This window comes from Diadema setosum, chromosome 12 (assembly GCF_964275005.1).
Source record: "Diadema setosum chromosome 12, eeDiaSeto1, whole genome shotgun sequence".
Taxonomy (NCBI): Eukaryota; Metazoa; Echinodermata; class Echinoidea; order Diadematoida; family Diadematidae; genus Diadema; species Diadema setosum.
The window spans coordinates 4,437,625-4,581,803 of NC_092696.1; the positions used below are offsets into that span (position 1 = coordinate 4,437,625).

Consider the following 144,179-nt stretch of genomic DNA (forward strand, 5'->3'; position numbering starts at 1 on the left):
TTTCAGAGAAAATATTAATCATTTGCTTGGTTTTTGGTGAATTGCATGGTCCAAAAACTGCGGACGAACCTCAGTCCGCTTCAAAAATGGCATGCAGCTCCTCGGCTAGAGAGCCAAAGGTAAAATGCACCTTCGCCATCAAAGCAAGATGGTGTCCCACTCGAAAACGTTTTAATCATCACGGACGTTCTTTTTTTCTTGGAGGTTCGTCTAAAAATATAATTTCGGTTCCTATTTGACAAAGGATGGACAGAAACTAAAAACAAACATATTATCGTGTTGCTAGATCTTAGTTGATTACGACTCAGAACAATATCGCCAATAACGTTTCATGGGCTACAATCTTTATCAGAAAATAGCGGAGGCACGTCCGTGACGAAAACTGAGTATAATTTTGCATAAAAGAATATTACGTCCCATGTACAGCCAGCAGACGTACAATTTTTGCAGGATATGTTCATTAGGTGGAACACCAAATTTTCGTATACGTTACAGTTGGGACAACAAAGTAGAATTTGCAGCAGCGATAGAAATAAAAGCATCACGGACGTTCGTCTGTTTAGGACTTTGATATTCTAATTGTTCTCTGTAATTGTATACGTGCTCATAAAGTTCTTATAGTTTTGTGGTACATACCCATGATATGTCAGATCCAGAACATGGTCAGATATTAGATGCCACGTACCATTAAAAATGCACATCATTAGTTTGAAAAACAAAAATTATTGTGAAAATAGCGTTTTTACCGTATTTTTACGCTTTAAGTCCTTGTGAAATGAAAAATATCAGGCAAAAGTCAATCAATCCATATATTTCCTGAAAGGAAATTTACCAATCTTTGAGATGACATGAAAAAATCTGGTTTCTTAGATCATCCTGGCGTGTTCTAAGGGAAAGAATGTCACAAGGTACGAAAATTGGCAATTGTACATCGTTCAAAATTCTCACCCATATATATATGAAATATGAAGGAAGAAGAAGAAAAAGATGAAGAAGGAAACTCGAATACACCATCTGTATTTTCAAACAAGAAGGTTATTATTCACAAAATATTCAACCCGCCTCGAGAATTGTCTTCGTCAGTGTAGAGTACACTAGTCCAATTATAAGTCTTTACAGGACCTTCTTAAAAACATACAAACAAACAAAACGAGCAAAAAGTTAAAAAAAAATATTCACACTTGAAGGTGTGTGACAGAAAAGAGTGTTTTTAGGGTGAAACTGTAGTGACGTTTGATTGAAAGTGTTTATTTTCTCTAATTTGGGACTGACCTTAGGCAAGGATCACTCGAAGATTTTTGTGGTTCTCAGCTGACGATCTTAAAAAAAGAAAAAAGTTATTAGCCCAAACAAGTTTCTCAAATGGAATTTACTTATGAATTGTCATACATCATCGTGAATAAGCACTTCAATAAACGTTGTTAAGCTAGCAGCTGAAAGAAAATCACATGAATATGTGGTCGCGTGCACCATAAAACCAATAAAAACATCGTCAAAGCCCATTAGCTTATGCAGTTGTAATAAAAGTCCTGATTTGGGTTCTGCACGGAAATGCCACAAACGGATAAGATAATTATTGGTCGCTGTTAAAAAATGTTCCTTTCATGAAAAGCAGTAAATCAGAACCTGCAGGTGCTTTGGCTACAATTACCCTTTCATTGCTTTCAATGCATGTTGGTTGTTTTGTTGTTGTTGTTTTTTGTAAACTTACTGTAGTAATGATACAATAAGGAGGGAACTATTTTATTTACTTTATTCTTTGTTTTATCTTCTAAACACACAATGTTGTTATTGTTGATGTTTTTTGTCCAACGTTCTTCAAATTTTGACTAGGCGAGGTTTAATAGAATCATCTTGTATTATCGAGTGATGTTTGCCAGCAGACAGCAAACAGCTGCCGCCTTCAACGACAAGTCAATTTCCAAGCAGATGTATCTGGATGTAACGACGTAGAATCGAGGGACAATCATTACCATCACGAGGGACGTTCTTCGCCTTAACATTCCGGGGCGGATCAAGAAACTTCGTAAGGGGTGGGGAGGGCTTAACAACATTAAAGGGGGCGCGGGGGTACACGCATCGCCCTTCCATTTGGATCTGCCACTAACATTTATGAACTTTCTTTCTCTCTTTCTGTCTGTCTTTCTTTCTTTCTTTCCTTTCCCTTCTGCATTTTCTTCTTGTCGTGTATATGTTTCAAATGCATGGTATGTCTTTCATCAATTAACAGAAAATTTGTGGTTATTTTGTATATTTATTCTTTCTGTTGTCGTTGTTTTTTTTTTTCCTTTAGTGATCGGTTGAAAATAACTGCATTGTTCTCTCTAACACACCCCTTGAGAGGACCTTGCCAGGTATAGCCCCCCCCCCCCCCCCACAGTCAAACGTTACGCATTCGTACAATCTGTTCAGTATAGGTAAATGGCTCACAGCTGGGATCCAATAGTACACCTGTAAGAACATATGTTACTGTCAGCAGCACTACAACAAAACAGATGTACAGAAAGCTATAGATTAAGCCCATATCGTCCCCCGAGAAGACCTCCAGAAATACAAAATTAAAAAGCTACTGAAGAGGACGCCCCTTGTTGTATACTTTCAAATCTGAAAAAAAAAAAGCCATGCATGAACCCTTCTCAATATTACATCGGTTAGAGGACATGAAGCAAATAAACCCCGAGGCTCAAATGACATTCTTTCGATAATGGTTTGTCATGCTCAAATTCTGTATTCCATTTTGTATAAACAGACAATAAATCTGACAAAGACCCGAGGTCGAAAGCTTCTACCAACAGCCGACATCGTGCGACATGTACCGTCTTCTTTGTCTCATATGTGACCCTGCACCACAAAACGAACAAAAAGTCGCCAGACATAGATTTTAGTTAAGGGTAGATTCTGAAAGAGCAGACTCTAAGCTTTAAAATGGTGTATAACTCGATTCACATGGACTCTCCAAATTTACCTAAATACTGGAAAGAAATTACACATTCTGGAAAAGTGTGAACTGAGAAAAGAGGCTCTGAAGTACAGGGTCTATTCAAGCACTTAATCTTTCACCAAGCTGTGCTAGCTGTGCGATGAAAGGGACAAAACACAGGATGTCACACACCGGAGCAACAACAATGAAGGGATTATCAGATTATGACGAAATTAAGCATGTTGTATTAACACATGCTGTCCATGATTAATGCCAACTTTCAGAGCAGTAGCATTATCCATTCAAAAGCTATTAGACTTGAAAGTGAAGAGTGTACAAAGGAATTCAAGAAATTAAAAGTGGCTCCTAATACATACCTGATCATGACTAGGGGTTGCAGAAAAACTGCGGAAAACACAATTTCCCGTTCATGTTATGATACCAAACTTAAACGTAATGTAGAAGAAAGAGAGTCTTTCAGAAAATATGAAAAACTCAAGATTGACCTAGTTGACCCATTTCACCTGTTTTGAGTCCTCACGTAAATTCAAGGGGAGCGACTTTTTGTTTGTTTTGTGATGCATGGTCACATATCATCATTCTTCCCAAGATGACAGATCTGGCGTCCGGTAAAAATATCAGCATCATCCCACTATTATATATGTATATGATCGGGCGTTGCAAAAAAAAAAAAGAAGAAGAAAAAGAAAAACCTAATTAGGCATTCGCAGCCACTGATTTGTGTGAAGACTCAAAATAATTGACATGGATTTACCTCCTCAATCATGTGCTTTTCATATTTTTTTAAGATAAATTATTATTCTTCTACATCATCCTGAGTTTGAGATCATAATTCAAACCAGATTATAATTATAACTATTATATTATAATTGACCAAACTCAATTTCAGCTTAATCCGATCATTTCTTCATTGTTGGATTGTTGGTATTACGGAGTTCAACATTTTTTTTTCTTCCATTTTATTGCACGGCTCGGTATTCAAATCAAGTGTTTGAATAGACCCTACATTTCAAAGCCTTGTTTTGTTTTGTTTTTACTTCTCAGTACACACTTTTCCAGAGTGTGTGCATGCTTTCTTTTCAATATTTAAATAGATTAGTCCATTTAAGTTACATTTTTACACTTTTTTTTTAAGCTGAAAGTCTGCTCTTTCAGAATATGACCTTAGCTAAAAATCCATGTCTGGAGTCTTTTTGTATATTTTGTGATGCGGGGTCGCTATAATTACTTGTATTTATACATACGTTTTTAGATGCATAATGTGTTAAGTTATATATATATATATATATATATATATATATATATATATATATATAAGTAGAGTGTGAACTGCAATATGGCTGACAGTGCTCAACTATATAGGAGCCCATGTAGTACAATATATAGTAGGATGGAAGGCGTTGCTTTATTAGTGACATAGCTGGACAGTCTGTTTCGGCCGAAGCCTCGTCAGCAACTAAATCAGTTTCTTGTTAAAGTACAGTGTAACAGTGTACAGTGTACATTTCAACATGTAAACATAAGAAAAAGTTTTCCTTCGCAGAGCTTGGTTAGCTCCCCCTCCCCCCTCCCCGGCTTCCACATGTAACAATTTAAGCTATGAAAGTGTATTACCCCTGCCTTAAGCCCAGTACCAGTGTCATTATCAACTTTATTGTGCTGTTAAGTAGCCACGTGCATGTACTTTTTGTATCATTTGTATCTTTTGTTTGCTTGCTTGAGTGCACAAGAGCCGTATGTCTTACACTGTACTTTAACAAGAAACTGATTTAGTTGCTGACGAGGCTTCGGCCGAAACAGACTGTCCAGCTAAGTCACTAATAAAGCAACGCCTTCCATCCTACTATATATATATATATATATATATATATATATATATATATATATATATATATATAATATAAAACAAGGCAAAATTTAAAAAGTAGGAAATTCTCCAAATCATTCATCTTACCTGAAAGAATATAACTCAAGCTTTCATATGAACCCAATTATACTAGGATTTTCCCAGAGGAACAAGTTTTTATTCACCGCTGAAGTTTACCATGTCCAGAGCAGCGAACGTCCGTGAGGAATAGTATTGCACATACATTTGAATACCATTTAACATAGTTTCCAAAGATCTGATTCAGTTCAAAATCCTAACGAAATATCTTAAGGGAGATGTGTACGTGATTGCAGAATATTAAGCTTGTACACTTAACCTGTACGTAATGGTAGACAACTGATGATTTAACTAAATTCGTCATTTCTGTGAAAATATTGCTCTTCCGCTAAACACTTTCTCAACTTTACGCGCATTTTACAGAAACTCAATATTTTCACCTCTTATTTCACTATCCTATACTTTAATCCTCATTCCCAAATAATAATATACCTTTTTAAGATGTATCTCATCTGGGCAGTCACTATAACCCAACAAACGTAGCATAGTTTTCATCACGGAGGTTCGCATGTAGCTCACGGACGTTCGGAACAAACAAGATATTGAACAATGCAGCTCTCTTGAGTTGGAAACGCATTCTACTCACAACAAACAGCAATTTCATGTCGAGAACAAACTCCTCTGCAAAATCCTGAATAAATATTACCAATTCTCAATTATACAAGCTTGTTTATCTTCTCATACTGAGGAATCAAAGAAAACAATTTTACCATCTCTCGTAAATGAACGTACAAACGTACGTGTAATCTCAGTGACGTATAGTCCATCCTTGAGAACTAATATATTTATCAAAATTTCGCTATCATGAAGTAAATATTCAGGTCCTAAACTTCAATAAAGTCTACAATGCAATATTTGCTTCTTTATATAACGAACATGGTCACAGCTAAAATTATGACAAAAATCAATATAGAAAAACAACAGAAATGTGCTCCGTTATAGAAATACGAAGTTTAGCTGCTGGGGAGGGCAAACGAATACGTTAGGAAGAAATCCCTCTGAGTTTACTCCTTGTGTTACACACTGTTACCGAGGAGAATTTGTGTTATTATATCAGTCAGAAATGACAATAGGTTCGATACTGCGAAGTTTCGTCATAATAAGACACAATAAGTCCATATATCTTGGATGGATGTTTGTGACTTCGATATTATACAATGGTTTGTTATAACAAACCTTTTGTAGCGCGTCATTTCGGAGGCTCGTTATTCATACAGTTTGTCAATACGAAAATTGATAGAGTTCGTATCATGAAGCTTTTTTATTCGGTAAATGATAGGAATCTCCGAAGGTTATCCGAAAGGCTTATTAATTGGAACATGAAAACTTATGTTCGCTTATCCAAATGTGGAGAAACAAGTTAAGAACTAAAATCCTCCAATTTCAAAACCTCATAATAACCGTTTTCACCTAAACGAATATCAGGCCCATTCCACTTTTAGAAGAACGGACCTAAAATAATGATCCTTAATATCTATTTTTCGAAGAATATTTCTAATAACAAACCTCCTGAATTAACTACAATTTTTTTTTTTGGAATAACAAACCTTTGGACATCGGAGTAACGAATCTTTGGAAGAGCGAACGTATTAAAGTGCAACCTTAAACCTATTCTTAATCATTACTTTTTTAACATGTGTTTTCAAAGTAAGCACAAAAGCACAAACAAACTGACGATCTCTCTGTCTCTTAAATATAAAATGAAAAAAAAAATCTTGGAAAAAATTACAAATGAATATTGCTTTTCATTGATGAGTATAAAACAATACCATGTGATGATAAGCGGAGGATTTGTGTGTTTTCATCAGACAATAATTGTATACTGCATGATTTTTGTTCGCTTGTGACGGCATTTCGATGAATAAAAAACATAAACAAACAAACATAAACTTCTCCAGAGGAATTTGGTATAACGGGAGTGCACTGGCAATTCTTTTCTCTGTGTGTTGGAGCTTGATCCCTTCTCTGTTTCTCAGTCATTTTCATTCAACTGCTTCCACGTCCTTTTGAAACTTTTCCGTTTCTTATTCAACACATGCTCATTACAGACTTCTTCCGTCATTATCCTGAATGTGATTGCGTAGCACTTTTCGGATTTGTTTTGTTTTGTTTTTGTTTTCTGTTTGGTCGCAGCATGTTCAGGCTATTGAGGGAATGAAAGAAAAATCGTCATGAAGAGAAAAATAAGAAGGAATTAAGGCATTTAATATCATGACAATTACAGCGAACGTCCGTTATGGAGACCAAAACTGGATGTGTTCTGTTTGAGACGGCAGCTATCATACTCAAAAGATAAACACTTAGAGCACCTGTCACTAAAAAGTGGCACTGATCCTCTTTTTCCTACTATGTAATCCATTGACTTATTCAACCAACGAACATCCGTGAAAAAAACGTTTTCCGTTTGTTATTACAGGTAAATTGAGTGCTGAACGCTATTCACTTTCGGGTATGAGCGGCTCGGTGATTTGGTAATATTTTCAACTAACTTTAATCTTATGTGCAGTGATATATTTGCAATTGTCAGAAATTTCCTTTCTCGGACAGAACGTCCGTGAGCGAAACTTTCAGAACCCGTAACAGTACAAATTGTCTCCAGAACCTCATTAGAAAGAAATTGAAACGCACAGAAATTACAGATTACGCAAAATTCCATTTCTCCAGAACTTTGTTTTAAGTGTTTAGCTGTTTTTGTATAATTAGAGGGAAAACAAGCGTAAAATTGTGAGTAAATTTTCAATTGTTTGTTCATCATGATCACATAACGCCTTAAAAATACTGAAAGTACTGCTCTAAACTTATTGTTTACTTTGTAAAACTTTATTTGTCGCTATTCGAGCCAAAAGTTTTAAAGAATACAGGACACTTTCGGGACAAGTTATCCCTATCGGAGGGATTGCATACGTCACGGACGTTCTCTGGAATTATCACGGACGTTCGTTCTACTACTAGGGTCATGTTCCAGGACGGATAACTAATCGGCAGGGAGTACCTAGCCTTTCTAACTCTTTCAAAAATTTGAAAAGGTATTGTCAATGCAAATTATAAGAAATTTGACATCCTTACAACATATGTATTGCTCAGAGGGGGATCAGGAGGTGAATTTTCAGAGAAAATATCAATTATTTGCTTGGTTTTTGGTGAATTGCATGGTCCAAAAACTGCGGACGAACCTCAGTCCGCTCTAAAAATGGCATGCAGCTCCTCGGCAAGAGAGCCAAAGGTAAAATGCACCTTCGCCATCAAAGCAAGATGGTGTCCCACTCGAAAACGTTTTAATCATCACGGACGTTCTTTTTTTCTTGGAGGTTCGTCTAAAAATACAATTTCGGTTCCTATTTGACAAAGGATGGACAGAAACTCAAAACAAACATATCATCGTGTTGCTAGATCTTAGTTGAGTACGACTCAGAACAATATCGCCAATAACGTTTCATGGGCTACGATCTTTATTACAAAATAGCGGAAGCACGTCCGTGACGAAAACTGAGTATAATTTTGCATAAAAGAATATTACGTCCCATGTACAGCCAGCAGACGTACAATTTTTGCAGGATATGTTCATTAGGTGGAACACCAAATTTTCGTATTCGTTACAGTTGGGACAACAAAGTAGAATTTGCAGCAGCGATAGAAATAAAAGCATCACGGACGTTCATCTGTTTAGGACTTTGATATTTTAATTGTTCTCTGTAATTTTGTACGTGCTCATAAAGTTCTTATAATTTTGTGGTACATACCCATGATATGTCAGATCCAGAACATGGTCAGATATTAGATGCCACGTACCATTAAAAATGCACATCATTAGTTTTATCACTGATAAAGAAAGTCATTACATATCTATATAACAAATTGCAAAGCCTAAACTTTTAGAGCAAAGCTTGTTTTTTTTTTTCTAAAAGCCCAACCATAGATATAGATGTGAATTAATCATGTTCACGAACTTCTCTGACATTCAATGACTTTCCAGTCTTCTCATAAAATCGGCCATTTGTCCCTTCAATTAAATCACATTCATCTTAAAATTTAATGGTTCAATTGTGATTTTTATACAATTTATTCACACAATATCGAACATAAAGTTACACTGTGTGCATGCCGTCAAACCCCCGTTTGAGACGAGACCCCATTGGCAAACGAAGCTGATGGGGTGCTATTCCCCCCTAACGAGTCCTCGTTTGAGAAGTGGGAGGATATGTATTTGCCCATTGCAAAATACCTTTCTACTCAGGCGTGGCAAACCTGGAGGCCAAGCCAGGGTTTAATGACTACAACAGCTGTAATATTACATAAGAGCATGATAAGGATATCTACCTGTGGCAGACCATTCAAAGTAAACTTAATTTTCTCTATTCTTTCTAAAGTTTTCAATTTTATATTCTATTGAGAAATTCTATGGTCATCCGTTTTAAATTTGGAACGAAAAATTTTGACCCATAAATAACGAAAATACAGGAATAAGAAGGATAGCATTAATACTAAATGTATACACTCACACACACACACACACACACGTACACGCACACGCACCATGGACCTACATAGCCCATGCCAAAACAAGAACAATCTCCTCCTCTCGCGGGTGCCCCCTGTGGCGGTGACTGATGCTTAGATTAGGCCAGGGTCAAGAAACAGGTGTTTTATATCTTTGGTTTTTAGGTCCTTGATTGCCAAGATATACACTGGCATTGTCTACAGGGGTGTAGCTTCTTTAAACGAGAGATTTGCCTCATGTCAATGTTGTTTTGATAATTCAATTGATTGTTAACACACTGTGTGTATAGTAATATACTTTTTTTGTAGAATAAAAGGGAATCGTAATAATACAGTTGCATGCCTACATTCCTACATATATATATATATATATATATATATATATATATATATATATATATATAAATATATATACATATATATATATATATATATATATATATATATATATATATATATATATCGCTTCATGGTTAATCTCAAGTATAGAGTATAGTCCTATGGAAAGAGGAATAATGGAATGGCGTGCATGCCTGTATCACTCTTACCCACATAGAGGGTACAAACAACAATTAATGCTTCTGCGTTGTTTCTTGTCATTTAAGCTGGACTTGACTGGCACGAAATCTATCTTACTTGTGCTTACTGTGTGCACAGCGCAAGTATACGGAAAGAAAAGAACACAAGAATTTTCCTTGCGATATTGAACAAAACTGTTGTTTTTTTTTTTTCTTTTTTTAGTGTTGTTGATCACTCGTTGTTGTTGTTGTTGTTGTTATTATTATTATTATTCCCTTCGTCATCTTTGTGGTGACTGTCCAAATTTTTGTACGTGACTTGTAATGGTGCTCTGCGTATCAAAACGAGACCAGTCAGTTCTTCAAGCAATTTACATTTACGACAATGATGCCTTTATTCAACTAGATATATTTCCCGCTTATAATGATATCAGAACGGGAAAAAAAAATGTCAGTGTAAAAGTGACTAGCCAATACTCGTGATATTAAGTGTTAAAAATGTCAATTTTAGAACTCAAACTTGAACGTTGGTCCGATTGTCTTACCGACCACTAGGCTACTGAATACCGATACACATGTATTTACAACTCTTTAACTCTTTATGTGCCACGTTCGAACGTCCGACTCAGCGTGCCAACTTCGCATATTCTGCTCAACAAACAAAGCCGCCACGACCGATCGATAAACCGGTAATTACTTCTAATCCCGCGGCACAATAAAAGCGTTTCTCGTGCTTTTGTTCCTCTCATACACGGCTTGAATTTTATGTGGTGATCGACTATCAAGCGATGTTCCCAACTAGATTTGCCCGTACATTCTAAGTTTCTGTCACGGTTTTATGTGCAAAAGTGATGCCTTTACAGTAATGTAGCAACTGGTCATTCAAAGAAAAATTGAAAAATGATTTGTCATACAATTTATATCGAAACAAAGCTTTCAAAGAGTTAAAGTGTGAAGGGTGTGAACAGTTCTTGTCGAGGTGAGGATTTAGCTTTAATCGTTTTGCGAGATACTCAGAACCACTCTATGAGATGTCAAACAACATGCAATTTTAAAGGGTATCAAAGGTTTTTTTGATGAAACTCGGTTTGAAATGGCTGCGATATCCAAAAACAAGGTGAAACAAAGAGATCATAATAAAAGGCTTGTCCTGTCGCCTTTTATTATTATCACTTTTTTGGATATCTCAACTAATTTTTAAAAACTACATGCTGGTTCATATTTCATAAGAGGTTTTTCATTATCTTACTAAGGAATGTTATAAACCTGAATCCCCACCCCAACCAGTACTGTACAGTCCCTTTAATGCTGTGTTTGTGATGGTGCTTCTAAGAGTACGTAACTGAGTGTAAAGTCTCTCGAGTAAGTTTAGGTAAATGAATCAGATGTTGGTTGTCCGGTGTACAGCTGAGTCTGCATGGTATTACGTTATCATGACTTCTGTTGAGACACCTCAAAGGTTCTTCACCGTATCCATGCTATATTATCTTTCCGACGTGCCGTGCAGAGTTTCGTTGTGCAAGAGCGGTGTCTATCAGGTTTCTTCTGTAGTGAGCAAGTCCACACTCGCTCTGTTAAATCCAATCTTCACCAACTTTTGAGAAGCAGTCCTACATGGCTTCCATTCACATTCTACATCACACGTTTATTCGAAACGACCGAGAAATCAACGGTGCAAAGCGCGACGGATTTATAGTTTCATTTGATGACGCCATTGGATTTCGCCCTCACTGTATTCCACCGTGACAAACTACTGCATAGTCTCAGATAATTGAGAGGTGAGGAATTCTTAACTATGTCGTCAGGTCTGAAAAGGGCTGAATCTTCACGTACCGCCGCCTGGCTGGGAAAAAGCAGAGAAAGAGAAAATTGATAAGGAAAACAATGTGAAGTTAACGTGCTACCATCATCATTGGCATATTTGTGTCATTGTAACAAATTAATGGGTGATTAACGTTATACGTCTTCATTAATGTCTTACCTTTCATTATGCAGGCTAATAATCTTCGATTGATAGCTGTAGATAGAGAGAAAGAGAGAGAGAGAGAGAGAGAGAGAGAGAGAGAAAGAGAGAGAGAAAAAATTAATTGAATTTGTTAACTCTGACTCTGACGTTTTTGATGGATGTATTTCTTGCACATGCATAATGCAATACACAGACATTAAGTTTCGCCGGTCAGGTATGTCAAGTTCAAAAAAGGAGAGGCTAATTTATTCATTTAGGTCAGATGGAATGAAATTATGACAGATTTATCTTAAACATCAGAAATATATTATTCAATGACTCATAGCAAGCAGAGTTTGAATGCCTTCCCAATAGAAATGACTATCACATGCAACGCCAAAATCCATCGACAAACCTATATGCATAATATCTTTACCTCAATGGGAGGGGAAAGTTGTTTTCGCCTGACGACTGCAGCAGCACACACCGCCACTGATAGGACGAATGTGATCGTCAACAACGCTGCAGTGGTGGATTCCTGATGCAAAACTCCCTCTATAGTTTGCATCTCTGGACATGAGTTATCTAATGAGAGACAAAACAGGCTGGTGTTCATTGAATTGCACAGTCAATATTTTCTATAATGATAAGCACAAACTCCCAATATAACTTTATATACAATTTGACTCTCAACATTTCCAAGAGAAGTCTTGAAAAAAATATTTCAGCAATGGCAGTTTGCATTTCACCTGTATGTGGACCCGAAAATGCTCTGTATCAATTGAAAGGCACACATACAGATAACATCGTTGCTTTTCAACTTCCGCTGTGTAGGAGCGACCGTAGTCGGATGTTTGTGCTAACTGAAATTGTGGGACTGGCCAGAAAAGAGACGGAGTGCGGGAAAAAAATAATAAAACGCAACGAAACCAAACCAAACTAAACGAACGAGGGAAATGGAATATTCATCAGAACGGCAAAACGCACCTCTGAAGAACAAACTAGGCAGTTTCAAGATTAAAGATTCAAATTTGGAATATTCATTAGAACGGCAAAACGCACCTCTGAAGAACAAACTAGGCAGTTTCAAGATTAAAGATTCAAATTTGTTTTCACTTCCTTCAAATAAAGAAAGAAATTATATATAATGCATATGTACAGGATATTTGTAATAATTGCAGAATGTGATTAAACAAAGTATATATATATATATATAAATAAGTAGCAGATGAAGAAAAACAAAACACGCAATTATATCTCTGTTAATATAAATACACTTGTACATAAAGCGTATGATACAAGTTTACTAAGGATGGGGATGGAAATGGAGGGTCCCACTATTTAAAAAAAGTAAAGCTTGTACGATATGGGACCCTTAACAGTTACAGGATGACACAAAAGATTTACTCGCCGAAACAAATACAAATTTGTATCATACACAGCAAAGTGAAAACACGTTGACCCTGTGTGGTATCTGGTCTCTTACCTGTAGGACAAAGCGTCTTCGAGGCTGCATTCAAGCCATAGGCATTTATGACCTCACACGTGATAGTGCTGCAGCTATTGAGTAATGGTTTGAAAGTGATCGGTGTGGAGCCATGAGTGGACCACGTGACATTATTCACGGTGATGGCGAATGAGTGGAAGCCTGCCTGTGGTTGGTACTCTCTGGGCACGTGACACGATACTGAGAACATGACCTCATCGCCTCCCAACACCTCGGAGACTTTGATTTCAATTACGCTGTCTGTAATATAAAATCAAGACAATAGAAAATAAAATTTAACTTCAACAACATAAATCTCAGTATAGGGTTCATAGTTCTGATGACTTTGAATAATTCTTCGCATGGCATTTTACGAAAAAGTCACTTCAACTTGGGGAGCATTGGTAGTTGCACACACTTTGGAGATATAAACTTCTATGAGACGTTTTGTCTTCACTCTTCTGACTGACCTCATGACTGGGATAATTCCATGAAGAACAACTATTATGCGCAGATATAGATCTGATGCATGGATGCTGTACAAATGTCTTTATATCTATCATCTTTATAGGCCCTTGTCCCGTTACGCAATCGTACACCTCCTTTCGAATTCTGCTGCTTCTTGTTCCTGTTTTTTATGTATGTGAAGCGAAATTGATCTGTTCAAACCGACAAGATTGGAAAATATTGTAAAGGCAACTTATATTTGCCAAATTTATGGGAAATTTGCAGGTTGCCACCTGCCTTGATCATAGCAAGAAATATGCGACCCTGCGACACAAACCAGCTAATTGTCGTCAGACATGGATTTTTAGCTAAGAGCAGATCCGTGGAGAGCAGCCTTTAATAAGATGATGTTTAACTAAAAAAATAAACTCTCTTATTGAACCTATCCTAATATGGGGGGGGGGAGCACACAAGTGTGAACTCAGAGAAGAGGCGCTGAAGTACAGTGTATATTCAAGGACTAGGTCTTTACAAAAGAAAATAACAGGATGTTTACCACAGGAGCATCAACAATGGAGACATTATCATATTAAGCTGAAATTGAGCATGCTTTGATAACACATTCTGTAAAAGATTAATGTCAACTTTCAAAGCAGTATAATGGCATCATCTTTTCAAAAATTATAGGAATGAAGCGAATGGACAATTTTGTTTTTGTTTTTGTTTTTGTTTTTTTTTGAAAGAAAAGAGGACTCTAGAAACACCCAATCACACTATTCTACAAAAAAAAAGTGTTCTAGAGGAATACTGCTAAAACACCGTGTTTTTAATGACCTAAAACTTTGATAAAATGTAACATAAGACTTGCTCTTTCACAAAAAAAATGAAAAATTACGATAAGCTGGGTTGACTCATTTCACCTAGTTTCCGTCCAAACACAAAAACAGTGCGCGCGACTTTTTTTGTTGGCTTTGTGATGCACGGTCATATCACAGTATACAAGACTAGCTTACATAGATATCACTGACCGCCTCGTACATTTTGCATATCTCACGTTATATAACACTCGCAGTAGTAGACCATGGTGAAGATAGTGTTGTTTACTTTTTACTGCATTTGTTCATGTGTTTAACTTCCCCTTCATATTTGACTCTTACGCTAACAAAATAATACAAGGCTGGTTTATTTCGTACCATCGCCTGTGGGACAGTAGGTCTTTTCAGCAGATGTAGAGCCAACTCCATTTTGACCGAGGCAAGTCACGTGAGTACACTTGTCTGGACGAGGTTCTATGATAAAGGAAGGGACCTCTGACGACGAAACTATCTCCCGGTCTACCTTTATGATGAATGTAGTGATGGGAGGGTAAGGCTGATCACGTGGTTCCACTTGACACGAGACCAAAAGGTTTCCTTCAGGATGGTTGGCGTCCTGTTGTTCCTGGAGTCTGATTGACAGGGCGTCTGATGCCGGTGCATCTGAACATGTTTATAATGAATCATGTAGAGGTTAAGGTAACATAATCTAATCATACTGTTATGGCAAATACCAACTATTAAAAGCGCTCGAGCAATATATCATTGTCAACATTAAATTCCTCGGCATTCCTGACAAAAGTTTTACAAGCAAAGCCAACCTGGGATTCGTATGCCTGAGGGAAGATCCACACTATACACTCGCCAATCTCCGTTTATTGAATGGACGGGGCATGATTCAAAAGGACCCTATACTAGACATGCTAAACACGCTAGCACACACACACGCACACACACACACACACACACACACACACACAAACACACACACAAACAAACACAGACAGAAAAACACACAATCTCATGTGACATGTTTATTCATTTTGAATATAGACAGTAGCTGAAATAGATCAGAATGGTTACGTTTTGGACAATAGATGGACATTGTCGTTGTATTTCCCAATCCGTTGCTTCCTTTACACGACACGTCCACACACCAGCGGGGAAGGGAAGAAAGGCGAGATTGAGGTGAAGATGATCTAGGCAGTTCAACGCCATCAACGGTTATCTCATATACTGTGATGGGTGGATATGGTTGGTCAGAAGGAGTCACGTGACACTCAATGATAACTCCAGGCTCGTCGTCAGGGTCCGATTGATCGTGAACCTTGATCGATATTACATCTGTCTGAGGAAAATCTGTAAATAGAATGGATTTGAAAGATATGTTCGGAAATTTTATATTAGTACAATAGTGAACATCAAGGTTTTGATGATTGCTGAACTGTCATCATGTGACGCTCATTGTTTCCCTGAAAGAATACGGACGTGCAATGCATGTGTTCAAGTTCATATTTACTTTCAAATTCAGTTCGTCTTTCCACAGTAAAATGATATATAAACATAGGTCTCACTTTCGTCGGTGACAGAAATAATGCATGTAAATTTGTACAGCCAGGAGCAAAAATGATTGGAAACTGACAGTGTTATTCTTTGTAAATGTTCTGACATCACTCTATTAATAGGCAATAGGGTCTGCTCAATCCGCCATATACATCATGCTTCCTGAATGGACATAATTATCTATTTGATCCGTCATCATTGTATTCTACTCGACCTTCCAATAATGCAGATTTATTAATTTTTCGTTAATTTCTGATTGTGTTTGTGTTAGTGTTAGTGTTTGCGTGTGTGTTTGTGTGTGTATGTAGTTATTGTTGTTTACTACAAGAAAGGTTATCTGATTAAGTCTTTAAGTCTAATTTCTTACATTTACATGAGATTCAGAGTACCATTAATTTTGATGTAGTCATGACTGCTTTAATATCACGAGGAAGACGGATTAAAATGCCACAAATTTCATCCCTTCTTCAAAATGTAATGATTTGAATTTTGCTGCAAGCCTCAGATTTGTGTAGCCAGGTGTAGAGTTCGGTTTACCAGACGACATCTAATACCGAGTCCAATATCACTTATCAAAAACACATCGAGACTTTGAGGTCAACCTCCCAACACCAACTAGTGATTCACTTCAAAACGTTTACCTCTTGTGTAGTCTTCATTTCATTCTTCTTTTCCCTCTCCCTATCTCGATCATACCATTCCTTCTTTCTCTCTCACCAACATTCTTTCTTTTTTGTTGTTCATTCTTTAAATATGCAAATATGCAACAAATGGCGTATTCTGTAAGTGAGAAATCTTTGGTGTATTTGTCGATCATGTCACATATTTTTCGTTTAATTTCGTAATCACATCATTTCATTTTTTTCGCTAACTGCTCTCTCAACCTCTTGTTTTTTTTTGTTCTCTTTCACTCTTAATTAATTTTTTTTTGATAAGGGTGATTATTTAATACTTGATTTAATCATACCTTTAGAATATTCACTCATTGTAAACTTTTTTAAAATGCTTTCGACTGAAAATAAACGCTTTATTTCCTTGACATGAATATAAAGTCAGTGCATTGCAAGTCAGGGCGTAGCAATCAGGTCAGTGTTCAAGCAGTGTATATACCAAGTAGTATAATCGTTACTTGCTTCAACGTTTGATAATATTCCGATAAACATTATTGACATACAATGTATTCGAGAATAAATAAGATTTTCCATTGAAAGCAAACAATACCTTGAATTCATTCCTAATTGATCAAATTTCATAATATTCTCACTTGTTACAGATGCTATTTTTTTTTTACTACCAGTCCCAACAGGTACAGATAAAAAATAGCATAAGAAGAATACAAAGATTTGTCTATGGAGACCTTCCATTAGAATTACAAATCCCCAAATGTAACATCAATTAAGTTAAGATTTAAACCACATCTCCCCCATTTCACTGCTCACGGTTGGCTAAGCTTATCAGGATTAATCACATTGGTTCTGCGCTTTACAGATAATAACAGCAATGCTGTCATTGTTTCAATATTGTTTCAACATTGTTTCAACATAATAAAATGTGAGTTCAGTTGGATTCGTTCATATTTTGTTCCTATACTGATTGTAACGAAATATATATTGCATATGTACCATAACAGATATACGATTTTTACATTAATATTCTATGAAGATGAACACTTCCCTTTAATTCTAAAACAGTAGAATGGCAAAATGACTCTGAGAAAAGCCGTGAAACAGGGAATATCGCGTTTAAACTTTTAAAGGCAATGACAGTGACCTTTCGCAGTATCCTTTTGTACAATTAAGACTTGCTCATCCAAAAATAGGTCTATAAGTGTAGTACAGCTGACATAAACATACTAGATTACACATCATTAGAAGTACTCAGTGATTTGAAATTTTGATTCCAAATACAGTTCTCTTATTGTCCTGCAACAAGACCAGAGGAGAAAGAAAAAAAAAATAGCAGCGTAAACCCATCATATCATTGCTTTGCATATCTTTTCTGGTATCAAAATAATGACAGACTGTCAGACGCGATCCGCTGAATTAATTTTCTGTGTTACTTCCAGTATATAATACCAGTTAAAATGGGTCAGAACAGTTTTCATCAAAATAGATGTGTGATTCTATAACCCCCTTAATTGCTGAGCATACTAAATGCGATAGCCTTGCTATTATCGTTAATGACTGGACATTCTGAGTACAATGAAAGACTAAACTTGGTTAAATATCAGATATCGTGCAAAGTCCACTCTCGTGGATACTACGTACAGTAAACCTCGCATGAGTCGAAGCTCTCGGGACTGGCAAAAATGCGTCGACTTAAGTGAAATTCGACTCTCGCGAGAGTCGAATTTTTTCCGACTCACAGTTATGTACATGTATTATAGTACATTTGCATGCATGTGTGTGTGTGTGTGTGTTTGTGTGTGCGTGCGTGTGTGCGTATGTGAGTTTGCATTCAAATTTGTCTGTTCTTGAAGATAATGTTCTTATTTTGTTCTAAATTGAACATGGAATTTGTATCAATACTAGTAGTTAAACGTAGTTCTGAGAATGTCTGCGCTAATGTGGCAATGTGCATGTGCTATGTCTATGGTGCAACGTAAGTAGCCATCTCTGTCAACCTACCCTGAGACAAACACTCTCCCAGGCCCATCCCACCTCCACTGAACAAAACTATACAGCCAGCCGGGCACGCACAAACAAGCTCCGCCCACTTGGCCTGTCACTAAAATATTAAAGCAGCGATTGGTTGACCAAGGAGTTCTGGCTTGACATGGATAAAGTATGGATGTGCTGTGTGTATGGATAAAGTATATGGATCGATGTGCTGTGTGTATACATGTATACATGTGTACGTATTCGACATGCGTGCAGAGCGGTACGGTGAGTGTGCATGCTTACCTGCAGCAGGCCAGGGACGGGGTTCTGCGACATGCCGATTTTTTTTGTTCTCCTCTAAACGTAATGAGAATGCCAGACAAATCTTCTTCGGCTCAAGTGATGTAAACTACGTGTATTTTGTACAAAAGGGACTGCATGTTTTACTTCGACACAGCCGAAATTCGACTCTCGTACTTCGGCTTATCCAAATATTTCTTAGAGAAAATACATAGGGAAAAATCGGGACTTTTACTTTGCTTCGAGTTAAGTGATTTTCGACTCACTCGACGTCGACTTATCCGAGGTTTACTGTACTTCCAGCAATAAAAACCTAGAAACTCCATACACTGGAATATCACGAAACTGTAGTTACACACGATTGCCATAGTCTATTTCAACATGATCAAATCTGTCTCTTATTTCTGTCGTCGCATCTGTAGATATGCAAGGTGAAAATCAGACGTCTATTTCGAATGGAAATGGAGATACCATGAAATCCAGAGGAGTTCGTTTATTCGTCGAAACGTTCTACCTGCAGAGAGTGATAAAAAAAATGAATAGGATTAGTGATCAGGATAAATCTCGAATACATGTGCATGACGTGACTGAACCAGTACACAAAGACTAGATCTCCTGTACCTGTGAAATGGCATTTTTTTTTGGACACACTACCAATAGGTAAGGCTTGTTTCAGTTGTAAAAGTGTATGCCCTTGGCTCTTCTTTCTATCACACAATAATTTCTTTCAAGGTCACCCACACTCACTGTAGTTATGCTAACAAACCGATACTCTGAATGAATTAGATACAATGGAAGGTGCTACTTTGTCTTGCAATTGCTATTTTTTTCTGAAAAAAAAAAGAAACAAATACATTCAAATTTGAAAATAGTTTCAAAAACATTGATAGTTTCCTGTCATTTGATTATTTCGAATGAGCACATAGATCACGGTCCTAGACCGCATTTGCCTGTCGGCTAAGATCATGTATTTCATTGGGGTTGACATTATCCAGGAATCATATGATATGAGTGAAATACATAAGGTAAGAAAAGAACCTCAAACAAGGAAAAGGTATAAGCACTTTAATTATATAAATACATATCTAAGGAATTAAGGTTCTCATCCCCTCTTCAGGATGTAAAGCTAATAAAGCCATCATTGTTGCCAAAAAAAAAAAATACACACAAAGGAACGGCTAACAACGGTTTTTTTTTCTTTTTGTTTGTTTTTAATGTGCTTATATTTTCTTCGCATTGTAATCTTATCGCCTTTTAAATACCTCCTCCGTGGGCAGAAATGTCCTTCTTCTGTTGACGAAAGCGACGAAGATGATAACGGAAAGGAGGAACATGACCACCAGGAGAACATACGTTGTCGACAATCGATGAAGAGCTCCTTGATGCTGAAATTCTGCTATTATTTCCGCTGATTTGAGAGTTAACAGAATACGATTAAATAAGATGCTCACGAGGCCACTTAGCATGACCAACCACATGGAAGGTCATATTGCAATGTTTGAGAAGACTTTATGGCTCGAATTCACGAAGGAGGTACAATTGAAACCGTGGTTTAAACTTTGGAAAATTTATATGGAGCGCCAAGTGTTCAATGTCCTATTTCGTTACAAAATCAGTCATTTCATCAACGAAATGATAATTTTGTAACGAAATGACAAAATATTATCGACAAAATGATAATTCTGTTAACGAAGAATCATTTTTTTTTCTTCAACAAAATGCCTGATTTCGTAAAGAAAAAGGCCATGCGACACTTGGCGGTCCACACAAATTGTCGATGGTTTCAACCATGTTTTTTTAATTGTACCACCTACGTAGATCCGGGCCTATGAGTCTTTATGAGACTTTATTAGCTCCCTTTCTGAGTTCCCTTGCGAAGACTTCCAACAGTGTCCGATATTAGCTCCCTTGTGGAGACATCATTCCGGTATATCACATGTTTTTGTTTGATATTTTAAGATTTATTATGTTTATGTCAGTATTGTCGGGGGGGGGGGGGGGTTGTTATTTTATGCGGCCCCATTTTCCCCTCTCTTCTTACTTTAAAACACAACAACAACCATGTTTGACAATGTTAAATGAGCTGACTAGAAGTAACAGACATTGACTGACAATAAGAAACAAAGGACCTCCATTAAATTGATTGATTGTAAAAACACACACATACAGACTGACGATTAGAATAGCCGAACTCTATGAAATTCTTGTTGTTAATTTCTTTCTACTTTAAAAGTCATGAAATATTGAATAAATGTTGTACACAGTGAAACACGACGAAAAAGGACACAACTGGACAGAAAAAAAGGGAGATTTATTAAAAACAAAACACTTTGACATTTTGTTAGTGCTCATTTCGTTCGTCTTTCCAATGTTATTCTTTTTAATTTAATTTGTCACACATTACATGCTTTTCACCTTAATTTTCTTTCTGATGTGTTGCTTCACCAACGGTGAAAATATATAATCATTGATATATTTTTTTAAAGCCTTACTTCATGCCGCGCGCACCCCAAAAGAAAAAAAAGAGCAAAAATTCCGCCACTTCCTTTTTCCATTTAAGTTTTGGAGAGTACGGGTAATGATAATTTAATGTCTCTTCTTGAACTGCATCGTGCCAGTAAAGAAATGTGTGTTTTAGTTTTGTTTTGTTTCGCTTCGTTTCGTTTCGTTCTTGTGGGGAGATAATGGCTTTAGCATAAAAGATGGTAGCAGTTTCACAAAAAAAAATTGTGCAGTTATAAAGTAAAACGTTAACCCCCCCCCCCCCCCCAAAAAAAAAAAGGGGGGAGGGGGAGGGGAGACGCAAACCTGCAGCTCGTGAATCAGAATAGAAAAGATAGCTTTTGATATCTTTCATTTCTTCTTTTAATAGATGTGCCTTCACGGCGTTTGCAAAGCTTACCTGATGGGTGGAAGGTCTTGGTTGCAGTGGTGGAGCTAAAATCGTTCCATCCCGTACAGGAGACTTCGGTGCCCCCGTCGACCCGAGGAGTGAAAGTAGTTGACGGCGAGCGGGAGGATGAGAGAGTGACGTTATCGGCTGTGATGAGGAAGGTATGGATACCTGGTGTCGGCTGGTACTCCTCGTCGATATAACAGACCACTGTGTAGATTTTTCCGTTGTTCTCTCCCACACGCTCGTTGAACTGAACATCGATTATGTCATCTGTAATTCAGTACAGATAAAGGATGAGGAACAACCATGAGGAAGAACAACGTAACAGTTATCAAGCTTTTCTATCGAAGCTTCTGTTAAAACAATAACGAGTGAAAGATACAAGAACGTTTATACATATAAAACGACTTGACCACACAATCAATCACACTTCAAGTCTGTAGAATATCACATAGATATGTTCAGTCCTGAGACAAAAAAAAAAGGTATCACACGTCACACTAAAACTATGCCCCTTTTACCGTGAGAATATGTCCAGTTAACTCTATACTAATAAAACAGGAGACCTACGTAAAACATAATATAGTAGTTATAAGTTAGGCCTTTAGACATGTTAAAGCGGGACACATGTCAGGGTAACCGAAGTACAAATTTGCCTATCGTCGCTGGGGCGACAAGACCTCGATTGTGTCTGAAATTTTGGTGAATATTACCGTTTTGGATTAATGGTCAGATAATCAGTTACGAGATGTCCTAGCCGAAGTCTCAATGTGTCTTATCCCAAACATGAAGCCCCCACGGAATGTCAAAGGAAAGACTCTCCAATTCTTGATAAAGTGCTTTGGCTGCCATTTTTGTTTGTCTTTTTCTGTTCTCCTGAACATTAACATTTTAACGATTTGTAGACACCAGGTGTTGTCGCCCTAGTGACGTTAAGCTGTTTGCAGTTTGTGCAGTATGAATATTACAAGAACCCGAAATAAATACAAACAATCATGCAAATCAAGGGAATGCCAGACATTTAATGAGGTAGTTGAAAGAAGACAGGGATGAAGTTTCAATTTACCTCTGAAACAGTACAGATCCGTTGCGTGTGCCGATCCATACCTGTTCCTTCCTCGGCACTCAATGTTCATACACCTCTTAGGACGAGATTCTACAATGGCAGATTGAACATTCGATGATGAGATCGTCTCACCGTCAACAGAGATCAGATACGAGTCGATTGGAAAAGTTGGTTGGTCATGTGGTTCAATGTGACACGTGATCAACAGATCACGCCCGGCATTCTGCTCTTCAATCTGCAGATCTATGATATTGTCGGCGGGAGGATCTAAATTGAACATCATAAAACAAACACGAAAATAATTGCGTCTTTATTTATAGTCGTTACTTTATTGTGTATTCATAAAATACGAAAACAAGGACAGGAAAGAAGCAGATATACACTATACAAGGACAAAATTATGAATTTGCATTCTCCTTTTATTGTTCTATAAATTGTTTACTCGACTATTCAATACCCACGATCAGACCTGTCATTTCTGAGTGATCTGTTTCTTTACTTAGTTCCATATTACTTTAATTACAAGTGATACATTTACCAGAGACCCCTGAAGTCTCTACAGGTACACAAGTGGCAAGTGAAGTCGGTGAACCCGTACAAACGTTTCGACAGTTAGGTACCTTTCGTTCCCCAAGGTCAACAATAATTCCGACTTTGTTCAAAACATACCGTGAGAACAAAAGACTATTGTCCTGGGCTGTAAACCCAAATGATCCATCGTTATGACATACTCAAAAGGTTATCTCAGGTGTCAAAAGTGAAAAAAAAAAACTGTTGTCACGAAATATAACACACATTGCTGGTAATATTTTGCTGTACATGGATGGTGACGATATTCTTCCGCATATCATATTCATCAATTCTGGTCCATTATATTTCTGTTTTATGTTATTGGTCACAAGTAAGGCGTCCATACTCCAATCGTCCTCCTGCCTTAAGGTGGATGTCTACACAAACAGAACAACAACAAAAAAAAAGACACACACACAAACACACAAACACACATTAAAACGCACTCAAACATGAACAGAACAGAGGGGGCTTATCGATTATAGTTACCTGTAGGACAAAATTCTTGAACAGTGAATGTCGATCCAAGTTCATTTATTCCAGTGCACGTGACGTCAGTACAACTTGGAGGGCGTGGTGATAGTACGAACGATGACGAGCTCGAGTTTGACACTGTCGCTCTTCCGACCTTGATCTCATACCTCTCGAGAACCGGGTAGGGTTGATCAACGTCTTTCACGTGACAAGAAATGGTGACGATACTTCGATCGCTCTCATCCAAACGCTCGTCGAACTCTATGTTAATGATTTGAGCACGTGGTGGATCTGTCAACGAATCATGTAAAGTGTTAGAAATGACTCATGGGAGTCAGCAACTTCAAGGAGAGCGAACAACACATCACAACAAAACAAATAGAATCTTTTAAAAAATCAAGTGAGATCTAAAGATTTAAAGACAATGGAAAATAAAACATTCAATGATCAACACCAAATAAGAAGAGGGAGAGCAAAGTTCTGACAACCAATTTCTGTCATTACGTCTAAGATAAGGGATCAGATTGGTCTTTGTTATCCCTCGTCTTTACTTTTTGATAAATAACTTATTGTCAAACATGTACTTTTATCCACATAAACACATGAAAGCGTAATGGCTACACATGTTCGAAACTAAGCACTAACATCACGTGACACCTACTAAGCCTTAGTCACACAATATGAAACTAGAATACCTGACGGCATCACACGATGATTAGTTATCCATCTACATGTCATTATGAATGTGTACAAAATTAATATCCATATGCACTCTATCCAGCACGAATTCTTTTGAGGTTCTTTAACTTGAGAACATGCCATGCTAATTATACAATACAAATAGAACAATTTTTTGACACACCAATACAATGCAACTGACTGAAATGAACCCAAGATATTTATTTCTAATCTTTTGTCAGGGTAGTCCATTCACCAATAAATGTGACCGTGCTCCTCAAAACGAACATAAAGTCGCACACACTGATTTTGCGTGAGGACTGAAAATAAGTGAAATGGGTCAACCTAGCCGAACTTGACTTTTTCATATTTTCTGAAAGAGCGGGTCTTCTTTTACATTATGCTAAAATTTGAAATCATAAAAGAGGCAGGAAAGTGTTTGTTTTTTAGCAGTCTATCTCGAACATTTTTTGGTAGAATAGTGTGATTAGGTGTGTCTTTAGAATCCCTTTTTCATTTCTGAAAAACCTTGTCCACACTCTTCACTTTCAACTCTAATAACTTTTGAAAGGATAGTGCTACTTCTTTGAAAGTTGGCATTAATTATGGACAGAATGTGTTAATGAGGCATGCTAAATTTCAGTTTAATATAATAATCCCTTCATTGTTGTTACTCTGGTGGTTTACTTCCTGTTTTTTGTCCCATTCATCGCACAGCCAGTGCGGTTTGGTAAAGATTAAGCGCTTGAATAGACACTGTACTTCAGAGCCTCTTTTCTCAGTTCACACTTTTCGTGAGTTTGTGCTTTCTTTCCAGTATTTCGATAGGTTAGGAGAGTCCATTTGATTTGAGTTATACATCATTTTAAAGCTTAAAGTCTGCTCTTTAAGAATATGGTCTTAACTTCAAATTCATGTCTGGCGACTTTTTGTTTGTTTTGAGGTGCAGGGTCACAAATAGTGGTCTTCCATGGAGCCCTGAATATTATTATTGAATATTAGATATTAAGATTTTGATCGCACACGGCTTAACTTTGGATATCTTGAATTAAACCAGAATCAGATAAAGGACGAGTAAACCATTCCATTGACATTCCATTGGCATTACATAAAAAGACATAATATATATTTTTTTAAGTCATGATACTAAATATCTCATATTCTATTCGCTCTGTCTCTGTTAAAAGGTTTAAAGGGGTATTCCACATGATTTTCATACTTTTACACCATAGAATACGTAAATCAACAGCTCCTTGTATACATTTGTGGATTTAATTCTGTGAGAAAAGAAATCAATATTCCAAAAATCTAAATCAATTTACACTAAACAGGGATGATGGCATGGGATTTGCACACATTCGGAAATATAGCGATGTAATGGTAGTACCATTTCAATACCACGAGTTAAAAGTTCACCTGCGTAGAATGTAGGTATGCTTTCTTTTTTTGTTCTGCTTCCTCGAGCTCCTACTCATACATTCTTGTGGTGAGGCTGCCATGTCATCGTCTTTGTTCATTGTGATTTCTTATAAATTTTGACATTTTCATTCCTAATCCCAGTCACTTTAAATTCTGAAACTTGAAACTCAGTCTGTAACCAGTATTAGCAATAGATACGTGTTCATATGTAAAAGTCTGAAAATCATCCAGAGGTCTCCTTTAATCCCAAGCATCTCAATTGACAAGAATGTTGTTAACTCATGTTACGCTAAATCTCGTGTAGGCTTACTTTTGGGACAGTATGTTCTCACAGAGGAACCAGCTCCGTTGACATTTTGGCCAATGCACGTGATATTCGTGCACCTTTCTGGTCGAGGAGATAGGGTGATCGAGTTGGACGTCGACACGGTTTGACGATCTCTCTTGATGATGTAACTGCTGATAGGCGGGAAAGGTTGGCTATGAGACGCTATCGTACAGGATATAGTGAGGTCAACACTACCTCCGACCTCCCTGAGATCACCCGACTCTTCGAACTCAACCTCTAGAGCATCATTCGTTGGAGGCGCTGTGAAGAGAAACAGAGAACACCGGAACATAATGATTTTACAGTCACATTGAGAAGCTTTACTAAACAACACACGTTATTCAGTGCCGATGTGATGGATTTCAAATCTATAGTCTCATCAAGTGAAGCACTTGTTTTCTTCGTCTTCACTTTTTTGTTAATAAAGAAAACATCATTGGAATGCTGTGGAAATTGTTATACCGTACCACAATAACTGTAGTCAAGGTACATAAAAGATTTAAGTGATTGATACGTTTCTTTCAGCTTGTTTGTGTGTCCAGGGAGGTGAGAGGAAAATACCTCGTGGGCAATAGATAGCTACACTAGATGTCATTCCCACGGCGTTCCTTCCTTCACACGACAGTTCGATACACCAACGAGGCCGTGGAGAAAGGCGAGTAGTAGGAGAAGATGACTGGGAGAGTGTGACGCCATCAGCTTTGATGACGTATGAATTGATAGCAGGATGTGGTTGGTCCTGTGGACTCACGTGACATTCAATATCCAAGGAAGATCCCTGATCACGTGTCTTGATCGTTATTACGTCATCTGCAGGGCCATCTGCAAGTAAATGTTCACGTGAAATTTTACAAATGATTACAAATATTCTTTCTTTCAAGAACTCCACTAGTTACCCACTTTGGATGTATAGCCTAAGTAAATTTAATGTGTTTCGTGTACCCGTGCGGTTGAGATGGTGTTGTATAAAAAAAAAGAATACACTGTCCATGATCTGTATTTTAGACAACGCAGGTTATACCCCGCTTGATTAAATCTGTCATTATTTATTAGTCTGGGTTTGTTCGTTGGTGTTGTTTTTTAAGCACACTGATAGTCGTGTTAAAACGGAAAATATTTACTATGATGTCTTATCTCTTCAGTCAGTATAGGATATGAATCATGCGTCAGCGACACCAGAATCATTAAATTCAAACATCCTTATGAAATCGAAAGGTAGAGAAAAAACATTATGACACAGAAGGTATTCACAACTGCAATGTGTATGTGCGATGAAGAATTTTACCTCCTACCCTCTGTTCTCTTGATTTTCGAAAGGTAACGTTTACATTATAACATTCGGTGACTAGGCTGTCTTTCGGTTTCGGAACACTTGTTTGTGACAAAATACCTTATACTATTAAAAACAATTTCAAACGAAAATGACAGACCGAAACGTGCTGGTACACATGAGCCCAACTATCTTTCGAGTTTACCAACATCCAATGCTGTTTCTTTCTTTCTCCATGTTATTTTCCTCGGGACTTTGGTGGCAAAGATTTCAAGTAATTCACAATAAAAGCGCGTTTATACACTCCATCAATGTCCATTGCAAGGAATGAAATGTTAAGTGTGTGCCTTAGGATTAACCAAAGCAAAAATCAAGTCTGTTCAGCATGTCGGCTAGGAATGAGAAGGTTGTTAAGTTGCCTCAAACACTGGTTTTAGAGCCAACTTAACGGCTGTATCAATCTCACACAATTCCTGCAGTTCATGAGTAAAACCATTATGCATATATACATACAGATCTGCCTACGGTAAGAAATATTTTATGCTGATGGTCTTTAAGATTTGTGATACAGCCTGTTCTCGGATAATTAATTTTTTGCATGAGAATGAGATTTCACGTAACGCCAAAAAGAACATACCTGTGCATTTTGAATAATTAATAAAAGGAGACAGGTAAATCATTCAACAGTGGGACAGAAAATGAATCATTAAGATTTAACAAGATTATATAACATTAATATGTTATCAGAAAATCATATCAGATTGCCCACAAAACATTTGTTGTCTTAGAACTTCAACTTTATGTTTGAAAAGATTTTGATATCTCTCTTTCAATGAAAATTGACTTACATGTAAGAATGCTTGAGAGTTTTGCGTAACCTGACAAAAATTGCGCATGCCATGATTATGATAAAAAGGCTACTAATATTCAGTTTATAATTCATGCAAGTGAAAAAAAAAAGATACTTGGAGGAAAAACAACAACATTACATTCATTTACAATTATTGGAAGAACATTTAGAATGAAATGATAAATGAATTTAATTTAATGGAATCAATTGATAAAAATTCAATTCAATTCAATTTAAAATTCATATTTTTGTTTGAACATATCATCCTCTTCAGTCGTAGAATATATTATTTTCATTGGAAAAGAAAAACTGACGATCTGACGATAAACATTTTCACTCAACAAGCGCTTACATAATTCATTTATTTTTCTGTCAACCTTATATTTCTATTCTTTCCTGAGAATGATATTATGTAATAACCAAATTGTGTCTTTCCGTTTTTATTTTCAAGTAATTTACATTCAAAACGTTTATTTGATCGGGGTCGTACATACTAATTGTTTGATTTTTTTTTTTCTTCAAGAGCAGGAGATGTGCATTTGCAGCTTTTTTCTCCACCTGAAGACTCAAAATGCATTGATTGTTCACCCGTCGAGAGCTATCAAAATACGTTTTGGTGGTATACTACTATACATAAAATATTGATTGAATTGTCTTTTCTGTGCCAAAGCTTTATACGTCAAAACAAACATGAAAACACACTCAAACACACTCACACACACACACACACACACATATATATATATATATAGATATATATATATATATGTATATATATATATATAGAGAGAGAGAGAGAGAGAGAGAGAGAGAGCTTGCTTCCAAAAGGGGCTAAATCCGTCATGTTTCAATGGATTTAGCGCTTTTTCGCAGAACTTAGTTCTTCATAATGTATATATGAAGAGTTTGTTTGCAAAAACCGATAAGTCCATATTTGCGAAATGGAGATATTTGCGATTGAAGGTCAAGAGAAATAAAGAGAATAATATGAATTGTTTTGCTTCTTTTCACCATAACTTCAAAAATGTACCTTTATTTGCAGTGACCAATATATCATTAAAAGGTATTATTTTGTACTTTATGACAGAGACCGTACTTCAAAATCTTCAAAAATGAACTTATCGGTTTTTGCAAACAAACTCTTCATATATATATATATATATATATATATATATATATATATATTATATCATAACCTGTCGCAAATTAACTCATGAAACTGTATAATGATATTGGATACATACGTCTTACGTTCAGTATGGCTGATTGTTGAGAACCGGAAATGATGCACTGTAGAGTCTTCCCATGATGAGAGGAGGAAGGGGTGAAGGTCAACACACTTTCGATGTTGTAATACGTCTTGTAGTGATAGCAACGGTCGCTGCAGTATTTGATGTTAGTACGTAGAGAGGCCGATAGACAGTTTGGTATTTGTGCCACAGAAACCAGGTAACTTGTTTGGCGTGCGTGTCTCGGATGTCATGTTGGGTCCCAATCTCTCTTCGCTACTGGTCAAAAACACGTAAACAGGCATACTGCATAAGATAACTCTATCAACTTCAATAGGTCAAGTGGAACAACTGTAATTATTACATTTATCAATTCCTAATTTGTTATACTGATAAAACACCTGGTTAATGCTTAAGATGTATAATTACGTCGGGATCATGTTTGGTTTCTATTTTTAAATGTCACATCTCCCATTTCCCACTAAAATCTTACCCCATCTGTAGACTGCTATTTTTTCATAAGCATTATGCAGCCAGTAGATACGTAGGAATGCTCAAAACGGTGAAAACCACAAAACTTTTCCATTTCTTTTCAGGATTTCAGATGCGAACACGCAAACATGCTGTTATCCTGCAGGGAGATGGGAAGAAACTCCGCAGCTGTAATGACGTTTATATTCATTCGTACGCGCATGATAGTAAATCTAAAACGTAAACCAAATGCATGTGATTTTTTCTGTCTCTTTCTCTATCCCAAATAGCTGGCTGTTTCACCTCATCGGCGAAAATCTGTGATTTCAGAGATCATGTTAGAAAGCCGTAGAGTGGTCGAAGTCCGGTATGCTGTTTGCTTCTTTTTGGTCGACACACATATGTTACTGATTGGGTACAGAATCCTTATTTCTCAGCAATTCCTACGAAAGAGAGAAAAGTGTTTGATATTCTTGAGTTTCTAGAAGTTTTGTTCCTTCTTTGCTTTTACATGACCCATGTAGATGTATTCGAATTTCAAGCAGTTAGAAGGATTTTTGCATTAAGCGCCCTAAATGTTACTTCCGTCGACGTCGGTCAAGAAACTGCATCATTTGTTTAATTACAATGGCAATGCTGAAAAAATGCTATATCTTTTAGACAAGCAAGATATCCCATTATGCATACCAATGAGACGATCACTTATATTACGATTGAGTGTCAATAATTATCATTTCCGTTCAGAGGGACGTGGCAGAAAAAGTTGGTCGAAATGCGATAAATAATAACGTTTGTTCATGTAAATAGTATGTCTACCTCTACTGAATATAGTTAAAACTAATATCTATCTCCTTTTGTCCTTCATGAAGGTACTCACGGTGTGTGAGTATTTCATTTTATGTATATTCCGTCTTTCCTAGAAACATAGAGAAGCCGATTCAATGGCTGTATTTTCTGCCTAACGTATTTCCTAACAATTCATCGAAATGAACAGTGAAAACACATGCTGTACTTTATTCAGCTATTTTTAACAACTTCAAAATCTTATCACTAGTTTCATAAGATTTCAGAGCCTTTGTTCAACAGGGAATGATACAGCTGTCGTCCCCAGGGATGGAAATAAGGAAGATCTTCTATCACAAATGCGTTTCACTGCACAAAGGTTACTTCCGTCTTTGTTGTTTCTCTGCGGAGACCTTGTAAAACGTCTTCACTTACTCTCCTTCATATACTTCATTTGAATAGGTAAACTAGCTTCGCACTAAAGAAAATGTATAGAAGCCAACCATGGACCATTGAATACCATTTTGTATATGAATATGATGCTACTTTTGATTATGAAATGTGATTATGTTATACCAACAGCTGAACAAATTGCACACTATTGAAATGAATAGAGGTTGGGGTTTTGATCTTTGATATCATTATAATTGTAGTTACACATTTATGTTTTTATAATAATACACTCATATAATATGGATGTATGGTATGTTGTCAAGATTCTTATGGGCAATGGTACTTTTAGATTTTAGTGAGAGAATGTTCAGCTTATTGTCAGATCGAATTAAAGTTTAACAATATTAACAAATTAAGCACATCATCCTTGAAAGATGTAGTTGTGAAGGTTCTCACATTTCCTTAATTTTCATTGCCACAGCTTATTTTTCATCATCTCATCATCTTCATTGTGTCCTGGGAAGTCATCTAAACGCACCACACTGCCAAGTGCTAATGGCAGATCTACTAGGCAGAAATCCATCACCGTCTGCGGACATTTCTAAAAAGGTTTACATGGTAACTTATCGCCTGGCACAGACGGAGTACCAGTATACCAAAAGATGAGTATAGTCTTGTCTGAGTTAACACTTCGAAATCACTTTTCATAGCTATCCTGTATTCTTTCCGGTCAGCCTATACGATAGGTTTCTGTAGGTTGGCTTGATCGCGTATTTCCCTGATAACCCCAGCCTTCGTCTTGTCTAGCTTGATTGCTGTTTGTGACCACGCCCCTTGTGATCTGGACGCCGTCCAAGAACCAGCTCGCTGTCTGTGAATCATACACTCCGTTTTCGGTGCATCGCGCAGTGATTCGGCGGTTAGCCGTCAATGTACTTGGAACATTCAAAGATATGGCAACTGCAAATAAAATTCAAATGAAGTGATTAAAAGATTACGAATTAATCGTCATGACTGTGACTGTCTTTTAAAAAAATAGAGCAAGTAAGAAGACTTGCAAGTGATTTAATATGTTAAATGTCAATGCAATTGTGACCATAAAATATTTTGTAAAAAGGAGCCCAAGAAATTATTCAAGTACATCAACATCGAAATTATCGGATGTATTATTGAAAGACGTTACAAGAAATAGAAAAGGCATTGGGTGAGAAAACAAAATAATTCCATGGTCTCACTAGAAATGTGTCTCCTCCTCTGTATGAAAATCTAGCAGATGTGTTAAACACAAACAATCTCAATAAGGGGATATAACTTGGAAAAATTGGATTTGAATATGAATGCTGTTGGGAGAGTTCATATTCACTGTTATGACATACTTAATTACAAACACACACAATGCGATTATACATTTTGAGGAAAGATATCTTACCACAGGAATTCACCAAGAACAACAAGATCCCGCCTGTGACTAGAGGTTGTTGCGCCATGTCGACCATCTAGGTGTCTATGTGTGTCGTCTGCAAGAAAGTTACGGGTGAAAACTGATGAAAATGCACAACCATATATATATATATATATATATATATATATATGACAAATGTTTTCATGCAAACTAAAAAAAAAATACACTTTTATTAATATTACTGCAAACATGAAAAGATGGTCTTCCTGGCAAGGTGGAATACTAGTAACGTCATTACAGTTTGAAGTGTTCTTACCACGAAGCAAAACAGTACTCGGGCAGTCGGTACGGACTTCCTGAACAGGCCGTAAATCTGCGGGTCGTCTATACCTACATTGGTCTCGCGTCTGGACTGTCAGTGGTAGTCTCACGTCTGGAGTGTGGTGGTGCACTGCAGGCAGACGTGGAGGCACACGACGGTGATATGCCACGGACTCAAATATTATTCCGCCTATATAAGACCAACCTCCATGAGTTATGTCATCTTCACAGTATTGAAAAATCAAGCTCTAGGGATGGGTTTATTATGAAACATATCGGTATTCAGGTTCTATGATTCAACCTAATTATGCAGCATTAGCCTACTTCCTAATAGCTAATTGCCGAAAAATCCATGCATTTGACGACTTCAGATAATCAGTCTATCGCAAAAAAAAATCTTATGATCCTGATGTGATTTATTTTTTGGTATTACAAACGTTTGTTTATTTTGTTTACATCATTCCATTGTGAGTTTTATGACATACAGGTTATCACAGAGTTAACATATTATGCAAAATCTATACAGGGCATTGAATCAATGGAGAAAAATGACAGGATTGAATGTTTTAAACAGTGAATCATAACATACAGCTTACGCAGTGCTATTAATCAGGATTACTCGTTTAGCGGATCATTTCGTTGTACAGTTTACCGTGTTTTTTTATTATTCTTAGTAGACAAAATAAGTTTGTGGAATTTTTGTATACAAAATACAAAAGCTGGACTGATGTGTATCCTCCTTCGTGTAATATGTTTATCATTTGTTGCATCAAATTCGTATGTTTACCTCTATTCTGTAGTTTTAGAAAACAAAAACCGATGTATGAAGTTATTATCGAGCGTCCCATACCCTACAAGCTTTGCTTTTTAGTGGGACCCTCCATTTCCATTCTAATCTTTATATCATTTATATGTATATACCTTAGAAAGGAATTTTTGTTGTTACTCGTGACCACATGTACGTTTTCTTTAAAATTGTTACAAATATGTTCTGTGAATGTATTGTATATAATTTTCCCTGTTTATTCAATGGAAATGGAAATAAAGTTGAAAGTTAAAGTTGAAATTATAAAGTGTAGCATTGGGGGTTATGTTAAAACTTATCATGGGAATTTGCGGCTACGCTTTACAATAGGAGAAATCAAATAATGCACTGCCAGTAAATTGATACTGCTGTTGAAAGTAATACGTTAATGATAACAGTCATGGAATAAAAACAATAGGAAGTCACGTGACAGGATGTGAGTCAAGACTTAATACTTTGTAAGAGAGTCCCATAGTATAGCATCGAGACTAAAGCCACCTAGAACTTGTATAAAGCCTGTTAGAACAAAAATCCTTTCTGTAGTGTTCTGCTATTCCATAATCATTTCTGTGAGTCATTTTTTTCTTTTGCTTTTGTTTTTGTTTACTCAACAATTTTGCATTTTCCAAAGGTGTAAACAATGTTATGATTCACGATCAGGATAAGGATCACAATCATTGCTCTTTTTCTGCTGTAAAGCCTTCTTCACTTTGTCGTGCAACATTACGATTGAATTCGTGTTTGCATTTGATATGTTATTTTAACGCGAGGTTTTTCTTTCTTTTTGTAATGATCAAGTGTGGTACGGTGTTGATCCTGCGTCAGGGTCCGATTCTCTGTCCTACGACGTTCCCACGCTCGGAGGATTGAGAATAAAAGAAAAAAAATATAATGCGATCGCTTACAGGCTTAATAGCATTCGCTATAACTCTAGTGTTGTCGTTGTTATTTTTTTTTCGTGTTTTTTCACTGGGAAATAACGGTACCTCCTTTTTAACTTGTGTAAAACCTTGGGTGTACAAACATTTTGCTGCATATTTCGTAACTATACATCTAAATATCATACACTAAAGTCAAACATTGTCCTGTAAACAGACACAGGGTCTCGGTCCATCTTGTAATCTCTGGTCTATTTAGACTTTCCCTAGGAAAATAATTGATAACACAAGCCTCGTTTCCCTTTTCTTCTCCACAATGTGAAACTTCCTTTGAGCAGCTAGATCATCCCTTGTTTAAACCGAGAATCAACATGCGACCACTGTTGTTTTAATATCATGTCTATATATCATTATTTGTACAGAGCACCGAAATAATCTCTCTGTTTTTTTTTTTTATGACTATGGTTGTAAAACATGAGCAATTCAGTCTTTGGCTGCCAGACATGATTTTTAATAAGACCTGTTCAATTTAATTCAATTAAAAAACCGAGAGATGGAAAAAAAAAATGGCATGAAATCATTGATGATTGACGTTTCATATAACTGTGTAAAAAGACCTATGTAGAGGGTATAGACATACAGTTCAGTGGAATCGATGAGAGGAGAGACAGTGGGTTGTATGCATGGACGAAGATTTAATTTCATTAACATTACAGTAGGCGTGTTTTATTCATAATAAAATAATAAAATAAAATAATCTGCCTAATTTGTACGCATTTATATAAATGTTCCATTTGCTCCATTACAGGCCCACGCTGAAACATTGATGCAAGCAGACATCTTAATACTCATATTTCATGCTTCAAAAACAAACTCATAGAGAGTTGAGCGGAGCTACACTTCCTCATAGGTGTTGATGAGGGTGTCTTATATATACACTCTATTTTGTCTGCCTTGCGGCTGTATAGTAGGCAATTAATGTCTGTTACGTTAATGAATGCAAATCTAATTACGGAGATTTTCTTTCCACGAGAGCCTTGGGTTTGTAGACGAGAGCAAGACACAACTGTGAGTTAGGCAAATTAGGGAGTAATGAATGTATCGAGTGTATCGAATCCCTGTAATTGTTGCAATTGCTGAAGTCATATGCATTTTTTCTTGTAATACACTTTACGTTTTGTTTCCTTTGAATTTGTATCAAAAGCAAACATGTGTTATTGGAATTCAAAATTCATTTGAATGGAAATTGAATTGAAATGAGAGATTTAGGTGTCTTCTCCTTTCATACCACCTCCCGGTTATAGATTGAACGTTTTTTTTTTTCCATCATCGCGATTTCGCCAATGATTTACACCTTAGGATACCAAGAGCAAATTTTATCCAAACGGCTAGATTCCAGGTGTCAAGAAAGCTTGTATCCTAAATAGTATGTTGGTTTTACTTGATCGATTGCATGTTGTATGTGAAGAATATACTGTGTTTGTAATAATATCGAATTCATGGATGTTTCTTTTCCCCACAGCCTAATGTAACAAAGCATTTCATTAACTTGTTCCATCCGTTAAGTTCGTAGGTGGTCAGGATATTAACATACATGTAAAAAAAGCCAAAACAAACAAAACGTTTCCCGCTTGTTATCCTTAATAGCTCGGAAACTATTTATCAGGTAACACTAACATTGATATGAGCAATAGCTGAACAGTGTACAATCTTATGGAGGTAATTTAAAAAAATGATATCATCAATCACTTTCGTTGAATTCAAGATTTATATTGAAGTTAGGTTTCAGATTGTGCTCTGTTTTTAACCCTCTGTACAAATGTTTTACTTTGCACAGGGGACAAGTGTGTATGGGAGTGTGTGGTTAACACCCTGACAATGATCCTGAACAATGGCCAAGACTGAAATTCTCTATTACATATTCATGAGAACTTTTACTGCCACAGCAGGTCTTTATTCATCCTGAAATGTAGTGTAGGCAAACACATGAAAACATGTGCTTATGATTTTTCATGTGCATGCTTTTTCACTTTACCATGAATTCAGACTAGCAGTGCTCAGGGCAATCCATCATGAATTTTCAATAAAGTATTCATGTGCCTTGGAGAAAGAGTCCAGAAGCCTAGATAGCAGAGCTCTGAAAAGGTATTGGTGGCATTCATGCCTATTTTTCACGGTCATTGCAGGCACACACTCACATACACATCATTGGTTCTTGTGTAAAGTTCAAATTTGTACAGAGGGATCAAATTTGACTAAAATCTGGAACTTAACTCTAAAATTAATCATGAATTTAACGAAACCGATTCTTGCTCTCATATTCAAACCACCTCCAACTATATTGTACACTATTCAGTTACTACTCATATCAATGACAGCGTTATCTGATGTATAGTTTTTGAACTATTAAGGATCAAAAGTTGGAAATGTTTTTGGTCGCACCTAGTACTTGTTGCAAGGGAGGGCTTACCTCCCCTGCACCAAGGTAAATTTGGAGTTACAGCACAGACCAATATTCCTTACGGTTACACAATACAGAAATAATCAAACAATCACACACTAAACCAGTAATCTTACAGTGGCAAACATGTAGCTGTGTTGCATTTTAATGATAAAGAAAGTCATGACATGTTTGTAAGAATCTGCATTAAAAAAAGCACATGTTTATGAATGCAAATCGAGGATATGTCTCTCTTTCGATGGTTTCGTAGCCTGTCGCCGAAATCTGCCGTTTGTGTAATCAAACACTGTGGAAATAAACAATTTAAGTGGCAAAATGTAAAGTCAGAACTTTCATATTAAGTATTTAGGGGAGAATACGTTACACCTTTGTCTTCAGTGCCTATTGTCATCTCTTATCTAAAAGATAATTAATATATCCTTTTATGAGACAAAGAAAAAAAATGCGAAAACCTTATCAGCTATTATCCTGGAGCTTGCTTGTTTAAGCTTGAAACAAATTTATATGTAAATTAGTATGACTGCACAATATTACTCTTAGTATGCTCTTATAGCATCGACAACACACATGGACATTCTTCACTCGTTAGTTGATTCATGCATCTGTTTCTGTCAAAAGTTTCCATAACATTTTAAACATACTTTCCTGCTTTGTTTTCTTCGTCACCACCAAAAGTCGTGACAGCTATCAGTTTGTACAAAACCAAAATGGTGCTTTGAGAAATACTAAATACTATACATGCACAGAAGATTATAACAATACAGTATTATACTATGATACGTCAGCGATAATAACTCTTAAATGAATGTGCAGTAAGGTAGTGGATTTGGGACAACATTTCTCAAGCAATTTCATCAGCGAAATGCACGTCGGCCCTATTTTACATGAGAAGGCAAATATTTCGATAGGTTGATCGTGTTTTTTATTCTCAGATTTTTTTTCCATTTTTCGCACATTGTTTCAGAGTAAGCACGAGTAGTAACAGTAGACGACATGTATATCTTTCTATTAAGCAACGTAACATTGGTGTGTACATTAACGTCCACTTCAGTAATTTCTAATTATTTTGTGAAACAAATATTGTCATGTTTTGAGGTCTTCTTCTCCTCATTGTTGGTGTTTACTTAGAGGCATCCGAGTCTGAAAAGGTGCCTTAGGTAATTAAGACTGAAATCTGGGAAACGGTTCTTTTGTCAGTGACGATGCACGATTACATAATCGTCACTGTCCACACATCCGAATGTACTCATAAAGATTCACACTACCAGGCGGCGCGGAGACGATTTGGTGAAAGAAAGACCCATTAATATTCCATAATTATGTGAAGTAAGTTCATGATCGTAGTTACTGGTACAGATTGTGAAAGAAAGAAAAACGTGTTTAGCACAGCTGGTAAGAGGGTGAGACTGCCTGTGATGCATTGTATACCTTAACTTAAATTGCCATGGAACTTTCGGAAGAGACAATTATTGTTGCATTTTGCTTCAAAATCACCTAAAATGGTAGAATGCATGAAACAGATCAGAATTGCACAGCTTTAATGTAAATCTCGAGTTAAATGATTGCGAAAACCATTTAAAATCGTTTGCAACGAGTTATACAGTAAGTAAATACTTGAATAGTCCGGACAGATATAACATTAATTCCTTTTAAATTTGTTGTCTTCACTTCAACTTATTGCCTCGTTTTCTATGTCTGTCCAAGTAAGCTGTGTAACTCGTATTTGATGATGTGTGCTAGAGAGAGCATTTATCATGTCAACAGTGCAAGACACAGTACCGATAATATTGAATGCGCATTCCGCTAATTCTGACAATAAACTTGATTAAGGCAGAGAATTCATCCAGTCTGATGATAGCAATGTATATAAACTGTACTCTAAAACTACAAATTTGAAACCGGTTGATGTTGTATTTCTGAATAATATTGAACAACTGGCCGATACGAGCTATATTGTACAGAAGCTCCCTGCCAATATTTGTGACGATGTTTGCTGATGTTATTTGATTGCTATGAAAATCTCTCGATTAGGTTTAATTGGTAGCGGATGGTTCACTGGTATTCACCGACGCCTAGTTTGCACTACGTTATCATGATTGTACACGTTGTGTAGCTCTGGCACTCCCATTTCATTTCAATAACTATTTTTTTTTATTCCAACAATACACTATTATAGACCTATTCGGTTTTAAAACACTTTAATTTATGTCGGTCATATCTGGTTTCTTCCAAAATTAGAAAGGGCGGTTCAATTGATTAGGTGATTGTTCGGGTGCATTGCTATAAAGTACATAAAACAACTATTGTTAGGCACACTAGAGACCCCAGCTATGGCTGAAATACACATTAGCATAAAATACATCACCACAACCGAAAAGGTCTATATTCAATATAAAACCCATAAGGTGAGGGATATCCTTCTGCTTTATCAAGGTCTTCCAGGGTTTGTTGAGCTGGGTATGGGGTCTGTGACTGCAATCGCCGTGTCACATCTTCAGTCACCTGCAACCTTGTTGGGATATAGCACAGAGAGAGAAATTAAGAATAGGCCCTACTTATTAACAAATGCCCATGCATAGACAAAAAAAAAAATAAGCACCAAAGTGATATTCAAATTAAGTTGAATTAATACGCCATACTCGATGCATGTTATAAGGATTAGAACCAGCGCCAGCTGTCGGCCGGAAGCTCGATGGTCTGGTGGACAAGACACCTGTCCGGTGATTAGGAGGTAGTTGGTTCGAATCCAGCCCGATTATGTATGCCCATTATTTGTTTTTGGTTTTTTTTAATCAAAATCGCTACTTCAAAAATATTCATAAATTCTCGTCGATGAACAGGGTAATTTTTCGTTTAGTTGCAATATCAAGAACTAGAGGTAATAATTTCATTGACTTTTTGAATTTATTGAATGCCTGATAAACCGTACCCTTACTAATTACACTTTTTGTCTTTTACAGGAAGCAAGGTTACCAGATTCTATTGCATCTTCATTCACTGCCAGTCGTGCTTACCTTTGATTATGAGGTCGAATCTGTGATTGATAGCTGCAAAGAAAAAGACGAAAAGAAATGTCAATAACGGAGGCGTTCATTTATTGCTCACACTTAGTGAAAAATGAGTCATGACATGACCAGTGTTCTGTAAAACGAAGCAAAGCATGCACATTTAGATTATTTGGCTACGAAAGACAATAGAGTATGTTCACATCAGAGCAGATATCATATCATGGAATAATGACTTACTTTAATCAAGATAAAGTTATAGTTTCCTACGACTGGTAAAAAGGACAAAGGAAATGGAGTGAATATCACAGTATGAACTATTATGTATATACATTGTATGCATATAATCACACATATATATAATATGAATACATGTATATACGTAATATATGTGTGTATATATGTGACCCTGCACCTCAAAACAAACAAAGAGTCGCCAGACATGAATTTCTAGTTAAGACCATATCCTGAAAGAGCAGACTTTAAGCTTTAAAATGATGTATAACTCAAATCAAATGGACTTTCCTAACCTATCTAAATATTGGAAAGAAAGCACAAACTCAGGAATATTGGGAACTGAGAAAAGAGGCTCTGAAGTACAGTGTCTATTCAAGCGCTTAATCTTTTACCAAACCGTGCTGGCTGTGCGATGAGTGGGACAAAAAACAGGATGTAAACCACCAGAGTAACAACAATGAAGGGATTATCAGATTAAACTGAAATTAGGTTGTACCTCATTAACACATTCTGTCCATAATCAACGCCACCTTTCAATGCAATATCACTATCCTTTCAAAAGTTATTAGAGTTGAAAGTGAAGAGTGTGGACAAGCGTTTTCAGAAATGAAAAAGGGATTCTACAGACACACCTAATCACACTATTCTACCAAAAATGTTCAAGATAAACTGCTAAAAATACACACTTTCATGCCCGTTTTATGATACCAAATTTTAGCATAATGTGAAAGACGACCCGCTCTTTTAAAAAATATGAAAAAGTCAAGTTCGGCTAGGTTGACCAATTTCCCTTTTTTTCAGTCCTCACGCAAAATCAGTGTGTGCGACTTTATGTTCGTTTTGAGGTGCAAGGTCACATATATATATATATATATATATATATATATATATATTGAGATATATAAACATGTTAAATTATTCACAATCACCTCGGTGGGAGTAGAGAGTTGTTTTCGCCTGATGACTGCAGCAACACACACCGCCACTGATAAGATGAAGGCGATTGTTAATAATACTGCAGTGGTGGATTCTTGGTGCAAGACTCCTTCTACAGTTTCCATCTCTGGACAAAACTTATCTGTTGGGATATCGCACAGGCTGGTGTTAATTTCAAGTGCAAGGTAGACCCTATTTAAAAATACATGATACGTTTAAAGTACGATCACAAATTAATCATGGTTAAGGTTAGCATTACTAAGAGGAGTCTAAAAATTTTGTTGGATTTGCCACAGCGGTGGAAGGTAGCAAGTCATATGTTCAGTTCTGCCTTATCCACTTCATCTATGTACGTGTGACATAACCACTATATGAGATCTAGCTCTAGCTACATGTACTCACTGATACCGGGATAAAGACGGGTCACAACGATTTATAAAGGTGGAAGGATTCAGGCTTCAAGTAGAAGGGTTTTCAGGTGCTATTTCACTTTACGATTTAATTGTTATCTAAGCTAAACATCAGGGAAAAAAGGGAATGAAACAAGAAAAAAAAAGAAACGATAAACACAATTGGATACTATCTTAAGGCTAAAAGGAAAGCTCTACGGGACAAACGTACGGGGTTACACAGATAATCCAAAACAATTCAACAGTACAAACGAACAAACCAAACAACAGTCACTCGGGTTACAGAAGGTAAGTTGCCGCTGTCCCATATCTCACCTGTAGGACAAAACGTCTTCCATGTCGTAGTCGACCCGTACTCGTTCGCTCCCACACACGTGATAGTGGTGCAGCTATCAGGTGACTGTTTGACAGAGATTGGTGTGGAGCCATGTATGGACCACGTGACATTATTCACTGTGATTGCGAATGAGTGGACGCCTGGATGTGGTTGATACTCTCTAGGCACGTCACATGACACTGCAAACATAACGTCATTTCCATCGCCCCATTGCTCAGCAACTTTAATGTCAATTACATCGTCTGAAATAAAGGCATAACGAAAAAAGGGAAATCAAATAGAATAAAGTCAAACAAAATAATAATAAAATATAATTGGAAAATACAATCACACCAAACAAAGTTACTCAAATGTGATTGGTTCAATTGACTTGAAATGCGTTTCTTGGTCTAAAAAAAAAAGATTTAAAAAAAAAAAAGAAAGATAATTCTGATGCGACGGGGATAGCATCGGTCTTGATATACACCATAAGAAACCTACGGCAAAACTCTTGGAAGTCACTTCATAGCCTGTGAAGCTTCAAAAAAGCTTGAAAGGACTCATCTTTTTTCGTCGCCTCAGTAGCGACTATACTATCAGTCTGACTATAAAAGTTGAATGCATGCTACAATTCTAGGATAAATTTTAGTCATATTGGTGGAGATCGCTATTCCAAACAACACAGAGTTGATCTTGTTAGTAATAGGGCCTACTTCATGGACAAAGGCTACAGCCTCCTTAAGTTTAATCTTTAAACCAAAGTTCATTGTACCTCCTGGACATATCAGATCTAGTGACGTACTCCAGCTGTGTACGTTGCTTCCGTTACACATGACATTTACGCACTTGTGAGGACGAGGAGACAGTACGACGGTAGGATGCCATGACGAAGACAGTACCTCACCGTCGATTACGATTTCGAAAGTGTCGAAAATATCTTCCGGGTCAGTATGACACGTGATCGTCAGTTTGTTTTCACCATCTTGATCTTCCGTCACGACAGAAATGATTTCATGTAGACTTGTCGGAACTGAAGTGGGGGGAGTTTAAGTGACAAAAAAAAAATATATTCCAGTGATGTGTTCGTGCATACACGTGAATTGTAACTATCAAAAGCATCTTCACATTCTCCGTATGTCTCATTTTAAAGTAAGTTTAATGGTGGCATTTTCGGTTGACTAAGAAGATTAAAACCTGACGCTACCTATGCTTATCCTTTTTTTTTTTTGGCATATATTATTTCAAGCTCTCAAGTTCTCATGTACTTTCCACCTTACTGCCTTTAACAACCTGCCTGACTCATTTTTTTTTTAATGGCAAGTAGTTTCGATGCAACTGTCTCCTATGATGATAATACCCAAATGCATTGCCGAAGCCAGTAATTAAAGCAGAATCAGTGGTGATTCAGAAAGATGTTCCATTATTCCATCCCTTCATTTTTACTAAAGTTTTTAATCGTAACAATTATATGCACAGGACACTTTCAGTTCTTACCACCATCCGTGGGGCAGTAGGTCTTTTCAACCGATGTAGAGCCAACGCCATTTTGACCGAGGCAAGTCAAGTGAGCACATCTGTCTGGACTAGGTGCTATGATAAAGTAAGGGACCGCTGACGACGAAACTATCTCCTGGTCTACCTTTATGACGAATGTATGGATAGGAGGGTAAGGCTGATCACGTGGTTTCAGTTGACACGTGACCAAAAGGTTTCCTCCTGGATGGTTGGTGTCCTGTTGTTCCTGAAGTCTCATTGACAGGGCGTGTACTGCAGGTGCATCTATCCAAGTATGGTGATCAGTCAAGTGAAAGTTTTGTAAGATACTTGGATCGTAATATCAAAATACTTTAGCCAACACCCGCACTAAAGTATGAAACACCCACACCATCGTCTCCAGTAATACCAATGGCTTTCCTAGCGAACTCATGCAAGCAGAGAACTTTTCTTAGTTCCTTCAAGCAAAACTTTTAATTTGATCGTGATCCCATGAAATATCTCTGCGTACTCACAAGGATGCCTTACTCGGGTAATTATATTTGTTTGATTGAATTGCTACCATATTTAGCATTGGAACCCGCAGTTTAATTATGAACATTATTTCTGGTCGATTCTTCAAATTCATTACATTTTCGACATGTATTCTCGCATATTTCGTCATTTTCGTCAATGACAAATTGTACTTAGCGTGTATTATCACTACTAAGCCTAAATCCTACAAGCTTTTGCTTTTCAGTAGGTTCGTCATATTTTGTCCGAACACATTTAATTAATTCGGTCTCAAATTGACAGTTGTGTTGTACGAAAATGTGGAATATGGAACAATGAATAAAAAAAGACTAAAAAAAAAAACTTTTCAAATTCAAGACTCATACTGTAGTACATGTACATCATGTAATCACTTCTTTAACATTGTTTTATGGACACAATTCCACCCACCTTTCTACGTAACAACAATAACAACATTGCACAGAACTCTTCATCTGAATTATAGACAGCACTTGAAAGTAGACAAAGAGTACTTACGTTTTGGACAGTAAATAGACGCTGTTGTTGTATTATTGAGTCCGTTGCTTCCTTTACACGACACGTCCACACACCAGCGGGGAGGAGGAGAAAGACGAGTTTGAGGTGAAGGCGATCTTGAGAGTTCGACGCCACCAACGGTTATCTCATACATTGTGATTGGTGGAGATGGTTGGTCGTGAGGAGTCACGTGACACTCAATGATAACACCAGGCTCAACGTCAGGGTCCGATTGATCGTGAAACTTGATGGTTATCACATCTTCTGATGGAAACTCTTAATCAAAACAAAATGAATGTAACAAGAGGTAAACAAATGAGAGTGAATAGTTTGTTCGTAACATATTTTCTACTTTCTTTGTGCTTTTACTGCAATGAACAACAACATTTATATGTCACGTTTTCCTGAGGTAACATACTATTCCTATAGGAATAGTTTGTTACTTCAGGAAAAACGTGACATGTAAAACTCATCATTGATGCATCACCCCGGGGTATCACGTTTTATGGCGCCACGTGTTTGCACTTATATGTGTTACAAAAAAAAAATGCAGAACTAGTCATCAAGGAGATATAGTTTTCTTCTAGTGATGACAGAGTGATATTGACTCATCACAGTCATGTTTGTTATGCATTCAAATGTATTATCTCATGTACCATAATATTATGTGACTTGGCACAACGAGATTCTAAACGTGGCCTAATTGTCAATGTCATTATTTCCCTATTTTCTTGTGTTCAACTAACTGTCTTCTTTACTGAAAATATGTAATATGTTCCACTTCATTGAAAACATTCCAAGAAATAGGAAAGAGAGGGGAACACAAATAAATTGATATGTGGCTACAAGCCCTTGGATATCTCTCTCTCTCCCTCTTCCTTGTTGGTAAATGATACGGATATTAACGTTTATATTTATGAATTTAATCGGAAGACAGACTTAACATGGATACACATGCTTACATAAACACACACACACAGTACACACACACACACACACGTTGATATGATATATGAATAGTTCAGACAGGTGTAACTTAAAACATATACAGTTTGACAGAAACGTGATGCATACTTTGCTAAATCTAATTATCACGGCTTTTTAGTCATACATATTATGTGTTTGTAATATATACTATGATTGCTTCGCAGTTTAAGATGTCAGAAATTTCTTATTAAGGAGAAAATTAGCAATAGGAACCAGACCAAACTCCTTATGTCTCATATCACAATGACTGCATATGTGTAATCTTACACTTCGGAAGGCTGGTTTGGTCTACGTGTACATGATTACCAATTTAACATTTTTAATTGTGCTTCAGCGTTTGAAAATAAAAACCGACTTCGTAATTGCCGAAGTATTTGTTTTACTGTGTTTTTTTTTTCACGTTTGCCGAGTTTTAAGATTTTGTTTTCGTATGACCCAACGATAACATGTAAATGTCACATTATGTCTTACTTTTGCAAGGACAAAAATTGAATTTATAGATAATCGTAAAAGAGCTGTTACCAATCTTCCTCATAAAATTTATATAATTTATGACATAAAGTGTCAGATAAGCGAGGAGTTGAAGTACAGGTTTCCTAACTTTTGGCAAAAAAAAAAGACTTACTGAGAATCAGAGCTTATTGGTTGCAATTGTACGAGATACATATACATTATTCAATATTTCTCCTCAATTCGTGTCAATGTGACGTTCTGTGCCAGGTTAGATTCGTAATGTATGAATGACTATGTGTCATGTATGTAACGTGTTCTGCATTATTTTAATTCGAATTTATCTTTTTTATTACTTCATTGTCCTGAATATTCTTTTCGTCTCATTCTTTTCACTGTCCCTCTCTCTCCTCTCTCTCTCTCTCTCTCTCTCTCTTTCTCTCACTATCTATCTCCTTCTGTCTTGACCTTGATTATACCATCAGCATCCATTCTTTGATTCTTCTTTCTCTTACACTCATTCTCTCTCTATTCATTTTTTTTTAATGGGGATTATGAAGAAGCCTTAAATCTATTATGTCGTCTCTGTGACTGCATTTGTTGATCACCTCGAATTTTCTCGTTTGATAACTTCATAAACCTATTTTTCATCCACACCGGATTACTTTTTTTTCTGGCATAATGCATTCTTTTGTCTCTCTTATTCTTGTATTCTTTCCTTTCAATCACTACCGCATTCATGGACAATGGTGGTTACAATGTCAATGTCACCTCTAATATCCTCATACAATAGACACTTCAAGTCACATGTACTGTTGACGTTTTGAAGTACCAATATACCAGTTTTTATTTTCTCTTGATGATGCATGTCTATGACAACAAAGTCATGACTGAAACTACAATTACCCTGTATTACGTCACTACAAGTGACAGATCTTCTTTAGAACTTAAAAGAAACTAACCGTAAACGGGTAGAAGTGTTCTTAAATCTTGCAATATGTTTTGAGAATTCAATGGTTAAAATGTGACCCTGCACCTCAAAACAAACAAAATGTCGCCAGACATGAATTTTTGTAGTTAAGACCATATTCTGAAAGAACAGACTTCAAGCTTTAAAATGATGTATAACTCAAGTCAAATGGACTCTCCTAACCTATCTAATTATTGGAAAGAAAGCACAAACTCAGCAAAAGTGTGTACTGAGAAAAGAGGCTCTAAAGTACAGTGTCTATTCAAGCGCTTAATCTTTCTAATACCAAACCTTGCTTGCTGTGCGATGAATGGGACAAAAACAGGAAGTAAGCCACCAGAGTGACAACAATGAAGGGATTATTGGATTAAATTGAAATTAAGCATGCCGCATTAACACATTCTGTTCATAATCAATGCCAACTTTCAAAGCAGTAGCCTTATCCTTTCAAAAGTAATTAGAGTTGAAAGTGAAGTGTACAAGGTTTTTCAGAAATTAAAAAGGGACACTAAAAACACACCTAATCACACTATTCTACCAAAAAATGTTCGACATAAACTGCTAAAAAAACACACTTTCCCGCCCGTTTTATGATACCAAATTTTAGCATAATGTTAAGGAAGACCTGCTCTTTCAGAAAATATGAAAAGGTCAAGATCTGCTAGGTTGACCCATTTCACTTATTTTCAGTCCTCACGCAAAATCAATGTGTGCGACTTTATGTTCGTTTTGAGGTGCACGGTCACAAATAATAACTTGTAAGTGATTCATAACTCATGTAGCAAAATAAAAAACCATCAAAGCAAGCAATCGTTTATCTATGCTCGAATATCCAATAATTTCATCATGATTACCACCAAACATAATATTATAACAGTGTATAACGGTAAGAAACAAACAATATCGAGGAAAAAATCTGTTTATTAACATCTCGAGATATAAAAGTCAGATCACGAAGGTAGCGTTTTTCCTTTGAAGGTACTAACTCTGGAATTTTCAAAGTTTTTTTTTTTTTTTTCGGTAGATAATATCCCAGAATAACGTTGAAAATATATTCGATATATCGATGTTATATTACATAACATAATCGAAGAATTATGTAACATAATCGTAGAACATTAGTGAGAATGTAAGCTTTAAAGTTCTAAAAACAAAGTTCAAACAAACCAGGGGTGGTTCATAAAACTGTTCTGAAAGTTCTGAAAGAACAACTGGTGAAAAGTTCTTGTGCTGGATTATTGACATTTTGATAAGCATAGCACATCAAAACGTGTTCGAATCATTCTTAAGTTGTTTGTAGCTTTAAGAACAGATTTATATAACACCCCTCCCCCGAAATCATTACATTTGCAGCCATACTATTTTATCAAGAACTGTTGTGATTTTTGGACATATTGGAATCAATTTAAAGAAAAAAATGCCAAGGATAAGAAATGTTGGTGCGTTCTTTTTTGATTGCCAGCAAACCCGTATGACATGAAAATGACAGATCTGACCAAAAGATTATGTTGCGTCTCCCAACTATGGTTTGATTGTCGTGACTTTCTTTTACTTTTGCACCCTGTAAATAATACCTTCAATAGATGATTGATCATAAATGCGTCAATTTGGGGATTGTTTTTATCTGACAGTTTTGGGTAGAATGAAAAGTATAATACACAGGTTAAACATTTAACATCACATGTTACCGAAATCATGTATCCACTACTGTTGACGGATAATATATCTTGAAAAAAGTAGGGATATCATAATACCCTTGCATGTTATGAATATTTGATAATGTAGGATTGCCATAGTCTATTTTTGTGACATGATTATTATCAAATGCACTTCATCAGTTTCATCAGTTAATCAGGATCAGATTCATGTGTCTCCAAGGCGAAATTGAGCCGTCTTGTCACGAGGAAAAGTCCAAGATGAATCCGTTTACTAGTCGAAACTCTGCACCTGAAAAGAAAGAATTCGATTACCAATGATTTGATTAAAAATCAATTTAATTTATAGTTTGTTAGGTACATTACGCTGCCTGAATCATTGCTAGGATTTAGGTTCAAACTATCTGTGACTTTTCTGTCACTAAATACGAAAGTTAGTTAAAATACTGTCATATAACCGAACAAGAATGCTCAATTCAGGCTTAAGAACCTTGGCTCGTGCATGGTTTTCCGGCCTTGTCCTTACTTTCTATCGGGTCGCATTTACATCAGCTCTTGAAATACGAAATATAACATAATATTATGATAATAAAGAGATGTAAAAGAAAAAAACAGAGATCGTTAATTTACGTTACAATGAAAACACACACACACACACACACACACAAATATCTCACTTACATCAGAGTCTGTACATTACTATTGTTACCATACAAGTCACAACCACTTTTAAACGATTATGTTTCCTTTCATAGCACCTATACTTTGGTACTGTACCTCATTTGCTTGACCGTAAATCGTCGGAAAATAATAATAATAATAATAATAATAATAATAATAATAATAATAATAATAATAATAATAAAACATATCACACACATAGAATTACGTAAGAAATGAAATTCAGGACCCATAAACCAAACTTCTTATATACTTCAAGTTGTGATATGGAGACGCGTATAAATGAAAGGTCCTCAGTACGACTTGAAGAGCAGTTGCTATAAACAATACTTTAACGATTTTTACTTCGGTGAAGTGCAAGTTGAAGGGTGCTTGTGATTTCTTGTTGCAATCTGATCTTCTTTTAAAATACCTCGTCTTCAGGAAAGAATGCTCTTCTTCTGTTGACGTAAGCGACGCAGACGATTACGGAAAGGAAGAACACGACCACAAGAAGAGCGTAAGTTGTCGACGATCGTTGAAGAGCTCCTTGACGCTGAAATTCTGCTATTATTTCCACAGCTTTTACGAGTTTATAAAAGACAATGAGACAAAATGCTCACTAGTCCGATAGACAGCATTAGAGACGACTCATGATATGCTAGTTTGATAAAGACATAAGGCACAATCGCAGGAGATACATAATGTACATGCGGCTGTCATAAACTGGATGAACAGCAACAGAACTAAGAGTAGCCTGTGACGGAGAGGTATAGGTTAAATTCATTCAATGTTTTACTGTTTGATGACAATCTTTATATTTTTAACAACAAAATGGTAAATCTGAATAGAACCTTGGTCAAAACATAGTACATTAATTATCTTTTTAGCGACCATATCCATCGCTTACACTTTCTTAATTCTAACCCCCTCCCCCCCCCACAAAAAATATGAAATTAAATCAGTATGATATTTTATGATTTCCTTTTTTTTTTTCTAGAGACCAAGTGTACATTGGTCAAGAACGCCCTAGAATGGTACATTCGCGCAGAAACAGAAGAAAGTAAAGCGCATTTAAGCCCTTAATGGGTACCTGATTTTTAATATAAATCTCTGTGGGGGTGTAATACATAATCCAATTTCTTTTCATTGAAAATATTTAGGAACACTCAGGTGTGTTATTGTGCATGTGTGTGTGTGTGTGTGTGTGTGTGTGAATGAGTGTGTGAAAGAGTTTGTCGTAACACTTGTTTGTGAATGTCTCAGTTTGAATAGAATACCACAAAAACATAATAGTAGTTCTGGCTAAAGCACAACACTGAAAAATATTCAGTAATTGTAAGGTACTTTTTATAGACTTGTGTTTTTTTTTTTTTTTTTGGGGGGGGGGGGTTGATTACATTCAGTGAACAACTTTCCATATAATTGAAAGCAAAGCAGTTTTAACAGGATATTATTAAACTCGGAATATTCAGACATCATTCAGAAACCTCTTCTTTGATATTGACAGGATGATAACTATTATGTTATGATAGTATAGATTGGTCAATTTCACAGGTTTGATTCAAATTATTCCTTCTTTAGATATGTTTTCAGGGTTATGCTATAGCTTACCTGACGGGCAGAAGGTCTTGGTAGCAGTGGTGGAACCAAAATCATTCCGTCCCGTACAGGATACTTCTGTGCCTCCATCGGCCCGAGGGGTGAAGGCAGTCGACGGCGAGCGGGAGGATGATAGAGTGACGTTATCGGCTGTGATGAGGAAGGTATGGATACCTGGTGTCGGCTGGTACTCCTCGTCGATATGACAGACCACTGTGTAGATTTTTCCGTTGTTCTCTCCCACGCGCTCGTTGAACTGAACATCGATTATGTCATCTATTATTCATTACAGAAAAAGGATTAGGTTTAATACCATCATTTGATTTAACAGAAAATAAAACAACAAACATTCTTTCAGAAATTCTAATTGACAAGACACAGGACACAATACTGTCATTTTCATTCCCATCCTTAATTTACTTGTATCATATGCGTAATTTTATATATTTATATAATAGTTGTTTGTATGATATATATGAAATACATAAACTATTGCGTTTTCTTCATTTGTTACTCATTTTCACATGCGCTTAGTTTAATCACGTGTTTTTTTGATTATGAAAAAAATATCTTCTCCTTATACATTGTATACAATTTCTCTTTTATTTGATGGAAATGAAAATACATTTGAATTTTAATCTTAAACAGGAAAGATGCTAACTAATCGTAACTCAGAAATTTTCATACACTGCACTTCCCATTCCTCCGAATTGGAGCCACATCTTCTTCTGTAACAAATATTAATGCCATTGGCCTCCATTCTTACACTACTAGTCAAAATGAAAATCAATCTCACTTACATCAGAGTCTGTACATTACTATTGTTACCATACAAGTCACAACCACTTTTAAACGATTATGTTTCCGTTCATAGCACCTATACGTTGGTACTGTACCTCATTTGCTTGACCGTGAATCGTCGGAAAATAATAATAATAATAATAATAATAATAATAATAATGATAAAACATATCACACACATAGAATTACAAAAAAAATGAAATTCAGGACCCATAAACCAAACTTCTTATATACTTCAAGTTGTGATATGGAAATACATTTGAATTTTAATCTTAAACAGGAAAGATGCTAACTAATCGTAACTCAGAAATTTTTATACACTGCACTTCCCATTCCTCCGAATTGGAGCCACATCTTCTTCTGTAACAAATACTCTGCATTTATGTATTTTCTTGATTGTTAATTGTTTCCAAAAGGAGGTAAATCCAGCGAAGGACACCAAAAAATTTTAAGTAGAAATTCTAGATTTACCTCTAAAACAGTACAAATCTACTGAACGCGTTGAGCCACGCCTGTTCCTTCCCTCACACATGATGTTGACACACTTGTCAGGACGAGATTCCACAATCGCAGACGGGACACTTGACGATGAAATCGTCTCACCGTCAACGGAGATCACATACGAGTCGATTGGAGGTGTGGGTTGGTCACGTTGCTCGATGTGACACGTGATCAACAGATTAACCTCGCTTGTGACTATCTGTTCTTCAAATTGCAGAGCTATGATATCTTCCCCGGGAGGATCTGAATCGGATATCATAAAAAAAATCAACCAAAAATAGTGTACTATTATCTATATTCATTTGTGGTATACAACTAAAAGATTTTTTTACATGAGAAATTAATTCAAATAACAATTTGACAATAAACAGTTGGGCATTGGAATCAACATCTTCAGTTGGGCATTGGAATCAACCTTAGATTTGGCTATGTCATTGTACCATGCATTTGAGCATATCATTCCTAAAGAAAAATCCGATGTATCATGATATATTATTCAAATTCCAGAAGGGATTGTGTGCTTATGACCTCTTACTTTTCAAAGGGTTCGAATTGCTATAATATTGGGAAACCAATACACGCATTTTATCGCTGCATGCGTTTCACTTTCCATGGTCAACAGCAGCAGTCCTTGTCCTTGGCTGTAGGTAGGATAGGTCGAAGGTTACGGTCAGACGTTAAAAGAAAAATGTTGATATCATGGAATATGACATACCATGCTGCGAATTTACATGATGACATTACATATAGTTTGTTGTCTGAAAAACTAATCTCGCTACAATTGTTCGTAGCCGTTCGGGTGTAATACTTCTTTAAAAGACAAAACGGCTGATTAGTAAAAGTTATACCTGTCGGACAAAATTCATTCACGGTAGATGTGGAACCAAGTTCATTCATTCCAATACACGTGACGTCCGTGCAGCCTGGAGGGCTAGGCGATACCGTGAACGATGACGAGCTCGAGTTTGACACTGTCACACTTCCAACTTTGATCTCATACCTCTCGAGAACAGGGTAGGGTTGGTCGATGTCGGTCACGTGACAGGAAATGGTGACAATACCTCGACCATTGTCATCCAAACCTTCGTCGAACTCGATGTCAATGATATGATCACGTGGTGGATCTGTCAACGAAATTTACAGTTTTGTGTTGCTTAAAGGTTTGCATTTGGAAGTAAAATGAGGAGAGAGGTTTGTCGTAACATCGATGTGTACGAAGTCCTTGCAGGGATCTTTACTTAGCAGGGGAATGCTATAAGGACGAAATAAAAGGTCAACCATTTTAACCTAGAGCAATCGTAACGTCATAATTATCAAAAATGACACAATCTTCAAAGCAATATGAAAACAAAACAAAACAAAAAGAAAACGTATACGTGAAAATCAGGAACATTGAGGGGTGGACTGGGAAGCAGATTTTGAAATGAAAGATATGTCATTAAATGAGGAGATATGAACAGCCATGATAAACATTCAAGGCTCTCATGTCACAACTGAAAAGATCACACACGTTTATCCTTCCTTATTTTTCGTATATGTATCAACTTCCTATCTAAATGCAGTTATTTTTTTTTGTACCAATACCTGTGAAATTCCATGCATAAATCACACATTTCTTGTTACACATGCTACATGTGTACCCTTCATAGCCGGAGCCAGTGTCAATGCACATAGGAGACAGCTAGTTCTATGTTTATAAACACAAAGCACCGTAAATAGGTAAAAAATTATGTCATATGACATACAATGAAACGAATAGTCGTACTTCCGGGACAATAGGTTCTAACAGATGTTGCCGACCCGATGTCATTTTCACCAATACATGTGATATTCGTGCAGCTGGCTGGTCGAGGAGATAGGGTGAACGAGTTGGAGGTGGACAATGTTTGATGATCTCGCTTGATGACGTAACGCTCAATAGGCGGGAATGGTCGAGTATGAGGGGCTATTTCGCAGGATACAGTCAAATCAACGTGACCTCCGACCTCCCTGAAATTTCCAGTCTCTTGGAACTCAACTTGTATAGCATCATTTGGCGGAGGTGCTGTACAGGCAAACATAAAACATCGGAACTCCACTTGTCAACATTATGATACATTTATCTAAACTAAATCAGAAGAGTTGAAAGGTAACTAATAATCCTATTTTGTAGTCATAGAGTTCTAATGATTGGTCTTTGGTATCAAATACGAAATGTTTGACTTATTTCGTTTCATTTTTCATTCCATTTCATTTATCTATATCTATCATGCATATACAAATAATACAATATTACTGCAAAGCAGCATTAACCATTTTTATACAAGAAGGTGAAATACCATGAAGCAAATACAAAATATAAACTACAGTATAACAAAAGTAGTTACAGTTTCACCTATACAAGCACATATATGAAGACAAGTTATCTACGTAATTTGATCTTCATAAAAATAACTTTGATTTGTCAGTAATTTGATTTTATCACGCTGATAAGGAAAAAGTAGGGAACCTGCAAAAAAAAAAAAAAAAAAAAAACCAACAGAGATTGCTCAAAAAATCAATTTCCCGGAGGAAAAAAAAAAAAAGGCTATCGCATACGTGCGTATATATCCAAAGTAACCAACATAGGAGCACCCCATAGTCTGGGTGCCAAAGCCACTTTTTGGGCCTAACCTTGTTTTACCGTCCACCCAATGTTTTTGATGGTTTTACCCTATTTTGAGGGTGCTGAATCCGAATCTGGATGATGCAACTCTTGCATCTTTGAGGGTTTTGAGATATTCAAGATGGCCTCCAAAATGGCCGCCCAAACCGGAAATTCCCATGTATTTCTTTCTAAATTGTGAGAAATTGAAAACAATTCATGGTTTTACCCTATTTCGATGGTGCTGAATCCAAATCTGGATGATGCAACTCTTGCATCCTTGAGAGTTTTGAGATATTCAAGATGGCCGCCAAAGTGGCCGCCGAAATGACCGCCATTAAAACCAGAAATCCCCATGTATTTCCTTCTAAATGGTGAGAAATTGAAAACAATTCATGGTTTTACCCTATTTGTAGGGTGCTGAATCCGAATCTGGATAGTGAAACTCCTTCTTCCTTGAGGATTTTGAGATATTCAAAATGGCCGCCAAAATGACCGCCAAAATGGCCGCCAAAACCGGAAATTCTCACGTATTTCATTCTCAATGGTGAGAAATTGAAATCACTTGGTGGTTTTACCCTATTTCGAGGATGCTGAATCCAAATCTGGATGATGCAACTCTTGCATCCTTGAGGATTTTGAGATATTGAAGATGGCCGCAAAAATGGCCGCCCAAACCGGAAATTCCCATGTATTTCCTTCTAAATGGTGAGAAATTGAAAACAATTGATGGTTTTACACTATTTCGATGGTGCTGAATCCGAATCTGGATGATGCAACTCTTGCATCCTTGAGGGTTCTTAGATATTCAAGATGGCCGCCAAAGTGGCCGCCGAAATAACCGCCAATTAAAACCAGAAATTCCCATGTATTTCCTTCTAAATGGTGAGAAATTGAAAACAATTGATGGTTTTACCCTGCTTGGAGGGTGGTGAATCCTAATCTGGACGATGCAACTCCTGCATCCTTGAGGATTTTGAGATATTCGTGATCGCCGCCAAAATGGCCGCCACAACCGGAAGTTCTCACGTATTTCATTCTCAATGGTTCAAAATTGAGAACAATTGATGGTTCTATCCTATTCCGATTTCAAAATGGCTGCCAAAACCGGAAATTTCCGCGTATTTCAATTTTAATGTTTCGCAATTGAGAACAATTTTATTGATGATTCTACCCTATTTCGATCACTGCTGAATGCGAATCTGGACGAAACCACCCTTGCATCATTGAGACTTTGGAGATATACCAGATAGCCGCCAAAATGCTCGCCAGAAAGGTGAGAAATTGATAATAAATGATGGTTTTACCCTACTTCAGGTTTTCGTCAATGGCAAAATTAAAACCCAACCATACTCTGCTGATAAACGAACGCATATTGTCCATCCCAGTTTGAACTTGCTGTACAGTGAAACCAGCTTTACCGGATATCGTGGAGTTTGTAAGATACAGCTGTGCCAGGAATGAATCCTGCAAGACTACAGATGCGGTTGAATATTTGAAAGATTACACTGTTTCATCTACATATCATGGATATGTTTTGAACACTAACAATCAGTGAACAAGACATACCCATCTCGATCATATTGTGATAGTGATGTAGAGAAGTTTACTGAGATTCCCAAAATTACCTGTTTTAATCCATGAACAGTTTTAATCGTTTCATCCATGAACACTCACATTGGTTAATTGGTTTATAATGGTGGTCTTGATGACATTGTGGAAGACAACAGTTGGACATTTTTATAGTTCTGCTTCAAATTTGTCTTCAATATGATGTAATATTATATATGAAAGGTATATATATATATATACATATATATATGGGGCGATAAACCTCGTATCTACAAAATGTCACATGTTCAGGAGAGAAAAACAAAAACAAAAAGCAAACAAACATGGCAGCCAAAGCACTTTAACAAATGAGAGAACCTTTCCTTTGACATGCCATGGTAGCTTCATTTTGGGGGTAAGACAGCTAAGGTTTGGACAGGACATCATTAACTCTTTATGTGCCATGGTGGAAACCCCCTGTATGCCACATTATTCTGAGACACGGAGGTAGTCATGCTTTGAGAAAGAATTCTGTTTTTCCGATTTGTATAACTTCTACAAATTTCTGTTAAGCTGGACATAATAGTGAGCAAAGTAAAAGAGGAATGCCAAACTTTGCTTTCATATACAATGTATGACAATTCTAGTTTCATTTTTTTTTCTTTTGAACTACCAGTTGCTACATTACTGTAAAGGCATGACTTTTGCACATAAAATAGTTAAAGAAACTTATAATGTACACGGAAATTTAGTTTGGAACACCGCTTGATAGTCAATCACCACATATAATGCAAGCCGTATGTGAGAGGAACAAAAGCGCGAGAAAGGCTTTGATTGTACCGCGGGATTAGCGATTTATCGATCGGTTTTGGCGGCTTTGTTTGTTGAGCAGAATATGCGAAGTTGGCACGCCGTCGACTGAGTTGGACGTGCGAACGTGGCACATAAAGAGTTAACGAATTATCTGTTTATTCAAAAAGGTCATTTTCACTAAAATTTCAGATACAGGGTCTTGTCGCCCAAGCGATGATATCATATATACACACGAGGGGATGGAAAAATCACAGGTAACGCGCAGTAAAGAAACAAACAAACAAACAAACAACAACATGTAAGGTAATAGTTGATAGTCCAGTACTTACGAATATCATAATCACGAGGAGTGCTTTTGAAATTACCCTTATATTGATATCTACTAATAGTGGTCATGGATGCAACCATTTCGTGTGACGTAATCAGAATATACCACAAGTTTCATAAGAGTACGCGGCGAGACTCATAAAAATACAAGACAAATTTCAACACCAAATACCAGCAGGCCATAATTTAATATTACTCTTACAGCCCAAAAGGATTAACTTCACATCAGTCTGCGGAGCCCTTATTGGCTACCACAGGCATTACTTTATAACAATTGTGCATAAAGAAATTTTCAGTCTTATCTTTGTGTTTGTACTTTTCAGTATGATGTCAATATCATTTTTCTTTCCATTACGTGTTAAAGTTCCGTTTGAGACATATCGGATTATCTCAGTATATTACAATACCATTGTGACAGTTATTTTGGATGCCACTAATTGTTGGCTGATTTGACAAATTTGCTCAACCGAGTTGAATTCAAGAATACGGATTATTGCTTTTAATCACTCGTTTCACGTTATAGCACAATATTTCACAATCTATAAGAAAAAATCAAGGAATTTCCGTTTATACAGGACATTTGTAAATATCCCAAAACCTTCAGCACCCTCGAAATGGGATGAGACCATCAATTTATTTTCAAATTTTCAACATTTTGAAAAAAAAATATTAACATTGGAATTTCAATTTCTGCCAATTATTTTGGCGGTCATCTTGGACATCTCAAAACCCTAAGGAATGCAAAAATGGCAACAACAAAATGTCGAGGGTGCTGAATAGGGTCTCAAAAATTGCAATATTGACATTTATTTTGGCGGTCATCTTGGAATTCTCAACCCCCCCACCCAAAACAAACAAACAAACAAACAAACAAACAAACAAACAAGAGTTGCATCAACCAGGTTCGGATTCAGCACCCTCAAAATAGGGTAAAACCACCAATTTCTTCAATTGTACACCATTTAAAACGAATTAGGGGGCCTACATGGGAATTTCCGTTTTTGACGGCCATTTTGGGGCCATTTTGGCGGCCATCTTTATCATCTCAAAACCATTAAGGATGCAACAGCTATATCCTGCAGCTTCAAATTCAGCAAACTCAAAATAGGGTAAAACCATCAATTTGTTTTCGATTTGACACCATTTAGAAGGAAAAAGGGGGTCTACATGTGAGTTTCCATTTTTGGCGGTCATTTTGGTGGCCATCTTTATTATCTCAAAACCCTTAAGGATACAAGAGTTTTATCAAGATTCTGATTCAGCACCCTCGAACTAGGGTAAAACCATCAATAGTTTTTCAATTTCTCACCATTTAGAAGGAAATACAAAGGAATTTCCGATTTTGGCGGCCATTTTGGCGGCCATCTTGAATATCTCAAAATCCTGAAGGATGCAAGAGTTGCATCATCCAGACTTGGATTCAGCGCCCTCGAAATAGGGTAAAACCATGAATTGTTTTCAATTTCTCACCATTTAGAAGGAAATACATGGGAATTTCCGGTTTGGGCGGCCATTTTGGCGGCCATATTGAATATCTCAAAACCCTCAAGGATGCAAGAGTTGCATCTTGCAGATTCGGATTCAGCACCCCCGAAATAGGGCAAAATCATCAAAAAAACATTGGGTGGACGGTAAAACAAGGTTCAGCCTTTGGCACCCAGACTACCAAGGGTTGTGTTCTATCACCCGTTTTGTTCTCACTGTACACTATTGTAGGGCCACAAAACCATCATGCAGTATCTTAAAATATGCTGATGACACCGTGATAACGGGAAACTTGTTCAATGAACCCCATGACTACGTAGCCCAGGTTAATGATTTTGTCAGTTGGTGTGATGATCATCACCTCTCCCTAAATACAAAAAAAAAAAAAAACAAAGAAATGATCATCGATTTCAGGAAAGGCAGTGCACGACACGAACCTCTACGGATTCATGGGGATGTCATTGAACAAATTCACGAGTATAGGTACTTTAAGGATCAGTTGTTGACGACAAACTCTGCTGGAGACAAAATTGTTTGTCTATTCAAAAGAGATCAAATCAGAGGTTTGTTTGTTGACAGGACCATCTTAACCCTGTTCTATCAATCTGTCATTGAAAGTGTGGTCACTTTTAGCATCATTTGTATTTTTGGCAATCTGACAAATGATCAAAGGGGCAAAATTGATCGAACAAGGAAAGTGGCACAGAGGGTGATAGGCACAGAGCTCCAAACTACGCAATCGTTGTATGCCAAACGTGTACTATCCAAACTGCAGAAAACAATGACAGACACCTCCCATCCACTCAATGGCTGTTTTGTGTTCAACCGTTCTGGAATAAGGTTGTGTCCACTTCAAACTCGTCCAGCACGCTTTAGGCAATCTTTTATCCCAAACTCAATACATATGTTTAATGCATCAGTTAGAAGATAATATTTTGATGATTTTGGGAATACTTGTGTGTGAAGTAAATATCAATATAGAAAGTATGTGAGGTCACTGAATGGCTTTATGTTTTTATAAGTGGATGAGGTTGTGTTGGTTGATCGAAGGTATTGTTTGTCAATGGGAGTGATTATATGAGGGATCTTTAGATGATCACATTGATTTTGATGTATGTAATTTTGGGTCAGTTGTGTTATAAAGTATTCCGTTATTTGGGAGTTTTGCAGTAGGGCTTGAAGTGTAAATATATATTGTCATGAGACCTGGCTGTGGATAGTTTTTATTATAGCTGCTGTTCACTTTTGTATATTTGGCAGTGAACGACACTATTGTCCTGATCGAAATGTTCACCTGTATGTTGGTAGTTTTGTTTGTAACTCACATTTTGAAACAGGTCTATTATAGCTGCAATTCATTTTTTGTATATTTGGCAGTGTCTGACATTTTTGTTCTGATTGAAATATTAATCGGCAGGTGCTTATGTTGGTAGTTTTTGTTTGTAACTCACATTTTGAAACAGTCGTATAGCTGCTGTTCATATTTTGTATATTTGGCAGTGTCTGACATTATTGTTCTGACTAAAATGTTTACCGGTATGATGTTGGTAGTTTTTGTTTGTAGCTCATATTATTTTGATATTTTTGAATTGTGTGTAGGGGGGGGGGGGTGGAGTTTCTGTTTTCTTTTGGTTCATCTGCACATTCGTGCTCCAGGGAACAGGATTATGGGCCAGAGACAAATTACACATTCCTCTCTCCCCCTCTGTCTGTCTGTCTGTCTCTCTCTCTCTCTCCCTCTCTCTCTCTCTCTCTCCTTCTCTCTCCTTCTCTTGTGTGGGTTATGGAGCAAAGTGTTTTTGGTGTATATTGTAAGTATGAATGTTGAAATAGTAGATGTTGGAAGTGATATGATGTACTTATTAAACCCTATAATATCAGAGGGTTTATTTAGTTATGTTTGATATTACTGGTTGTTATGACAATTGCCAACTGAGACTCATGTTATAGTCATTTGTGTGTGTGTGTGTGTGTGTGTGTCTGTGTGTTATTTTGAATTTTCTGATATAAGTTACATATTTTGTAAATTCAAAATTGGGGGCTGAGAACGGTTGAAGTAGCTTGATTTGAATAGGGTTATAAAGAACTGATATATTGTATAAGTATAATTATTGTGTAGTAGAGTTGTAGGGTGTTTTTTTTTTGTATTCATTGTGCTTATCATATACGTAATTATGTAATTGAGATGTAAAATGTGTTTGTATTGTCATGATCATTTTGTTGCAATATAATGCCAGTAGAAGACAAATTTCTATGTCTGACATAGATCAATAAAGAAATGAATGAATGAATGAAATGAATGAATAAACGAATAGGCATTCCGATTAAGTAAAGATAAGAGGAAGATTGAAGTACAAGTAAAGCAATGGGACAAGATCACGCACAAACACACGCACACACACACACCCACACACACCCACACACAAACATACACAGTCACAGATACAAAGAATACCCCATGGAAACCCGATCAAATTTTAATACAAAGCGATATGAACGGTTTTCATTTACCTGTCACGATGGTTGCATTCAAGCTGCTCAAAACTGTTTTTGATTGCTGCATTTCTTTGTGCACGTGCGTGTCAGTGTGTGTGTGTGTGTGTGTGTGGGTGTGCGTGTTTACCTCTTGGACAAAAGATAGATGTACTCGATGTCGGTCCCACGTCGTTCCTTCCTTCACACGACAGTTCGATGCACCAACGAGGCCGTGGAGAAATGCGAGCAGTAGGAGAAGATGACTGGGTGAGTATAACGCCATCAGCTTTGATGACGTATGAATCGATGGCTGGATGTGGTTGGTTCTGAGGGATCACGTGACATTCAATTTCCAAGGAAGACCCCTGATCACGTGTCTTGATAGTTATCACGTTATCGGCCGGACCATCTACACGCCATGATGGGAAGGTAAATGAATGAGCGGAAAATTTCGTTCATTTCAGTTGCAACTCGGAAAATCAGTTATACATAAAATTTCGCTTTGGACCTGCATCGTGCAGAGTTTATTCCCTATCAAATGATCCAAGTTTCTTTTTTATTATCAGTCTTGTTCCATATTCCACATTTCGGAGAAGTTTTATATTCCATTGTCTTTAAGAAAAAAATACGCTTATCGTAACAATCAATTTGAGAAAAAATTGTGCAAATGTATAAGGACAAATAAATGATGTGTAATAGTAGGAACCTACTAAAAAGCAAAGCTTGTAGGATGTAGGTTCCACTGTTATAATAAGCTTTCTCTCATCTAACTTTTACATGTCAAATAATAGATACTGTAGGTGTAATCCGAAATCTTTGGTGATATGATAGGTTAATAGGTGATGTCATGGAAAAGTATGTTTATATGTCAATTCTGCATTGTCAGTTTAGTTAATTTCACTTTTATCTTATCTAATTCCCGAATGATGTATAGAGTACACAATAACATTTGCATACAACAAATTAGAGTACAATAACTTTTCAATATTCAAGCAAAGTTAAAACAACTCTTTGTTGTTGTTTTTTTCACTAAAACATAACCTGTAACTACAATTGTATTCAAGTAATAATGGGGGACATTTTAGATGTTTGGTATTATTGTACCTTACAATTTCTCATGGGTATAACGATTTATAATAAGTATTTATGTTTACATCATAATCATTTGTATATGTTATGAAATGATTGCATTTGATAATGGCGTCTTTTCTTCATTCTTAGTCACAGCGGGTAATATTTGACACATTTTGTTGTGCCCCTTAATATTCGCATAATTAGAAAATGCAATTCGATAATTTTGTTGGCTTTAAATAAACATACTTACTATGTGAAGGCATTGGCTGAGGATTGTACTTATGCGGGTATTAATAAACCACCGATTAAAAATTTTCAGTCAAGTACTTATGTGAATGTTATTGTAAATATTTTTATATACTCCTTTCCTTTCTCCCTCTCTTGAAAATATGTGACAGTGCATTACAACATTAACAAAATGTTGCCCTATTTCATATTTTATACACTCGTTTGAGTGAAGATTCAAAATAGACAAAATGGTTCACCCAGGTCAATCTGTAGAGTTCGTACTTTGTGAATGAGCAATTATCATTCTATATTATCCTTAAGTTTGGGTTTGGGTTTTCTTTAATTTTTTCCAAGTATGGTGTGATTAGGTGTGTCTATTGAAGAGGCCCCTTTTCGTTTCTTAAACACGCTTACACAAACTTCCCTTTCAACTCTTATAACTTCTGAAATAGTAATGCTGCTGCTTTAAAAGTTACATTTAATCATCGCTAGAATGTGTTTGAAAAGTGTGCAAGATTTCATCTCAAGTATTTGATAATTTCTCTACTGCGGTTTCAATGGAGGATTCCATTCTCTTTTTGTCCTATTCATCGCAGAGAACACAGATCGAAGAGATTAAGCATTTGAACTCTCAAAGTTCCTTTTTTTTCAGTAAACATTTTTATGAATGTGTTCTTTCTCCCCACCGTTCAGGTAGGTTAGGAAAGTCCATTCATATTAAATTAAACATCATTTCAAAGTAATGCCTGGTCACATAGATACCTTGAAAATACAGAGGTAGTTCATTTATGTTTGAAATGACTTCTTTTATTAATTTTAAGGAACAAAATATTGGATATCGAGCCAAAGTTGATACCTTCATTAGTGTTTTTTCCGTTATGAATTGTTTTGAGCAATGGTAAAATCTCATTTACAATACGCATCAAGAACAAGAAGCTTAATAAATCTGTCACAGAGCAACATACAAGATAGCAGTAATAAACCCCAAAGAGTTTCATAAATACGTTATATGTTTATTGTTAATAACCTGCTGGATCGTAATTAATGAATATCTAACAGTAGCAATCATCCCTGTGGAGTATTCGAGTTGACAAATCACTCATAGGAAACTGGAGGTAAAAGGGAAAACAATAGTCAGTGAACCATGATAAATGCCCAGGATGAAGTGGACCCATTCCAGTAACCAAAATTAATCTATGTAATGATGTATGTAGGACGAGAAATGAGAGGACAGATAGAAAGCGGAATATTTCAGCGACTTATCGCAAGTTCTGTAAAATATTGTTTCTCCTGTTTTGATACACAATAAAGTATCAGTATTTTATATGATTCTTGCTAAACTGCAGAGCAAATAATTACAGCAGCAGCTGTTTTACCTGTGTTATGAGTACAGCAAATACTAGTAGTGTGCCACGTTCAGATATTGTGTTGCATTAAACCCACACCGTCACACTACAGTGAATGCCCAACAAATGCCCAACGAATGCCCAATGAATTTGAAAATTTTAAGATATGTCACATCCGTTGGTAATACTAGAATAGTTCGTAACATGCTTGGCGCTCTTTGTATTCATCAGCTATTCGTCGGGATTCGCAGAGATACGCTGGAGACGATTTTTTTTTAACATGTCAAAAATCTCCAGCGTATCTCTGCGAATCCCTACGAATAGCTAATGAATTCAAAGAACGTCAGACATCCAAACTGTCTTCACATTTTCAAATTCGTTGGGCTTTCGCTTGGCATTCGTTGGGCATTCGCTGTAGTGTGACGGGGCCCTTAGTCCCGATTCGGGACTCTTTTCTTTTCCATCTTCAATTTGCGCCCTCGCAGGCCGGTAGCGCGAAGCCTTTTAATTGCGACAGTCCACGCATAATTGCAAGTCCACTACTTGCTGCCTACCGATTTAAGGCTCGCATTCCTACTTTTTTTAAGCCATTAACGACGAAATATGGGCATGCTCTCTCATTGACTGTACTGTGGGGAAAGCAGGACGAAGACAGTCCAGGCAGTGGACTAGGATTTCATCAGCTGACAAGGGGCTAAAGCGCTTTTTTTCTGATGCACTGTATTTTTATTTAAAAAAAAGTAAAAAAGAAAATAAAGAACCGCGTGAGCCCATTGCGCTGCTTTATTTATTCTTCCTTTTTCTTTCTTTTATCAAAAAAGAAAGCAAGAAAACAAAAGGGGGAGCACCAGATCCGCCATTGTTTGTGTCACGGCACAAGACACATTTTTTTTTTTTTTTTTTTATCCAACATTCGAAGAGTGACGGTAGAACATTTGAAAGACACATAATAAAGTATGATTTTTTTTAAGATGTTCATTTAATACATAGCACAGACACACACACGCACACGTGCACCCACATACACACACTCAAACACACACACACTTTCACAATGCATGCCATAATTTATACAATGATACTGGATACTGTACATACGTTTCACGTTCAGTGTGGCTGATCGTTGAGAACCGGAAATGATGCACTGTAGCGTCTTCCCGTGATGATCAGCGGAAGGGGTGAAGGTCAACACACTTTCAATGTTGTAATACGTCTTGAAGTAATAGCAACGATTGGTGCAGTAATAGAGATAATAGTTGGAATGTAAGGGATCCGGTAACATACTCTCTCTTTCAGATTTGCGACCCAAGTCATCTTATGCTACATGAATGTCTGAATCGTTTCATGCATGTTACGACTCCGTAATCACTTCCTGATGAGACCTCTATGGATTTTTATTTCAAGGTATTATACGGCTATGATGCCTAACACAATCATTTCTTGTCTACTCAAGGACGTCTTGTGAAAACGAGTGACATTCTGAAATAACAAATATTGCTTGATGCAATCTTCGGGTTATTATTAATGGTACGATATTGTAAGAATTTGGAAATATTACCTTTTGTACAAGTAATGAAACTGTTGCATCTACGGCAACAACTCAGATTTCCAACAATGTGTATATCGCAGACTATGTTTGATTCCACGTTTCCTAAATACAAAGACAGAATACGAAAAAGGATATATTTGTCTTATGCTAACCATATAGGACATTAACGATCATAGCTCGTGTACCAGGCAAAAGGAAGAAAGATATTTCGCTATCCGAACAACAAAATCATACTCAATCATTAAATAGATTGCTGGCATGCTTGATAAACATTTTTAAATGTATTTCAGTTTCGCTCTTTTAAGATGCATCACTTTACAACTGAAATGGATTTAATCTACGATTATTGACGGTCACGCTGGTGTGTACGTATAGAGAGGCCGATGAACAGGTTGGTGTTTGTGCCACAGTCAACACATAACTTGTGTAGGCATGCTTGTCGCCATTGTGTGTGTGTGTGTGTGTCCTCTAATCTCACGTTGTTCTGGATTGAAGATTGAAGTAGATGAGGCCGGATAGGAATATGTTTTGTCAATCTATTCAGAAATATTAAAACGACCATGTGTATAAGCTTCTGTATGTCTGATGCGCTGACATGAGGAAAACAGTCATTACCTGCGTCATATAACTTATTTACTTTCATGTCTATTTTATTTCTTAATGTCACAACTGAAATTATTTTTTACTAAGTATTACACACCTATATACAAATTAGTAAGCCTCCCTGATTTATGCACAAACGTCCTCAACAAATCTTACATTCAACAACGTCCAAAGGACATGATGATAAAGACAGATACTATCAATTTATTTTGAAATATTCACTGGAGACATGGAAACATGTGAAGATCAAATGCAAGAATGGAAGAAATATCATAGATATCTTACGGGATTTATTTCGTCATAAGAGTTTATTTGTCATCGCTGGGAGAAATCTAAAATTAGGTGATGCTATTCAATCCATATTTATCTCGACAAGCAGAATTTTGAAGCGTTTCGACAAACTTCTGTAATTTTTAAGAACGTGCTACGCACACACTCCCGTAGAGTGGCCCGAATTGTGGATGATCTTATCTTCCGTTCAGGTACAGACGAATCAGTTGCTTCTTCGATGGACAATCTTGTCATTTTCGAATCTCTGATTGACGAAAATATCGTTCTTCGATGTCCCTGAGGTACTTAAAGTCTTGCTCCTTCTCTTGTTACCCTTATTCCTCGAAGTATAGCCAAATTTGGAGAAAATTTCTCGTATTTCACAACAGATCTTTAAGTGCTGTCAAACGTTACTTCCGTCGGCTTCGCAAAGCAAATGCTAATTTGGGATGAAAGCAGTGGTCAGATCCCGATTTTTTCATTATCATGACTACTAAGAATATGCATCTGTTATGAATTTTAATAAATTTTAATCTTCGTATGGCATTCATGTGGCAAAGTACTTCCGTTAGTTCCTGAAGTGGTCGGGCAGAAATATCAGGCAGAACTGAAATATTACAAACACTGATTAATATACAAAGATTGTATTTATCACATCGAAAGATGAAACATAATCTAACTTTACCTGACAACACCATCGTGCAGTATTCATATTGTGTCTGAATTAGCTATTTTGTTTATTGTGTCCTTTCTATACTGTAGGTAGAGAAGTCGTTTGAAGGCAAAGCAATTTCTTCCCTGTCGTGCTTTTCAAACACTTCACCAACCTGTACACTAAAACAACATATCCAGCTTCTTGGAAATATTCTTATACATATTTATCATTCACAACTTATTTGCAAGGTATCAGAGCCTTTCTTGGCGAAAATTCTAACCGCCTTCATCATGAGGGATGGAAATACGAGGATGTTTTCTGTCGCACATGCGTTTGTTTGTACAAAGGTCACTTCCGTCGCTGGTGTTACTCAAGAGACTACGCCCTTCATTACGTGGTCTCATTTTAACGTGTCTTTTGTTTGAGTTTCAGTTAACACTGGTAAGGCAATATTGTTATCATTATGAGTGTAAATTACACAAAAGATGAATAAGTAAATACACTCTTTATTTATGCCGTTTATGTTTATTATTTTTCTTACCGTAAAATCCTTCTTGCTAATTATCATTTAATACAATTTTGTCATCATTATAAAGCTTTATAAAATGGACAGAATCATATCACGTTGACTTTGTATTGGCAGTGTAACGTTTGGTTATCATATTGTGCTTTGTCACTTTAAATAAAGCAACCATATGGTCGGAGCGTCTGTGAGATGTCCTTAGATGTCATATAAAAATATCAAAGTGTCAATGATATTCCTGCTAAGATAGCAAATGTAGATCTATTGGGCAGAAATCCTCTCGTGTAGACTGAAGTTTCAACCAAAAAATACCTGATTTCATGTGTCTCATGGGGAACAATGTATACGTATATTGTCAGGTGAGCACTTTCTTGATTTATTCATCATAATGCGGAATGAGTCTACATTGTTCCTGTCTTTTTTCCGGTCAGCCTATGTAACATGCACTATTAGTCTCTGTAGGTTGACTTGTTCGAGCGTTTCCTTGGTATCCCCATCCTTTGTCTTGTCGAGCCTGATTGCTATTTGTGACCACGCCCTCAGTGATCTGGACGCCGTCCAAGAACCAGCTCGCTGTCTGTGACTCGAGCACTCCACTCTCGGTACACCGCGCAGTGACTTGGCGGTTAGCCGTCAGGGTATTCGGTACGGTGAAAGTCACGGCGACTGTAAAATTGAAAGACATTTTATCAAGCAAATTAAGTTTCCTCTTTTACCTTAAAAAAAAAAATATTCACTTCAGAGAACATTTAATAAGACGTGCGAGTAATTGTTTTGTTAAAATCAACGTCATTTTCCAAAATTTATATAAATATCATATTATGGATATTTTGCACTGACAAGCTCAGAAACATGCAGTCAAATGCATTAACTTCAAGATTATCAATACTTTGCTTGGTTTTATACATGTACCTTTCGACGTTATACAATAACTATGTCATATCCGTGCTAAGTTTTTTGTACCCTTGCTCCAACAAAGAGAATATATATCTCTAAAACCTCTTGACAAGGAAATAGCATAGAGTTGGAGACTTAATTTTGTTAAATTTCAATTTACAAAAACAAATTCGCATCATAACAATGCACCTTTTGTGATGTAGGTCCCTACATGATCCGACAAGGACACAATGATTTTCAATAATAAAATGAGAAAGCTAGGGTATCTTACCACAAGAATGCACCAAGAAGAGTAAGATTCCACCCGTAACTGTGATCTGTTGTGCCATGTTGGCTCTCCAAGAGTCCAAGTTTGCCATCTGCAAGAAAATTAAGATTTAAAAATGGAATTAGATATTAATTAAATTAAAAATAGAATAAAAAGATTAAAGATTTTTTAAAAAGAGTTAAAATTTTGTTGGATTTATTCTTCGATATGGATACATTGAATATTCAGTGTATATCACATAAGGTATATATTATACATTTTACGCACATATGAGTGTGTATGTACATAATATATCGGGTCTGAATACAAACTCTATCGCGGAAAAGCGCTGAATATAAATAATTATAAAGATTTCAGATAACAAGAACAACAACCATTTGTTGATGTTATTGGAAAAACGTCAAAATGCGTGCTTTTCTTTGAAAATGTAATGAAAAGTTCTTGGAACAAAGTTTGTGTATTATTTCAAAGTGTCCCTACCATAATTACGAGTGAAGCTGTAGAACACGTGAAGTCGGAGATGAATTCTTGATGAGGCCCGTAAATCTGTGAGTCATTTATATCGTGACTGATATTACGTTGGGAGTGTCATCTTGCGGAAGCACGAGGTAGTGCTGCGGATGGGACAGAAATATCACTCCGCCTTAAATGTCGCCAGTCTTGAGTCTTGTTGATTTGACACTGCTGAAAATAGTCCTGCTACAATCAAACAAGTTGTACAAAGTTGTAAGAGGATGTCCGAAATAAACCGATCACCATGGCTTTAGGAGCCAGTTGCGTATAATAATTATTAGTCAAGACTGTTCTTGAGACGCACCTGTTTTCATGCAAAGTGTAGAATGTAAGTAGATTTTTCTTTTCAGTAAGAAAGTTATTCAAAAACTGTCATGATTTGTAGATTTTTTTTTTGTAATTATTTTAAAGTTGTTATGTATTTGAATCTCATTACAATGTATGTAAAGCTGATAGAGAATTAGTCGATAATAATCATTTGCTACATATATTATTGTTATTATTATATTTTTAGTATTATTACCATTATTCTTATCATCATCATCATCATTATAATTATCATAAGTTTTCCCGGTCCTTTTCATACTTTTGTCCTTCAAGTTCTTCTTCCGAGCATTCAATTTCACGCATTCCACGCTCGCAACACCGAATATTTTTCGCGTGTGAGCGCTGTTTGAACTTGAATGCATATGCATGAATTGAGTAAGATTTGAAATTACCCCCCGCCCAAAAAAAAAATAAATAAAAATAATAAAAAAAAAAAATATATATATATATATATATATATATATATATACGTAACTAGGTGTTTTTAGCCAGATGAGATGTTATGAATTCAAATACTCATTCATATCTGATTTGAAATTGTCTTCTTCTTCTTAAAGAAACATCGAAATGAACGCGTCTATCAGTAAAAGCGATTCCAGAATATAGTAGTGTATATGATAAATGATTTCCTGAATAAACCATGCTATTTAATGCTATTTTGTGTTTTTGTGATTTCTTCTTTTTATCATTTTCAGATTATTTTGCACATTGTTTTCATAGTATTATAGGCCAATACTAACCCAGAAAATATTCACAAAATTTTGCTCCTGAAGAAAACGAAGATAATGTTCATCACTTTCAGTGTTTTTCGCTAGCTGTCTTGCTCATAATCAATTTAACATCAAGCTTAAAAACCTTTGGAGTTTGTGTGTAATTCTAATAATCAAATTCGTCGAATGGCCCCATATCTTAGAAAGTAAAGATGAATTGAATTTAACCTCATTGTTAGTTTTCAATTTGAAACCTGTCAGTAGATTTACCTATTGGGGGAGGCAAAAAATGAGCCATGATTGATACATAAAGTTGACAATGAAAACTTTGTAAACGAACAGTGCTTTTTTTCCCAATTGTCAAGAATATTGTGAAGTGCTTGTACAAGCAACTTCTTGACGTGTTCATGATTTGGACGTATTCCCTTTTTCTATTCAATAATACGTTTTATTATTTTTCTTAATTCAACGTTTCTTCCTGCCTTGTCTTCTCAAATAAAGTAACGTTATGAATAAAGCTAATTTTGCATATATTAACATTTTTTTGGGTCCAAATGCGAATGATTTTTGTTGCAAGTATTTTCCTTTCGTTTCTGTAGTTATGACTCTGCAATGATTCCCAACCTTGCTTCTCTTTGTTGAAAGTAAATAAGAGTAATAAGTGTAATTATACAAATATAGCAGTATGTAAGGATTTTAAGAATAATCTAAAACTTAGTATCTCCAAGCTTAAGGATTACAAAAACAACAACAAAAACAAAATGAACGTAAGCCAGTATGGGAATCGTACGTGCCTAGGGAGATACACAACCGGTAACCAGATATGGTGTATTAGAGAAGAGCGTCTTAATGAAAACAGTCATAAGATAATACATAAGAAGTCACGTGACAGGACGTGAGTCAACACTTAGCGCTTTGTCACAGAGCCAAATATTAATAACTAACATTAAAGACAAACTTGCTTTAACTGCTACAGAATCTTTAAATATGGGGAAAACCTTGTAAAGAGGTCATTGAGGATTGCAATAGAAACAAAAAGAAAAAGAAAATAAACTAATCGTGATTTATGTTGTGAAATTGTTCTTATACAGTAAAAGTAGTCGATGTAGAGAAATGTTTTCGTTGGTATCTTATTTATTCAAATTCATGAAATCCTTCGTCGAGATTTTTTCATTGCAACTGATTGACAAATTGCCCTACAATTCACGTCGATGTAGGGCAATTTGTCAATCAGTTTCTTGTTTGTTCATTCAAGGGCATTGAAAAGAAAGAAAAAGTTTGGTGGGAACATTATCATCGCCAGCAACTCTGTCTGTCTGGCTCTCTCTCTCTCTCTCTCTTTCTGTCCTATACATGTTATTTAGTACATGTATCTATTCAAAGCTGTATACGTATATGTAAGTAAATCATATAAATTAAAATGAACAAAGAAAACTCATTTCATATATTTCTGGTCAGTATCCCTTTTTGTTTGGATTCATAGAACTTTAAGCAATCATCATAATTATTACCTTTCTTAAGCCTTGCAGCTTTCCATTCCTGTAAGATCGCCTGCAATTTGATGCTTGTGTTTCTTTTGTTGTTACAACACTAAGTGGACAAAAGTGATATGTTTTCTGTTTCTGTTTCTACGCCATGGGCCTTGTATGATAGCCTCCGACTTATACAATGTTCTCACGATCGAGGATGCGGAAATGTAGACCATAATATTATGTGACCGTGCATCAAAAACCGAACAAAAAGTCGCACACACTGATTTTGAATGAGGACTAAAAATAAGTGAAATGGGTCAACCTAGCCGATCTTGACTTTTTTTATATTTTCTGAAAGAGCAAGTCTTCTTTTACATTTTGCTAAAATTTGGGGTCATAAAACGGGCAGGAAAATGTGTCTTTAGCAGTTTATCTCGAGCATTTTTGGTGGAATACTAGTAGTGTGATTAGGTGTGTCTTTAGAGTCCCTTTTTCATTTCTGAAAAACCTTGTACACACACTCTTCACTTCCAACTCTAATAACTTTTGAAAGGATAGAGCTACTGCTTTGAAAGTTGCCACTAATTATGGACAGAATGTTTTAATGAGGCATGGTTAATTTCACTTTAATCTAATAATCTTTTCATTGTTGTTACTCGGGTGGTTTACTTCCTTTTTTTTTTTTTTTTTGTCCCATTTATCGCACAGCCAGCGCGGTTTGGTAAAGATTAAGTGCTTGAATAGACACTGTACTTCAGAGCCTCTTTTCTCAGTTCACACTTTTCCTGAGTTTGTGCTTTCTTTCCAATATTTAGATAAGTTAGGAGAGTCCATTTGATTTGAGCTATACATCCTTTTAAAGCTTAAAGTCTGCTCTTTCAGAATATGGTCTTAACTAAAAATTCATGTCTGGCGACTTTTTGTTTGTTTTGTGGTGCAGGGTCAGATATGCTGTCACAAGCACCGCCCCTCCCTCTTTTCATTGAGAGTTTAGACACACTTTATTAGCTGATATGATATGCATGTTTATAAGTCTTTGGTTATAATATATGAATTTTGGTAATTTTGAATATATAATTTCAATGTCATGAGTCAAGTCATGCATTCAGCAAAATGAAAAATCACGCTTTTTCTCTTAGATCGATAACGCATTGTAAGGTGCACCTGATGTTGGGAGGCTACACTGCTGAGAACACTGGTGTAACAACATCTTCTTCAGTAAAGCTCTTAGAATAATGTTCAACAAATTTTTAGTGATTAATAATGATATAATAACAAAAACAAATTTAACAAAGTAGCGAATCTCTATTTGGTACCTATAGTGCTGTGTACAAAAGAACGCATCATTATGGGTTGACGATCTTCCCCATATTGTGGTAGCAATGGAAAACGGACAGAGATACTCCTTGAGCCCTAATTTTTCACATTTTTACATTGTTCAAAATGTGGGAATCTTAAAATGTCATTTTTTCGCTATCGTCATGTTTGTGTTTGTAAGCGTTGTTTATCATTAATTTGTCCCGTGATAAAGTAAGCCTATGCATTGTACTCTAAAAGTGTCCTGATGTGTTGGAGGTAATCCGTCCTGCTGCCAAGTTGTTGTGTATGGCGCGTTGAGGTTTTTAATATTGTTCACTCTTCTTACATCCTGTACGATCTGGTATCATTCGTTTATAAAACAAACACATGAAGGTAATGCGAAAACTATACTTCCTTATTAATGTAAACTATACAATCACAGTTCTTACTGTTATCATGACCCTTCATTACTTGAAGACATTATATTAGACACCTGTCACTTTTGCTGTATAATATCAATATGAATCCGACACGACCTTTTTTCTTGCTTTGATCCTTGTGAAAGTTCGATTGCATGATTTAAACAGTAAATAACATTGTTCTTTATTACATGATACTGTGTGGAGCTCCATAGGACACATAGGAACAGAGGATAATGGGCGTCATATAGGATAGGAAGTACGATCATTATTTGGGGTCATTCCAGACCGACACACACGAGTCATATACGTAGCTCAAGAGTTCGACATTGAAATCAGGTCCATGAGTCATACAGCTCACCAGTCATACAACCCATGAGTTCGACACTAGGCACATAAAGCCAATGAGTTTAACACTAGCTAAAAGCAGCCCACGAGTTCGACAGATACAGCCGCGACGTGGGCCTTGTTTGCTTGGTGTCGAACCCATGGACTGTATAACTCGTGAGCTGTATAACTCATGGACTGTAATGAGCTGTATGATTTGTGGGCTGTATGACTCGTGGTTGTAGGTCTCGTGACGCGTTCACCCCATTATTTTGCATCTTGCAGTGACGTCACAGAATCGCGTAAAACACTTGAAAAGTCAACCAAATTTATTATGTTCTTAACAATCGAGATTGTCTGGATCCCAGTATAACAGACAAGCTTGAACTTATTTCAATGAAATTCTAGTAAGGACTTTGTCGCAATCTGCTACCCTACGAGATTTAATTATGATATTCTTGTAGACTTTGCATGTATGGGACAAATTAAAATTTAACTCAGTAATGGGTGTGTTCTTCGTTTCAATTGGACAGTATACTTCAAGAACACAACTCACCAGAAGAAGCAAATATCGAGCTTACACATCTACAGAGAGTGGAGTAGGAAAAGGAAGAAAACGTAAGGAAAACAAAGAGAATGCAGATTGAAAGAATGAAAGAAAGGGATAGGGAGGAAGACCGAGATTAAAAACATTTCAGCGTCGGATTTGGGAGGGCGCCCTCTGAGGAGGATTTGGCTGTCTATTGCTGTCCTAGGTAAAACAGCAGGTATTTTACTGATGGGATACTTTATGCCACTGGGGGAGCTCCATGGATGTCATTTATATTAAAAAGAGCTTGGATGTGCGGCTTATACACACACTGTACACAACTGTGCAAGTGCATGTGATGTGACGTTGTACTTTCTTTATACATTCATTACCTCCGCCAAGGGGGGGGGGGAGGTTATGTTTTCGTTACCGTTGGTTTGTTTGTTACGGTTGGTTAGTTCGTTCGTTCGTTTGTCCGTGTGCAAAATAACTCAAAAAGTAGTTAACGGATTGAGATGAAACTTGCAGGAAAGGTTTAGAATGACACAAGTAACAAACGATTAACTTTTGGTAGTGATCCAAGATTTTTTTGGGAATTTATGAAATATTTTTGATATTTTGGCAGGTAGGGTCAATGAACTTAGGAGTTCAGGCTGCGCGTATTTGAGGTTTGCATGCGCGCACTAAAGTGGTACGTGGTTTCTGCTACAATGGTACAAGAGAGATACAATGGTATCTCTGCCGTTGAGATACAATACAATACAATGGTATCTCTGTCTTCTGTTACAAGAGAGATACAATGGTCTGAGCTCTCTATCTACGTCAATTCACGATTGCTTTTATGAGAATGAAATGGATGTTTATATAAATTTTTTCACTCTTTTGTACGCTGACGATACTATTGTACTTGCTGAAAGTGCGAATGATTTACAAGATGCTCTTAACGCTCTTTCTGATTATTGCCAATTGTGGCATCTTACTGTTAATACCACACAGACGAAGGTTGTTATTTTTTTCTAGAGGAAAAGTTAGAAATATTCCAAAGTTTTATTTTGCCAATGAACTTTTAAGTGTAATTGATGAGTATGTGTATTTAGGAACAATTTTCAACTATAACAATAGCTTCAAAAAAGCTATAAATAAACAAGTAACTCAAGCACAAAGGGCTATGTACTCAATGAAGAGCAAAATTGCATCCCTTTGTCTACCTGTTGATATTCAACTTTAGCTATTTAATCAATTGATATTACAGATTCTGTTATATGGATGTGAGCTTTGGGGTTTTGAAAATGTAATTCAAATTGAAACGTTTTATTTGAAGTTCTGTAAAGAATTGCTTGGTCTGAACAAGAGAACTCCCAATTGCATGACTTACGGTGAACTTGGGCACTACAAATTAGAAAAAATTGTCACTAGTCGAATGCTTATGTTCTGGTATCGTCTCGTAAATGGGAAATCAGCTAAATCATCAAGCATCATTTATAGCTTTGAATTTTTCTCCTTTTTGAAGGGGAAAAATCAGATGGGTTGGATTTTCAAAGTAAAGAATACTCTTGATAGCTTAGGCCTTTCTGACGTGTGGAAGAGTCAAGCAAGTAATCTATCTTTATCTTCATTCAAAAGAATAATAGATACAAAAATTAAAGATATGAGTCAACAGGAGTGGCACAGTGATGCTGAGTTAAACAATCAATGCACTGTTTATAGAACTTTTAAGCAGCAATTATGCTTTGAAAAGTATCTGATTCGTCTGAATGAAAATGATAGGAAATCTTTAACACGTTTTCGTTGCCTTAATCATAAGCTTCCAATAGTGTCTGGGCGTTACAAAGACATTCCAAGAATTGAACGTTTGTGTACCTATTGTTCTAAAAATGATATTGGTGATGAATTTCATTATTTGTTTGTATGTCCCTTCTTTATGTCAGAACGTAAAAGATTTCTCGAAAAGTATTATAGGAAGTATCCTAACACATTCAAATATGATCAATTGTTTAATTCCACTAAGAAAAAGACTTTGTCAAACATTTCGAGGTTTTGTAAGGTAATAATGTCCTTTTTTAGTTAGTTACTGCACTTTATTATTTCGTTGGATTTAGTTTATTTTATACACCCTTTGCGTGATTATTTGCATCAGGCAGTGCCTGCATTGTGCGTAATTCATGTGATAGATTTACATTTGTATAGTATATTATTTATAACATACTTTTATGCAAATTTTATTTGAAAAGTATGTTGATATCTTGTATATATTTGTATTATATTTGTATATAATTATGTTCATTCTTGTTTGAAATTTTCTATTTTGTGTATTTTCAATTGACATTGTACTCCCATACCCCATGAGGGTCGTTGAGTAATAAATCAAACTTCAAACTTCAAACTTCAAACTTCAAAACTTGCTAGGGCGAGACGCGCGGTGCAGATGAGGGTTTATGACGTAACAAAGGCTTCTATATTGGGATATCGGGCGGCTTGCAGTACGTATGGGTGGAAATCACTGATCTCTGTGGAAGAACAGGATCAGTGCGGGTCGAAATGGGCTGCATGCTTGGCGGAGGTCTGCGCTCTCAGAATACTTCTCTAGTTCATTCATGCATTCAGGGTGAGCAGGCCGACACTGTCCCCGAATTATTTCTATGGTGGCCCTGAAGTACGCTCGACAACAGGTCATGTGCGCCGTGAATTTTGCGACCAGGTCGCGAAATTCGCAATTTGGGACGCCAAGTTCGTGACTCGGGACGCTAATTTCATGACCCGGGATACGAACTTGTCGACCGGGGACGCAAAGATTCCCGTCCTGTGGTCGCAAACTTCGCGACCCAAAGTCGCGAATTTCGTGACCACAGGATGCGAATTTTACGTCCCCGGTCGCCAAATTCGTGTCCCCGGTCGCCAAGTTCGTGTCCCCTGTCGCCAAGTTTGTGTCCCGGTTTACGAAATTCGCGTCCGGGGTCACGAACTTGGCGTCTTAAATCGTGAATTTGCCAACATAATATTCACAGCCGCTTCTGCAATAATACATCCTTAAAGTCCTATTGACATATCCATTACACTGCATATGGCTGGCGAGTCGTCCAATCTGTAGCCGCCATATTTGAAATCAACTCCGCGATATAAAAGAAGTAATGCTTATATCTTTTTCGATTCACATCTACATGGAAGGATTAAAGAAGTCATTGACACTTGTGCTTGGATTTTGTAACTTGTAGAAATTAATTTCAGTAGTGTCAATGATGGTTGGTTCTGTGCACATACATGTACATGTTTCTTTTTAACTTGTTTGTCTCCTCTGTCTTTATTTTCTTTTCTTTTCTTTTCTTGTATTACTATTGTTAGCCGACTCTCCGCGGAGTGTTGATGGAAGAACAGACCAACAAACGTTTAAGTACAAAAACAAAATCCAGCAATTGATGAAAAAGAAAACATTCGTTAAAATGTTCCTGCCTATTCACTCGTTCGATCGACAATAAGCTCACTCAAAATTATGTTAAAAAATGATAATGGGTGTCATTTAAAGAGCAATACAAAAACAGAATGAAGACTTTATATCTGGAAGTGATGCTGAATACGAACATGATAAAAAAAAAAATGTGTGTGAGCTGTGCGGCAATTTCTTTTTTGATATCAAGGCGACTCCTAAACGTTGTTTTTTTTTTTTTTTTTTTTTTTTTTTTCATGTAGGACGTTGATATGCCGCCGTCAGAGGCATCTGGTCAACATTCCAGTCGGTGTAGTTCCAAATACTCATATTTGTGCCATGCTGTCAGTATTATGGGGACATTACTTCGATCTGCAATTCTGTAACTCTAGTTAAGTTTCGTTAATTGTGATATTTATTACAGCACTCATCCATGATTGATCATTGCATGTTAGAGGCAAGAAATGTAATCCTGCAGTAAATGAAATATTGTTTGGTTGTGCGACGTCTGTACGGGCAGGCTTTACTTTGGCAGACTACTGTTCATGCATCAGCATTCAATGGCAGACATTCTTCCACTCGGTCTGCATTCATTTAACACACTTCACACACTATTCATTCCATGATTATCAGCACCATAAACTCAAAGAAACAATTGTTGAAAAATCAAAAGTGAATCTCAAAACAAAGTTTATTTGTGGAAGGAGCTACTGCAAACACATCCAGGAATGCTTGGACTCTCCCTAATAATATGTGAGATTTTACGAAAGTAAGCTGCAAAACTGTCAACATGTGACAATCATAAAGATAGAAACACTGGAATACAAAAAGTAACAAAAACCTGCAGAGTACTGACATGTTCACAATGCTATGACATCATTTCTGACCACTCGCGATCTTTTATTTCACAGCGGCTGCAATGGACGATTTCGAACGGTGGGCGCTGTGCCATAGTGTCATACTTCCCTGGATCCCATGTGGTATACAAGATAAAATGATTAAACTTGACCATATTCTGAAAGAAGAAACAATGTAGCACCCTGTAAGTAGTTAGAAATTTTGCATCTCTTTCATTTTTGAAATATGTATTGCCACTTGTATCATTTTCCGAATTCACCACAAAATAAAATGTTCCTAGTTTTATACCAGTGAGGATCCAGCAGAACAGAGGTTTAAGTTCAAAATCAAGTAAAAAATCACTCAAATATCATTTTAGTTCAACGATGAATTACATAGACTTAAAATAGGGACACTCTTGTCACACCACACCCCCTGGGTCTGGCACACTCTTGTCACACCACACCCCGGTCGAAATGAAATGAAAATCAAGTGCTCTTAAAACTGTAATGTATTCCTTTGAAGCTTACATTTGTACATGATAGATCTTTTAATCATTTCATCTTGGAATTTTGAAAGAGAACGAATTGTAGGAGGAGAAGTCTTTTCTTTTCTGAAAAATCCGGCATTCATATCACTGTTAATGCATGCGCAAAAGGCCAAATGCGGGGCCAAAATCGGCCGCGCATTTAGCCAAGCTCTGGAGCCCTGGAGCCCGGCCCTTTCTCACTGTAGACGCGAACTGGGTTAAATGCGGTACCAAATTTAGTCTGGTTTCCAGACCCTCTGCACGTACTATTTCGCTATTCAGGACATTAACGCCCTCAACGTCAGAAACTATAGTTTAATGTGGTTTTGTCCTGCAGAGGCCTTTGCCTTCGGCAGAGGTGGCGACTTCGTCACTGGGCGGCGACGAACGAATGTCCAGTTGGCAAAGGTTCTGGAAACCGGACTTTACCACATTGCGACCGGCGCCCTCCCCAAAATAGTGTTTGTTTACACGCAGAGCGCCACTACGACAAAATATTGAAAGGTTTGAATTAAAAGCCCGGGCCGAGACCTAAGACCACTCTAAACGGACAAAATTGTGGGGCCGAGTACCACAATTGAGGCCAGGCTCGGCCGCGGCCGAGACGCGACTCGGCCCGGCCCTGCACTGTAAACGGGGTCAAAGATAGTCCATCCTTCAAACCGCTCTACCATTTTTTTTTCTTCGAGACCCACAAAAGAGGTTGTTGATTGTAAAAATTTTAAGCTGTATTTCAGAGGAATTGTTGAAATCCTGTACCGAGCTTTTTAGTATTATGTTACGAAATAAACCCTTTTAGGGTTTTGTTCCTCCAATCATCTTGTTATACCCCAAGAGTGAAAATGGGAGTACACTTGTATTTGTAATTATAAAAAGTAAACATTTAAACATGTTACGCCACGTCGCCAAGTCAAGTACCTGAATGTGAAATCTTTGGGATCATGTGATTACCTAATGATTGTTTTTTTTTTTTCTGTTTGATAGCATTTAACAGTTAAAGAACTACAATTTTCAATGATTTTTGTTCCTGTTCTCTACACACGATATAATTGCTGCAAAAGAAAAAAAAAATGAAAGGGTCAGCGAAACGCTCGTCTTGTTTGATTGAGGAATGGTGCATATACTTAAACAGAAGTGTTGTCCTTTTTTTTGGGGGGGGGATGCTTTCTTCACAAAACGCTTTCTTTTACAGCACCACGCTTGCCGGAGGCTTGCCCTACCTATCAACAACGAAGTGAACTCATGGCTATGGAACTGCATAGAAGGGAGCAGGTGAATGAAAAGCTTCGTTACTAGGTTGTGTAGTAGAAAAAGAAGCACCAATAAACCGCAATACACTCCAGAAGCGGTCAGACTAAACTGCGCTATTTCTCGCTGTTCAGCCACTTGTCCGCAACCTTAATCTGACTCCCAACAAGAAAAAAAAAATAAAGGAAATCAACTCCCTGAGCATGAAGTTGATTCCAATCTGTGAATTTTAGTCATGTGCAGATTAACTATAAAAGGACGGGGGTATTTTGGAGGCAGAAACACTGGAGAGGGCCTTTTAGCACCCTACCCCTCCCTGGAAATCAATCCCCTGATCATGAAGCTAATTCCAATCTGTTAATTTTGCTTCTGTGCAGTTTGGAGGCAGAAAAACTGGAGGGGAGTGGGGCTTAACCTCCCCCCCCCCCCCAAAGATATCTGCTGTTCACTGTCCGTTTCCAACTGAATTTGGTTTACACGTAGTTAATCATGTTTTCTACATTAATGCAGCAGTAAAATTAATATCAGTACTCATTTGTTCACATAATATTTTCTTAAAGAATTATGCGAATATGCAATTGTTCCCCAAAAAAAAAAATTGTGTTTGATTTTATATGGGTGTTCATTGTAGTCAAGTAATCCCTGTTCAAGGTTATTTCTTATGTAAGGAAAGGTGTGTGTAGGCATGTCTCGTTATGGAATCGTGGATGACGACGTTTTGACGACGAATAAACGGCCTACCCACTAAAAAGATTTACTGGAGGGGAAGATACAGGAGTATAATTTTGTCTGCCTTGCGATTGTATTCAACAGTCGGCAAATGTTGTTTGTTACGTTAATGAATGCAAATCTTTTTGCGGAGGTTTTCTTGGCTGAGAGCCTTATATTTGTAGACGAGAACAAGACACAGCTGTGAGTTAGGCGAATTAGGGATTGACGAATGTATCGAGTGTATCCAATCACTTTACAGGTAACTTGTCACAGCATCACAAAAACACATTGTCGCAAGGGCTGAAGTCACATTGCAAGGTTTCCAGAGTCGTTTCTCAATGTTTTTTTTTTTTATAGTTTGTTGTTTTTGGTGTTTTGTTTGTCTTGTTTTGTTCTGGGTTGAGTGTTTGTTTGTTTGTTTTTTTTTTCCTTTTGGTCATCGTAGACTTCAACGACCAGGGAGCTAGTATGAAAGCAGTGAAATCTTTTCGAAATCCGTGTGTTGCGACATTAATTGTCGCCCCGTCAAAAATTGTCGCCCCCTGAAACAGGCGACAATTTTTAGGGGAGTTGGCGGCTTAAATTGTCGCCCCGTCATAAATTGTCGTCTGGCAACAATTTATGATGAGGGCTGACGGCAAAAATTGTTGCCCACCCTCGAAGCACATTTTGGGGGGTAATATCATTCTTGATATAGTCATTGAGATACGCCAAGCGCAAATTTTATTCAAACGGCTAGCTTCCAGTCTTCCAGAAAGCTTGTGCCCTAAATATTATGTTGATTTGTTTTATCGATTGCATGTTGTATGTGTAGAATATACCGTTTTTGTGATAATATCAAATTCATGGATGTTTCTTTGTCCCACAGTCTAATGTAACAAATCATTTCATTAACGTGTTCCATCCATTAAGTTTTTCAGTGGTCTGGATATTTACATACATGTACTTAATTAATGCAAGGTAGGGCTTACCTCCGACCAAGGTAAATTTGGAGTCACAGTACACATCACTTATTTCTTACGATGACACAACACAGAAACAATAAAACAATCACACACAAGAATTGGGAATCTTCCTGTGGCAAAATGTAGCTGTATGGCATTTTAATGATAAAGAAGGTCATTACATATTTGTAAGAATCTACATCAGAAAACACATCCTTCACGTGCAAATCGAGGAGTAGATGGGAATTAGATTTAACCTATTCAGTATCTGTCTCTCACTCGGTGGTTTCGTAGCCTGTCATCAAAATCCACCGTTTGTGCAATCAAACACTGTTGAAATACACAATTAAAGTGACAAAATGTAAATTCATAACCTAAGGCACAATACTTTACACTTTGTATTCACTGTGGTTGATACTATATTGTCATCTCTTATCTAAAAAATATATCCTTTTATGAGACAAATAAAAAAATGCGGAAACCTTGTCAGCTATTTTCCTGGAGCTGTTTGCATGCTTTCGGTATCACAACACTCTTAGCATGCCCTTATCATGGACAACACACACGGACATTCTTCACTCGTTAATTGATTCGTGCATCTGTTTCTGTCAAAAGTTTCCATAATATTTTAGACATACTTTCCTGCTTTGTTCACCGCCGGTTGACATGAGCCTGTACAAAAACAGTATGGCGCTTTGACAAATTACCATATCAACCTGAGAACTACATGCACAGAGGACAAAAACAGCATAGTAATAATACCATGATTCTGAGTACGATAATAACTCTCTTGAATGAAGAAATAAATGCATGTCTCTACAGTAAATTTGTGTATATTGGGAAATCATTGCTCAAGCAATTTCATTGGCGAAATGCACGTCGGCCCTCTTTCACATGAGAGAGCAAATATTTTGACAGGTTGATCGTGTTCTTTAATCTCAGATTTTTCCCATTTTTCGCACGTTGTTTCAGAGTAAGCACGGGTAGTAACAGTAGACGACATGTACAGTGTATGTCTTACCATTCGGCAACGCAACATTGGTGTGCACATTAAAGTACACTTCAGTAATTTCTAATTACTTTGTGAAGCAAAGATTGTCAGGTTTTGAGGTCTTCTTATTATTATTTGTGTTTACTTAGAGGCATCCGAGTTTGAAAAGGCGCCTTAGGTAATTAAGACTGAAATTAGGGAAAAGTTTTTTTTTTTTTTTTTTTTTGTCAGTGACGATGCACGATTACATAATCGTCATTGTCCACACATCTGATTGTACTATAAAGATGCACATAACCAGGTGGCTCGTTGACGATTTGATGAAAGGAAGACCCCATTAATATCCTATAATTATGTGCAGTAAGTTCATGATCGTAGTTACTGGTACAGATTGTGAAAGAAATAAAAAATGTTTAGCACAGTGGGTAAGAGCAAGGAGGTTCGAGAGATGGAGTTACAACTGAATATGATTATTCAATCAGTTGTCAGTTTTCTATGGATGGACAAAAGAATTCCACAGTTGCATTTGTGCCTTTGATGTTCGATGCTTGAAACTGCCATCTTTCTGAGCAATCTGAAGATTCATTTTTAACGCTAACATAATATCGGGTATATGCTGCTCGTTTACATATCAAATGCAATGAAATTTCACCTAATATTAAAGCATATAAAACAAAAGTCAATTCCGTTCGAAAATATGTGCAAAAGTGTAAATCTGAGCTGTAGTTTGTGAAAGTGTTTTAAATTTTACCCACATGGAAAGCCGGTTTTATCACTTTTCTCTTTATTTCCGCCAAATGAAACTAACATGGTGTCATCTTCAAGTATAATGATATATTAGTATGTCAGATTAGCGTACAGACCCGTACAGTCGGGTAATTTTGAGATCTATTTCAGCAATATTTGAGCAATTTCTATTCGCGCACCCCCGTGCCATCAACATTGTCTACCGCCCATCGCTTGTAAGTAGGGATAGCGAAAAGTACTTACCATCACAAAGACATATGTTCTTTGGAAAGTGGCCGGTGATTATGCAATGAGACACGAGTCAATCGTCTTCGCATCTGAGCGGCAGATCCAGTTTGACACAAACTTCAAATATTTTTGAGTGGCGGCTTTGAGCATGGGATCAAAGCGAATAAGACTGTTGTGACTCCAATTCTCGAACCTCCTTGGTAAGAGGGTGAGACTGCCTGTGATCAGTGGCGTATCTAGGGGGGGGGGCGGGGGGGGGGGGCAAGGGGGGCACGTGCCCCGGGCGCCACTCCTTGGGGGCGCAAAAAAACACACGACAAAATGACAATGTTTATTGTGTTCACACAAAAATTCTATGTTCTGTGAGCTGAAATACAAAAATTTTCGGCTCGCTCGCTGCGCTCGCTCGCCAAAATTAAACTTGTATAAAAAAGAGAAGAAGATAAGAACAAAACGTGACGATGACGCGGACAAAATGATAATGTCTATTGTGTTCACTCATGTCATTTTATATTTAGCAGGAAAAATGTTACACGGAGCAGCGACTGCAATTTCATTCGTTCTGAAGCGATCGCCGATTGGATCAAAAAAGGACGCCAACGGTTTCGAACATACGGGGAAGGGGGGCGCAAGAAAAAAATCAAAAGAGATAAGAAAAAACGTAATGATGACGCAGAAATATACAAATTTCGGCTCACTTGCTCGTACTAATTTAGAGTATTTTTTCAAGTCCTCAGTTTGTTGGTATAAATCGTTATCTATAAGGTCGTCACTATAATTGTGAGATTTAATAAGCAAAAAATGACAAGAATTCCATGTTTTGTAAGCTGAAATACAAATATTTTCGGCTCGCTCGCTGCGCTCGCTCGCCAAAATTTATAGAAAAAAGAATATAAGAACAATACGTGATGATGACGAGGACATTTACAAATTTCAGCTCACTCGCGCGCACTAATTTAGAGTATCTTTTAAAGTCGTCAGTTTTTTGTATAAATCGATATCTGTAAGGCTGTCACTATATCTTGATTAGAATTTAAGATTTGGTAAGCAAAAAATGACAAGAATTTCATGTTTTGTAAGCTGAAATACAAAAATTTTCGGCTCGCTCGCTGCGCTCGCTCGCCAAGATCTATCAAAATGCATTACAATGAAATCACCCTCAAAAAGATCCCTTTAAGTGCTTGAAAAAGCATCATGTGGACTTTGTTCAAAGTCCCTACCGGGATGGGGTTGGGGTTGAACACTTTTTCAGAAATTAGGGGCGCAATTTTCGTGCTTGCCCCGGGCGCCGTTTTCCCTAGATACGCCACTGCCTGTGATGCATTATACCTTAACTTAAATTGCCTTGATGGTACTTTCGGAAGAGACAATTATTGTTGCATTTTGCTTCAAAATCACCTGAAATGGTAGAAGGAATGAAACAAATCAGAATTGAACAGCTGTAATTTAAAACTCGAGTTAAATGATTGTGAAAACCATTTCAAATTGTTTGCAACGAGTTCTACAATAAGGTATACTCGAATCGTCCGGACAGATATAACATTTGATTCCTTTTGAATTTTTTTTTTTTTTGTCTTCGCTTCAACTTATTGCCTCATTTTCTATGTCTGTCCAAGTAAGCTGTGTAACTCGTATTTGATGATGTGTGCTAGAGAGAGCATTTATCATGTCAACAGTGCAAGACACAGTACCGATAATATTGAATGCGCATTCCGCTAATTCTGACAATTAACTTGATTAAGGTTGAAAATTCATCGAATCTGATAATAGTAATGTATAAACTGTACTCTAAAACTACAAATCTAAAACCTGTTGATATTGTATTTCTGAATAATATTTAACAACTGGCCGATACATGTAATTACGAACTGCATTGTTCTGAAGCTCCCTGCCAATATTTGTGACGATGCTTCCTGATGTGATTTGAGTGCTATGAAAGTCTCTTGATTAGGTTTAATTGGTAGCGGATGGTTCACTGGTGGTATTCACCGACACCTAGTTTGCAGTACGTTATCATGACTGTAGCTAAGGCACTCCCAAACGTCCCCTTTTCACTTCATTTCATTTCATATCTGTCTTTTTTTTCCAACAATGTTCTATAGATCTATTCGGTTTTAAAACAATGTAACTTATGTCGGCCATATCTGGTTGCTTCCAGAATAAGAAAGGGCCGTTCAATTGAGTACGTGATGGTTCGGGTGCATAGCTATGTCAGTGCATAAAACAAATATTGTCAGGCATACTGAAGGCCCCAGCTATGGCTAAAATACACATTAGCATAAAATACAGCACCAAAACCGAAAAAAAAAAATATTAAATCTAGAGGCGATGAGGTGAGGGATATCATTCTGCATGATCATGGTCTTCCAGGGTTTGTTGAGCTGGGTATGGGGTCAGTGGCTGCACTCGCTGTGTCACATTTTCAGGCACTCGCCTGGTTGGGAAATAGCACAGAGAGAGAAAGGAAGAAATACTTATCAACAAATGACCTGCATAGACAAAAATAAGCACCGAAGTAATATTCATTAAGTTGAATTAATACGCAATACTGTCAGCTGTTGGGCAGAAGCTCGATGCTCTACAGTGGACAAGACGCCTGTCCGGTGATCAGGAGGTAGTTGGTTCGAATCCAGCCGGAATATGTATGCCCATACTTTTTATCGCTACTACTAAAACATATAATCGCTACTTCTAAAACACTGATTAATTTTATGTTTATATTTACGTCGATGAATAGGGTAATTTTTCATTTACTTGCAATAACAAGAACTAGTGGTAATAATTTAATTGACTTTTTAAATGGATATTTATTGAATGCCTGATAAACCGTACGGTTACCAATGACACTTTTTGTCTTTTGTACGAAGCAAGGTTTCTAAATTCTATTACATCTCTACTCACTGCCAGTTGTGCTTACCTTTGATTATGAAGTCGAATCTGTGATCGATAGCTGCAAAGAAATAGACAAAAAGAAATGTCAATAACGGAGGAGCTTATTTATTGCACACATTTAGTGAAAATGATCCATGTTTGTATAAAAAACGAATTCAACAGAACGAGCAGCTTTCCATCATGGTTACGGAAGACAATAGAGCAGGTTTGTATCAGACTCACGGAATAATGACAGGTTTACCTTAATCAAGATAAAGTAATGTAATATTATTATAAGACTGAAACAGAGCATTTTTTTTTTCCATTTCTCCAAAATAGAAATGGCTGTCCGATAATGAAGTATATATATATATATAATATATATTAGCTCTCTCTCTCTCTCTCTCTCTCTCTCTATATATATATATATATATATATATATATATGTATATTGATTGATTGAAGTAGTCGGTGCAATATACGTAGTGCTAACCCACACTTTTGTCAAAATTGAGTTACATGCATTTTCATAATCCTTATCCTTCACTCTAACCTCCGTGAAAATATATTTTAATTCAACCAATAAGGTGGTTAAAATTGCATACATTCATGTTTTATTAATGTACAATGTATGGACTTTCCAAACATTCAACAGCGATTATCTCAAAATGACTTTTGTGTGGGTTAGCACTATATTGCACCGACCCCTTCCTATTATAGCTCTATATATACATTATAACTTATTAATATTATTTAAAATCACCTCGGTGGGAGAAGACAGTTGTTTTCGCCTGATGACTGCAGCAACACACACCGCCACTGATAAGATGAAGGCGATTGTTAACAATGCTGCAGTGGTGGATTCCTGGTGCAATAGTCCTTCTACAGTTTCCATCTCTGGACAAAACTTATCTGTTGGGATATCGCACAGGCTGGTGTTAATTTGAAGTACAAGATAGACCTTATTTAAAAATACATGATAAGTTTGAAGTGCGATCACAAATTAATGATGGTTTAGGTTAGCATTATAAGAGGAGTCTAAAATTTTTGATGGATTTCCCACAGCGGTAGAAGTTGGCAAATCATCTATTCAGCTCTGCCTTATCTACCTCATCTATGTATGTGTGACATGACCACTTTATGAGATCTAGCTCTAGCTGCATGTACTCACCGATACCGGATAGAGACCGGTCACAATGATTTATACAGGTTGAAGGATTCAGGCTTCAACTAGAAGGATTTTTAGGTGCTAATTCATATTACATTTTAATTGTTATTTAAGCTAAACATCAGATCAAAAAGGGAATGAAAAAAAAAACACAAATCAGAAAGAGATAATAAAGACAATTGGATTCAATCTTGAGGCTAAAATGAAAGCGCTACAGGACAAACGTAGTGGATGACACAAATAAGCCAATACAATTCAACAGCCACAAACGAACAAACCAAACAACAGCCATTCACAATTACGGAAGGTAAGTTGCCGCTGTTCCATATCTCACCTGTAGGGCAAAACGTCTTCCCTGTCGTAGTCGACCCATACTCGTTCACTCCCTCACAGGTAATAGTGGTGCAGCTATCGGGTGACTGCTTGACTGAGATTGGTGTCGAGCCATGGGTGGACCACGTGACATTGTTCACTGTGATGGCGAATGAGTGGACGCCTGGCTGTGGTTGGTACTCTCTAGGCACGTGACATGACACTTCAAACATGACGTCAGTTCCATCCCCCCAATGTTCAGCAACTTTAATGTCAATTACATCGTCTGAATTAAAGACATAACCAAAAATGAAATCAATTTATAAAGTCGAACATGATAATAATGAAATAGAATTACGAAATACAGTCACGACAAGCAAGTTACTGAAATGCGATTGGTTCAATTGACTTGGAATGCATTTTTTTTTTTGTCTTTAAAAAAACACCCAAAGATAATTCCGATGCGACGGGGATAGCTTCGATCTTGATATTATACACCATTAGAAACCTTCGGAAAACTCTTGGAAGTCACTTCATAGCCTGTGAAGCTTCAAAAAAGCTTGAAAGGACTCATCTTTTTTCGTCGCCTCAGTAGCGACGATACTATCAGTCTGACTATAGTAGTTAAATTCATGCTACAATTCTAGGGTAAATTTTAGTCATATTGGTGGAGATCGCTATTCCAAACAACACAGAGTTGATCTTGTTAGTGATAAGTCCTACTTCATGGACAAAGGCTACAGTCTTCTATGAGTTGAATCTTTAAACCAAAGCTCATTGTACCTCCTGGACATATCAGCTCGAGTGATGTACTCCAGCTGTGTACGTTGCTTCCGTTACACATGACATTTACGCACTTGTGAGGACGAGGTGACAGTACGACGGTAGGATGCCATGACGAAGACAGTACCTCACCGTCGATCACGATTTCGAAAGTGTCAAAAATATCTGCCGGGTCAGTATGACACGTGATCGTCAGTTTGTTTTCACTCTCTTGATCTTCCGTCACGACGGAAATGATTTCATGTAGACTTGTCGGAACTGAAGTGGGGGAAGTTTTAGTGACAAGAAATTATTTCAGTGATGTGTTCGTGCATACACGTGAATTTTAATTATCAAAAGCACCTTCAAATTCTCTGTTTGTCTCATTTTAAAGTACGTTTAATGAAGCCATTTCGGTTGACCAAGAAGATTAAAACCTGCGCAGACGCTACCTTTGCTTATCCAAAACTTTTTTCTCTTTTTTGTTGGCATACATTATTTTAGCCTCTAAAGTTCTCATGTACTTTTCACCCTACTGCCTTTAACAACCTGCCTGACTCATTTCTTTTTCTTTTTTTTTTTTTGGCAAGTAGTTTCGATGCAACTGTCTCCCATGATAATAATACCCGAAATACATTGCCGAAGCCAGGAACTAAAGCAGAATCAGTGGTGATTCAGAAAGATGTTCCATTATTCCATCCCTTCATTTTTACTAAAGTTTTTAATCGTAACAATTTTATGCATAAGACTCTTTCAGTTCTTACCACCACCCGTTGGGCAGTAGGTCTTTTCAACCGATGTAGAGCCCACTCCATTTTGACCGAGGCAAGTCACGTGAGTACACTTGTCTGGACGAGGTGCTATGGTAAAGGAAGGCACCTCTGTCGACGAAACTATCTCCTGGTCTACCTTTATGGTGAATGTATGGATAGGAGGGTAAGGCTGATTGCGTGGTTTCAGTTGACACGAGACCAAAAGGTTTCCTCCTGGATGGTTGGTGTCCTGTTGTTCGTGAAGTCTGATTGACAGAGCGTCTGCTGCAGGTGCATCTATCCATGTATGGTGATTAGGAAAGTGAAAGTTCTTATGAGATACTTTGATCATAATATCAAAATGCTTTAGCCATTACCTGCACTAAAACGTGAGAAAATCATACCAACGTTATTACTGATTACCATGGTATTCCTGATGAACTCCTACAAGTAGAGAACACGTAAGATTTAGCCTTTCGAATTCAAGATTCACTCCTATCTCATCGTTTCATTGACAAGATTCTATGCACTCTTATACACAAACAACATTGAACAAACGCCGTTGCACAAATGCTTCATTTGAATATAGACGCACTTGAAAATAAACTAAGATTATTTACGTTTTGGACAGTGAATGGACGTTGTTGTCGTATTTCTGAGTCCGTTGCTTCCTTTACACGACACGTCCACACACCAGCGGGGAGAGGGAGAAAGACGAGTTTGAGGTGAAGACGATCTCGAGAGCACGACGCCACCAACGGTTATCTCATACATTGTGATGAGTGGAGATGGTTGGTCGTGAGGAGTCACGTGACACTCAATGATAAGACCAGACTCAACATCAGGGTCCGGTTGATCGTGAAACTTGATGGTTATCACACCTTCTGATGGAAGCTCTTAATTAAAACAGAATGAATGTAATAACAGGTAATGAAATGGAAGTGAATAGTTTATTCGTAACATAATTTTTATTTTGCACTTTCTTTGTGTTTTTACTGGAATGAACAACAACATAAGAATAGTTTGTTATTTCAGGTAACATGACATATAAGACTCAGTATTGATGCATCACCCCGGGGTATCACGTTGTAAGGCGCCACGTGTTCGCACTTATAGGTGTTACAAAAAAAAATGCACAACTAGTCGTCATGCAGATATAGTTTTCCTCTCTCGATGACGGGGTGACATTACACTGCATTTTGACTCATCACACGTTTGTTATGCATTCAAATTTATTATCTCTTTGTACCGTATGTAACTTGGCACAACGAGATTGTAAACGTGGCCTAAATGTCAATGTCATTATTTCCCTATTTTCTTGTTTTAAAGTTCTCTTCTTGACTGAAAATAAGTGATAATAATGTTCCACTTCAATTGCAAAACGTTCCAAGAAAATGGTAAGCGAGTGGAACACAAATACATTAATCGGTGGCTACAATCCATTGGAGATCTCTCTCTCTCTCTCTCTCTCTCTCCTGTTGGTAAATTATTACGGATATTAATAGAAGGGTAGATATGTAACAAAATTTGGTCGAGATGCTCACATCCGGCGGAAAGTATTAAATTTTGCATATAGGGGTATTTTGGGGCGCTGATTTCAAATATTGCCGGATCCAAGAGATCTGACCACGGGGTCGGCCGCCATTTAGAATTCCAATATGGCCGCCATCACAAAACAAATCTAAAGATCCCTATCTTCAGTTCTGAATGACCTGTGGCACCAAAATTTGGTACACATGAGCGTTTTGACATGTTGAATTTGATGACAGATTGATTTGATGTGTCTGACAAACATCGAATGGCCGCCATTTTGAATTCCAATATGGCCGCCTCGACGAAATATTCAAAATCCCTATCTCGATTTCTAAGTGGTGAGTAACGCTGAAATTAGGTGTAAACAAGTATGTTAACATACTGAGTTCAAATATTAACTAATGTGATGTGTCTGACAAACGCAATGCCTGCTATTTTGAATTCCAATGTGGCTACGAAGACAAACACCACGACTAACATTCACGGGCATGTCCAAAAGTGCATCAAAAAGGAAGCATAATGCACCTTTCACTGACGTCACAATGTAAATATAGCAGCGCGCACTCAATCAGTTACAAACGCGCGCTCAATCAGGTAGCCTAATTTACAAACCCGAGATAGAGATTTTCAACACTCCAACATGGCAACTTTGTATAAAAATTCAATTTGGCTGCCGTGCAGCTTGTCAGACATACCAAATAAGTCTGTTATTGAAGTCATCATATCACAATGCTTTTATGTATCAAATTCCAATGGCTTATGTCATTCAGAGCTGAATATAGGGATCATTGACGGCGGCCACATTGGAATTCAAAATGGCGGCCGAACCCGTGGCCAGATCTCTTGGATCCGGCAATTTTTGAAATCAGCGCCCCAAAATACCCCTATATGCAAAGTTTAATACTTTCCGCCGGATGTGAGCATCTTTTTCACATATCTGCCCCACTTATAACGTTTATATTTAAGAGGTAAATCGGCAGACAGACTTAACATGCATACACACACATACATACACACACACACACACACACACACACACACACACGCTGACACAATAGTTCAGACAGGCGTAACCCTAACCCTAACCTACTTATACAGTTTGAAAGAAACGTGATGCATACTTTGCTATATCTAATGATCACATCTTTGTAGTCCCAGTCAGACCATTAAGTTATGTTACTCCCGCACGCACTGCGCACGGGGCTGCTTCGTGCGGCTGCGTGCGGTTTCGCACGGGTGCGTGCGGCTCCGTGCCATTTCATACGGCCTCGTGCGGGTGCGTGCGCTTCTGTACGCCCCCGTGCGGACCATCTGGCACGCTACCGTGCGAGGTGTTGGCACGGTACCGTGCGTGGTGCTGGCACGCTACCGTGCGAGTCCGTGCGAATCTAGCATCCTGCTAGTCCCGACACGGGACTCTTATCTTTTTTTCACTCTCTCATACGCCCTCATTGGCGGTATACGAAGGCAGTCTAGGCAGTGGACTAGCATCCTGCGTGCGAATCCATTGGAGGCCGTGCGTGCATGCATTGTAAATAATAATATCCCCTTTGTAAGTGTGTGCTCAATGACTATGTGTGCGCCTGCGTGTCCATGTCTGTGGATCCGTGCCCATGCCTGTGTGCCTGCAAGCGATCGCGAGAAGACGATACGATGTACACACTGTACAATGTTCAATGAAAGCATTTACAAGTCTGTGCAACTGCGTATTACATGTAAACACTCATGCCTGTCCAAAAATGGACGATTTTCTACATTGCAGAGATCACTTGCAATCTTTCTAAGAATATGGAGTACCATCACCGTGTGTACATGTATCTCTCCATGCAAAGAAAGTAGAAAAATTGTGTGGTTGTATGTGTGTCTTTATCACTCGATAACTTGAACAGTGTAGAAATAATCATGGTAATAATGACAATTAACAACAACAGAGAAAAGCTATTGTATAATTACATCAAGGGAACCATTTGTTGATGATGATGATGATGATGTTGATGATCACTGAAAAGGTAATAATAAATGTACATTGTAGATGTTCCATATTGTTACATTATCAGTATGGTGTATTAGTATTTTTACTATTTTTGCCTCTCTTAAAAAAAACACACACACACACACACATTCTTTGTCCTTTCTGATATTCCCCGAAAGCTTTGAAATATATGTAGAGCTTACACATTGTCGTAAGCAGGAGATAAAAAAAAAAAACATCGTCGCTGCCGGATAGGTCGGTATATTAACAGTTTCCGTCTCGATAGGTTTGTAATCTTGGCAAAATATATATATACATATACACAGATTAAGAAATATAAATATACATTTATATATATATATATATATATATATATATATATATATATGAAGAGTTTGTTTGCAAAAACCGATAAGTCCATATTTGCCAAATGGAGATATTTGCGATTAAAGTTCAAGAAAAATAAAGAGAATAATAAGAAAATGTTTGCTTCTTTTCACCATAACTTCAAAAATATACTTTTATATGTAGTGACCAATATATCATTTAAAAGGTATTATTTTGTACTTTTTGATAGAGATCGTACTTCAAAATCTTCAAAAATGGACTTATCGGTTTTTGCAAACAAACCCTTCATATATATATATTATATACATATACACAAATATATATAGATATTGATTGAATCGTTTCTTTATTCAAGAAAATGTTTTACATTACACCACCGGTCTAGTTATCCCAAGGTTTCTTTGAAAATGCTGCAAGCATCAAAATATCAAACATCGTAATTTTTATATACAATTTCCCGTGAATGCTAAGCGTATGAGAGAAAGAGATAGAAAAGAACAAAAAACTTCTGCCATATGTCTTGTTTCTCGCTTTATTGCAGCGTATGTCATTGTCGAAGTATAAATGCTATGATAAATGTTGGTAACAACCACATGAGAACTTGCACATTCGATTCCCAACAACCATTAAATCATTGGGGTCCGTAAAAAATGTTACATAATACATACGAAGCACCTCATTATAATGTATTCGATGGACCGGTGCAGAAAAACTGGCTGTCTGTAATCGGCCTTTGAACATCTCTATTATGCTCATAATCCCCGACTTTTCAGATGGCGGCTACGAGCGCGTCCAGGGATGTTTTTGTATCAACATTCTGACTATTCATGGAGGTACAATGTAACCTGATACTCTGGCCACCTAGTCTATTCAAAGTATTCTTGCGTAATACACGCGCGTAATTATGTTAGTCTGTGTTTCACCATGATGAATATATAGGACCCCGTAGTAGCAATATCGGCTCTTGCGTTGTATGAATGCTATACAGGGATCCTCCATTTGATTCGTTGGTCAAGTATATAGATTCTTTTAACGATCTTATAAGCAGGCTGTCATTCATAAGTATGACAGAAAAACAAACAACAACTTCAAGCAACATCGAAGTTGAGTTTCGCGAACTAATCTTCCATTTGAGTTGGTTTCTCGGTTTTGTTTCAACAATTTTTATAATGTTGACAAAAGCCTGATGGGATGTTCAATATTCAATTAAATCATTGCACCTTTCTCGCAATCTTTGACAACTAATGATGACTAAACCTGTGAAATCCACGATTTATTTATTCATTTATCTATTTTTTTTTTTGTATAGAGACGTTTTCTTTTTGAATTTATCTATCATGACTGCCTCCAGATTTCGACCATAATTATATGTCTTAGGTTTCCATGGGATCAATAAAGGAGATCAACGAGCGCATTTGTAGGTTTCCTGTCGGGTTTAATGTTGCAAAGTTTATGTGCAATCACGATTCACTTACAACCCTATATACACCGTAATGTCGGGATGAGATATTGTTCTCTACACATCAAGTGAGATTAAATCTTACACAGTGTACTGTGATATGATATATATGATAAAAGTCATCAGCAAACGGGATAGATTATTGTTTTGTCTATGTGTGTGTGTGTGTGTGTGTGTGTGCGTGTGTGTGTGTGAGAGAGAGAGAGAGAGAGACATGAGAAAGGGTGGAGAATATATATATATATATATATATATATATATATATATAAATATATATATATTTATATAATTATATATTCACTTACAACTATATGATCTTATAAAACACATGTTCAAGTCAGTTGACGGAACATTTATAAGCTCTTCCGGTCTGCCTATGAAACATCGGAGTCTATGCGATAAGAAGAAAGATTGAGAGATAGAGAGAGAAAAATAAAATAGGCTGGTCTTCTAAATTTTGTTCGATGAATGGTAATCTTAACACACTTTTGCAAACGAAATGAAATATTATACACGGCTAGGTTTGCCTATAATCTGTGTTATGGTGATATCTTATTAGATTATACATAATCATACGGGCAAAGTATCTTGGATAAGTGATCGCCACCATCGATGAGTATATTCAATCTAGACGACTAATTGAAGATGATGAGAATAAAGAAGACATAGTGGATAGCTGGAAAGGAAAGTAATGTGATGCAATGAGATAAAAATGAAGGAGCACGAATCGAGGCAAATGTATTACAAAGGAAGAGAAAATGGCATATTCGAGTGTTCAAAATGGTTTAACATTATGCGAAGATTTCACAGTCATTTTTTTTCTGTGTGTGTGTGTGTGTGTACGTTTGTTTTCTAATTTTACAGTTATGTAATTCAAACTCGTCGACAAAATAAAAGAAAAAGAAGATAGCGCCATGAATATGTTCATAATTCAATCTCAGTTTCCTCTCACTATCACTTCAAAAAAACGTATTCAAATTAGAATGCCCGTAGACAATTCAAATTCGTCTCCATGTGAGAGAGCGTCTTTTCAAACAGGGTCGCAGGTGACCATTCCCGAATTCGACGCAGAAGTTAATTCAATTTAGCAACAACAAAAAAAGGCTGGCCATCGCGTATACTCCAGCAGCTGTAGAAGAAGCCGACATGATCATAGAAGTATGACAAGCACAAGCCACACAGGCTTGAAGGCCTAAAATTATTACATCACTTGAGAAAATAAGGAAAAGGCAATATCTTTGTTGAAATAAACAACATTCCTCCTGGCATTCTTCAATCTCTCATAACAGACGGCTAATTTTGCTGAATTGTTCTTCTCTTATGTCATGAGTGTAAATCAATATTTGTTTAATTGTTTATACAGTACCAGTCATCCCCCGATAAAAGACAAGAAAGAAATGAAGAACTAATCTCATTCAATAAGCATAATGTATAAAGGAAATGAGCATTTGCTGCAATCGTTTATGAATATGAAAATGCTGCAATGTGCATGAGTGCGCGAAGTCTAATGGAATGAAAAAATGTAGTCCTACCTAAATGCATATATATCCTTATATATATATATAATATATGTTACGCTGGCACGATAAGTGAATAAACCACTTCAATAGCAGCATGAAAACATTTGATTTCATCGATACATATGAGATAAGACAAGAACATTTCATGCTTTTATTGGCCAAAATACCTTGCTCCTAAACAAAGTGTTCAATTGAAGCGATGGGTTATCACAGGTCCATCTCTCACAAAATTAATCACTCTTCACAAATTTGGAGCGCTTTCTACGAAGGCAAATGCATTCTATGGACCGGTGCAGAAAAAAAGAGACCGTCTGTAATCGGCCTTTGAACTTCTCTATTATGCTCATAATCCCCGACTTTTCTACGAGCGCGTCCAGGAATGTCTTTATATCAACATCCTGTCTATTCAATAAGGTACAATGTAACCTGATACTCTGGCCACCTGGTCTATTCAAAGTATTCTTGCGTAAAACATTCGCATATGTTAGGCTGTGTTTCACCATGATGAAATATATAGGACCCCATAAAGGCAATAACCATCGGATCTTGCGTTGCATGAATGTTATACAGAATATCCTCTATTTGGTTTGTTGGCCAAGTAGATTATTTGAACGACCTGTAAATGACATAATCAGACTGTCATTCATAGGTATGAGAGAAAGAAAAAAAAACAACTTTAAGCAACATCGAAGTTGAGTTTCGCAGACCAATCTTTCATTTGAGTTAGTTTCTCGGTTTTGTTTCAGCAATTATCCCTTTCATAATGTTGACAAGAGCCTGATGGGATTTTCAATATTCAAATAAATCATTGCATCTTTCTTGCTTTCTTTGACAACTTATGATAACTAAATCTGAAAAAATCCATGCTATTGCGGTACCTGCCATCCACACAGAAGTTTCTTCTCTTTTTTTTTTTGTATAAGAAGTTTGCTTTCTGGAATTATCCATTATGTCTGCCTACAGATATGACTTAAGGTTTCCATGGGATTTAATAAAAGAGATCAACGAGCACATTTGTGATTCAACAGTAGGGGTTAAATGCTGCCAATTGTATGTACAATGTTATAATTGACTTAAAACTCTACTGCCAAGAAGTATTGCTCATTACGAATCACATGAAATAAGATTTCACATAGTGATAAGACAGAAGTTATTTGTTATAATATTATTATGATGAAAACCCAACACTAACCGGAAAGACTATTGTTTTGTGGAATTTGTATATTTGATAGAACATTTATGAGGTCTTCCGGTCTTCAGGCGAAACACTGGAGTCTATGCGATGAGAAGAAAGATTGAAAGGGAGAGAAAGAGAGAGGGAGAAAAATAGGCTGGTCTTCTAAATGTTGTTTGATGAATGTACATATATTAGATATTGTTGTATATATATATATATATATATATATATATATATATATATGTATGTGTATATATATAAATATATATATATATATAATACAGGCAAAGCATCATCGAGAAGTGATCTTCACTAATGATATTATTCAATCAAAGAATTGGATAACTGGAAAGAGAGGGAGAGAGATCAAAGAGGGTGGGGGGGGAGAAATATGATGGTCTTCTAAATTCTTTTTGATGGATGGTAATCCGATCACACTTTAGCAATCGAAATGTAATGTTACATCCGGTCAGGTTTGCCTATCTATGTTATGGCAATATCTTTTGAGATTGTATATACGGGCAAAATATCTGTATACGTTTGTAGGCGGGAATGAAGTGGATAGCCGGAAAGGAAAGTGATGAAATGTAATGGGAAAGAATAAAGGAGCACTAATCGAAGGAAATGTATCATAAAAGAAAAGTAATGGAAACTTGATTATAAATAATGGCACATTATGCAAAGATTTTGCAGTCGTTTTTCTGTATGTTTTTATTTCAATTTCATAGTTAAGTAATTCATAATCGCCAACAAAAAAAAACTTCCTGAAGATGGCCATTCAGGTTTGTTTTCCCTTCGCTATATGCTATCCCTTCAAATGTAGCATGAACACACTTCAATTTATAGTCCATGGGCCAAGACCCGAAAAATGGGTTGTTGGTACCACCTGAGGTGGCAAAACCTTTTTGGTGTCAGTTTGTTTGTCGGGCAGAGATATGCTTATCAAGCTATGATAGCATTTCCAAATGAGTAGCTTAGTCATAAATGTTTTTTTTTTTTTTTTTAACCAATTTGGTCTCGTTTTTATATCCCTATACTTCTGAATCGAAACTAACCGCTATAAAAAGAAGAGCACTGTCTTCCGTACGTCCACAGGTGTTCTGTTGTAAACGCGATGCGCTTAGTCTTTATTCAAGGCAGCGAAGGGAATATCCAAAGGGTTATGATGTCCACAGCTGTCACGCGGTGCGCTTATATAGTCTTCATCTGGACCAATGTACCGTTATCATATCTAAAGTTCCTCATATAAGGGATTATCTATACTATTTTTATACCACCCTCTAAACAAATAAATCAATTTTAAACAAAAATCACTCTGTTTATTTACAATATTATTCATTATAATGTATTGTAGTGTACCGGTCCATTGTTTTTGCATTATCCTTTTTTGTTGGATGAAAATAAAGCGACATCGGCGTGGTGTTAGCGTTTTCACACTAGCGTTTTTGCCGGAAAATGATAGATAATTGCAAAATACGGTAAAATTCAAGAGGAATCTTTTTTTTTTTTTTTTTTTTGGTTGTTGTTGTTGTTGTTTTAAGATAAAAGGATATACACTGTATCATAAGCTTTGGATATTCAATTCGCCGTCTAGAATAAAGACTAAGCGCACCGCGTTTACAACAGAATACCTGTGAACATAACATAGAGCTGCATTTTACAGCTCTACGGAACATACAGAAAACAGTACTCCTGTGCTTATTTTTAAGGATGTGCCTCTCTTAATGATTGCGATTGATGTTCAACTATTTCTTTCACGCAAGCTTGAACAGGAAGAAGCTAAAATTCAGGCAAGGAGACGAGTTTTCTTCCGTGAGATACAATCATTAAGACATACATCTATATATTCCCGAAAGTAAACTTGTGTGATTGCTTATGTGCTAAAGAATTGTGTCCATCACATGAATCAGGCACTATACAAAACGGTTGAAATCTACTGAAAGTCGAACTTGTTTTTTTTTTTTTTTTTTTCATTTCCATTTAAAGCGGGGATAGTCTAGAAATTTGTTTGTCTATACTGACAGGAGACATTACATTTTTCCAGTACATGCTCCGCATTTAAACAGTCACCATATTTTCGTGGTCAGAATCAGATAATGGACAAATGATATATTATAAAAATGAAAATACGAAACTACGAACACGCCATATGTACAAATATTATGAACTTCAATGAATTAAACTTACTTGTGATATTCTGCATAAAAAACAAGCACGCCGATTAGATAATTTAATAGAATTAATAGAACACACAGCAATATCATGCATGGCGGATCAAATCAAGTTCAATTGGTGAGAAAGCTACATGAAGTTAAAAAGTTGACTTCTTTTCGTTTCTCTTTCAATTCATGAAGACAGAATTACATTGTATATCTAATGAAGAGGATTGTCTCTGTTGCGAACGATCGCTATATATAGCACTGTTAGTCGTCTGCGCAAATCCTAATCCCTAAATACTTAAATTTTTGCTTGATAATGTAATATTCCTGCTCATAACTTTATAAAGGACTCGCAAATTCAAAGTTTCAAAACGTATACTAAAATATTATATTGCACACGGTGTATTTCAAAAAACATTTTGAATGCGTTGTGTGTTAGCATGTTAATAGCATCAATCTGCCTTTTATTTTCCGTACGTAAAGCGCACAGAAACGTAACCAAACGTTACCAAATACAGTGAAATGCATTGTACGGCGTGGTACTATCATAAGAAGTATATCCCATTCCTTTTTACTTTTATTTGCTAGAAGCAGTCGTCAAACCATGCGTCATTTTCGTAGCGACATCATTTAGGAATTAGAATGTATGAAGATAATCGGTACTCATTTATTTTGCGCTACTGACATAGCATTTACATTTTCCAACTTTTATTGACATGCAGTATTATGTTACTGTATGGTTACGATTACGAATGTTGGTTATGAATTCAAAAGACTGGTTTATTAATCGAAATATAAAGGTAATAGCTGTTTTGAAAGTAGTTCGATGCAAATTCAAAACGCAATCGAAATCATCGTCATAGGGGGAACTGATAGCTCTAGAAAACTTGTTGAGGCTAGTAAAGATTGCCGTATGCAATCTTTGTAGAAAGTTTTGACTTAGGCCATCTTTCGAATATTTTGAGAAATTATATAAAGAAAATTATTTGTTTTGATTATGTCAAGAATTAGTTTGAACTATGAGAACAAAAAGGCGCGGTTACCCAAACAATGTCGTAGTTCGAAAAGACATGATGGGTAAAGTGAATTCATGACTTGACTAATCCTTACTGAATTGATTATCACTACTGTAAACTATCAGTTATGTCTTGTAGATGATACCTCTGTAATCGTAGTCAAAATTCTTTTGAGCGATGAGACGAAAACCAACAAACAAAATGCCGTGTATCATCGCTCGAGATTCCAACATTTGGCGTCACCCGACCAACAATAAGTGACGAATCAAATGGAATATCATGTTGTGGGTTAGCAGACTGTGTTACGATTTTTAAATGTTTCGAGCAGTTGTTTAAAAAAAAAAAGAGAAAATGAGGCAAAGTTCAAAAAATTAGAAAAAAGCACGTAAATGCCGGCGATCATGTTTGATAATCAAAGTAAGAGATTATAATCGGCCGTGCGGATGTATATGATTGCCTTATTTACATGTCTGATTTCTGTAAACTATGTTGTATTTAAATGTAAGTTCCCTTTCCTCCTTGATAAAAGTTGTGTTGGGTTTTCGCTATAGGCATTTATTAGGAAACACTGTAAAAACGACAACAAATGCGTACTATACATCAAGAGATGACCTATACATACATGAAACACAAAAATTTGTGTACGTTCTGATATAATGCAACTGCTTGTTTGTTAGTTAGTTAGTTTGTTTGTTTGTTTGTTTTGAATTACCATGGTCTTTGTTGAGGGAAAGATGAAGAAAAGTAGTAGAGTGTATTACTCTCAAATCCGGATAATTGCGATAAGTGTGTATCCCCGCCCTTTCTATACAGGTAAACGATTTAAGCTTGGTATGCTATTATAAAAGCCTGCATGTGTCACGCAGAAGAACTGATTCCGCGATCACTTTTAACCTTTCATAAAATTCACGTTTTAAGATAGTAACGACAGCTTGTAGGAGATAGAGTAACTTAGCGTCCCTGACTGTGGTTCTGAAGACAAAAGGGGACTGAAAAATTCTTTTACAAATTAGCAGACATAATGCCGATCCTCCAACACTGTTGCTCCATTCAGTCACTGATTCTGCTATCAATGGCGAAGAAAGAATACTGGTTGCGTCTTTATCCACCCCTTGATAGCAGGAAGTTTACCTTTCATTGTTTAAGGCTTCGTTGATGCGGGGTTTACTCGGATACAAGGCGTGAACAGTGTCGTCCGAGTTCTTTCATTTGAAATTCCTCAGAATACGCAATTCAATGGGCAATTAGCGCTGCTACTTCGCAAAGCTGTTAGCCAAATTCTTTGCAGACTTGACCTCTCACATGTCAGCTACACGCAATACACGACAAACAGCTATCATTACAAACATTCTGATAAAAAAACAAAACAAAATGAAGAAGCACACTTTTGAGTAGCGACACAGCTTTCTGTCCCTTTCTCAGATAGGTCCTACCTCTAAAAAATACACAGATGACAAGAGTCAGAATATCCTCAAAAGGGAACACGACCTACATTGTATTTGGGCATTAATAATGTTTATCTTCCGATTTCTCTCCATGCCGTCGCGGCCCAAACCATCATAAGAAATAGGGCAATAAGTTTTATTAACCAGGGAAACAATAGTATGCATTACATAAATTTGGCGAATTATCACACGAATTGTCGACTTAATAAAAACGAGAATACATGTAATTGACAACTTATAGGCCCTACTATATCTCCAGAGATGAACTTTAAACAGCAAGGCACATACCAGGGAAAGAAAGTTATGATTATTTGAATGAATTCATTAATGAGGCCAATTAATAACCGTTGTAAAAGTACACACTCGCATACAGAGGTTTCAAGTTCGATTATTATGATCATTGTATTAGCTCATAGATAAAGTATTATAAATTCTGCGTGATCGTTCGTTGGAATTATTTTTTTTCAGCACGATTTGTGCGTCACATCAATCACCACTTCATGAAATGGAGGGCATGTATCAAACGAAACTCGCTGGTCATGCAATCGATAGCCTTGGTCAGCTCACTATTATTGCGTAATTCTAAAGCCCTCACCGCTTGACCGCCGCGCGCACCATGCTTTGTTTTGTCTTCAATGGGGTCAAGAGCAATGCCTCATTAGCATACACCCTAGAAACGGAGGTGGAGTCTCAATCGGGCAAGAACAACAGGTGCGAAACGCAACGCAAAGGCGAGCGTTCGAAAAAAATGTAACCGAAAAAATTGTCTCAGAAAAACTGTGATTTGGGACACTTGTACTCATTTTTACACGCTGAAATTTTCTGTACAAACAGATAAAACATCAAGGAATCAAAATCCGTATAAAAAAAAAAAAAAAATCGACCCGAGCACTGCTTCCCCTTCATTTGCGGCTCATTACGGGAAAACTCGCCGTGCGACTTATGACTCATTTTGTCGGAGCGCCACACACGTGATGCGCTCCGTCGGAATGAGTCAAAAGTCGCAAAAAATGAGATCGTAGTTATGCCTATAATCTATGTGAATTCTACAGACACTAAGCTTTACACTGATATGTAATACAACTCATTTGGACATCCCTATGGATCATAGAAACGAATATTATCTACGCTTATGATGCCAGTCCATTTTCTAAATAACGGAGAAAATCGCTCTTAAAGTTCGGGCTATGTTCAAGCTAACAACCTGTTTCTTTCACTATAGACGAAACAATACAACAGTCCTGCTTAGCGACGGCGTTTACGCTCAATCGCACGCACTACCGTATACGGCATAGCTTGGATGTGTAAGATGGCAAATGACCCAATCGCAGGACAGGTCTATCATTAACTATTCTAACCAATACGGCAGCCCGAATGTAAACTGAAGTGCGTTTGTGTCCGTGCCGCTGCCGCCGCATGAATGAGTCGGTAAGCGTTGTGTGTCGGCTGCGGTGACTTAGTTGCCGCAAGTTTTTAACTCACAAACAATAGGAAACAGTAGAAAGAAAGAAAGAAAGGCACGCAATGCGTATTACAACAAGCGTCTTTTAGCGAGGGCCTTGATCGCTTCCATTCTCCTCCCATATTGTTGTCAGTGGAAACTAAAGGAGATGCGTTTAGCAAGTACCAATACCTATAGTCCATGGGCCAAGACCCGAAAAATGGGTTGTTGGTACCACTCGAGGTGGCAAAACCTTTTTGGTGTCATTTTGTTTGTCGGACATAGATACGCTTATCAAGCTATGATAGCATTTCCAAATGAGTAGCTTAGTCATAATAAATGAATTTTTAACCAATTTGGTTTCGTTTTTATATCCCTATACTTCTGAATCGAAACTAACCGCTATACAAAGAAGAGCACTGCCTTCTGTATGTCCACAGGTGTTCGTTGTAAACGCAATGCGCTTAGTCTTTATTCAAGGCAGCGAAGGGAATATCCAAAGGGTTATGATGTCCACAGCTGTCACGCGGTGCAATTCGCTTAGTCTTTATCTAGAACAATGTACCGTTATCATATCTAAAGTTCCTAATAAAAGGGATTATCTATAATGTTTTTATACCACCCTCTCAACAAATACATCAATTATAAACAAAAATCACTCTGTTCATTTACAACATTATCAATTATAAAGTATTGTAGTGTACCGGTACATTGTTTTTGCATAATATTTCATTGTTTGAATGGAAATAAAGCGACATTGGCATGGTATTAGCGTTTTCACCGTAGCGTTTTCAGCGGAAAATGATGAATAATTGCTTTGTTGTTGTTGTTGTTTTTAGATAAAGGGATATACACTGTTTTATAAGCTTTGGATATTCCCTTCGCCGTCTTGAATAATAGACTAAGCGCCGTGGCTATCATAACCCTTGGATATTCCCTTCGCTGCCTTGAATAAAGACTAAGCGCACCGCGTTTACAACAGAACACCTGTGAACATACAGAAGACAGTACTCTTCTTTGTATAGCGGTTGGTCTCGATTCAGAAGTAGAGGGATATAACAACGAGACCAAATTGGTTTAAAATTAATTTACTATGACTAAGCTACTCATTTGGAAATGCTATCATAGCTTGATAGGCATATCTATGCCCGACAAACAAAATGACACCAAAAAGGTATTGCCACCTCAGATGGTACCAATATCTGGCCTGGCCCATGGACTACTAGAGTGAATAGAACCTGAGAACCCATTGTAGGCGGGGATACAAAAGACAGCATCAATAGAGGAAGTTAATGAAGTTAATTAACGATAGTCGTCTTTTCAGATCGTGTTCTTTGCGTGTACTAAAAACCCTCTAATAATGCACATGGTCGTAATGTTGCAGAGCATCAACGACTGCTTTCGTGCCTGCTCTGCTGCAGCTGTATACAGCCGTAACATTCTGAATTCCCGCCATATTAGGCACATTTCCCTTATAGGCGTTGCGTCCACATTATCTATCGCTTTTATCGCGCTTGCCAAAGCTGCACATAATTTATACTATACGTATCAGAAGCAAATGTTGATGTATAGGCCTAACAGCTTCATGTTTTGTTTTTTTTTTTTTTTTAATTATGATTGTATCATATTAATTTGAAATTATAGTGCTTCTTATTCTCGGTCACTTTTATGATACCATAGCATATAAAGAACCATTAACTTGTAGCTTAAACCTATTTTAATTTTTGTTTGTTATTTATTCTTTTTTTTTTACAGAACACCACATTTACAGTTGCAATCTTTCTGCATTTGAGAAGTTGAGTATAGACCGATAGTCATATTTACAATTATATTCGGAATTAATGCTTTAAAGGCCGTCGTTGTATCGTTTTGTATTCACAAATCTTATACTGAAATAAGTGATTGCTTGATTACTTTCGGGTAAAGGAACCACCGGAAAAGGAACGCATTTATCTGTTTATTTTTTTTCTTAACGAACCTAAGCTAATAGCGAACCATATGAATTGTGTGATCTATGAACCTTCAGAATAATCAATAACCCCCCCCCCCCCAACAAAAGAAAGCATTTCGTAGTGCGTCTCAGTACTCCTGTGTTTGTTTTTAAGGATGTGGCTTCTCTTTATGATTGCGATTGATGTTCAAGCATTTCTTTCCCGCAAGCTTGAAAAAGAAGAAGCTAAAATTCAGGCAAGGAGACGAGTTTTCTTCCATAAGATACAATCATTAAGACATACATTTATTCCCAAAAGTTGTGTGATTGCTTATGCGCTAAAGAATTTTGCCCATTATATGTATCAGGCACTAAACAAAACAGTTGAAATCTACTGAAAATTGAACTTCGTTTCCTTTCTTCTTTTTTTTTTTTTTTTGGTGTGTAATTTCATTTCCATTTCAAGCGGGGATAGACGACTAGAAATTAGTTTGTCTATACTGGTGGGAGACATTAGTGTTCCAGTACATACTCCGCATTTAAACAGTTGTCATATTTTCGTAGTCATAATCAGATAATGGACACGTGATATATTATAAAAATGAAAATACAAAACAACGAAAACGTCATATGTACAAACATTATTAGCTTCAATGAATTATACTTACCTGAAATATTCTGCATAAAAAAAAAAAACACGTGTGCCAATTAAACAATATCAAATTAAACAATATCATAGAATTAATAGAACACACAGCGATATCATGCACGGCAGATCAAATCAAGTTCAGTTGGTGAGAAAGCTCATTGAAGTTATAAAGTTGACTTATTTACGTTTTCCTTTCTATTTATGAAAACAGAATTACATTGTATATCTATTGAAGCGGATTGTCTCTGTTGCAAACTATTGCCAAAGATAGCATTGTTAATCTTCTGAGCAAATCCGAATCCTTAAAGTACTGTAATTTTTGCTTGAATTGATAATGTAATAACCCATATGACTTTATAAAGGACTCGCAAATTTAAAGTTTCAAACCGAATACTAAAACATTACATTGTACACGGTCTATTTCAAAAAATCATTTGAATGCGTTGTGTTAGCATTTAATAGCATCAATCTGCCTTTTATTTTCCGTACGTAAAGCGCACAAAAACGTAACCGACATTACCAAATACAGTGGAATGCCTTGTACGGCGTGATATTATCATTAGAAGTATATCCCATTCCTTTTACTTTTCTTTGCTTGAAGCAGTAGTCAAACCATGTGTCATTTTCGAAGCGACATCACTTGGGAATTAGAAAGTATGAAGATGATCGTTACTCGTGTATTTCGCGCTATTATTATAGCATTTGCATTTTCCAACTGTTATTGACAGTATTTTGTTACTGTATGCTTACGATTACGAATGTCGGTTATCAATTCAAAAGACTAGTTCATCAATCGAACTATAAAGGTAATAGTTGTGTTGAAAGTAGTTCGGTACAAGTTCAAAACGCAATCGAAGTCATCGTCACAGGGTGAACTAATAGCTCTCTAAAAAACTTGTTTAGGCCGTAAAGATTGGCGTATGCAATCTTTGTAGAAAGTTTTGACTGAGGCCATCTTTTGAGTATTTTGAGAAATTATATGAAGATTTTTTTTGAATTATGTAAAGAATTAGTTTGATTTTGACTATGAGAATAAAAAGGCGCGGTTACCTCAATCATGTCGTAGTTCGATTAGGCATGATGGGTAAAGTGAATTCATGACTTGTTGAGAGAGAGAGAGAGAGAAGAGAGAGAGAGAGAGAGGCCAAGCAAGAGGCAATAGGCTACTTGTTCATAATGCCCACCGACAGACACAAACAAGGTATATCACAGCTAGTAGACGCTTATAATTGACCATGTCAGTTACGCCGGGGTCGCTCATAACACACAAAGGGCCTCCATGGAACACGTCAATTTCTATATGTGGGACAGTACAATATTTTCGCGATTTCGTGCGCGCGCTGCTGACCCATCAAATCATCACGTTACACCTTAGGTATCATCTTATAGCTGGATAATAATTTTCCTTTTACATGGTATGCGTTCGTTAGTGGCCTACAATGAAAAAGAAGACTCTTTGGGGAATTTTAGACGAGTATGTGAACCCATTATTTCCGGGACATCGGTAATGAATTAGCCATGCACGAAGTCGATGACCTTTCATGTCGCTCTTGGAAAATTTAAACAATATTGCATTCAGGTTTTAACCTTAACCTGTCAAATTAGAAAAAAAAAAATCATGTGAAAACGTAATTCAGTGATCATGATCTGCGGGGTCAACTCGAGGTCACCCGTGCGAGAACTTGGATATTCTAGACGGGGTTTTTCGGCTTGCCGACTGACTGGCAATAAGCAAGCAAGGGATTGAAGCTCCTTGGCGCAAGTAACAAGCCTTTCGTATTGTCGGGAATCGTCTCATTTCACGCTTGCGCTGAAACTGTCGGCCGGGGAATGGCGCATGGACTCGCACGCGGTATACACCTGATACACACGTACCGTGTAAGCACTGCGGGAACCAGGGAGGTGAGATGGGATCATGCGGGAACCAAGCACTGGCGGCACGGGGCCGTGCGAAATCGCACCCAAAAGCCGCACGGGTCCGTGCGCCCGACCCGCACGGGACCGTGCGCCAGACCCGCACGGGTCCGTGCGACAGCGTGCGAGGGAGTATGGATCCGCACGCAGGCGTGCGGATCTGCACGGGGGCGTGCAGATCCGCACGGAGGTGCACGACTACGCACGGGTGCGTACAGGGGCGCACGGAGCCATACGCTCCCGTGCGAGATCGCACGAACCTGCACGCAGCCGCACGAAGCGACCCCGTGCGCAGTGCGTGCGGGAGTAACATAACATAATGGTATGTATATATAATGTATGTGTTTGTAATACTATGATTGCTTCGTAGGCTAGGATGTCACAAATTTCCTATGAAGGAGAACATTGGCAATATGGAACCAGACCAAACTCCACTTCTTCATAATCTTATGTCTCGTATCATAATGCCTGCATATGTGTAATCTTACACCTTGAAAGGCTGATTTGGTCTACATGTACATGATTACCAACTTAACATTCTAACTTGTAATTCAGCATCGGAAAAAAAAAAAAAACGACTATGTAGTTGCCACAGTATTTGTTGGTTTTGTGGGGGTTTTTCACGTTTTCAGAGTTTTGATTTTTTTTTTTTGTATTTCCCGACGATACTACATGTAAATAGAGTAAATATCACATTATGTGTTACTTTTGCAAGGACAATGAATGAATCTACAGATTATCTTAAAAGCACTGTTACCAAACATCCTCATGAAACTTGTTTGATTTATAAGTTAGACAGCCAGACAAGGGAAGAATTAAAGTACATGTTTCTTGACTTTTTGGCACCAAACGACTTACGGAGAATCAGAGACTATACGAGATACTATACATTATTCAATATTCCTCCTCAATGAGATGTCTGTGCCAGGTTAGATTAAAAATGAGTGAATGAATGAATGAATGAATGAATGAATGAATGAATGAATGAATATGTGTCATGTATGCAATGTCTTCTGTATAATTTTATTCAATTTTATCTTTTTATTATTAATGTCCTGAATATTCGTTCATTTCGTCTCCTTCTTTTCACTCCCTCTCTCTCTCTCTCTCCCTCTCTCCCTCTCTCTCTCTCTCCCTCTCCCTCTGCCTTGACCTTAATTATATCATCAGTATCCATTCTTTGATTCCTCTTTCTCTTACACTAATTCTCTCGCTGTTCATTTTTTTTTTTCAAATATGAAGAAGCGTTAAATATATTATGTCGTATCTGTGTCTGCATTTGTCGATCACCTCAAATTTTCTCGTTTGGTAACTTCATTAACCTATATTTCATTCACACTTTCTTTTTTTGCATAATTCATTATTTGCAACTGATTGACAAATTGCCCTACATCAACGTACATCTCGACGGGAGAATTTCATGAATTTGAATAATTACGCAGTATCCGCTGCATGCTATAAAGATTAGAACCAACACTTGCTGTCGGGCGAAAGCTCGGTGGTCTAGTGGAGATGACGCCTGTCCGGTGTTCAGGAGGTCGTAGGTTCGAATCCTACTCAAGTATGTACGCCCATGACTTTTATCATGTCTATTACTAAAACACTGATCAATTCAATGCTTATTTACGTCGATGTAGGGCAATTTGTCAATCAGTTGCAATGAAATCATCTCGACGGAAGAATTTCATGAAATCAAATAACTCATTCTTGTGTCTCTCTTTTTCTTGTACTCGTTCCTCTCAATCACGGTCACATTCGCGGACAATGGTGGTTACAATGCCAATCTCACCTCTAATATCCTCATACAATAGAGACCTCACATCAAATGAAAGTAATTATTCGAGTTTCCAAGTCCGAATATACCAGATTTATTCTCTTGATGATAGATATCTATGAAAATACAATCATGACTGAAATTACGAGTGCCCGGTATTTCGTCGCTACAAGCACAGCATGACAAGTGACAGATCTTCTTTAGATAATGTTTAAAAGAAACCTACCGTAATATTTCAATATGGTTTGAAAATTCACTGGTGAAAATAATGACTCGTTAGTAATAAGTCATATAGCAAAATAGAACCAACAAAACAAACGATCTGTTTTTATGCTCGAATGTACAATAATTTCATCATGATTGCCACCAAACCTATAACGGTAACAAAACAAAAGATATCTAGGAAATAAATATGTTTATTTCCTAGGAAATATGTTTATTAACATCTCAAGATAACAGCAAGTCAGATCAAGATTGTCGCTTTTTTCCTTTGAAGGTAATAACCCTGTCATTTTCAAAGTAGTATTCGGTTGATAACATCCAAGAATGAAATTATTTGCGATATATCGAGGTTACATTACATAATATTAATCGGAGAAGGTAAGATGTTTGTGAGAATACATTTGCAGTTCTAAAAACAAAGTTCAAACGAACCAGAACTCCTTACAGTTGCAGCAATACTATATTATCAGGAACTACGGTGCCTTTTTGACATATTGGAATCAATGAGAAAATTGTGAAGGATAAGGAATGTTAATGCGCTCTTTTTTAATTGCCAGCAAACAGTTATATCATGAAAATGACAGATCTGATTCCGGAAAATTAATCTGACCATAAAATTATGTTGCGTCTCCCAACTATGGTTGTCGTGACTTTCTTTTTCTTTTGCTCCCTGAAAATAATACCTTCCTAGATGGTTGGCCATAAATTCGTCAGTTTGGTGACTGTTTTAATATCTGGCATTTCTGGGTAGAATAAAAAGTATAATATACAGGTTTAACATAAGATGTTACTGAAATTATGTATCCATTACCAACGACTACTGTTGACGGATAATACAGCTGGGTATAAGTCGGGATACCATAATACCCTTGCATTTGGTGAATATGTGATCATGTAGGATTGCTATAGTCCATTGGTATGGTATGATTATGATCAAATGCACCTCATCGGATATTCAGTGTCAGATTCATTTGTCTCCAAAGCGAAATTGAGCCGTCGTGTCACAAGGAAAATGGGTATCGCCTACGTCCAAGATGAATCCGTTTACTCGAAACTCTGCACCTGAAAAAAAAAAAGAATTCCATTACCAATCAATTTGATTACCAATCAATTCAAGTTAGTTTATAAGGTACATGACATTACCTGAATCATTACAACAAATTAGGTTCAAAGTATACTGTAATAGCAAAGTAAGTTGATATATTATCATATAGCCGAATAAGAATGCTCGATTCAGGCATAAGAACCTTTGGCTCGTGCATGGCTCTCCCGTCTTGTCCTTACTTTCTATAGGGGCGTATTTACAACAACTCTTGAAATATGAAATACAGGGGCCGCGGAAGCGGGGGGGAGGGGGGGGGGCTGCAGCCCCGCCACACTTTTGGTTCGTGAAAAAAAAAAAAAATCGAAAAAAAAAAAACACAACACTCATGAATTTCTATTCCCAAAGATGCCGCCCTTAGATTCTTCCCGTCTAAGCGGGGGGGGGGGGGGGGGGGGGGGGGGGGTGTCTTGACCTTGCCACCTCCCCCCCCCCCCCCCCCACTGAAAAACGTTCCGCGGCCCCTGAAATATAATATATGATGAGAAATTGATATGACAAAACAGCGTTAATAAAAAAACATTGAAAAAATACGTACATCACAGTTTGTACATGTTAGTCAACCCCACTTAAACGTATGTTTCCGTCCATAGCACCTACAATTTGGTCCTGGACCGCATTTGCTTGACTGTAAATCGTCGAACACAATATCACATAAAAGAAATCGTGTATGAAATGAAATTCAAGCCCAATAAACCAAACTTCTATACTTCAAGTTGTGATATGGAGACGAGTATACATGAGAAAGATCCTTAGCACGTCTTGAAGAAAAATTTCCTAAACAACACTTTTGACACATTTTTTTTTTTTTTTTTTACTTCGGTGAAGTGCGAGTTGAAGGGTGTTGGTGCTTTCTTGTGGCATTGTAGTCTGATCATCTTTTAAATACCTCGTCTGCAGGGAAGAATGTTCTTCTTCTGTTGACGTAAGCGACGCAGACGATTAGGGAAAGGAAGAACACGACCACAAGAAGAGCGTAAGTTGTCGACGATCGCTGCAAGGCTCCTTGACGCTGAAATTCTGCTATTATTTCCGCAGCTTTTACGAGTTTATAAAAGACAATGAATCAAAATGCTCACCAGTCCGAAAGACAGTATTAGACACGATTCATGATATGCTAGGTTGATAAGGACATCAGGTTCTCAATCGCAGGCGATAGATGCGGTTGTCATTTACTTCATGAACAGTAAAGTAACTAAAAATAGCCTGTGAAGGAGAAGTATAAGTTAAATTCATTCAATGTTTTACTGTTTGATGATGTATCTTTATGTGTTTTAACAACAAAACGGTAAATCTGAATCGAACCTTGGTCAAAACAACGTACATTATCTTTTTAGGAATCACATCCATCGCTTGCACTTTCCTAATTTTTACCCCCCCCCCCGAAAAAAAAAAACTTATATGTGAAATTAAACCAATATGATAATCTACGATTTTTCTTCTTTTTTTTTCTAGACACTAAGTGTACATTGGTCAAGAACGCCATAGAATGCCACAGTCGCGCAGAAACAGAACAATTCATTGAATCAACAATTCATTGAATCAAGATTTATTTGAAGAACAATGGGATGACGTCTTTGAACTCCAAGACGTTGATTCTTCTTATGAAATTTTTTTTACAAACATTATTAGATTATTATGACAAACATATTCCTTTAACTACAAAGAGAAATGGAAGGAAAAGAGCCCGGCAACCCTGGATTACTCAAGGTCTTATACATTCCATTCTTACTCGAAACCGTCTTTATAAGATATCTCTGAGAAAACCCACTCCTGAAAATGTGAAAAGGTATAAAACATATAGAAATAAATTAACTACTTTAATTCGAGTTTCACGTAAATCATATATTTCAAATAAACTCGAATCTAACAAGGATGATAAAAGTGCTCTTTGGCGGACTGTTAATGAAATACTTAAAAAGAAACCTATGGAATGTCCTGATAGTATTACTCATAATGATAATGTTATCACTAATCCTGACCAAATTGCAAATATTTTTATTAATTTTTTTGTTAATGTTGGTCCTTCTTTAGCAGCATCTATTCCCATATATGATATAAAAAATTATAAAGAATATTTATCTGAAAATAATCAAAATTCTTTGTTTTTTACTCCAATTAATGAATCTGAAATTATTGATATTGTTCGACTTTTGAAATGTAGTAAATCCTTTTGTTAATACATTAAATAAATTTTATTACAGTATACTTCAAATACAAATTAAAAACAAATAATTCATATGATTAATGTTGGTCTCCCAAATAGCAACATCGCATACCATTCCCTTTTTCAGCAAACCAATTCGATTATTCTACATTCCAGCATATCTGCCCTTCTGCACTTTCTAGCACTTGCACGCACATCCACCACCATCACGTTTTTCCCCTGCTATCTTCGCAGCAGAATTTGTATTGTATTGTAGTATTACCAGTATACGCCCCTACCTTTTCCTCTGGCCGGCCATCTTTTCAAGCTATGCTTACAATGGCGGCCCTCTGCATTATCGCTCCATAATTATAATTGTTGTAATCCCCGCTGCATAGACATGCATACTGTATATTGTATCATTAATTACCTTTTATATCTTTGTTTACGCAAGTCAAACGACTCTGTTTTGAATCTATTTTGTATATTTCCCACATGTTCATGATCATGTGCCTTATGTATATTGATTTGCTGATTGATTTGTTGATTTGCAGAAAATAAAGTATCTATTAAACAAACAAATGTAAAGCGGAATTAAGCCCTTAGCGGGTACCTTTCTTTAATATACATCTCTGTGGGGGTGTTGTACAAAATCCAATTTCTTTTCATTGAAAATACTTTAGGAACACGCAGGTGGTGTGTTAGTGTGCGTGTGTGTGTGTGAGTTTGTCGTAACATCTGTTTCTGAATATCTCAGTTTGAATGAAATATCGCAAACACATAACAGTGAAAATATTCAAAGGACTAGGAAGGTCCTTTTTTATAAACTAGCGTTTTTGTGCAATACATTCAGTGACTAGCTTTCCAGGGCCCCGTTTTAATGTATTATAAATTTCCTTACCACACAGGCTGCCATAGACTAATGATAGAAATCAACTATATAATCAAATATTACTCTTCATAAAAGAGGCCCCAGTTGTTGTTGTTGTTTTTTTCTTTTCTTTTCCCCAGAAAGTAAAGTTGTTTAAAAGCAAAGTAGTTTTTAAAAGGATGTTAATGAAGCTATAATCAGACATCATCCAGAAATCTCTTCTGTCTTTGATATTGTTAGGATGATATTTATTTCACGATCCCCGTAACTATCCTGTATTTCCAATGCTGTTTCTACAGAACACATCAAGATAACAATGTCGGGTCCTTATTTACAAAACAACCCAGAAGCGAAATGGCATAGATTGATAAATTTGATTCAAATAATTCCTTCTTTAAATATGTTTTCAGGGTTATGCTACAGCTTACCTGACGGGCAGAATGTCTTGGTTGCAATGGTGGAGCCAAAATCGTTCCATCCCGTACAGGAGACTTCGGTGCCCCCGTCGGCCCGAGGAGTGAAGGCAGTTGACGGCGAGCGGGAGGATGAGAGAGTGACGTTATCGGCTGTGATGAGGAAGGTGTGCATACCTGGTGTCGGCTGGTACTCCTCGTCGATATGGCAGACCACTGTGTAGATTTTCCCGTTGTTCTCTCCCACGCGCTCGTTGAACTGAACATCGATTATGTCATCTGTTGTCATTCAATATAGATAAAGGATCAGCTACCATCATGTCATTTGTTGATGAAAATGAAACACCTAACAAACATTTTGGAAACATTGGTTAACAAGACGCAGGAAAGATGCTACATGTAACTAATGGTAATTCAGAAATTCACATTCAATGCACTTTATATCCATTTCTTCGAAGGGTGCCACATCTTCTGCTGCTGTGACAAACATTAATACTATTGGCCTCCATTCTTACACTACTAATAAAAATGCAGATCAAAATACACTGCATATTTGTGTATTTTCTTGATATTTTTTTTCTGTTTCCAGCAGGAGATGAATCCAGTGAAAGACACCAAAAAAATCCAAAGTAGAAATTCTGGATTTACCTCTAAAACAGTATAAATCCGTAGAACGCGTTGAGCCGCGTCTGTTCCTTCCTTCACACATGATGTTGATACACTTGTTAGGACGAGATTCCACAATCGCAGACGGGACACTTGACGATGAAATCGTCTCACCGTCAACGGAGATCTCGTATGAGTCGATTGGAGGTGTGGGTTGGTCACGTGGTTCGATGTGACACGTGATCACAAGATTAACCTCGCTCGCGACTATCTGCTCTTCAATCTGCAGAGTTATGATGTCTTCCCTTGGAGGATCTGAATAGGATATCATGAAACAATTTAACCAAGCATTGTGTACCATCATAAGTGATATTAACTGTAAGTGGTTTACATGACAAATTACACCCCGACATCTTTAACTGGGCACTGCAATCAACCATGGTTTGGGCTTTGTCATCGTACAATACATTTGATTTTATCAGTCCTGAAGGAAACTTTGAGGTGTACCTGATGAGTGCTTTATTTTGCTGCATGCTATGTTATTCAAACTCTAGAAGGGATTGTCTGCTCATGAAAAATGGCTGCCATATCGGATAACCTATACAAGCATCTCTATGCTGCATGCCTTTCGCTTTCCTAGTCAACAATACCCTTTTTTTTTTTAATCAAACGTGGTCCTGTCAGATGAGTATTGTCCTTGGCTGTAGGTATGAGAGTTGGGGTTTCCAAAGAAGATCAGAAGCACTTTCAATGGGTTATGCAATGAGCCATGTGTGTTGCTATGACAGTGCATAAGTTATCTTTTGTTCGCTATACTTGAAACCCCCAGTTAGAAATTGCCAAAAAAGATAGAAGAAAAAAAAAAAAACAGTACGCAAACCGCATTGGTCAATGGTAAACCATGCTGTAAGTATGCAATTACAACACATGGTTCTTAGTCTCAACCTTCTCTCGCTACAAATTGCTCTATAGCCCTTCCAGTTTAATACTTTCTTCATAAACAAAAGAACTGATTTGTAAAATTTATACCTGTCGGACAAAATTCATTCACGGTTGATGTGGAACCCAGTTCATTCATTCCAATACAGGTGACGTCCGTGCAGCCTGGAGGGCTTGGCGATACCGTGAACGATGACGAGCTCGAGTTTGACACTGTCACACTTCCAACTTTGATCTCATACCTCTCGAGAGCAGGGTAGGGTTGGTCGATGTCGGTCACGTGACAGGAAATGGTGACAATACCTCGACCACTGTCATCCAAACCTTCGTCGAACTCGATGTGAATGATATGATCACGTGGTGGATCTGTCAACGAAATTTACAGTTAATGTGTTGCTCAAAGGTTTCCCATGTTTACATGGTGAAGTAAATGAGGAGAGAGGTTTGCGATAACACCATGTGTTCGCAGTCCTTGCAGGGATTGTTACTTGGCAGAGGTATGTTATAAAGAAGAAATAAAATATCAACCATTTTGAAGGGGAGCAATCATTACGTCATAATTATCAGAAATGGCACAGTCTTCAGAGCCATATAAAAACAAAACAAAACAAAAAAGAAAACGTGTACGTGAAAATCAGGAACACTGAGGTTTGGAATGGGAAGCAGAATTTGAAATGGAAGATATGTCACAAAATAAGGAGATATTAACAGCCATGATGAACATTCAACACTCTCATGTTGCAACTACAAAGATCACATACGTCTATCCTTCCTTATTTTTCGTATATGTATCAATTTCATATCTAAATGCAGTGGATTGTTTGTGTCAATATACCTGTCAAATTCCATGCATAAATCACACATTACTTGTTACGTGTGTACCCTTCATAGCCGGAGCAGGTATCATTTCACATAGGACATTAAAAAGATCAAATACATCTATAAACACAACGAACCATGAATAGGTTTTGTTGTTTTGTTTTTTTTGTTTTTTTTTTTCTTTATATAACGTAATATACAATGAAACGAATAGTCTTACTTCTGGGACAGTAGGTTCTAACAGACGTTGCCGACCCGATGTCATTTTCGCCAATACACGTGATATTCGTGCAGCTGTCCGGTCGAGGAGATATGCTGACCGAGTTGGAGGTCGACAGTGTTTGACGATCTCGCTTGATGATGTAGCGGTCAATAGGCGGGAATGGTCGAGTATGAGAAGCTATCTCGCAGGATACAGTCAAATCAACGTGACCTCCGACCTCCCTGAAATTTCCCGTCTCTTGGAACGCAACCTGTATAGCATCATTTGGCGGAGGTGCTGTACAGCAAACATGAAACATTGGAACACGAATTGTCAACATTTATCTAAACTAAATCAGAAGAGATAAAAGGAAACTAATATTATTTTGTAGTCATAGAGTTCTACTGATTGGTTAGTCTTTCGTATCAAATGCGTAATGTTTGACTTATTGCGTTTCATTTTTCATTCCATTTCATTTATCTATATCCATATCCAAATAATACAATATCACTGCAAAGCAGCCTTAAAGGGCATGGCTAGTAACTGATCAGTGGGAATGCTGGGGGATGATTGCTCCAATTCTTGTGGAATTCATTTAAGAGTACTTTATATATCTATTATTGTGTGAAAATTATTTGCTTCAGAATGGTCTCATATTCAACTAATGTGCAGTTTAATGGTTCCAGGCTAGCATGCCTGTACAGTGACGGGGCATTAAACTGCACATTACTTGAATATGAGACCGTTCTGAAGTGAATAATTTTCACACAACAGTAGAGACATAATGTACTCTTAAATGAATCCCACAAGAATTGGAACGATCTTCCCCAAGCATTCCCACTGATTCCCACTGATCAGTTACTAGCCATCCCCTTTAACCATTTGTATACAAGAAGGTGAAATGCCATGAAGCAAATACAAATATCAACTGTACTATTAGTATAACAAAAGTACAATACATAAACAGCTACATGTAGCTACAACCACATATATGAGGACACGTAGTACGTAATTTGATCTCCATAAAAATCACTTTCATTCGTCAATGTTTTTGTTTTATCACGCAGATAAGGAATATGTAGGGAACTTGCCCCCCCCCCCCCCCAAAAAAAAAAAAAAAAAAAAAACCTTTTTCAGAATAGTAATTTCCCGGAGGAAAAAAAAAAATGAGTTTATGCATACGTGCGTATATATCCAAATAAACGAATAGGCATTCCGATTTAGTAAAGATAAGAGGAAAACCAAAAAAAAAAAAAAAAAAAACCCAAGGAACCCGAGCAAAATTTTAATACAAAACCATTTATGTTAAAGCGATATTAACGGTTTTCATAACCTATCACTATGATTGTATTCAATCTGCTGAAAACCGTTTATGATTGCTGCATTTGTTTATGCATGTGGGTGTCTCTGTGTGTGTGTGTGTGTCTGTGTGTGTGTTTGTGTGTGTCTGCTTACCTCTTGGGCAATAGATCGATGTACTCGATGTCTGTCCCACGGAGTTCCTTCCTTCACACGACAGTTCAATGCACCAACGAGGCCGTGGAGAAAGGCGAGTAGTAGGAGAAGATGACTGGGAGAGTGTGACGCCATCAGCTTTGATGACGTATGAATTGATGACGGGATGTGGTTGGTTCTGCAGAATCACGTGACATTCTATTTCGAGGTTAGACCCCTGATCACGTGTCTTGATAGTTATCACGTCATCGGCCGGACCATCTACACGCCATAACGGGAAGGTAAATGAATCAGCGGAAAATTTCATTAATTTCAGTTGCAACTCAAAAAAAAAAAAAAAAAAAAAAGCAGTGTGAATTTCACATTGGACCTGCATCCTGCAAAGTTTATTACCTATTAAAGGATCTAAGTTTCTTTTTTATCATCATCTTTGTTCCATATTCAACATTTTACAGAAGTTTTATATTCCATTTGATTAGAAAAAAAAAACGCTTCACATATCATTTAATTTGAGATAAATTTGCACAAATGTATAAGGACAATTAAATGATGTGTAATATGAGGGACCTACTAAAAAGCAAAGCTTGTAGGATTAGGTTCCACACTTATAATAAGCTTTCATATGATACAATAAGTTGTTCGTCCTGTCTTAAAACAGAGATGCATTACTGGAAGTAAAACATCTCAATCATAATCGCAACACAGAATTCCCAAGAACAGCGAAATAGGGTGAAGAGTTTGTCGTGATTCATGGCATAAGGCAAGCGTAAGTTTAAATTGTTATAAAACTGATAGAACCGTGTATGGAGCGCTGCACTAAATATGGATTCCGCAAGCATTGTCGAGTGCTGCATTGTCGCTTCGACAAATCTTTCACATTCATTGTCTAGGTTTAGCTCGAAACACGTCTTGATGGAATACGATCGTTAATACTCGATTTATAATTCATTGATCATGATATGAATACTATTTACAATAACGTATTTTTCTTTGCTATGTAAAATGAGGAAAAACTGTCTTAAAGGGGCATTCCAGACGATTTTCATAATTTCACATCATGTAGTACATAAACCGACAGTTCCATGTATAGATGTGTGAAATTTATTGTGGTCCTAGAGCACAGAAACCAATACTCTGAAAATTTTAAACAAATTACACTGAACAGTGTTGATGACATAGGATCCTCACATATTTCAGAAATGTAGCCATGTAATTCCATTACAATACTGCTTGCTTAACAAGTTCACCTGTGTAGAATCTATGCATGCCTTCTTCTAGTGTTCTGCTTCCTTGAGCCCCAGCTCATGCATTCTTATGGTGAGGCTGCCATGTCATCATCCTTGTTCATTGTAATTTGTTGTAAATTTTGAAAACATTCTTATTCCTTATCCCAATCACTATAAATTCTGAAACTCTGTACTTAGTATAACTAATTTATAGTTGTTCAAATGTTAAAGTCTGAAAATCATCCGGAAGTCTACTTTAAAAGATCCAGTAAACGCAGTGAACAATGATTTCCTCTGTCTGAAAATACGGCAGCACAGTTACTTACCCCCCCCCCCCCCCCGCGCCAAAGAATAAAAAATAAAGGATGAAATGACTCAAATATCGACAACATTGTGATTCTGAACATTTAATCGCTCCTAATATCCGGAACATTAAGATTACATCGATAATCAAGACAAAAATTCATTCAAAAGTGAACTCGTCTGATGCAATGTGTATTATAGTAAAGCGTATTAGTAATTTTAAAGAGTGATGAAGGCATACTGATGCTGCGCGGTAACATGAACATATTGAATGATTATGTGAAATGTAAGGGCACAAGGCTTTATGATTCAGGAATAACATAAATAACATTCAATGAGTGCTTATATGCAGATGTTTAAACGATTCATGAATGACTAACTGCATAGATAGAAAAATGTAATAAAACTTGTATTTATAAAGTTGTCGACATCATGTGCGATGTCTCAATGGCCCTCGGCCACTAAAAAGCAACAACAATGAATAAACGAATAAATGAATAAATAAATACAAAATATCGGGCCAAACAATGTCCAAGCAGATTATCTTTTATTGGGCAGCTAAAATTCACAGGAAATTTCTATTTCCTTTTAATTTCGGGGCACCAAAAAAGAAACATATTATTTTTGTTTGTTTGTTTGTTTCCATCTGAGAAGATGGCTGGATAGCCCATATTCAGCTATGCTAAGCTGGTCTTCCACGAGGTCCAGCTGGATGTGAGGCGGGACCACTTCACCAGGTTAAACACCCAGCTCTTTACGACGAATGAATGAAATGGGATCTTTTGGGGATGAGTTGTGACTCTCTCACACAAGGGACCTCCATTTTATGTCCTATCCGAGGGACAGAGTGTTTTGCCTCTTGCTAGAGGGGATGGTATGATTACACATAACACTGGTCAGTCCAGACTCGGGTTCGAAGCCAGGTTGCTTGGGTCAGAGGCAGACGGCCAGTACCGACTGAGCCATCAGGGCCCCACATTACCGATAGCCCGGGAGCACCAGAAATCGATGTTTTGGTAGCCAGAACCCGTCCGGCCGCCAAACGATTGTGAGTGTGTTAAGTGTTAAGTGTGAGTTTGTTAGTTCGGCTGGACTTTTCATTATCTATCTTTCATTTAACTTCTACATGTCCTATAATAGATACTGTAGGTGTAATCCGAAATCTTAATTGATATAATAGATTCATTAATAGGTGATGTCATGAAAAATTATGTTTTTACCTCAATTCTGTATGTTCTAAATTTAGTTAACTTCATTTCATTTTATTCAATTCCCGTCAAATGTATAGAGTACACAATAACATTTGCATATACAAAATTAGAGTACAATGTACTATTTAATATTTAAGCAAAGTCAATTCAATTCTTTATTGTACAGTAAAACCTGTCACTGCGATTGTATTCAAGCTACAATGGGGGGGGGGGCATGTTATATTTTTTTGTATTATTGTACCTTACAATACATGGTTATAACGATTTACAATGAGTATCCATGTTTGCATTATACTCATTTTCATGTGCTATGAAATGATTCCATTTGATAATGGCTTCTTTTCTTATTCTTAGTCACAGCGGGTAATATTTGACGCATTTTGTCGTACCTCTCAATATTCACATAATAGGGCCACCAGAAAATGCAATTCGATCATTTTGGTGGCCATATTGCATATATAAATATACATAACTACCTTGTCAAGGCATTGGCTGAGGATTGTACCTCATGCGGGTAGTATAGGTTTTCCCTGCTAATTTCGCACTTTTGTCAGTCCAATTCATAATTGCTGCATTAAATTTAGCAAAATTAAGCGTAGATGACATGTTCGGTATTTCAATTGTATGATCTCTTCATTCAAATTCAGTTTGGAGCTTTCAAATTACCTTTAGCCTCATTCTAATTAACACTTTTCTCAATTTAAATTCGTAAAAGAAGCTGCACCACTTCGTCATTTGTTCATTCAATTTAGAATAATACAGTCAGATGATCACGGACATGCTGCACTCGTTCATTCGAATTCATTTTGGGGAATCCAATTCAACATCTTTTGCAGTCAAATTAGCACGCATGTTTATACTTTAGTTCATTCTTTATTTTTGTTTTCAACATAGTTATTGTTTGGCAAGTGTTATTACATTTCTTTTTTTCGTATTCATTTTAGAGATTTTTGAAACCGTTTTTTTCTTCTTCTTCTTCAATTTGCTTATTGAGTCTTGTGACCACAACTTTTCTGGCCGTTGAGCGCTTTATTCCGAGGGTGTCGGCCAGTTCTAGGAAGTCAAAGTTATTATCATCAAAATGTTCCTATGATTCTTTTTTTTTTTTTTTTTTGGTCTTCTTGAGAAATACGTCTGTATCTAACTTGTGCTGTCATTACTGTAACAAGATGAAGTTAATCTGTAGTATTTGTACATGTAGGTCTAGAGTGGCATGTATGAAAGAAAAGTGGCGTTAACAGAACAACAAACTAGAGTTATACTGTATAGGGTCAAAAATATGATACTTGTACTGCTTAACAGTGCGCGGATGAAACAAAAAGTCACATAGAAATACGAGTTTAAATGTTCTCACCTTTTCAAAGAAGAAATAACATGACGTTAATTTGAATGAAAATGTTTGGAATTTGACTGCCCACACGCGAAATTGAATGACTGAAATACCCCTTTCGGCCAGTGCTGGTTAATTTGAATGATTGAAGAGCACGTGCCAATTTGAATGCCCGTTTTACAAATCCGAAAGACACATGTGCAATTTCATCGATCGAAACGCGAAATTGAACGAACAACTTGTAAATTGAGTGACAGAATGTGCAGTGACAAGGATTTTCGCTAAAATGTATGGACCTTCTATCAAATGGACCGACAAAAGTGCGAAGTTGGTCGCGAAAACCTATAATAAACAACCGATCAACATCTTTTTAGTCAAGTGCTTGTGTGAATGTTATTGTAAATATTTTCATAAAATTGTGCTCCTTTTCTTTTTCCCTCTCTTAAAAATGTGTCCATGCATCGCAAAATTAACAAAATGTTGCCCTAAATTATATTCTATACATTACTTTATGTGAAGACTCAGAATAGACAAAATGGTTCACTCTAGTCAATCTGTAGTTTTCGTACTTTCTGAATGAGCAATTCTAATTCTATATTATCCTTAAGTTTGGGATTATAAACATGAAATGGAAATTTTAGTATCTGCAGTTTTCTTCCAAACTTTTTTCGAAGTATGGTGTGATTAGGTATGTCTATTGAAGAGGCCCTTTTTCGTTTCTTATACACCCCTTGCACACTCTTCCCTTTCAACTCTTATAACTTCTGAAATAATAATGCTACTGCTTTAAAAGTTAAGATAGATCATCGCTAGAATGTGCTAAAAAAGTGTGCAAGATTTAATTTTCTTTATTGTGGTTTCTACGGAGGATTCCATTTTTTTTTTTTTTTGGCCCCATTCATCGCACAGAACACAGCTTGATGAGATTAAGCACTTTAAATCCCAAAGCTCCTTTTTGAATAAACATTTGAAGAGTTTGTTCGCAAAAACCGATAAGTCCATTTTTGAAGATTTTGAAGTACGGTCTCTGTCATAAAATACAAAATAATAACTTTTAAATGATATTTTGGTCACTACATATAAAGGTACATTTTTGAAGTTAAGGTCAAAAGAAGCAAAGTAATTTTTATTATTCTCTTTATTTTTCTTGACGTTTAATCGCAAATATCTCCATTTGCCAAATATGGACTTATCGTGTTTGTTTTTTGTTTGTTTTTTGTTTTTGTTTTTTAGGAATGTCTGTTCATATTAAGTTAAACATCATTTTAAAGTAATGCCTGGTGGTCACAATCCTAGCTTGTAGATACAGAGGTAGTTCATATTGATTACTGTTTGAAATGACTTTTTTGTATTAACTTTACGGAACAAAATATCGGATATCGAGCCAAAGCTGATAGCTTCATTATTCTAGTTTCTGTCCGTTTTTTTTTTTTTTCATTGTGAGCAATAACACAATTTCATTAACAATAATCATTAAGAACAAGAAGCTGAATAAATCACAGAGTTATATAAAAGATAGCTGCAACAATCCCCAAGCAGTTTCAGAATACGTTATATGTGGATTGTTAATAACTTGCTGAATCGTAATATTTATGAATATCTAACAGTATAGCAATCATCCCCGTGGAGTATTCGAGTTGATAAATCACCCATAGGAAATTTGAGATAACAAAAATTAGTCAGTAAAAAATAATAAATTCCCAGGATCAAGTGGATCCATTCCAGTAGCAAAAATTAATCTATGTAATATGTGGGACGAGATAGGCGTGGACATATAGAAAGCGGGATATTGCAGCAACTTAGAATTGCAAGTTCTCTAAAGTGAATGTATATAAGTTATTTTTTCTCCTGTTTCAATATACGATAAAGTATCAGTATTTTATATGATTCTTGCTAAATTGTAGAGCAAATAATTATACCAGCAGCTGTTTTATCTGTGTTATGAGTACAGCAAGAATGTGTGTCACGTCCAGATATTGTTTTGCATACCCACTAACGTGAAGGGATATCATTATTCACTCAAAACAAACAAATAAACATTCAAAAATCTACTCCAGAGGCACTTGTTTCGTATTGCGTGTGTTTGCCGGGGCGAACCAAGAAATTCCGTAAAAGGAAGGGGGAGGGGACACAAAGAAAACTGCTACTTCGGGGGGTTTCATTAGTCCCGATTCGGAACTCTTTGTTTTTCATCTTCAGTTTGCGCAATCATAGGCCAGTGTCGCGAAGCCTTTTAATCGCCATAGTCCATGCAAGGAGGTTTAAGAGATGGAGTTCCAACTGGCTGTAATTATTCAAACAGTTGTCACTTTTCTATTGATGTACAAAAGAATTCCACAGGTGCATCTGTGCCTTTGGTGGCGGGGTTTCATGCCGCCGTCTTGCTGAGCAATCTGAAGATTCATTTTGAACGTTAACTTAATGTTGGCTATATTTTGCTTGTTTATCTATTAAATGAAACGAAATCTCACTTAATGATAAAGCCCATTAAACAAAGGCCAATCCCTTCAAGAAATATGTGCAAAAGTGTAAATGAGAGCTGTTTCATGTGAAAGTGTTTAAAACTGTACTCTCCCGGAAAGCTGGTTTTATCACTTTTCCACTTAATTCCTCCAAATAAAACTGATATGGAATAATCTTCGAGTATAATTCTATATTAATAGATATATCAGATTAGTGGCCGGGCACGGCCAGTCGAGTAATTTTCATTTTCATTTCATCATTTTTTGCGCAATTTCTATTCGCGCATCCCCGTGTCTTTACCATTATATACCACCTATCTTTTATAAGTAGGGATGGCGAAAAGTAATTACCATCACAAAGACATATTTTCGTTAGAAAGTGGCTGATGATTATGCAATGAGACATGAGTCAATTGTCTTCCTATCTGCGCGGCAGATCCAGTTTGCCACATGCTTCAAATACTTTCGAGTGGCTGCATCAAACGTGACTTCAAAGGAAATACGACCGTTGTGACTCCACTCTCTTGAACCTCCTTGGTCCATGCATCGCAAGACAGTCCACTAAACGCCTCCCGATCTAAGGCTCGCACTCCTACAACGCCATCAACGACGATATATCGGTATGCTCTCTCTCATTGACTATTCTGTGTGTAAAGCAGGACGAAGACAGTCCAGGCAGTAATTAGGATTTCATCAGCTGATAAGCAAAAACATAAAAAGGGCTAAAGTGCTTTTTTCTGATACATTGTACTTTTATTTAAAAAGGGAAAAAATTAAAGTGGCCGCGTGCAACCAGTACGCTCCTTTATTCTTCTTTTTTTTCTCTTTTTTATTAAAAAAGCAAGCAAGAAGACAAAAGGGGGAGCACCAGCTCCGCCATTATCTGTGTCACGGCACAAGACACGATTTTTTTTTTAAGTCTATCAAATTCGAAGAGTGACGGTACAACATTTGAAAGACACACTATAAAGTAAAATATGATTATATGATTCTTTTAAGATGCTCATTTTGATACAAAGCACACACACACACACACACACACACACTTTCACAATGCATGCCATAATTTAGTGACAATGATACTGGTTACGTACGTCTCACGTTTAGCGTGGCTGATTGTTGAACACCGGAAATGATGCACTGTAGCGTCTTCCCGTGATGATCAGAGGAAGGGGTGAAGGTCAACACACTTTCGATGTTGTAGTACGTCTTGTAGTAATAGCAACGATTCGTGCAGTAATAGGCATAATAGTTACCGTCGGAATGTAAGAGGTCCGGCAACATGCTCTCTCTTTCGGATTTGCGATCCACATCATCTTATGCTACATGAATGTCTGAATCGTTTCATGCATGTTACGACTCCGTAATCACTTCCGGATGAGACCTGTATGGATTTTTTATTGCAAGGTATTATACGGCTATGATGCCTAACAAAGTCATTCTTAGTCTACTCAAGGACGTCTTGTAAAAAACGGGTGAGATTCTGTAATAACAAATATTGCTTGATACAATCTTTGGGTTATTATTGATGGTGCGATATTGAAAGAATTTGGAAATCACTTTTTGTACAAGTAATAAAACTGTTGCATCTACGGCAACAACTAAGATTTCCAACAATGTGTATATCGCACACTATGTTTGATTCCACGTTTCTTAAATACAAAGACAGAATACGAAAAAGGAAACATTTGTCTTATGCTAACCATGTAGGACATTAACCATCATGGCTCATGCGTCAGGCAAAGGGAAGAAAGATATTACACTATCCGAAGAATAAAATCAAACTCAATCATTAAATGTATTGCTGGCCTGCTTGATAAACATTTGTAAATATATTTCAGTTCGGCTCTTTTTAAGATGCACCACTTTACCACTGCAATGGTTTTAATCTGCGATTATTAACGGTCACGCTAATGTAGTGTGTAGATAGAGACGCCGATGAACAAGTCGATGTTTATGCCACCAGCGACACGTAACTTCTGTAGATATGTTTGTCGGCAGAGTTTTTGTGTCTTCTGATCTCATGTAGTTCTTGATTGAAGATTGAAATAGATAAAGCCGGATAGGTATGGTCATTCTATTTAGATTTATTAATAAGACCGTGTGTATAAGCTTCTGTATGTCTGATGCGCTGACATGGAGAAAACGGTCATTGCTTTCGTCATATAACTTATTTAGTTTCATGTCTCTATTATTTCTGAATGTCAAAACTGAAATTATCTGTCATTAGGTATTACCCACCTATATACAAATCAGTAAGCCTCTCTGATTTATGCACATGCGTCCCTAACAAATCTTACATTCAACAACGTCCAGAGGACCTGAAAAAGACAAATACTATCAATTTATTTTGAAATATTCCTTAGAGACATGAAAACACGTAAAGATCAAATGCAAGAATGGAAGAAACATCATAGATATCTTACGGGATTTCTTTGGCCATAACAGTTTGTTTGCCATCGCTGGGAGAAATCTAAAATTAGGTGATGCTATTCTATTCATATTTATCTCGATAAGCAGAATTTCGAAGCGTTTCGACCTCCGTCTGTAATTTTTAAGAACGCGCTACACACACACTCCCGTAGAGTGGCCCGCATCGCGGACGATATTATCTTCCGTTCAGGTAACAGACATATCAGTTGCTTCTTCGATGGACAATCTTAGCATTTTCGAATCTCTGATTGACGACAATATCGTTCTTCGATGTCTCTGAGGTACTAAAAGTCTTTCTCCTTCTCTTGTTACCCTCATTCCTCGAAGTACAGCCAAATTTGGAGAAAATTACTCGTATTTCACAACAGATCTTTAAGTGCTGTCAAATGTTACTTCCGTCGTCTTCGGCAAAGCAAATGCAAATTTTGGATTAAAGCAGTGGTCAGATCCCGATTTTTTCATTATCAAGACTACTAAGTATATGCATCTGTGATGAATGTTAATGAATTTAATCCTCGTATGGCAGTCGTGTGTTGAAGTATTTTCATTAGTGCCTGAAGTGGTTGGGCAGAAAAATCAGGCAAAAATGAAATATTAAAAGCAATGATTAATATACAAAAATTGTATTAATCACATTATAGATAAACCATCATTTCAATTTGTCTGACAAAGTTATTGTTGCAGTGTTCATAATGTGTCTGAATTTGCTATTTTGTTCACTTTGTCCTTTCTATACTGTATGTAGAGAAGTCGTTTCAAGGCAAAGCAATTTCTTCCCTGACGTGCTTTTCAAACACGTCACCAACCTGCACACTAAAACAGCATGTCCAGCTTCATGGAAATATTCTTATACATTTTCATCATTGACAAGTCATTTTCAAGACATCAGAGCCTTTCTTCGCGAGAATTCTAACCGCCTACAACACGAAGGATGAAAATACGAGGAGTTTTCTGTCGCACATGCGTTTGTTTGTACAAAGGTCACTTCCGTCGCTGATGTTACTCAAGAGACTACGCCCTTCATTACGTGGTCTCATTTATCGTGTCTCTTGTTTGAGTTTCAGTTAACAATGGTAGCCAATATTGTTATTATTATGAGTGTAAATTACACAATAGATGAATAATTGAATGCATTCTTTATTCATGCCGTTTATGTGTATCATTTTTCTTACCGTAAAACGCTTGCCTTTCTTACTAATCATCATTTAATACAATTTTGTCAGTATAAAGCTTTATAAAATGGACATAATCATATCACATTGACTTTGTGTTAGCAGTGTGGCGTTTGGGTATCATATTGCTGTGTTTTTTTTTTTTCACTTTAAATAAAGGAACCATGTGATCGAAGCGTCAGCGAGATGTCCTTAGATGTCATTAAAAATATCAAAGTGTCAATGATATTCCTTCTATAATAGCAAATGTAGATTTATTGGGCAGAAATCCTCTCGCGTAGAATGAAGTTTCAACCGAAAATTACCTGGTTTCATGTGTCTCATGGGAAATGATGTATACGTATATTGTCAGTTGAGCATTATCTTGATTTATTCGTCACAATAAAATCTGAATTTACAAAGATCTTGTCTTCTTTCCGGTCAGCCTATCCAATAGCATCCACTGGTCTCTGTAGGTTGACTTGTTCGAGCGTTTCCTTGGTATCCCCATCCTTTGTCTTGTCGAGCCTGATTACTGTTTGTGACCACGCCCTCAGTGATCTGGACGCCGTCCAAGAACCAGCTCGCTGTCTGTGACTCGAGCACTCCACTTTCCGTACACCGCGCAGTGACTTGGCGGTTAGCCGTCAGGGTACTTGGTACGGTGAAAGTCACGGCGGCTGTGGAATGAAAGACATTAATTTTATCAAGCAAATTAAGTTTCCTCTTTTGCCTTGAAAATATTGACTTGAGAGAACATTTAATAAGACTTGGAAGTAATTATTGCTCTGTTCAAATCAACGTCATTTTCTTATATAATCAAATTTATGATTATCATTTTTTTTTTCAGTGAGAAGCTCAGAAACATCCAGTCAAATGCATTAACTTCAATATTATCAATAATTTGCTCTGTTTAAAACACCTACACCTCAAAAACAAATAACTGACTGTAATTGTGTCATGTTTATGCCCAGTATTAATATGTATACTTACTGCAGGAAAGAAAATAGCTCTCAAAGCCCTGTTGACAAGGAAATGGCATAGAGCTGGGAACGTAATTTTGTTTTTATACGAATTGACACTATTCATGATGTAGATGATCCCATGAGAACACAATCATGATGAAAAAAAAAAATGTAAGGGAGGTTATCTTACCACAAGAATGCACCAAGAAGAGTAGGATTCCACCCGTGACTGTAACTTGTGCCATGTTGGTCCTCCAAGAGTCCAAGTTTGCCATCTGCAAGAAAATTAAAGCAACGTGTTGGATTAAAAAAAAAAAGAGTTCATGCATCGTTAATGAATATAACTATGTACACATCTTATAATACATATGATATACATTATATATGTAACATATTGAGTCACAGTACAAATTCAATCGGGGAAAAGCGCTGGACATTAAATCAAGATTATTCAAGACTACAAGAATACAAACTTTTCGTAGTTATATGGGAAAAAACGTCTAAATGAGTGCTTTTCTTTTAAAGGGTAATGTACAGTCGATGGAAAAAAAAGTTTGTGTTTTATTTTAAAGTGTTCCTACCATAATCACGAGAGAAGTTAGAACACGCGCTGACCGAGATGAATTCTTGATGAAGCCCGTAAATCTGTGAGTCATTATATCGTGACTGGTATTACGTCGGGAGTGTCATCGTGCGGAAGCACGAGGGAGTGCTGCGGGAGGGACAGAAATATCACTCCGCCTTGACTCTTCCATTGCAGAAACCCCCTGTGTGCCACATTATATTGAGACACCATTGTAGTCATGCTTTGGGAAAATATTCTGCTTTTCATAAACATGTATTTTTTTTAGCGATCCCTGTTAAGCTGGCCATGTAGTGAGCAAAGCTGTAGAGAAAATGCTACGCTTTGCTTAAATGAGTCTTTTTTATTTTTTATTTAGTTTATTTCACACCGCTGATAATGGTCCTGACAATCAAACAAGTTGAAAAAGGATGTCCTAAATAAACCGGTCTCCATGGCTTTAGGATCCAGTTGCGTATAATAATTATTAGCCAAGACTGTTCTTAAAGGGGTGATACAGTATTGGTGAAGATGAGAACTGGGCTTTTAACTTTTCGCGAGATACCAAGATAACACTTATGATGTAGTACAGAACATACCATTTTAAGAGGAATTCAAAGTTTATTTGATGAAAATCGGGTTTGGAATGACTGAAACATCCAAAAACAAAGTAAAACAAAGCGATCGTAATAAAGTGTGGGTCCCACACTTTATTAGAATCCCTCTTTTTTTGTGGATATTTCAGCCATTTCAAAACCAATTTTCATCAAATAAACGTTGAATCCCTCATAGAATTACATGTTCTTTCATATTTCAGAAGAGGTTTCTCATCTCACCAAAAAATGTTAGAAACCTGAAATTGAGTCTCGACCAAAACTAAAGATCCCTGTAAGACTCATCTGTTTTCATGCAAAGGTTTCTTTTCTGTAAGAAAATTATTTAAAAACTGTCTTACTTCTTAGATAGTAACTTTTTTAAAGTTGTTATGTATCTGAATCTCATTGCATATACATGTATGTGAAGCTGATAGAGAATTAGTTGATAATAACAATCGCTAGATATGTTATTGTTATCATTATTATCATTATTATTATTATCGTTATTACTATAATTATAATCATAATTATTACTATCATCATTATCATTATTTTATTATTATCATTATCATTATCGTTATCATAAGTTTTCCCGGTCAATTCATACTTTTGTCTTTCAAGTTCCTATTCCGAGCATTCAATTTCACGTATTCCTCGCTCGCTGCAACATCGAATATTTCGCGTGCGCGCGCTGATTGAATTTGAATGCACATTCATGAGTTAAGTCAAATTTGGAATCACTAAAACAAAACAAAAAAAAAAATCTACGTGACTTTGTGTTTTTAGCCAGATGAGGTCTTATGATTTCGAATACTCATTCACATCTGAGTAGAAAGTTTCTTCGTCTTCTTTTTCTTCTTCTTCTGCTTCAAGAAACATCGAAAAAGCCTATATCAGTGAAAACGATTCTATATGAAGGTACTGTATATGATACATGCTTACCTGATTAAACCATTCTATCCAATGCTATTTTTGTGATTTCTTCTTTTTATCATTTTTAGATTATTTTACACATTGTTTTCATAGTATATAGGCCAATACCAGCCCAGAAAGTTATTCACAAAATTTTGGTCTTCCTGAAAACGAAGATAATTTTCAGTGTTTTCCGCTAGCTGTCTGGCTCATGATTATCTAAACATCATAATACCCGCGCTTGAAAATGTCGGATTTTTTTTTTTTGTTGTTGTAATTTTAATAATCAAATTCGTGAAATGGCCCCATATCTGAGAAGTACAAGATGAATTAAATTCACCTCATTATTAGTTTGTGATTTGAAATCTTTCAGTAGATTTACACTGGAGGGAGGCAAAAAATGCGCCATGGTAGATACAAAAAGTTGACAATGAAAACTTTGAAAACGAACGATGCATTTTTCCCCAATTGTCAAGAATATTGTGAAATACTTATACAAGCAACTTCCTGACGTATTCATTAATATTGGACGTGACCCCTTTCTATTTAATAATACGGTTTTTTTTTTCCTAAAAGTTTCTTCCTAATTTGTCTTCTCAAATAAGGTAACGTTATGAATAAAGTTAATTTTGAATATATCAACATTCTTTTTCTTTGTCCAAATGCAAATGAAATTTGTCAGTATTTTCCTTTCGTCTCTTTAGTTGTGACTTTGTAATGATTCGCAACCTGGCTTCTATTTGTTGAAAGTGAATAAGAGAAAAGTGTATATAGAAATATAGCAGTATGTGAGGAGTTGTAAGAATTCTAAAACTTAGTATCTCTCAGCTTAAAGGGTGTGTACAGTTCTGGTCGAGGTGAGGATTCAGCTTTTAACGTTTTGCGAGATATTCAGAAACCACTCTATGAGATGTCAAAGAGCATGCTGTTCTAAGGGGTATCAAAAGTTTATTTGATGAGATTCGGTTTTGAAATGGCTGAGATATGCAAAAACAAGGTGAAACAAAGAGATCCTAATAAAGTTGTGGCATGTCGCCTTTTATTATTAGCACCTTTTTGGATATCTCAGCCATTTGAAAACCAATTTTCATCAAATAAACGCTGAATCCTTCTTAAAATTACATGCTCTTTGATATTTCATAAGAGGTTTTTCATTATCTCACTTAGGAATGTTCAAAACATGAATCCCCACCTCAACCAGTACTGTACAGTCCCTGGATTACAAAAAAAAAAAAAAAAAAAAAATTAACATCTCCCCGTATGGGAATCGTACGTGCCTAGGGGGATACTCAACAGGTAACCAGATACTATGGTGTATTAGAGAAGAGTGTCTTAATGAAAACAGTCATAAGATAAACACGTAAGAAGTCACGTGACAGGACGTGAGTCAACACTTAGCGCTTTGTCACAGAGCCAAATATTAATAACAAACATTAAAGACAACCTTGCTTTAACTGCTACAGAATCTTTAAAATATGGGGGAAACTTGTAAAGAGGTCCTTGAGGATTACAAGAGAAACGAAAAGAAACATAGAAAATAAACGATTTCAGATTTATCTTGTGACATTACCCCTATATACAGGCATGTTGCAAGCAGTAGTTGTAGGGAAATGTTTTCATTCAAATAGCTCCTTATTTGTTCAATTAAGGCATTAATGAGAAATAATTTGATGACTAGAAACTCTGTCTGGCTCTCTCTCTCTCTCTCTCTCTTCCTGTCCTACGTGTCATACATCTGTTCATTCAATGAAATTAAATGAAATTGAACAAGGAAACTCATTTTATATATTTCTGGTTAGTAGCCCATTTGGTTTGGATTCATAGAACTTCAAACAATCATCGTAATTATTACATTTCTTTGGCCTTGCAGCTTTCCACTCCTGTAAAATCGCCTGCAATTTGATGCGTCTGTTTCTTTTGTTGTTGCAACACTAAGTGGACAAAAGTGTTATGTTTTTTGTTGTTGATTCTACGCCATGGGCCTTGTATGATAGACTTCGTCTTACGATGTTCCTATGATTGAGGATGCGGAAATGTAGCTGTCCCAAGCACCGGTCCCCTCCCTTTTCATGGAGACACACTTTGATATGATATGCATGTTTATCAGTCTTTGGTAATATATATATATATATATAATTATACATATATGACAATTTTCAATCTCATGAGTCAATTCATGCATTCAGCCAAAAAAAAAAAAAAAAACACACACATGCTTTTTATCTTGGATTGATAACGCCATGTGAGGTGCACCTGATGTTAGGCGGCTGCACTGCTGAGAACACCAGTGTAACATCTTCTTCAGTAAAGCGCTTAGAATAATCGTCACCAAATTTTTGGTAATTAATGATAACATAATATTAACAATAACAATAATCATTCAACAAAGTAGCGGATTTCTATTTGGTACCCAGTGTTGTGTACAAAAGAACGCATCATATTAGGAGTTTGTGACCTTGCCTATGTTGTGGTCACAAAGGAAAACGGACGAAGATACTCCTTGAGCCCTAATTTCTCCCATTTTTACATAGTTCAAAATGTGGGAATCTGAAAATATTAACTTTTTGCTATCGTCATGTTTGTGTCTGTAAGCGCTGTTTATCATTAATTTGTCCCGTGATAAAATAAGCCTATACATTGTACTATGAAAGTGTCCTGATGCGTGTTGGGGGGGGGGGGGTACCCCAACCACATTGTTGTGTATGGCGCGTTGAGCTTTTATTTTTCACTCTTCTTACATCCTGGACGGTCTAATGTCATTCGTTTGTAAAACAAACGCATGAAGATAAGGCGAAAGCCATACTTCCTCATTAATGAAAACTATACAATAACCGTCCTTCCTGTTATCGTAGCACTTCATTACTTGAAGACATGACATTAGACACCGGTCACTTTCGCTGTAAAATCAATATGAATCCGACACGAACTCTTTTCTTTCTTTGATCCTTTTGAAAGTTCGATTGCATGGTTTAAACAGTAAATAGCATTGTTCATTAGAGTCTTTAACATGATACTGTACTGTGTGGAGCTCTATGGGACACTTCTATAGGAACAGAGGATAATGGGCGTCATATAGGATAAGAGGAACGATCATTATTTGGGGTCATCCCACGAGACCGACACCCACGAGTCATACAGCCCACGAGTTCGACATTGAAAACAGGTCCATGAGTCAAACAGCTCACGAGTCATACAGCCCATTAGTTCGACACTAGGCACATAAAGCCCAATCATGAGTTCCACACTAGCTAAAAGCAGCCCACGAGTTTGACAGATATAGCCGCGAAGTGGGCCTTGTTTGCTTAGTGTCAAACTCATGGGCTTAATAAGTCGTGAGCTGTATAACTCATGGACTGTAATGGGTTGTACTACTCTTGGGCTGTGTGACTCGAGGGTGTCGGTTTCGTGACGAGTGCACCCCATTATTTTGCATCTTAGCAGTGACGTCTCAGAATCACGTAAAACACTTGAAAAATCAACCAAAAATATGTTCTTATTACAATCGAGGTATAATCGTGGTTGTCTGGATCCCAGTATGACAGACAAGCTCGAACTTATGTTCATGGAATTCTCGTAAGGACTTTGTCGCAATCTGCTACCCTACGAGATTTAATTATGATATTCTTGTAGACTTTGCATGTATGGGACAAATTAAAATTCAACTCAATAATGGGTGTGTTCTTCCTTCAGATTGGACAGTATACTTTGACAGCACACACACACACACACACACACACACACACACGCACACACACACACACACACACACACACACACACAAATATCGATCCTACACATGTACAGAGAGTGGAGTGGAGTAGGAAAAGGAAGAAAACGTACTAGCTCTCTAAACAAAAAAAATAAAAAAATAAAAAAAAATAAAAAAAAAAATCGAGTGAAAATATTCACTCTTAAAAGAGTGAATACAAAAAAAAAGTGAATTTAGAGTGAAATTAGAGTGAATTTTGAGTGAAAATGTTCATTTTCACTCATTTTGGAGTAATCTCAAGGATCACACCAAAGATTCTGGTGTGATCCCTGAGGTCACTCTAAAACGAGTGAAAATGAACATTTTCACTCAAAATTCACTCTAATTTCACTTTAAATTCATTCTTTTTTTGTATTCACTCTTTTAGGAGTGAATATTTTCACTCGATTTTTTTTAGAGAGTATTTGAAAGGAAAGCAAAGAGAATGTAGATTGACAGAAGGAAAGAAAGGGATAGGGAGGAAGACGGAGATTAAAAACATTTTAGCGTCGGATTTGGGAGGGCGCCCTCTGAGGATTTGGCTGTTCACTAGTGTCCCAGGCAATAGCAGATATTTTACTGATGGGGTACTTTACGCCACTGGGGGAGCTCCATGGATTTTGTATATTAAAAAGAGATTTGGGTGCGCAGCTAATACACACACTGTACATGTCTGTGCAAGTGCATGGCTGTTGTAACCTGACGTTGTAGTTTCTTTATTCATTCATTCCCGCATGCATTTAGGTGGGTAGGCCCACCTACTGTCCTCGAATTATCTCCGTTTTATTTCTGAGTGTTGAAGCAATGCTCACAAGTCAGACATTAATTCACCTGTTTGTAACAAGGTAGATGGATTCGCTCTGTACATGACTCTGTGTGTATATGTGTGTGTGTTTGTGTGTGTGTGTGAGACAGAGAGAGGATGTGTGTGTGTGTGTTTGTGTGTGTGTTTGAGGATGTGTGTGTGTGTGTATGAGAGAGAGAAAAAAGCGTATGTGTGTGTGTGTGTGTGTGTGTGTATCTGTGTTTGTGTACAGTTTTCAAGTGCTTTGATCCATGTTCCTACTTTCCCTTAGATTTTATTTGGCATATCACTTTCTTTTCTCCTTGTTTCTGTGAGACTTTAGTCACTGTGTCCATTATGTGTCATTTTTTCTTTTTTTTTCTTTTTTGCACCAGGCGTTATCAATGTCTTTATTTCAGGTTATCCCTACTGGTTATGTTTGAGTCATTAATTTGGTTTCCTCAACTGATCTCTATTGGACGCACAATCTACTGTCTCATTGACCCATATACATGGTACAAGCGAGATAAGCCGATGCGCAGCCATGTTACCACGCACACTCTAGGCCTATACTGGGTACTAGCATGCCTTTTCCAGGAGAGACTGTCAGCAGGTCACGATGTTGTGAGAGTGATACCCAAGTGTGTGGGCTATGTTCGTGGTAAGATGGCTACAGTGGCTTCATAACGATTGGCGTATCGATGAGATGAGCCAAAATACTTCCTGAGAGATTATGTAAAGGCAGTAGGATGGGGACGCTCTTCTTTCAAGGAGCAAATTCACACTGAATGTACGTAGATGTAAGACAGGAATACCAATTTGACCCAAAATGAAATAAACTGAAAATATTTTCCGGCCATTCCCACGTAGGCTAGCCTCAGACAAGTCAAAAGCCAGGAGCAATAAATTACCAATCCTAAAGGCTTGTGAATAGTAAAATCAAAGTTCCAGTCGACCCCTTCCTCCTACTCGTCCTAGTTATATTCAAATTTATGGCTATTATTTCTTTCCTCGAACTCCACAGTAAAATCTTTATACTCGAATCTTCCTCAAAAGAAACGAAAAAAAAAAGAAATAACAATACCATTTCAGCTTAGTAGTTACTGGCTGCCTCCACGTTGCCCAAACAGCACAGAAGTAACAACACTATTCCTCCAGCCCCCCCCCCCTCCAAAAAAAAAAAAAAAAATAGAATCTGTTTATCATGCATCACTTAATGCCTACCCATTATACTCATACCCTCATACATAACCCTCATATTAACAACATCAATCTTGGACTGATACACTATTCAGTACCAAAAAAAAAGTCGTTTGTATTACTTTGATCCATTCACAACCATCTTTGTTTCCTTCCCTCTAAATCACTCGATATTACAAAAAAGAAAGAAAGAAAGAAAGAAAGATAGAAAGAAAGAAAGAAAGAAAGAAAGAAAGAAAGAAAGAAAGAAAGAAAGAAAAAAAGTATAACCTGGCTTCTCTCGAGATTCAAAGAAAAAACAAAACTAGATTTAAACGTATTGTGTCTTCGTGGTCAGCAATTTAACCATTATTCACTTTTAGACGAGTGAGTGTTAACTGAGCCGATTTTTGTTTTTCTTTTCCCTGCCTTTTTTTAGAGAAATACCAAAGAGTATCACATCCATTGAACTGATGTATTAAAAGACAAATAACTGCGTATACTAAAATCGCAATAACTTTTATCCTGACTGCTTATTCACCCGATTCACTTTGCCTTGTATTTTAATCGCTATCAGATAATGAACGAACATTTCGACGCTGACTTTCCTCCTAAAGCACTACTCTTATGACTTTAACGTTAATATGCTAAGTTATCCATGGCATTTGTCAACATAATTATTAAAGTACCAATTGAAAGAATGGAACGACCGTCATAGGGCTCTATAAAGTTGAGCTCTTCAGAGCAGTAGTCCTCAAGATTGTATTATTTTTTTATACGTACTGCATATCATATTGGAACTGTGTAAATTGCCCCTGTCAGTTTGCTCACAGGACCTGGTGTACATGTCGTTGCCATGGTAACGATACTCAGTAAAGATGGACACGGAATTGTATATTGTTATCATTTTTATTATCATTAACGGTCATCCGGTTTTGTTTGGTTTAATCTGCTTTCTCTCCCATAAAAAACGAAGAAAACAAAAACAAATATAAACACATAGACGGAAGAAGCGACAGGGTTCACAAGGAGGACAATACCACGTCAAGAGATGATTAAAGACAACCATTATCTTGATTTTGGAGTGATCCCGAGGTCACTCCAAACTTTTTCACTCAAAAATTCACACCAATTTCACTAGAATCTAACTCTTTTCTGTAATTCATTCCTTCAAGAGTGAAAATTTTCAATCTTCTTTTATATATATATATATATATATATATATATATATATATATATATATATATATACATTGAAACATTTGAGCAAAGAAGATGAGTTTCATTATCGTTTCTTTCTGGTGAGTTTTCCATTTGTTTGATTATTGTACTATATGTGACCCTGCACCATAAAACCAGCAAAATGTCACCAGATATGGATATTTAGTACTTACAGGGCAGATTCTAAAAGAGCAGACTCTAAGCTTTAAAATGATGTATAATTCAATTCAAATGAACTCTCTTAAATATTGGGAAGAAAGCACACACTCTGGAAAAGACCTGTTCTATACTATTCCGCTTGTACATCTTTATTGAGTGTCGTTACCATGGCAATGACATGTACTCCCTCGCCAAAACTGACAAGGGTAATTCACCCAATTCCAAAATATTTGGCAACGGCTACGTTGTTCTTATTAGAACCGACTTGATACTTAGGTGCAATTGGTAAGTAAAAGTTATCGCATTTCTTTATAGATGTTATACTCTTAAAATGGCTAGAAAAAAAAAGTTGACTTAAAAAGGTATAAGAATCGTCATATACATTCCAAAGACGTTGGACAATTAGTGCCCCGCCCCCTTAAAAAAAGACTTTGAGAAGATTTAATTTTGTCTTTGTTTGAATCAACCTGTTTCCTTATTCATAGAAAAAAAAAGGAATATGCCTGCTTCTGTGGCCTCAAATTTTGCTCTAATGCAAAAAAGCAAAACCAAAAACAATTTGGTGAAAAGGGATGTGATAACTGAGTAGGTCCTTCTTGTTCTCAAACTGAATTCTTGTCTAATTTGTCCTTAAGCCATTGCGTGGGTTTTGTGTATATCACGTTATTCTTGCATATTTTTGCATAATCATTTGATGGCTATTACTTTCGTTGAATATGGAATCAAAATTGTACTATCCTTTGAATTTCTCTTTATGAACAAAAAAAAAATGCATTTAGATTAAGACATTAGTGAGTTTAAGTTTTCTTTTTTTATTGCAACTGGATGACAAATTGCCTTAGACATCGAATGTTGTAATTCGGTTTTGATAAAAGATGTATATGAACAATGCACGTCTAATTGACTGATATGTCACCGAGAGTTCGACTTATTGCTACAGTTTATGGAGTACACAAAACAAATATTTCGATTCTTATATGAGTTTGACTCGGTCATATCTATCCTCTCCCAATTCCATGTTATTTTCATTCTGATATTATCTCGTGCAGTGCCGTGTTTACCTCTTTCGCGCTTTCATGTGTGAATTCAATCTTTCTCAATGTCATATGGTTTTATTACCCGTTCGTCAAAGCTGAAATAAGTGTGATGATACCATTACTGACTGTTCTAACATTTTTATGTCGATTTGTGTTTTACTCATTTATGTACATTCAGTAATCTTCCACTCTCTGTAACTCTCTGAAAACCTACCAAATCTTTCTCCCCCTCCCCTCTCTCTCTCTCTCTCTCTCTCTCTCTCTTTGCGATAGCATCATCATGGTTTTGTTGGTTTTGCTTTGTCTGTTCAACTTCTATCCAATAGTTGTCTTTATAGTGATTTCACGTTATGGAGTGATCATTAAAATTTAGCACTTCGTAGAATATCGTTTGTCGAGGTGTTTCTTTACCTTTCTTAACCGTTTTATCTCCATGATTTGGGGGATTCGGCAAAGGAGCCCACGAATATTTGCAAGATGACGCCGACGGTAGTGAAACTTGTAGTCATTGTATTCATAACAGGTATGTCCATATTATATGAATAACATCTTTCAATGTCCATGCAACGTGTACAAGTACGTAGACTACTCCATACCCCGTTGGTTTAGTTAAAGGCATTATCAACCATTAGCAGATAGAACAAAACCAAGCTTAAATTCAGTGCTTCAAAATACTTCTAAAAAAATAGAAACAACCAATGTAAAGGTTTAATCAGGATAATCAATTTTGAGCATTGTTAAATATAAAAAAAAATGTGAACAATAATTATCATAAAAGTGTTTCAAGACTATAAAGGGTCTTCAGTTATGGTTTAGTGGCAAAAGTAGTGATATATCCTTATATTTTAGGCTTCACTGCAAAATTGTTATATGGTAAGATGTTTTGTGATACAACTGGCCTACACATATGTATCTACTAATAAATTTTAACATTTTAACATTTTTAGAATGACTGCTCCCAATAGTACCTACTGTACATCTAATGAGCTTTGGCCTAGGTCTTTCATGAAATCTACAGGAGCAACTGCAAGTACATTATTGATTGTACATTGCATGAAAGATTTCTGGTAGATTATTTTGTATTATTACTTTCCAAAGTATATATTGTTATCCTCTTCTGTCACTTTAGAATTATGTTCTAAACAATCATATTCTGTAACAGTGCGTTCAATTTCAAATATCCTTAATATGAAGAATTCATTATGCATGCGTGATGCACAGACACACACACACACACACACACACACACACACACACACACACACACACACAAATGCTGCTTGTTTCCTTGTTGTTGTTGGTTTTTTTTTCAGGAACGTTACAAAATGTTGTTCTAGTTATGCCATATCTAAATAATTTTTGACGATTTCTAGAATAAGGAAAAATATTTTCTTTAATTTACATATCTTTCGTCCTCTGTAATCAAGTGTTATGCCTCTGAATAGTAGACGTAGGCGTTCGCGTCATGACAGTGTGTGATCGTGATCATTTAAAAGATGCGATTGCCAAGAAAACTTTAATATAAAGAATACACGCAGTTCTTTTAAGCTTTTTGCTTTATCTCTTTATCAATCGTGTTTATGTAGAACAATCGAGGGCAGGTGACGTCATACATCCAAGTGCTGTTACTAGATTTTGTCTGTCAGTAGGCTACTCTGTGAAGACCAGGGAGGCTTCGAACTCGCTAAGAAGCAGATGCCTGGCTTTAGCAGTCACTCACTAGTGTACTGTAAAAAAAAAGAAGCCACGTAATTCACAAGGTAATTAAAACTTTCCCTCAGTTCCCACCCACCCCCTTCTTCACCCGAAGCGCCCCAAATGTGTTTTTGCTTTTGTAGATAACAGGTAGTCCGAATAGGAGTCGGTTTACAAATCAAATGTCTCCGTTTTGTATTCCCCTGTGTATTAAGATTGCTTATTACACAAATTTGTTAGAGCATGAAACCACTGTCTTGTCGTTCTACCCAAATCTCTTTTATGTATTCGTGATTAACTGTGCCAATATTGTCGGCAACATGCTCATGTACAAAGTTTTGAAGCATTTGAGATGATGTTCCTGTGAGTGTTGAAGAATTTGACCAGTCTCTTGGTAAAAACTATAAAATACAAACGTCTTCCAGAGGTTGATAAGACCCTTTGGACAGAATTACGAAATAAGATAACTGAAAATAGACATTCAGTCTTATCATATGCTACAAAATGAATTCTGAAATGTTTAATTTATGTCATTTGATTTGACTTCATTACATTTCATTTATTTCAGTGAAAATATTGGGATCTATTTACGTCCCATTAATGTAATTAATAATTTATATACCCTTGCTCTATTTATGGCCTCAAAATGACTTGCAACTTTTCAATCAAAGGTTACCATATTAGCGTTTGACATGGATTTCCTGGATGCTAAATGATTTATTGTGAGAATCTGGGTAAAAAGAAAAACATCCATATTTCTAAATCCCATAACGATAATTTCCACTATTGCACACACAATGTGCCGCTGATGCTAATCTCCTACAACTTCGTTACAGGAAGTAAGCAACCTAGCGTCTGACGCATGAAGGTTGAGTTGTTACGAACAAATTTACCAATTTATCGTAGAGGTTACATACCTGTTCTAAGGAAAGTGAAATTAATCCTACTACAGAAGTAGATACAAATCGAAATTAAGGCCTTTAATGCGTTAAATATAAAATATGTAGAAACTATACATTTCATTTATTTGTTTCCACATGCAAATACGAAACAATCGTAAAATAGGATAATCCATTCCTACATTTACTGTCATGATCCACTGATACAAAGTATGGTAGCCTACATGTGGAGCTGCACCTACAAAAACATGTGAATACACGTGATTTACATAGCTGATCATCATGAATTCACTGTGAGTTTAAATAGCCCTCGCTAGCAAGCAATATGGGGGGAGATGGATATGGAGGAAACTTGCACAAAAGCAGAGCTTGTGCAATAAGCAAGTTCCCTAGGGGAAAAAAAAAACAACGAAAAAGGTCTTTGCATACGTGCATACATGAAGGAGTGGGCATAAAGAGTCAGAAGGGATAAGAGGAAGAGGTACAAGTAAAACAATGGGACAATGACAGACACACACATCCAAACAAACAAACAAACAAACAAACAAACAAACAAATATATAAACTCGGTCACAAACCCCAGCAAATAAACAGGAGAACAAAAGAACGAGGAAGCCGACATCATACATGTCACAACAGCTTGTCTATCAAAATAAAATCCGCATTTATTAAAGGATGACAATCACTTAACTTTATAAACATGGTTTATAATCACAATAGGTCTTTTATGTTGGTGGGGACTGATTTTTACTCGATATATGCGTGCATCTCAAATCCCGTTTATCACGTATATCTGATTTAAAAAAAAAAAATGTGTACGCATAGTGCATGACCTCAAAGGAAGGTGAAACCACGAACCTCCTTGTAAAGCGTAATAGACATAATGACAGACATAATGTTAACCTGGTGAGTTGGTCCTATTATTTTCAGCACGTCTTGTATAACAATATACTGGCGGGGGAGGGAACATACCGAATGTTCCCCCAA

At 36.8% G+C, this 144,179-nt stretch overlaps 5 protein-coding genes across 5 annotated transcripts; all 5 read right to left on the reverse strand.

The window, feature by feature from the left end:
- Positions 1–11,726: 11,726 nt before the first annotated feature.
- LOC140236305 (uncharacterized) lies at positions 11,727–16,704 on the reverse strand. Its single transcript, XM_072316258.1, has 6 exons — positions 16,695–16,704; positions 15,678–15,953; positions 14,973–15,257; positions 13,333–13,593; positions 12,283–12,431; positions 11,727–11,744 (listed from the first exon to the last, which is right to left on the reverse strand). The coding sequence occupies exons 1-6, from the start codon at positions 16,702–16,704 to the stop codon at positions 11,727–11,729; spliced, it is 999 nt and encodes a 332-aa protein (XP_072172359.1).
- A 2,846-nt stretch (positions 16,705–19,550) lies between these two features.
- Positions 19,551–32,971, reverse strand: LOC140236306 (uncharacterized). Its single transcript, XM_072316259.1, has 7 exons — positions 32,914–32,971; positions 26,471–26,749; positions 24,079–24,354; positions 23,020–23,286; positions 21,960–22,223; positions 20,320–20,465; positions 19,551–19,571 (listed from the first exon to the last, which is right to left on the reverse strand). Exons 1-7 carry the CDS (start codon positions 32,969–32,971, stop codon positions 19,551–19,553), a joined length of 1,311 nt encoding a protein of 436 aa, XP_072172360.1.
- Positions 32,972–39,750: 6,779 nt separating this feature from the next.
- Positions 39,751–44,932, reverse strand: LOC140235616 (uncharacterized). The gene is made up of 6 exons (XM_072315623.1): positions 44,779–44,932; positions 43,750–44,034; positions 42,255–42,518; positions 41,523–41,671; positions 40,366–40,398; positions 39,751–39,860 (listed from the first exon to the last, which is right to left on the reverse strand). The coding sequence occupies exons 1-5, from the start codon at positions 44,930–44,932 to the stop codon at positions 40,372–40,374; spliced, it is 879 nt and encodes a 292-aa protein (XP_072171724.1). The 3' UTR covers positions 39,751–39,860; positions 40,366–40,371.
- Positions 44,933–49,924: 4,992 nt separating this feature from the next.
- Positions 49,925–69,152, reverse strand: LOC140236307 (uncharacterized). The gene is made up of 6 exons (XM_072316260.1): positions 69,095–69,152; positions 68,395–68,592; positions 53,253–53,528; positions 52,375–52,647; positions 51,115–51,378; positions 49,925–50,082 (listed from the first exon to the last, which is right to left on the reverse strand). Exons 1-6 carry the CDS (start codon positions 69,150–69,152, stop codon positions 49,925–49,927), a joined length of 1,227 nt encoding a protein of 408 aa, XP_072172361.1.
- An 18,114-nt stretch (positions 69,153–87,266) lies between these two features.
- On the reverse strand, positions 87,267–90,982 carry LOC140236018 (uncharacterized). The gene is made up of 5 exons (XM_072315997.1): positions 90,829–90,982; positions 90,221–90,505; positions 88,717–88,980; positions 87,978–88,126; positions 87,267–87,293 (listed from the first exon to the last, which is right to left on the reverse strand). The coding sequence occupies exons 1-5, from the start codon at positions 90,980–90,982 to the stop codon at positions 87,267–87,269; spliced, it is 879 nt and encodes a 292-aa protein (XP_072172098.1).
- Positions 90,983–144,179: the final 53,197 nt, after the last annotated feature.

What these genes read in the sequence shown, in the direction of transcription:
- LOC140236305 (XM_072316258.1), bottom strand. An exon ending in CTACTGTCCCACAGGCGATG is followed by an intron (nt 13,594 to 14,972) that starts GTACGAAATAAA and finishes TTTATATTACAG; the next exon opens with ACAGCGTAATTGAAATCAAA. An exon ending in GAAGACGCTTTGTCCTACAG is followed by an intron (nt 12,432 to 13,332) that starts GTAAGAGACCAG and finishes GTCTCTCATTAG; the next exon opens with ATAACTCATGTCCAGAGATG.
- LOC140236306 (XM_072316259.1), bottom strand. Translation starts at nt 32,971, where the DNA reads ATGGCGCAACAACCTCTAGTCACAGGCGGGATCTTGTTGTTCTTGGTG. An exon ending in CAAGACCTTCCACCCATCAG is followed by an intron (nt 20,466 to 21,959) that starts GTAAGCTTTGCA and finishes CTCTCAAATCAG; the next exon opens with CGGAAATAATAGCAGAATTT. An exon ending in CATTTCTGCCCACGGAGGAG is followed by an intron (nt 19,572 to 20,319) that starts GTATTTAAAAGG and finishes CACTCTCTGCAG; the next exon opens with GTAGAACGTTTCGACGAATA.
- LOC140235616 (XM_072315623.1), bottom strand. Translation starts at nt 44,932, where the DNA reads ATGTATGAGATAACCGTTGGTGGCGTCGAACTCTCAAGATCGCCTTCA. An exon ending in CTACTGCCCCACGGATGGTG is followed by an intron (nt 42,519 to 43,749) that starts GTAAGAACTGAA and finishes CCTTTATTTCAG; the next exon opens with ACGATGTAATTGACATTAAA. An exon ending in GAAGACGTTTTGTCCTACAG is followed by an intron (nt 41,672 to 42,254) that starts GTGAGATATGGG and finishes ATATCCCAACAG; the next exon opens with ATAAGTTTTGTCCAGAGATG.
- LOC140236307 (XM_072316260.1), bottom strand. Translation starts at nt 69,152, where the DNA reads ATGGCACAACAGATCACAGTTACGGGTGGAATCTTACTCTTCTTGGTG. An exon ending in GAATGAATTTTGTCCGACAG is followed by an intron (nt 52,648 to 53,252) that starts GTATAACTTTTA and finishes TATCCGATTCAG; the next exon opens with ATCCTCCCGGGGAAGATATC. An exon ending in AGATTTGTACTGTTTTAGAG is followed by an intron (nt 51,379 to 52,374) that starts GTAAATCTAGAA and finishes AATGAATAATAG; the next exon opens with ATGACATAATCGATGTTCAG.
- LOC140236018 (XM_072315997.1), bottom strand. Translation starts at nt 90,982, where the DNA reads ATGTATGAGATAACCGTTGGTGGCGTCGTGCTCTCGAGATCGTCTTCA. An exon ending in GTCCATTCACTGTCCAAAAC is followed by an intron (nt 90,506 to 90,828) that starts GTAAATAATCTT and finishes ATACATGGATAG; the next exon opens with ATGCACCTGCAGCAGACGCT. An exon ending in AACTGTCTTCTCCCACCGAG is followed by an intron (nt 87,294 to 87,977) that starts GTGATTTTAAAT and finishes ATTTCTTTGCAG; the next exon opens with CTATCGATCACAGATTCGAC.